The following is a 126,585-nucleotide window of genomic DNA, read 5'->3' on the forward strand; positions in this document are numbered from 1 at the left end:
AGTTGATGTAAAAAGACATAAATCCATGCGACACATTCATTCCTGCACTAAGAGTGTCAAAGGTCGTCATCAGTTTATATTCCCATATTCTTCTGTCTCTTTGAGATTTGAAATTACCTTTTAATACAACTAAGGAACTTGCCCCTCAGACTATGAGGGGTCATCACAACAGAGACCCCAATCAGAGGACAATAAAACATTCCTTATCTAAGAACTGGCCCAACATTTATGGACATAACTGTTTATCACTCATGGTAATTCTGCTTCATGCCACCTGTCTTATCCATGGTGTTTTTTTTTTTTCTTCTGTGCTATGTTGTGCATAAATATGTGATTCTTCAGAATTTGTATTAGTCTATGCCTGATGAAGAGACCTGTGTAGTCTCAAAAGCTTGCAATTTGTTACCATCTTTTCAGTTAGCCATTAAAGGGTATCAACCACTGAGGACTCTCAATTCTAAACATCTTTTAATACAAGTAATTTCATGCCCATAATGTTATGATTGGGGAGACAAAATTGTATTGCCACAGGTAGATACATTCTTTTTTCTCTTATTGTGTGGTGATGAGAGTTCATTCTTGTTACCCTTAGCACCTCCAGATTTGGATTGTAGGTGACCACTAGAAGCACCCGGTTGTTTTCTTCTTTAGCTTTGTAATACAGCAGGTGATTCCTTGATATTCTGGTGGCTCTTGTAATCTGGTTTTCAATTGTTCTTGGATGGTAGCCCTGATTCAAAAAGGTCTTTCTGAAGCGACCAAGGTGTTTATCTCTATCCATGAGGTTGGAACATATATGATTGTATCTGATGGCTTGGCTGTAGACATAGAGGTTTTTATGTGTTTTGGATGGAAACTGTCCCATTTAAGGTATGTTGGACGGTCGATGTATCTTTTCTGGAGAAAAGCAAAGCAGGGTTACATTATAAAAAATCTAGCCCAAGCTCTGAACCTCACACTGAGGAATGATCAATACATCATCCAAAAATAGAAGGCGTATGGCACAACTGCAAACCTACGAAGATGTGGCTGTCCACCTAAACTGACATCCCAAGCAAGAAGAGCACTAATTAGAGAAGCAGCCAAGAGACACATGGTCACTGGAGGAGCTGCAGAGAGCCACAGCTTAGGTGGTAGAGTTTGTCCACAGAACAACTATTAGTTGTATACTCCACAAATCTGGCCTTTATGGAAGAGTTGCAAGAAGAAAAACATTTTTGAAAGCAAACCATAAGAAGTCCTATTTGCAGTTTACAAAAGCCATATAGAGGACACAGTTAGAATGTGAAAGAAGGGGCTCTGGTCAGATAAGACCAAAGGAGAACTTTTGGGGCTAAATGCAAAAAGCTATGTGAGGTAGAAAACTAATACTACACATCACCTTGAAAACACCATCCCCACCATCACGCATGGGGGTGGAAGCTTCATACCATGGTGATGTTTTTCTTCAGCAGGGACAGAAACAGTGGTCATAGTTGATGGGCAGATGGATGGATCTAAATACAGGCAATCCTGGAGGAAAACTTGCTAGATGCTGCAAAAAACTTGAGACTGTAATGTAAGCTCACATTCCAGGAGGACAACCCTAAACATCCAGCCAGAGCTACAATGGATGGTTTACAGCAAAGAATATTCATGTATTTGAATGGCACAGTCACAGTAAAGACTGAAATCCCAGAGAATCTCTGACAAGACTTGAAAATTGCTGATCACATACATCTGCATCTAATCTCCCTGAGTGAGAGCGACTGTGCAAAGAATAATGGGCAAAAATGTCACCTAGATGTTGAAAGCCGGTAGAGACAGACCCCAAAAGACTGCAGCAATAGCTGCAACATAAGGTGGTTGTCACTGAGATACTGCGACAGAGATGGGCTGGAAGATCGCTGTGTCTGTTGTCATGAACTCCTGCTCTGGTTAGAAGTACTTCACCATTGGCTAGCAGATCAAGGGTTAATTTGTTCAGCTGAAGCTTTTGGAGCTTTCCTACCTGGATTGTCTTAGCTGTTCATTGTTGGCCACTGCCCTCTATATATACATACAGTGGGGCAAAAAAGTATTTAGTCAGTCAGCAATAGTGCAAGTTCCACCACTTAAAAAGATGAGAGGCGTCTGTAATTTACATCATAGGTAGACCTCAACTATGGGAGACAAACTGAGAAAAAAAAATCCAGAAAATCACATTGTCTGTTTTTTTATCATTTTATTTGCATATTATGGTGGAAAATAAGTATTTGGTCAGAAACAAACAATCAAGATTTCTGGCTCTCACAGACCTGTAACTTCTTCTTTAAGAGTATCCTCTTTCCTCCACTCATTACCTGTAGTAATGGCACCTGTTTAAACTTGTTATCAGTATAAAAAGACACCTGTGCACACCCTCAAACAGTCTGACTCCAAACTGCACTATGGTGAAGACCAAAGAGCTGTCAAAGGACACCAGAAACAAAATTGTAGCCTTGCACCAGGCTGGGAAGACTGAATCTGCAATAGCCAACCAGCTTGGAGTGAAGAAATCAACAGTGGGAGCAATAATTAGAAAATGGAAGACATTCAAGACCACTGATAATCTCCCTCGATCTGGGGCTCCACGCAAAATCCCACCCCGTGGTGTCAGAATGATCACAAGAACGGTGAGCAAAAATCCCAGAACCACGTGGGGGGACCTAGTGAATGAACTGCAGAGAGCTGGGACCAATGTAACAAGGCTTACCATAAGTAACACACTACGCCACCATGGACTCAGATCCTGCAGTGCCAGACGTGTCCCACTGCTTAAGCCAGTACATGTCCGGGCCCGTCTGAAGTTTGCTAGAGAGCATTTGGATGATCCAGAGGAGTTTTGGGAGAATGTCCTATGGTCTGATGAAACCAAACTGGAACTGTTTGGTAGAAACACAACTTGTCGTGTTTGGAGGAAAAAGAATACTGAGTTGCATCCATCAAACACCATACCTACTGTAAAGCATGGTGGTGGAAACATCATGCTTTGGGGCTGTTTCTCTGCAAAGGGGCCAGGACGACTGATCCGGGTACATGAAAGAATGAATAGGGCCATGTATCGTGAGATTTTGAGTGCAAACCTCCTTCCATCAGCAAGGGCATTGAAGATGAAACGTGGCTGGGTCTTTCAACATGACAATGATCCAAAGCACACTGCCAGGGCAACGAAGGAGTGGCTTCGTAAGAAGCATTTCAAGGTCCTGGAGTGGCCTAGCCAGTCTCCAGATCTCAACCCTATAGAAAACCTTTGGAGGGAGTTGAAAGTCCGTGTTGCCAAGCGAAAAGCCAAAAACATCACTGCTCTAGAGGAGATCTGCATGGAGGAATGGGCCAACATACCAACAACAGTGTGTGGCAACCTTGTGAAGACTTACAGAAAACGTTTGACCTCTGTCATTGCCAACAAAGGATATATTACAAAGTATTGAGATGAAATTTTGTTTCTGACCAAATACTTATTTTCCACCATAATATGCAAATAAAATGATAAAAAAACAGACAATGTGATTTTCTGGATTTTTTTTTCTCAGTTTGTCTCCCATAGTTGAGGTCTACCTATGATGTAAATTACAGACGCCTCTCATCTTTTTAAGTGGTGGAACTTGCACTATTGCTGACTGACTAAATACTTTTTTGCCCCACTGTATATATATTCACCTCTGGCATTTGGGAATTGTCAAGGTTAGCTCTTGCTACCTGGTTGGTATTGGAGGTGTAGTTTGTGGTTGGAGTTGGTGTTTGGAGATTTATTCAGGAGTTTTGTGCACATTCTCATCCTGTCCTATTTTGTTTCTCCTTCCTTTTACTTCCTGTGTTCCACTCTGTTGTTTGGTGAGTGTATTTTGCATGATTGTTATTTTCATTTAACCCTGTCCATCTTACCTTGTTTGTTATACACTTTGTTTTCCCATCTCCCTGGGTGGGAACGGGGACAGATCAGGGTAAATAAGGGAGCATAGCAAGGCACGTGAACCTGGTGTCTCTACCTTCAGGAGTAATCTGGGGACAGGAATAGACTAGAGCAACCCTAGTTCAAGGGACCTGTTAGCTCCCACAATTCCTAGGCACTGCATGACAGTGGTCCTATAAAGTTTGGACTCGGGGAGCCGAATATAAATGCATGTCACAATTTTCAGATTTATATTTAAAATATCTAGAAAACCCTGTATCATTTTCTTTACACTTCTCAAATACTTGTTATGTTGTGTTGGTATCACATAAAATGCCAATAACATACATTTAAGTTTGCGGGTGTAATGTGAAAAAATGTGGAAAAGTTCACAGGGTATGAAGACTTTTTCAAGGCACTGTGTTTCCACCCTCCTCTAGCTCCTCTAAAACCAGAGCTGTCAATCAAGGAAGATGAGAGTGGAAATAAATGGAAAACTAGTAGAGGGGAAGGTTCAATGAACTGCTCAACCTCAGTAAGGGGTCACCGGGCGCCTCATCTACAAATAAAGAAGGATTTCTAGTGAACGATAAAACAGGTTGGGACCCTGTAGGTACAATTTTTCGTTAGAACCTGCTGTATGTCCTCTAGATGTGATTATTTTGAACAGTGATTTTTTTTGCGCAGAAAAACATGAGAGATCAAAGGGGTTACATTTTTCAACTTTAAAGTATTTGTGCTGAAGCTCAAAAGGATTTTTCGAACTATGAAACTAGAAAAGGCTAGGCTTTGGGAATATCAGATTCATGCAATACTAGGTGGATTGTTTCCTCATTCCTATGAGATACACTGGGAATTTACCTGTTACAGACAAAGGAGTGACTAATAGATGCAATATAATAAAGACAGAGAGCGACAAATGCAAATGTTCTGAGTGCAGCCGAAGGAGAGGAAAGGATACGACAGTTACAACCGCAAAGACAGGCACTGAAATGGGAAACTGGGTGGCTAATCACTGGTTCTCCGCCGTAGTTCTGGTAAGACGTTCTATTTACTTGATTCTTGAAGTGTAAATCTGTCACTTGTCTTCTTCAAATCACAATATTTTTAGTAATACAAATAATAACACAATATATACCGTATGTAAAAAAATGCATTTCAAATACAATGTTTTTTGTAGTTAGTCTAAACCATTAATTAATTAGCACTTATCGATTCTCTTAAGTTTCTTAAATACTACATATAGTAGATACGGTATACTGCCAATGTATCATACTTCATGGCTTTTGTAGCAGAACAAATCTGCAAATAAAACAGGACAGAAATGCATAAAAAAACTGCCGGTGTGAATGAACGCGTTGTAATCAATTTCATATGTGATTCATTAGTATGCAAATCAAGTGTTTGATTCTAAAGATTGTAACGTAGGTCTCGTATAGGTACAATGTCAGGCTGGAGTCACACATCTTTCTTATGGGTCTTCCTATCTCTTCAGTATTTTTTCTCACTGTCCGTAGACTAAACTTTTTTTATCCATTGACTCTTATCAATGAATCAGTTAAAAATGGATGAAACTTGGATGGAAGTGCAAAGTCTGTCCTCCTAGCTTCATCCTTGTCTCCCAGATCCTCATAGACGTTAATGGCCGAGTCTGATCCACAGAACGGATGAGGATAGGACCTGCTCGGAGTCTCACGGACCGGAGGCATGGACTGATGTATGATGTATGTATGGATCAATTAAACTCTATGGGTCAGAGTGAAAAAAAAGGACAGCACAACGAATGGGTGATTGTAGCCTGAATCTGGACCTGTTAGCAAAAAAAAAAAAATAAAATAAAAAATAGACGGAAAAAAAAATGAACCTTTTGTGAAGATACAATGTGATAGCTCTGGAGAGGCTGAGTATCAATGGTAATGATTTGAGCTTTTCCTCTTTTAATCTAAAGTAACACACGGTACTGATGATAATGAGCCTGATATACTCATGAGATGGTCACAGGATTCACAGTCCCTCTTCCCTCACGCCACCCCATGCGGGTGATTGACCGACGGATGGTCCCTAACCACTACATGTCCTACCTCCCCATGTGCCAAACCAGCCTTATGTGAATGGGGAATGAAGAGGAAACCAGGCGTAGCTCGAAATGATAAAGATGGGTGGAGGAGGGCGCTGAGCCCTAGTTTCCTTTCGACTCCCCATTGCTGGGGTTTGAAGAGCCAGAACTTTGGCGATCACCGGATCAGCTGTCATATTGAAAGTTCTTTGTTTGAAACAGAACTTTTAAATTAAGATGTCCTGAAATAATTACTAGATATAACCATCATTTACCTATGACCAAGCTCTAAAATTAAAGCTGACCGCGCACACCAGACTGCCGCTGGCCAATTGCTCATTCATCCAACAACTTGTCATTACGATGCTCCTCTGAAACCATGACGGTTCCCGGGCTGCGAAAGGAGAGCGTGATTTTTTACTATAGGCTGCAATGCTTTGATATTGCTGTGTATAGCACAAGTGATCAGTGGATAGTGGAAAGTAAAAAAAAAATGTTTAAAAAAATATGAAGAAAAAAAATACAAAAATTCAATTCACCCATTTTCCCCCCATTAAAAATATATTAAAAAATAAAAAATACACATATGTGGTACTAAGTTCATAAAAGTTCGATCTATAAAAATCTAAAAATAATTAGCCCGATCTTTAAACATCATAAATGAAAAATAAATAAGAACGACAAAATTACTCTTTTTGGTCGCCGCAATTCCACAAAAAATGCTGTAACAAGCAATCAAAAAGTCACATCTATCCCAAAACGGTATCAATAAAAATGTTCTCTCGCTCCGCAAAAATTAAGCCATCACACAGTTCCATTGACTGAAAAATAAAAACTCGGGTCTCGTAAAATGTACACAACCCCCAAACTTGTTTTTTGCAAAGTTATGATTTTTGTTTCCGTAATTGTACTGATGAGCATAATCCTATTTCAAGGTCTTTTTTTTTACCACTAAATATACACCTTAAAAAAGCATTGCCAAAAAAAACGCCCCACTTGGAATTTTTTTTACTGCTTTTCAGTGCAATATTTGGTAGAAATAAATCGTGTCATTCAATAGTACAACTCATCTTGGAAAAAACAAGCCTAATATGTCTATGTGGACAGGAAAATAAAAGAGTTTTGGCTCCGGGAATAAGGGGGAGGAAAAAATGAAGAAACGGAGAAAAACAGAAATTGTTCGCTTCATGAAGGGGTTAAGGTCCTCATTCACATTACATTCTAAAGATTTCCCTACTAAATACATTGATCTCCTTTACACAAGACAGGTGATAAATGTATGATCGCTGGAATATCTACCAATCTTGAAAACTGGGATACCAAATTCCTTATGTAGATAGATCAGTTGTGCACATTACTGCAAGTTCCCCTTTTTCATGCATGATCAGTCAAGCCGAGCATGCACGTGTATGGGGGAGTCAGCAAAGATTGCTGTCGGCCAACCACTAGCTACAGTTATTGGCACCTCTAGTCTTGCCTCCTTATTACAGTCTGAGGCAGGTCATGAACAGAAGGGACTTGCAAATTAACTTGCCTCCAAATCTGTACACACCCAATACGTACATGAAAACCACTACATAAGTTACCAAACAAGTTTCACTCTAAAGTACAGAATAATTCGTCGTTACACACAGCTGCAAATATTTGTTCTTTGATTTATAGTATAACTGGTTTCCAATAGTCAAAGTGTATAATTCTAAGAAAATGCTGAAATTCTTTAGTTTAAATGTTGAATTGATATTGAACACACATTTTATTGAAACTACCAGACACATAAGTAACTACACGTTCTACATGGGTGGTGGGTACGGGGGTGAGGTGGGCTTGGGAGAACACATAAGTAGGACCCCAATCGAGCAGATGACAATCGAACAATGGGCACCTCAGCAGATGACAGTCGAGCAGTGGGCACCTCAGCAGATGACAAGCGAGCAGTGGGCACCTCAGCAGAAGACAATCAATCCGTGGGCACCTCAGCAGATGACAAGCTAGCAGTGGGCACCTCGGCAGATGACAAGCGAGCAGTGGGCACCTCCGCAGATGACAAGCGAGCAGTGGGTACCTCAGCAGATGACAATTGAGCAGTGGGCACCTCAGCAGATGACAATTGAGCAGTGGGCACCTCAGCAGGTGACAAAGCAGATGACAATCGAGCAGTGGGCATCTCAACAGATGACAATAGAGCAGTGGGCACCTCGGCAGATGAAAATCGAGCAGTGGACACCTCAGCAGATGACAATCGAGTAGTGGACACCTCAGTTGATGACATTCGAGCAGTGGGCACCTCAGCAGATGACAATTGAGCAGTGGGCACCTCAGCAGATGACAATTGAGCAGTGGGCACCTCAGCAGATGACAATCGAGCAGTGGACACCTCAGTTGATGACAATCGAGCAGTGGGTACCTCAGCAGATGACAAAGCCGTTACTGAATAAAATACACAAGACAATGATCAAGACCAATATTAGCACCATACAGGGGTAGATACCAGTTTTGCAGGTCATATAAGAGATTACAGTGCAATTATAGCTAGCGACTTATAAGTGATGCCTTTTTCACTTGAGTTGTTCATTTTTCCAGTCTTTACAATCTGGGCCAGACCGCCATGATATCTTCTCTCAGCCATGACTTTTCTTCCTTTTCGGAGTCGTTCACTTTTCCAGTCTTTACAATCTGGCCCAGGATGCCATGATGACTTCCCTCAGCCATAACGTTTCTTTGTTATAAGTGTCGTTCACTTTTCCAAGCTTTACAATCTGACCCAGACCACCATGATGACTTCACTCAGCCATGACTTTTCTTCCTTTTGGAGTCGTTCACTTTTCCAAGCTTTACAATCTGGCCCAGGCCGCCATGATGACTTCGCTCAGCAACGACTTGCCTGAATTTGTAACACAGACAAATTTGACTTCATATATTCCCAGCACCATCCTCATCTATTCCCGACCTACACAAACTCCTCGTCCGGCTGCTATCAACAAGCCTGTTGTTGGCCTGCCCTATTTCCTCTATTACTGCACTTGCTGTGTGGCACAATTCCCCTGAGTACCGAAATTATGGAAAAAATTATTGTCATTACTTAAATTACCCCAAAAAAATTATACAAAACAGACATAAACCCTGAAAAGGATAGCGTCCACTGAGTGAACCTTAGAAAGTAAGAAAGCAATGGTGCCTCCTTTTTGCCTTATACACTAGTAATTGCCTTCTAAGTTCTCTTCATTGAAAGTAATAATGTAAAAAGTATTTATGGCCTTTTAGAAAGTATTAGTGCTGACATATTTCTCTCCTAAAAAGTTAAAATGCCACATTAGGACCCATTAGTGATGAGCGACCGTGCTCGGATAACGTGCTATTTGAACATACTCAGGTGCTAACCGGCGGGCTCGAATAATATGTTTGAGTCCCTGCGGCTGCATGTTTTGTGGCTGTTAGACCAATCAGAGGCCAGCAGCTGACGCTGGCATGCACATGACTGGGGACGTTTGGCAATGACGTGACGCGCTCCCGTTGGTTGCACACTGAAGTCAGCTGCCGGCTTCAGAAGATGACGCCATGCAGCAGGGGAGCGGAAGGAGTTTTCCCAATTTTTTGGACTTACTGACCTTCATTTCTTAAAGTAATGATGGTCACTCATTTTTCTTTACTTAGCTGCTTTTTTCTTGCCATAATACAAATTCTAACAGTCTATTCAGTAGGACTATCAGCTGTGTGTCCACCAGACTTCTGCACAACACAATTGATGGTCCTAACCCCATTTATAAGGCAAGAAATCCCACATATTAAACCTGACAGGGCACACCTGTGAAGTGAAAATCATTTCGAGTGACTACCTCTTGAAGCTCATCAAGAGAATGCCAAGAGTGTGCAAAGCAGTCATCAAAGCAAAAGGAGGCTACTTTGAAGAACCTAGAATATAAGACATATTTTCAGTTGTTTCACACTTTTTTGTTAAGTATATAATTCCACATGTGTTAATTCATAGTTTTGATGCCTTCAGTGTGAATGTACATTTTTCATAGTCATGAAAATACAGAAAAATCTTTAAATGAGAAGGTGTGTCCAAACTTTTGGTCTGTACTGTACATATATTAAAAAACTGAGGCAGAACGGAGGACATATACCAAAGGGCATATATACCACGATAGGGCTAGGATGAGGGACATATATACCAGGATGAGAAACACAAATATCAGGATGATGCGCATATCCAGTGGTATGTAAACATTTGGGCACCTCTGATCAAAATTACTGTTATTGTGAACAGTTAAGCAAGTTGAAGATTAAATGATCTCTAAAAGGCCTAAAGTTACAGATGACACATTTCCTTTGTATTTTAGGCAAAAAACATATATTTTAATTGTTTGCATTTTAAAAATTACAAAAAGTCAAATGTGCTGATGCCAAAGTTTGGGCACCCTGTATAGTTAGTACCTAGTACTCCCTCTTGAAAGTATCACAACTTGTAAATGCTTTTTGTAGTCAGTCTTTCAATTCTTGTTTGAGGGATTTTCATCCATTCTTCCTTGGCAAAATTCTTCCGGTTTTGTGAGAGACATGGGGCGTCTTGTATGGAGAGGTTTAGTTTTGATGACTCTTCCATGAAAGCCATATTTGTTCAGGTGTCTCTGAACAGTAGAACAATGTACCACAACTCCAGAGTCTGCTAAACCTTTCTGAAGGTATTTTACAGTCAAGCGGGGGTTCTGATTTGCCTATCTAGCAATCCTATGAGGAACTCTCACTGAAATTTTGCTTGGTCTTCCAGACTTTATCTTGACCTCTACTGTTCCTGATAAATACCATTTCTTATAATTACACTTCAAACTGAAGCAAGGGCAACTTCAAAAAGCTTTTCTATCTGTTTATAGCCATCTCCTGCTTTGTGGGCCTCCACCATTTCTATTTTCAGAGAGCTAGGCAGCTGCTTAGAAGAACTCATGGCTGCAGTTTTTTGGCACAAGGTTAGAGGAGGCTGGGTTTTTATAAAGCTGGGAAATTTGCATCACCTGGCCTTTCCAAAATATGATAGTGAACAAGCTATAACCCTAACAGGCTAATTAAGGCCTGCAAACTTGGTCAAAGTTTTCTGAGCAAACAAATATCCCAGGGTGCCCAAACTTTTGAATCAGCCCATTTTCCTTTTTGCAATTTTTAACACGTTCAAAATGACAATTGTCATAGAAAACATTAAGGTCCATAACACATTTCCAGTCTGGGAGCATTCACCCCCTCCTCTCTCCCCCAAAATTTAAAGGAGAAAGAGCTGATAATCTAAGAGTCTCTTTGAAATAGAAATGCACTGTTGACATATGGGATGTGAGGGAATTGTTATTTTTTATAAACACTGCCTATCGTTCTCGATTAAATATAACATTTAAAGGGAGTCTGTCACCCCCAAAATTGAGGGCAACAGGGCAGACAAAGTACGCCTGCACGGGAGCCACGGCAGGAAGACAAGAAGAGGATGTCATCATATGAAAATAGGAGGCACTGGATTGGACCGCGACGCCCATCGGACCCAGACCGCAGCGGGACCGCCCCTGGGTGAGTATAATATAACCTTTATTTCTCATCTTAAAGGTTACATCGCTGGCTTATCTACAGCATTACAGAATGCTGTAGATAAGCCCTTGATGCCGGTGGCCGCAGCTCATATACGATTTTGGGGGTGACAGATTTCCTTTAATAATGTGTTCCTTTTGTTCTATAAACCACACTCCTGAAAGCCATATGCTACCAGAAAACAGGCGTCCGATCGGCCTTTAAAAAACGTTCAATATGGAGAGAAAGTGTCTTGGCACCGCTGTTCCCAAATGGCCACTGTACCATACAGCTATGTGCAGCTGCTCATGCCAGCTTTGCCCAAACAAAAGACCCTCGGGTGCACCAAATCCAGCAATATGAGCAATAGTCTGCAATAGAGAAAATTGGAGTGCACTCACCGGTCCTAAAAACAGTGATCCTTTATTGAGACATGCAGTGTACAGCAGGGAGAACGTGGACAGAGACGGTCCATCTATTACGGCCTTTAAAAAACAACTGGTGGTGACAGCAAGTAGATCTTGGGTTATTGTGGAGTTAGCAGTGACCGTACTGAGGTATATCCTGTATATATTCCATGCATTAGAAGTGGAGGGTATATACTATACACTCACTCTTAGCTCTCCAATGACTGGCCTTTTAGTGGAAACAGCTGCAGCCTCATCCGCCAGTCGTGTAATTGTCCTGACAATAAGGGGCAGCAGAGGGTTGTTTGTGACAAAAACAGCGGGGTGGTTCAGTGGGTCTCCCCTGCATGTGATGTTTGACAATTAGTGGTAGCACTGAGATCTGCGTGGTCTCTCCGGTGTCGTCCTTGACAATTTTTTGTTGTTATCTAAAATACAAAGGAAATGTGTCATCTTTAAGTTTAGCCCTTTTAGAGATCATTTCACCTTTAACTTGCTTAACTGTTCACAATAACAGTAATTTTGACCAGGGGTGCCCAAACTTTTTCATGACACTGTACATATACCAGGATGAGGGACATATATATCAAGCCGGGGGGACATGGTCCAAATTTTGCATTGGGGTCGACGAAACTCTAGTTATGCCACTGATAGCCTGTTAGAAAGGTAAGAGTAGGGAAAGCAGCAGCCATTTTAGGATTTTACAGCCTTAGGCTACTTTCACACTAGCGTTGTACGACGCATGACGAATTGCGTCGCTGCGACGTACCGACGCAAGCAGTGAAAGCGCCACACAACGGGGGCAGCGGATGCTGTTTTTCAACGCATCCGCTTCCCCATTGTGAGGTGCAGGGAGGAGGGGGCGGAGTTCCGGCCGCGCATGCGCGGACGGAAATGGCGGACACGATGCACCAAAAAGCGTTACATGCAACGTTTTTTGGTGGCGACGGTCCGACGCAACGCAACGCAACCGTCGCATGACGGTTGCGATGTGTGGCACTGCGTCGATAATGCTAGTCTATGGAGAAAAAACGCATCCTGCAAGCACTTTTGCAGGATGCGTTTTTTCTGCAAAACGACGCATAGCGACGTGCAGTGCACGACGCTAGTGTGAAAGTAGCCTTAGAGACAGAATGTGAAGGTGCACAGCACATTACACATAGGTAGATGTAGAAAAAGACCTAAATCTGATTGTGAGGTCCAACTACAGTGCTGAACCACATGGAAAATGGCAGTGATAGTCTCAATCTTTGAACAGTATACAGTCTATGAACCTGACATAGAGGAAAGTATAGAACTTTGTCTTTTATATATCACCACCTTTGAACTTTAGTTCTATAACATATACCGGTACCTGTGATCACAACAGTAATATTTAGTATCACTCCCTGAAAGTGTTTAGTTTTGGGTTTTCCGCTCTTTTCTTGTATTTGGGTCATGATCTATTTTACAGTTATCTCCACAGTTGGTTTTAAACTGCAGTTTCCTTCTAAATATATCTGTAACTGGAAATTTTTGTGTTCTATATTTTTATTTATTTATTTTTTGTTATGTTTTGTTTCATTTTTACACCATATGAGATTTTTATATCTTCACCTTTATCTAAAAATCTTTTCTTGATTTCTTTCAGATTGCCTGGCTTGGACTAAACATTTTTATATTTGTTTATTACTTCATGTTTTTTCAAAACCAGAAACAATTTGCCTATACGAGAGTTCTATTGGGAGTAAGTAATAATAATAATTTTATTTATATAGCGCCAACATATTCCGCAGTGCTTTAACATTATAGTATTCATCAATACTATGTGTATTAAAGAAATGTAGCACATCGATTACTGTATACTGGTGACCCAAAGCTTGTTATATGTGATCCTATATGAAACTTCTGACATGGTTATCTGTCACATGTAAATCCCATGGACTCTGTATGCCACCATGCTCCACTGTGTGTCCAATGTGGAAGACATTGTCACCTAGAAGCCTCTGTAATATGACAAATGTGATGGAGCATGGCTCAATTTTCTATTATTTAATATTTTTAGATTTCAAAACTAACAAAAAAAACATAAAATATAATAATCAATTTCACAATCCAAACTGCATACATTATTACATAGATCTCTTAGATTGAGCCTTGTGTACCTACTTTGGAAAGCTTTGTTAGAATCATTGTATAATCCCTATGAATTTTATGAGTCCAGCTCAGTGAGGACTCATAAAATGCTCATTTTATTTTAGGTAGAGATATTTTCACAAATGATCAGACAGCCATTTTTAGGGGTTTTTCCACGTGGAACCCACCTGAAGAACAGTCGCAAAAAGGAAACATAATGCACAGCAATGTAAAAGTGATATTGTTGTGTGCGCATGCTCAGTCTTTTATTGCTTCAGGGTTCGGAAACCGAATGTTCATTTTTCAGGAGGCTTCGGTTATGAAAGTTTAAAATGTAGAAAAAAAGACGCCGGCAAATCTAAAGTAGAAAAGACGGCAAAATTGCCGGCGAAAACTCTTCAGAAAAAACGGCCACCAACTTTGTTTCACCTAGGAAATCCTCATAAAAAAAGATTCTGTGTGCATATACCGTAAAGCTACTGGATAGGCAAAGTTGTCATGACATTAAAAAAAAAAGACTTAAAAGGGGAAGACAACTTAAAAAGGGATGCAAAACAGATGCAAATACAAAAGCCACTAATCCTGAGTAAACTACAGAAAAACTATGATGAATTGGGGCCATAGTCTTTGCGATTCACAATTTACCTGAACTGTAGGTATCTGTTTAAACTGATCTTCTATCTTTTTCTGTTTCCTTTCAGCCGGCTCTCGCCTGGGCCCGAGGATCTGCTGCTTGCCTTAATTTTAACTGCTTGTTAATTTTGTTACCCGTCTGTCGAAACCTTCTGTCCTTTTTACGTGGAACCTGTTCAGTAAGTGAACCTGTTGTTTTTACTAAGTCAGAAACTAATGAAAATACCGTAAGTCTGCATTTCATGTGGATTCTGGAACGTTGTTGAAAACTTTTTTTTTTATATAAATGATGAACAAAGAAAGGAAAAATAGTCATGGTGGAGATTACTTGGCAAAGAATACCAGTTTTTTGTACAAGAAGTGAACCACTTTGTACAGCGAGGGAAGAAACTCAGAAACAGCGGATCATTCAATTAGGGATATCATTTTAACCAGATTGACATTTGCTTGGTAATAAAAAATAGAGAACCAATAATGAAAAGGAAAACTTCACAAATGCTAGGTATCATAACATATTCTGGGTAGAGGAGGGGTAAATGGAGAAAAAAGTATACCCTATAATTTCCTTAAACAGATGTAAGTAATAGAAAATTGAGTATTCCTTATAATTTCCTTAAAGAACAAACTGTCGCTTGTAAAAAAAAATTGAGATAAATATCAAGTAAAGATCCCTGAGCTTCCCTGATTCTGCCGCTCTTTACCATTTTGTGCTGCGTCGCTCCATTGCAGAGATATTCACATTTGTTTCTTCTGAAGCTCAATGTGCAAAATCTCTGCTGGCAGTCCAACTGGGCGTTTCTTCAGAGTCTTCTATGGGGCGTGCACTATCAGCTATCCCTCCCAGATGTTACCAATCACAGCTCATCAGCTGATCTTGCAGTATAGCAGTCTCAGACAATGCCGAGCTGTGATTGGTAGCATAGAAGTTAAAGCACACGCTCCAGAGAAGACTCTGAAAAAACACCCAGTTTCATTGAAAGAAGAGTTTTCACATACCGCTCTTCAAAAGCAACAAATGTGAATATCTTTGCAATGGAGTGACGCAGCACAAAACGGAAAAAAGAGGTAGAATCAGCGGAACTTGGGGATTTTTATAAAACTTAATTTTTTGTGCAGGAGACCAATCTTCTTTAGACAAATAGATATCAAATTACAAGTAGGATTTACAGTTGTGATATTTCTTTCTTTCAACAACTATTGTACATTCGATTTGTTAGCAAAATTTACAAACTTCCTCTTGTTTCCAATAATCCAATTAAACAATAATAATTTAAACTAAGTGACACAACTAAAATGGAAATTGGTTTTGCGAAATCCATCACGAAGTGCCACTTTTACTGACTATAGAATTACTCAACCCCTTTACGGCAAGCATCTTTATTACTTAGTAGGGGACTGCTAGCTGTTATGACCTGCTGTAAAGGTGATGCGTAGCCAGACACCAGCTTCCTGGCACCCTTTCCTCGTGGGCAGTGTTCTTCAGTTCACTATACTTAGGTTTATGTACAAGTACCGTCTTTTCCACCAATTTGTACCGGGAAAATTCAGGCAGCTGTGAACAAATCCGCCACTCCAGAATCTATACCCCATTTCCAGAACAAATCTTCAACCTATACAAACTCCCCATCATACAACTACTCCCAGTTTGTGCCTGTTTCTGCCCCATTTTCTCAATCATAGCAGATTTTGTTTGCCACCGTGACCATAATAATTACATCATTATTATAATTACCCCCTTATAATTACTACTTTATCAGCAAAGTTTTCATCTTGACCAAACATACATGCTATTTCTGTGGTATGATAGTGCACACCTGATCTTGGGAAAAAAGGGCGTATTTGCATTTGCAAATTTATTGAGATTTTCTAATGTTGATTTTGTAATAATTTATTGCTAAGAAACAAGACACTATAGAACCACAACATGTAGGACATGAATGCTGGATCACTGCACAGACTGAAACAGGAGACAGTCAACAAGTCACTATTAAAACAATGTGGTCAGATTAAGGCTACGTTCACATTAGCGTTGCGTCAGGCGCAGCCGCGGCGACGCATGCGTCATGCGCCCCTATATTTAACATGGGGGGCGCATGGACATGCGTTGCACTTGCGCTTTGTGACGCATGCGTCACTGTGGTGCATGCATCAGGGCGCAGAGGACGCAGCATGATGCAGTTTTTTCTGCGCCCAAAAACTATGCAAAAGTGGACGCATGCGTCACAAAACGCTGCATTGTGCATGCGTTTACATTTGCGTTGTGCGTTGTGTCGCCGACGCTGCACCGCAAAACGCAAATGTGAACGTAGCCTAAGAATAATTAATTTTAGGTCGATAATTCTGTGCTGATTAACCACATAATTGATCTACATATAAAATGTTTCTCATTTATGTAAATAATTGAGATATGTTTTCTTACAGTGTTGTCGGCGCTCAGTTAGGAAACAGCTTGATCACAATCTGGCTTTTCACAAGATTCTGGGTTACACAATCGCCTTAATGACAGGTAACATTTTATTCTTTTTATATTTTTCTTCTTTTCATTGTATGTTTCCTTAAAAAATGAACCTATTGTCACAAAGCATTCGTATGAGGCAGGATTCCTCCTGTAACTGGGGCTGATATACCAGCCTCAGTTACAGAAGCAAATAGTTAAAATATATATTTATTTAAATGTTGGATTGTCCCACGGGGTGCAGAAAATGTGAGAAAAATGAAAATTAAATAAATAAAGAAAGTAAAAGAATGAAAAGCAGGAAAAATAAAAATAAATTAAAAGAAGCTGCTGCCATTCTAAATGGTTGTTACTATCATTGCCATCTTTGAAAAAAAACATGTCCATCAAGGCCAAGCGACACTACTCTGTCCTCCTCCTCCTGGACCTGTCGGCTGCCTTTGACACAGTGGACCATTCCCTATTATTACAGACCCTCTCATCCCTTGGCATCACAAACTTGGCCCTATCCTGGATCTCATCATACCTAACAGACCGGACATTCAGCGTCTCCCACTCACACCACCTCCTCACCTCGCCCCCTATCTGTTGGAGTCCCGCAAGGTTCAGTTCTAGGGCCCCTGCTCTTCTCCATTTACACCTTTGGCCTGGGACAGCTCATAGAATCTCATGGTTTTCAGTATCACCTCTATGCTGATGACACACAGATCTACATCTCTGGACCAGATACAGTGCCTACAAGTAGTATTCAACCCCCTGCAGATTTAGCAGGTTTACACATTTGGAATTAACTTGGCATTGTGACATTTGGACTGTAGAGCAGCCTGGAAGTGTGAAATGCACTGCAGCAAAATAGAATGTTATTTCTTTGTTTATTTTTTTTTTAAATTGGGAAAAGTTTTTTCAGAGGGTCATTTATTATTCAACCCCTCAACCCACCAGAATTCTGTTTGGTTCCCCTAAAGTATTAAGAAGTAGTTCAGGCACAAAGAACAATGAGCTTCACATGTTTGGATTAATTATCTCTTTTTCCAGCCTTTTCTGACTATTTAAGACCCTCCCCAAACTTGTGAACAGCACTCATACATGGTCAACATGGGGAAGACAAAGGAGCATTCCAAGGCCATCAGAGACAAGATCGTGGAGGGTCACAAGGCTGGCAAGGGGTACAAAACCCTTTCCAAGGAGTTGGGCCTACCTGTCTCCACTGTTGGGAGCATCATCCGGAAGTGGAAGGCTTATGGAACTACTGTTAGCCTTCCACGGCCTGGACAGCCTTTGAAAGTTTCCTCCCGTGCCGAGGCCAGGCTTGTCCGAAGAGTCAAGGCTAACCCAAGGACAACAAGGAAGGAGCTCCGGGAAGATCTCATGGCAGCGGGGACATTGGTTTCAGTCAATACCATAAGTAACGTACTCCACCGCAATGGTCTCCGTTCCAGACGAGCCCGTAAGGTACCTTTACTTTCAAAGCGTCATGTCAAGGCTCGTCTACAGTTTGCTCATGATCACTTGGAGGACTCTGAGACTGACTGGTTCAAGGTTCTCTGGTCTGATGAGACCAAGATCGAGATCTTTGGTGCCAACCACACACGTGACGTTTGGAGACTGGATGGCACTGCATAAGACCCCAAGAATACCATCCCTACAGTCAAGCATGGTGGTGGCAGCATCATGCTGTGGGGCTGTTTCTCAGCCAAGGGGCCTGGCCATCTGGTCCGCATCCATGGGAAGATGGATAGCACGGCCTACCTGGAGATTTGGGCCAAGAACCTCCGCTCCTCCATCAAGGATCTTAAGATGGGTCGTCATTTCATCTTCCAACAAGACAACGACCCAAAGCACACAGCCAAGAAAACCAAGGCCTGGTTCAAGAGGCAAAAAATCAAGGTGTTGCAGTGGCCTAGTCAGTCTCCTGACCTTAACCCAATTGAAAACTTGTGGAAGGAGCTCAAGATTAAAGTCCACATAGACACCCAAAGAACCTAGATAACTTGGAGAAGATCTGCATGGAGGAGTGGGCCAAGATCACTCCAGAGACCTGTGCCGGCCTGATCAGGTCTTATAAAAGACGATTATTAGCTGTAATTGCAAACAAAGGTTATTCCACAAAATATTAAACCTAGGGGTTGAATAATAATTGACCCACACTTTTATGTTTAAAATTTATAAAAATTTAACTGAGCAACAAAACTTTTTGGTTTGTAAGATTTATGCATCTGTTAATAAATCCTGCTCTTGTTTGAAGTTTGAAGGCTCTAACTTATTTGCATCTTATTAAACCTGCTAAATCTGCAGGGGGTTGAATACTACTTGTAGGCACTGTATCACCACCCTACTAACCAGAATACCTCAATGTCTGCCCACTATTTCATCCTTCTTCTCCGCTAGATTTCTGAAACTTAACATGGACAAAACAGAATTCATCATCTTTCCCCATCTCACGCGACCCCCCAACGGACCTATCCATTAAAGTAAATGGCTGCCCACTCTCCCCAGTCCCACAAGCTTGCTGTTTTGGGGTAATCCTTGACGCTGATCTCTCCTTCAAACCTCATTTCCAAGCCCTTTTCACTTCCTGCCGCCTTCAACTCAAAAATATTTCCGGGATTCGTACATTCCTCAACTAAGAATCTGCAAAAGCCCTAGTCCATGCCCTCATCATCTCCCGCCTCAACTACTGCAACCTCCTGCTCTGTGGCCTCCCCTCTAACACTCTCGCACCCCTCCAATCTATTCTAAACTCTGCTGCCCGACGAATCCACCTGTCCCCCCGCTATTCCCCGGCCTCTCCCCCTGTCAGTCCCTTCACTGGCTCCCCATTACCCAGAGACTCCAGTACAAAAGCCTAACCATGACATACAAAGCCATCCACAACCTGTCTCCTCCATACATCTGTGACCTTGTCTCCCGGTACTTTCCTGCATGCAACCTCCGATACTCACAAGATCTCCTTCTCTACTCCCCTCTTATCTCCTCTTCCCACAATCGCATACAAGATTTCTCTCGCACATCACCCCTACTCTGGAACATATCAGACTCTCGCCCACCATGGAAGCCTTCAAAAAGAACCTGAAGACCTACCTCTTCCGACAAGCTTACAACCTGCAGTAACCACCAAACCGCTACACGACCAGCTCTGCCCTCACCTACGGTATCCTCACCCAGCCCTTGTAGATTGTGAGCCCTCGCGGGCAGGGTCCTCTCTCCTCCTGTACCAGTTGTGACTTGTATTGTTCAAGATTATTTTTATTATGTTTTTATTATGTATACCCCTCCTCACATGTAAAGCGCCATGGAATAAATGGCGCTATAATAATAATAATATATAAAATAATAGTTATGGAAACTTGAACAAATTTTAAAATGCATTTCAGTGGTGAAAGAAAATGATAAAAACATAAACATTTATTTTTCCACTGATATTGTGCAGTTCTTGAAAAAAAAAAAAATTAGCCGAAGACACCCGGTTAGCACACACGCGTGCTTGGATAACAACTTATCTGTATGGAGCGACCCCCAAACGCAGAGCAGCGGGGTACTCGGTACCGGGTCCCTCGGTCTCGGTTCTGGGGATGTCTTGGTGGCCCGACCCGGTCCGTGGCCCTGCTAAGGGGCGCCCAAATAAAGGTGTAGGTGAGAGTTTGTCAAGTGTTCGTGACGCCACCTGTGGTATTCGGTCAGGGTGACCGACGCTGCTAGGTGTCCGCTGGGGTGATGGAATGGCAGCTAGATGTTGTAACTTCCCACAGGTGAAGTATGTCCTGTTGTGATCCGGTGACCTTGGAGCCGCATGAAACTTTCTCTGGAATAGGTGGAAACTATACTGACCGCAGATCCTGAACTAACACCGCAACTAGAAGTAGCCGTGGGGTGTGCCTAACAAACCCTAGACACCTCGACACAGCCGGAGGACTAAATACCCCTATAGATGGAAATAGGAATACTACCTTGCCTCAGAGCAGAACCCCAAAGGATAGGCAGCCCCAACGAATATTGACTGTGAGTAGGAGAAGAAATGACACACGCAGGCAGAAAACAAGATTTAGCAAAAGAGACCACTCTAGCTAAATAGGAAAGGATAGGACAGAATACTAGGCGGTCAGTATTAAAGCCCTTCAAAAAATATCCACAGCAGATAATACAAAAAATTCCACAATCTAACTAAAGACGTGGAATGAATATCTGCAACCCCAGAGAATCCAACAAGACTGAGAAAATACTGACACAATCTAAGCTGGACAAGAAAACACAAAAGAATAGCACTGAATCATGAAGCACACAGCATGTGTGCCACAGAAACAAAACCAGACACTTATCTTTGCTGATTTGGCAGAAAGGCAGGAGGAACCAGGCAGAGGTCCAACACCTCCCAACAACAATTGACAACTGGCAAGGACTAATGAATCCTGCACACCTAAATACCCCAGTCAGAACTGCAATCAGCAGAAACACCTGACCAGGACTGCAACTCAGGGACAACTGCATTACCACCTACCACAACCGGAGGGAACCCAAAAGCAGAATTCACAACAGTACCCCCCCTTGAGGAGGGGTCACCGAACCCTCACCAGCGCCCCCAGGCCGATCAGGACGAGCCAGATGAAAGGCACAGACCAAATCAGCAGCATGTACATCAGAAGCAAAAACCCAAGAATTATCCTCCTGGCCATAACCCTTCCATTTGACAAGGTACTGAAGCCTCCGCCTCGAAAAACGAGAATCCAAAATCTTCTCAACCACATACTCCAACTCCCCATCAACCAACACAGGGGCCGGAGGATCAACAGAGGGAACAACGGGCACCACATATTTCCGCAATAAAGATCTATGGAAGACATTATGGATAGCAAAAGAGGCCGGAAGCGCCAATCGAAAAGACACCGGATTAATAATCCCAGAAATCCTATAAGGACCAATAAACCCAGGCTTAAACTTAGGGGAAGAAACATTCATAGGAACATGACGGGAAGACAACCAAACCAGATCCCCAAACCGAAGCCGGGAACCAACACACCGACGACGGTTAGCAAAACGTTGAGCCTCCTCCTGAGACAACACCAAATTGTCCACCACATGAGCCCAAATCTGCTGCAACCTGTCAACCACAGAATCCACACCAGGACAGTCAGAAGGCTCAACCTGCCCAGAAGAAAAACGAGGATGAAAACCAAAATTACAAAAGAAAGGCGAAACCAAAGTAGCTGAACTTGCCCGATTATTAAGGGCAAACTCGGCCAATGGCAAAAAGGCCACCCAATCATCCTGATCAGCAGACACAAAGCATCTCAAATAGGTCTCCAAGGTCTGATTAGTTAACTCGGTCTGGCCATTTGTCTGAGGATGAAATGCAGAAGAAAAAGACAAATCAATGCCCAGCCTAGCACAAAAGGCCCGCCAAAACCTAGAAACAAACTGGGAACCTCTGTCGGACACAATATGCTCCGGAATATCATGCAAACGAACCACATGCTGAAAAAACAACGGAACCAAATCTGAAGAGGAAGGCAATTTAGGCAAAGGCACCAAATGAATCATCTTAGAAAACCGGTCACAAACAACCCAGATAACCGACATCCTCTGGGAAACCGGAAGATCAGAAATAAAATCCATAGAAATATGCGTCCAGGGCCTCTCAGGGACCGGCAATGGCAAAAGTAACCCACTAGCACGGGAACAACAAGGCTTGGCCCACGCACAAGTCCCACAGGACTGCACAAAAGAACGCACATCACGTGACAAGGAAGGCCACCAAAAGGACCTACCAACCAAATCTCTGGTACGAAAAATACCAGGATGACCAGCCAACACGGAACAGTGAACCTCAGAAATCACTCTACTAGTCCATCTGTCAGGAACAAACAATTTCCCCACAGGACAGCAGTCAGGCCTGTCAGCCTGAAATTCCTGAAGAACCCGCCGTAAATCAGGGGAAATGGCAGAAAGGACCACCCCTTATTTCAGAATGCCGACCGGTTCAAGGACCTCAGGAGAATCAGGCAAAAAACTCCTAGAAAGGGCATCAGCCTTAATATTCTTAGAACCCGGAAGATACGAAACCACGAAATTAAAACGGGAAAAAAACAAGGACCATCAAGCCTGTCTAGGACTCAGCCGTTTGGCAGACTCGAGGTAAATCAGATTCTTATGATCAGTCAGGACCACAATACGGTGCTTAGCTCCCTCAAGCCAATGTTGCCACTCCTCAAACGCCCACTTCATAGCCAACAACTCCCGATTGCCGACATCATAATTGCGTTCAGCAGGCGAAAACTTGCGGGAGAAGAAGGCACACGGTTTCATCAAGGAACCCACAGAATCCCTCTGAGACAAGACGGCCCCTGCCCCAATCTCAGAGGCGTCAATCTCAACCTGAAATGGAAGGGAAACATCCGGTTGGCACAACACCGGAGCAGAAGTAAATCGGCGTTTAAGCTCCTGAAAGGCAGAGACAGCCGCAGAGGACCAATTCGCCACATCAGCGCCTTTCTTCGTCAAATCGGTCAAGGGTTTAACCACGCTGGAGAAATTAGCAATGAAACGGCGATAAAAATTAGCAAAACCTCAAAATTTCTGAAGGCTCTTCACGGATGTGGGTTGAATCCAATCATAAATGGCTTGAACCTTAACCAGATCAATCTCCATAGATGAGGGAGAAAAAATGAAGCCCAAAAAAGAAACCTTCTGTACCCCAAAGAGGCACTTAGACCCCTTCACAAACAAAGCATTGTCACGAAGTAGCTGAAATACCATCCTGACCTGTTCCACATGAGACTCCCAATCATTGGAAAAAATCTAAATATCGTCCAAATATACAATCAAGAATTTATCAATATAAGTCCGGAAGATATCATGCATGAAGGATTGAAAAACCGATGGAGCATTAGTGAGCCCGAATGGCATCACAAGGTATTCAAAATGGCCTTCGGGCGTATTAAACGCAGTTTTCCATTCATCACCCTGTTTAATACGAACAAGATTATATGCCCCCCGAAGGTCAATCTTAGTAAACCAACTAGCCCCCTTAATCCTAGCAAACAAATCAGAAAGCAAAGGTAAAGGGTATTGAAACTTGACCGTGATCTTATTCAAGAGGCGATAATCAATACAAGGTCTCAAGGAGCCATCCTTCTTAGCAACAAAAAAAATCCCGCTCCCAACGTTGAAGAAGATGGCCGAATATGCCCTTTCTCCAAAGACTCCTTAACATAACTCCGCATGGCGGTATGTTCAGGCACAGACAGGTTGAAAAGTCGGCCCTTAGGAAACTTACTGCCTGGAATCAAGTCAATCGCACAATCACAGTCCCTGTGCGGTGGAAGGGAACTGGACTTGGTCTCATCGAATACATCCTGAAAATCAGACAAAAACTCTGGAATTTCAGAAGACGAAGAAGAGGAGATTGACATCAAAGGAACATCATTATGAACCCCCTGACAACCCCAACTAGTCACAGACATAGACTTCCAATCCAACACAGGATTATGTACCTGCAACCACGGAAAACCCAGCACGATAACATCATGCAAATTATGCAACACCAGAAATCGACAATCTTCCTGATGGGCTGGCGCCATGTGCATGGTCACCTGTGTCCAAAACTGAGGCTTATTTTTAGCCAAAGGTGTAGCATCAATCCCCCTTAAAGGAATAGGGTTCTGCAAAGGCTGCAAGGGAAAACCACAACGACTGGCAAACTCAAAATCCATTAAGTTCAAGGCGGCGCCTGAATCCACAAACGCCATGACAGAAAATGATGACAATGAGCAGATCAAGGACACCGATAACAGAAATTTAGGTTGTACAGTACTGATGGTAAATGAACTAGCGATCCTTTTTGTCCGCTTAGGGCAGACTGAAATGACATGAGAAGCTTCGCCACAATAATAACACAACCTATTCTGACGTCTGAATCCTTGTCATTCCGTTCTAGACAAAATCCTATCACACTGCATTGGCTCAGGAATTGGCTCTGAGGACGACGCCACAGCGCGCACAGTTCTACGCTCCCGCAAGCGCCGATCAATCTGAATGGCCGAGACATAGAATCACTCAGACCGGAAGGCGTGGGAAACCCCACCATAACATCTTTAACGGATTCAGAAAGACCCTTTCTGAAAATTGCCGCCAAAGCATCATGATTCCATTTAGTCAACACAGACCATTTTCTAAATTTCTGACAATACAATTCTGCCGCCTCTTGACCCTGAGACAGGGCCAACAAGGTCTTCTCCGCTTGATCCACAGAATTCGGTTCATCATATAATAATCCTAAAGCCTGAAAAAAGGAGTCTACATTAAGCAAAGCAGGATTCCCAGATTCCAAGGAAAATGCCCAATCCTGTGGATCACCACGCAGCAGGGAGATGACGATTTTAACCTGCTGAATGGAATCAGCGGAGGATCGAGGTCTCAAAGCAAAAAACAGTTTACAATTGTTTTTAAAACTCAAAAATTTGGACCTGTCACCAAAAAACAAATCAGGAGTAGGAATCTTCGGTTCTAAAACAGGAGTCTGAACAATATAATCAGAAATACCCTGTACCCTAGCAGCAAGCTGGTCTACACGAGAAGCTAATTCCTGAACATCCATGCTAGCACAAGACTCCTCAGCCACCCATAGATAAAGAGGGAAGAAAAGACAAAACAGACTACAGAAAAAAAAATGGCTCAACACCTTTCTTCCCTTCTTCTGAGATGCATTTAGCTCATTATGGGCCAGTTGTACTGTTGTGATCCGGTGACCTTGGAGCCGCATGAAATTTTCTCTGGAGTGGGTGGAAACTATACTGACCGCAGATCCTGAACTAACACCGCAACTAGAAGTAGCCATGGGGTGTGCCTAACAAACCCTAGACACCTCGACACAGCCGGAGGACTAAATACCCCTATAGATGGAAATAGGAATACTACCTTGCCTCAGAGCAGAACCCCAAAGGATAGGCAGCCCCAACGAATATTGACTGTGAGTAGGAGAAGAAAAGACACACGCAGGCAGAAAACAAGATTTAGCAAGAGACCACTCTAGCTAAATAGGAAAGGATAGGACAGAATACTAGGTGGTCAGTATTAAAACCCTTCAAAAAATATCCACAGCAGATAATACAAAAAATTCCACAATCTAACTAAAGACGTGGAATGAATATCTGCAACCCCAGAGAATCCAACAAGACTGAGAAAATACTGACACAATCTAAGCTGGACAAGAAAACACAAAAGAATAGCACTGAATCATGAAGCACACAGCATGTGTGCCACAGAAACAAAACCAGACACTTATCTTTGCTGATTTGGCAGAAAGGCAGGAGGAACCAGGCAGAGGTCCAACACCTCCCAACAACAATTGACAACTGGCAAGGACTAATGAATCCTGCACACCTAAATACCCCAGTCAGAACTGCAATCAGCAGAAACACCTGACCAGGACTGCAACTCAGGGACAACTGCATTACCACCTACCACCACCGGAGGGAACCCAAAAGCAGATCTCGGGGCACAACTCCTTCTGGTTCTATTGCCTTTGTGCTGTGATCTCGTTTCTCACTTCTCCACAATATACTTCGCTTCGTGTCCTTTCTTAAGATGCCGCCGCAATGAGGTGCAGGCACGGCTCCGTAACGATCTGTCCTGTGCTAGGCCTCTGTCAGGATCCCACCCCTGACAGGGACCTCCCTGTGTCTTTCCAAGCAACCTCTCCTCTCACTAGATGTTACCTGGGCAAAACCCAGTCAGCTTCTCTCTAACTTCCTATCCAACCCCCAGTTTTACCAGAGTGTGAGGAGTGGCCTAATACATAGAACCTTTTGCTCCCCCTGGTGGCCGGAGTGTGAAGTGTAATGTGTGACTGTGATACCTGGTCAGGTGAACTCCTTTAGTGCCATCAGACGTAACATCACTCCCCTTAGTTGCGGAGCGACAATACTGCAACGACCAGGACTCTGGGGCGCTGCATGTATATTTACTTATTACTACTCGTTAACCAGTGCAAGATCGGGCCATTTACGCTCAGCAATATTAACCAGGTATTCTACTTCCGCTATGGTGATTGTCGCATATCCACCAGGATTTCGATAACCCCGTCCCATTACTTCCTTTCCACGTTTCTTTTATTCTTGTGCCACCACCTTTAACCTCTTTCATTTTTGGCGTTCTCTTGTCACTGGCATGTTCACCCCCACACATTGTCATTGTGCCTCCTTTTCATGTCATTCCTGTGCACATTTGGGTGAATATTTTGCATTCTTCCACGCTCTCACATCCACATTCCACACACCTCTCACCTCACAACCTTCTCTCAGCGCCTTCCCTTGTGCTGGATACAATAACACTACTTGTACCACCATTACACATAATACTTCTCAGTCCTTTATTCTTAGGAAGTTTACACGATAGTGACTTTTTTATGGTGACAGTATGAACGATTGTTGCATTATAAAGAAAGGTGATATATCCAAAAATGATAGCGATTTGGTGATTTTTGTTGTAATTTGATCCTGTATTATGAATCGATGATTTTTATGAATTACTGTCGTATTATCATTCATGTCTTTACATTAACTGCATATTTTATTTTCATTTTTCTATTTATATTTTCCTACATTATTTATTTTCGGGTCATTCTCACTGCGCCCTATTCTTTATTCTGTCTTTCCCGTGATCCTTGTATCTTTTTTTCAGGCCCGACTCTTCGAAGAGTCACATTTTACATACTGTTGATATTTTCTATAGCAGTAGGTACCATACAATCCACCTCTTTTTAGGGTGTAGGTTCATTTATTTGTTATTTTTATGTTTTTGAAGGGATTTGTTATACACTTTCAATAAGTATTATATTTTATAGTGTATCTTTAAGTGTTGCTTGTGTTCATGCTTTGTAGATAGGTGCGGTATATTCAGGAATAGACACTATAGAAGAGGCCCCCATGGAAGATCAATATAAGGGCCCTTAGCTTCTCGTAATACACAATTCCACCTGCTTTGGAGGTGATAGTGGCCCTTATCTCTTAGGCCCCGCACAGCCACACAGGTTGCATCAATGTTATGTCCACCCCTAGGTATATTGGTTATAGATGAGACCAATGTGTAGCTATCTGGATGTGGTTGGCATTATTGATAGAACACAAATATGGAGAAGCTATTTGCACTTGCCGAAATAGAAGAAGGAATCACAATTGGTGGATGAATCATCAACAATCTTAAATACACAGACGATACAACATTGATAGCAACAAGAGTAGGTGGAATGAAGGACTTATTATGGATAGGGATGGGCAAACCCGAACTGTGAAGTTCGGGAATGTACCACACGGTCCCGAACACGGGTCCAGTTCGGGCTGAAAAAAAAAGCAGAACATTAATAATAAACATTAGAAGTATACTTACCTGTCCAGCGACGCATCCTCCGGGACTGGAGGACTCGTCGCTGGACAGGTAAGTATAATTCTAATGTTTATTATTAATTTTTTTGCTTTTTTTTAACATCCTTCCCCACCCCATCCCATCCCATATATGTAAAGTCCGAGTTCGGGGTTCGAACGCAAGTTCGTGTCATGTTCGGCCCCGAACTCAAGCTTTACAAAAAACTTGGGCGAAACCGCCGATCCCGAACATCGGGGGGTTCGCCCATCACTAATTATGGAGTGTCAAGATGGAAATCTTGAACATGGGACTGCTACTAAACACAAAGATATTGACTCTTGCCAGGTATGACTGGGAGACATTTTAGATGAACGGTGATGAACTGGCAGCTGAAATGGACTTCAAACTACTCAGATGAATGATCACTCAAGATGCAGGGACAACACCAGAAGTCAATAGAACAGCTATGGGCAAATCAACAATGAAGGAACAGGACAAGGTTTTCAAGTTGAGGAACATTTCACTAGCGAGTACATGGCTCCAACATAGTCTGGTCTTTTCTGTATTAACATACGGATGTGAAGCCTGGAAAATAGAGAAACAAGACAGAAGAAGAATTGATGCCTTTGAAATGTGCTGGAGAAGGATGTTATCAATACCATGGATAGCAAGAAGAACATACTAATCAATTTTGCAACAAATCAAGCCAGACATGTCACTTGAAGCAAGGATCACCAAGCTACCACTTGTCTGCTTTGGACACATCATACGAAGAGAGCAATCACTGGAGAAGGACATCATAGTCGGAAGAATAGAAGGAACAAGGCGAAGAGGAAGACCGGCAGCCTGAAGGCTTGATTCTATCAAGATAACGGTGGAGAAGACCCTGGTGGACCTATCTAGGCTTGCCCAAGGCTTTCTAAGATCGATCATCCATCAAGTCGCCATGGCTCCAGATCGAGCTGAATACCGTTAAAAAAAAAAAGAAGACAAATAAGAGTTGTGTTGGACTTCGCCCATGACACCAGTGAAAGGTTCTGAATGTCTTGTGTCTCTCTCTCCACTGCACAGATCTAACTTGGTCCATATTTACTATATACGTCAAAATAGGTTGGAGGTGATACGTAATCATGTAAGTGCAGCGCCCCAGAGTCCTGGTCGTTGCAGTACTGTGGCTCTGCCGCTAAGGGGGGGCTATGGTACGTCTGATGGCACTGAAGGAGTTCATCTGACCAGGTATCACATACACCAATACATTTCACAGTCGGGCCTCCAGGGGGAGCTAAGGGTACTATTCATTAGGCCACTCCTCACATACTGGTAAAACTGGGGGTCAGGCAGGAAGTTAGAGAGAACGCTGACTGGGTTGGAACCAGGCAACACCTTGTGGCAGAGGGTGTTGCAGGGGAAGATTCGGTAGGGTCCCTGTCAGGGGTGGGATCCTGACAGAGGCCTGGCAAACAGAGAGAAAGCTACGGGACCGCGCCTGCACTTCATAGCGGCGGTGCCCTAAGAAAGGACAAGAAGCAAGATTTATTGTGCTGAGTGAGAAACGAGATCAAAGCAAGAAGGAGAATACCAGTAGGAGTCGTGCTGTAAGATCGAGGCAACATCCTACTGAGGCGTAAACAACCGGCGGCCGGAACGCCGAGGAGGTACAGAGCTCTAAGCCATACTTCAAACCAACGTCAGGACAGTCAGTCACAGGCGGGCTGTCTCACTTAAATCACCTACGCAGACATAGGGTGCAACCTGTGGAGAGGGGCGACTCTAGGGTCCCGGAAGAGCTCCGAGCCTACCCGTCATACGGGTGCGTCCCAACCATAACACCTGGGAGGGACGGAAGATTAGCAGAAGATCATCTAATCGAGTTGTGAGGGAACACGAGAAACAGACACAACAGTTGTGGGGACTATCCCGTAAGCACAGCAGGGGAGGACCACAACACATAGCGCTAGCAGGAAGGCACAGATTTCCACCTGCAAAGGGAACTCTGGAGGTGCCATCGGACCGGCCGGACTTGCGCAGCCCGGTTAACCGTATTCCGGATTGAGGACTTTGAGACCTTCAGTAAAGAGGTAAAGAGACTGCAACCTGGTGTCCTCGTTATTTACTGCACCGCACCACCACCATCATCCACATCTATTACTGTACGCCCCTCAGCAGGGTCACGGACCGGGTCTAGCCACCGTGACAACCCCAGAGCAGAGACTCAGAGGCCCGGTACCGGGTACCCCTCGGCCCTGCGGCAGTGGGGGCGCTACATAAACTTTAAGGTTCAGTAAAGGGATTGTCCATGCTAAAGGTTCTTATTACCTGGAGGTTGGATTCTGCCCAGATAATAAAATAAATCATACTTACCTGTTGTCACCCTCTGTGGACTGCGCTGCCACCAGAACCGAAGACTGAACCATTCAACCAACCACAGGGCTACTGCGACTTGTGATAGACTGCAGCGGTCAGGAAACTTGAACTGCACGTCATCAAATAACATCTACTGAAATGCTGCACAAATCACCTTACCTTATTGCCTATGAGAAGCCGCACCAGTGTTTGGCTGGTTTATCGGTGCCTTGATTGCTTCTGCTGTCGAAGTAGAGAAAGGAGCAGACTGTGCCGGATCAAGGAGGCTGACAGCAAGTGACTATAGTTTATTTTGTAATTTTTACACAAACAACTTTTGCCCATATAACCCTTTTAAAAAATTACTGCGCTGTGTTTGGTCCTTGATTAGTTTTGGAAGTACTTAAAAGGAATCGGTCAGCGAGTTTTTGTTACATAATCTGAGGGCAGCATGCGATAGGGGCTGAGACACTGATTTCAGCAATGTGTCGCTTATTAGGCTGTGTGCTGTTGTTTCAAAATAATGAGTGTTTTATCAGCAGGAGATTATCACTGCACTGACTAGTTCCCCTGTGAAATCTTGCCCAACTCCGCCCCCTCCTCTGATTAGCAGCTCACTGGTTGTAGATTTCTCAGATTCTGGCTCCTCCATCCAGTCTTGAGATATAGATGGTAATTTGTTTTGATCTACATGTGCAAACGTTATTGTCCCCTTTGGCTGAGAAGGATAAGTCTCTCTCTATATATATATCCCTGTGATGGCATAAACAGACAAATAGATGACGCTGAGCTCTCCAAGGACATCTCTGGCATTATGTAGTTTGTCTAAGGTGAAAGAGATGTTTTATGAATTGACTTGTTTCTCGTTGGGGCTAACAATTTCTGTAAAGTTTATTGTAATCTGGATCTGTCACCAGATTTCACAAAAAAACTTCACACTATATTAAATAAATATTTTAGACCTGACGAGGCTGATGTACTTACTTTGAAAACATGTGTCAAAGCAGCTTTAGAATGTGAGTGGTTTTTTTTTTAAGTTTGCAAATGAAAATGAACAGAGCTGTCCAGTTTAACAGGAAGGTGGAACCATTTTGAGATAATATAAAATTAACACGGAATAATACAATATTAATAAAATTAATATAATGTAGAAAACAAAATAACATAAACATAATGTAAAAATAATATAAAATTAATACAGTATATAATAATATACTATAAATAAAATTAGTATAATCTAAAAATATTTAAAAATAATATAAATCTAATATACAAGTAATGCAGTATAATGTAACATAACATTAATAAAAATAATACAATATAAAAATATATAAACTAATCTAAATATAACATAAAATTAATACAGTATAATATAATATTAATACAAATAATAAAATTTAAAAAATGAAATAAATATAATATAAAACTAAAATTAAATGAATACAGTATAACATAATATATTGTTAAAAAATAATAAATGTAAAAAAATATAAAAAATAATATAAATATAATATAAAATAAATACAGTATAATATAATATTAATAAAAATAATATAATGTAAAAAATAAAATACATATAATATAAAAATAATAAAAATTAATACAGTATAATATTAATATAAATAATTTAATGTAAAAAAATAACATAAAAACATATAAAATTAATGCAGAATAATACAATATAATATTAAGAAAAAATAATATGAATATAATATAAAAATAATACATTTAATATGCAGTTTGTACTGCAAAATCTTGTGAGAGATTGCAAATTTGAGTAGAAAACTTTCCCTGCAGCCAGGTAACGGGTTTTATAATAAGAATTAGAAACTATTGTTACCAAACCTATGGTATAGATAATCCGATAGGAGCAGTAAAAATATTACTGCTGCTCACAAAGTGCTGTAGAACCGTCAGGAGTGCAGCAATGGGGGCCAGACCGGTCCCTGAGCTTCTCCAGGCTTCCTGCAGTAATTCACCTGGTGGAGTTTGATGTGATACATTGCATCTCGTCTCTTTCAGCCGTCCACACCATTGCACACTTATTTAATGTTGAAAGATTTTATGATGGCACCCAGTCCGCCAATAACACTCTGAAAGGAATCTTATCAAGCACGGGTGACGATGGAGATTGGGTCAACCCAATAAGATCCAAGAGTGAGGTAAGCCATCGTGACATTATTATATTCAAAGTGAAAGCCGTTTTCTTTATTATTTTGAGTCTTCTGTTGGTTTCGTGGACACCTGAGATATATGGGGCACACTACATACTCCAGTTGCCGCCATGTTCTTTCAAAAGAGCAAAACAATTGTCCATTGAATTGTGTCCGGCATTATAACTCCGCTCCAATGAAATGAATGGCGTTAACCTAAAGTACCGCACACTAGCTGAACAGTAGTTGGACGCTGTTTTATTTAAAAACTAGCAGCCATGTTTTTTGAATCATGGACAGCTCTATTAAAGGGAATCTGTCACCAGGTTTTTTGCTCCTCTATCTGAGAGCAGTATAATGTAGGAGCAGAGACCCTGATTCCAAAGATGTGTCACTTACTGGGCTGCTTGCTGTCATTTTGATAAAATCCCTGTTTTATCTGCTGCAGATCTAGCAGTTCTCCAAATGCTGAGCTCTGTATAACTCCACCCACATCACTGATTGGCTGCTTTCTGTGTACACTAGATATAGGCTGAAAGCAGCCAATCAGTAGTGGGGGCGTGGTTGGACTACATGGCAGAATGTTCACTAGTCCTCTAGTGATAATCTCCTGCTGATAAAACAGTGGTTTTATCAAAACTACAGCAAGCAGCCCAGTAAGAGACACATCACTGGAATAAGGGTCTCTGCTGCACATAATGCTGCTCTCAGATTAGGTGGCAAAAATCTGGTGACAGATTCGCCTTAAGGTTGTTATTATTATTATTTGACAGCGAAGCCAAGACTGTGTCCCAAGGACTATTCATCAGTTACACAATTAGGTATTTTACACGGTGTGGGTGTATTAATCACAAAAAGGAAATAAGAGGAGTTCTGTAATTGACAGGACAAATGTGGCAATAAAAGCTGCAAAAACAGATTTTCATACCAACTATTACAATACTGTTTTACATGAAACTAGGAGAAGAAAAACACAAGTATAACCGGTAGTACAACCACAAACTAGACCTTGTTCTCTTGGCCTAGAGTTGGGACTCCCCGTCCTGAGCCAGTCTCATTCTTTCTGTATGTGGTCATCCATTGATTGATGGCCGCTGTGTAACACCTGATCCCCTTGTACGAACCAGATCAAATCCCGACAATGACAAGTGATAGAACCACAACTGGACCCCCAACAATCAGAAGACTGCTAGAAGCCTTAGAAGCCACCCAGGACACCCTCCACTAACTAAAAGCACCAAAAATGTGCCACCAAAAATGTAACTGTGGTACCTGTGTGGAGTAGCATCTCTGGCACCACTGAGAAGATGCACCAAGGGTCTCTTAATGGATTCACAGCACCTTCCTCCAGCACGCCCGCTCATGAAGACGGGCGTGTAGATGTCACATGTAATGAGTGCTGTAGGACACATCCAGTCTGCAGCTGAATATTTACAGAGGTGAGGACTCTCGTCCAAGGTGTCCTGCTAGTCGCTATCTGGAAGGGACACATCACCCCACTGTCCCTGACATGACTCTTTGGGTCAGAGGCTCCACTATGCAAAGGACAATCATCATATAACGCCAGCAGTTTTAACATTCTCATTAGATAATGCAGGAGCCTAAAAGTGGTATAGTGACAATTTAGGAATCATAATTCCCGGCAATATATGAAAAAAGTGAACTCGGGTTCTTCATAGAGCTACATTCACATATGGGTTAGGAAATCTGTTTTTCTTTTCCAGAAATATAGAATTCATGAATTGGACGTATCCATCAAAGGAAGGACACAAAAACACATTCTTAGCCACCCAATTGACCATGATGCAATTGGGTTTGACCATGGCATTATTGGGTTTGACCATGACACAATTGGGTTTGACCATGATGCAATTGGGTTTGACCATGAGGCAATTGGGTTTGACATGACCCAATTGGGTTTGACCATGGCGTTATTGGGTTTGACCATGACACAATTGGGTTTGACCATGACACAATTGGGTTTGACCATGATGCAATTGGGTTTGACCATGATGCAATTGGGTTTGACCATGACTAGGTTCACACTTGTGAGTGCTCACACGAGTCTCTCGCCTCAATACCCGGCACTGCCGCCAGAGGTTCGGACCGGAGCATTCAGCTGCATAGAATTACATGCACCTGAAAGCTACGGTCCTGAGTGCAACTGGATTTGACCATGGCACAATTGGGTTTTACTATGATGCAATTGGGTTTGACCATGATGCTACTGGTTTAACCATGACGTGATTGGGTTTGACCATGATGCAATTGGGTTTGACCATGATGCAATTGGGTTTGACCATGACGTGATTGGGTTTGACCATGATGCAATTGGGTTTGACCATGATGCAATTGGGTTTGACCATGACATGATTGGGTTTAACCATGATGCAATTGGGTTTGACCATGATGAGATTGGGATTCACCATGGCACGATTACACTTTACCATGATGCAATTGGGTTTGACCGTGACGTGATTGGGTTTGACCTTGAAGCAATTGTCTTTGACAGTGACGCAAATGGGTTTAACCATGATGCAAATGGGTTTCCGGAAAAGGTTTTTGACATTTTCCAGAAAAAAATAGTACATCATGCCTTGATAGAAGTTAAACCGTGCAAGATCTGCCTTACAAACGCTACACACCCAGGGGCAATAATGGTTTTGAATCCTATTTCACTGTGGCAGTGCCAGTCATAGCAAAGTCTTGGGATTCTTCCAAGTATTTTACATGTTGAAGCTGCAATAAATATTTCTTATCTCTTTCCTTCGCAGACACAATCTTATTTTTGCTTCACCACCATTGCTGGTGTAACAGGTGTGGTGATCACACTGGCACTGATACTAATGATCACGTCATCTACAGAGTTTATCCGCCGGTGCTATTTTGAGGTTTTCTGGTACACCCACCACCTATTTATTATCTTCTTCGCTGGCCTCCTGATTCATGGCGCTGGGTGAGTTAGCTTTTAGTAGTCAGCATATTTCTCAAATAAGCTTTTCTTTGGGATGACATTTGCATTATGACAACATGCAATAATATTTTTCTCTCCATCTTCATGAATAAGCCAAACGCATTATCCCCCTCTGAAGCCATCTTTATTATTGCATATATTTTACCCATCGCTCAGATTTATCACATAGTTGCTTAAAAGAAAATCTTTCCTACTATCCCAATTCCCAAAAAGTTGGAATTCTGTGTAAAATGTAAAAAAAAAAAAAAAACAAGAATCAATGATCTGGAAATCTCTTATAGCCATATTTTATTCCCAACAGAACACAGATCAGAAGGTGAAAGCTAGACATTTTCCCATTTAATTGGAAACTGATGGCAGCAACACATTTCAAAATAGTGGAGACAGGGTTAACAAAGGCTGGAAAAGTAAGTGTTAATAATGAAAAACAACTGGAGGGTCATCTGTCAACTAAGTTACATGACTGTGTAAAAAAGAGCATGCTAGAGAGGCAGATTCTCTCAGAAGCAAAGAAGGTCAGTGATCTCCAATCTGTGAACAACTGCGTCTAATAATTGTGAAACAATTTCAGAAAAATGTTCCTTAACATACAGTTGCAAAGACTTTGAATATCCAATTCTTTACAGTATAATATCATCAAAAGATTAGGAGATTCTGGAGAAATTCAAATGCACTCTAGATAAGGTCGACAGTCAATATTGGATGCTCGTGATCTATGGGCCCTCAGGAGGCACTCTATTAAGAACAGGCATGATTCGGTCTTGGAAATCACTGCATGGGCTCAGAAATACTTCCAGAAATCATTGACTATGATCACTGTTTGCCATGTAATACACAAATGCAAGTTAACGCTCCATCATGAAAATAAAAAGCCAATTATCAACACAATTCGGAATCGCTGCCGTCTTCTCTGGGCCAAATTCACTTAAAATGCAAAACTGTTCTCTGGTCAGATGAATCAGCCTCAAGAGGAAAGGGACCATCCAGCTTGTTATCGGTGCACAGGCCCGGCATCTCTGATGGTACGGAGCAGAATTAGTGTATATGGCATGGGCAGCGCACACATCATGAAAGGCGCTATCAATGCTGAGAATTATATAAAGGTTTTAGAACGTCGGACAAAGGGGTTGGCTAGGAGGTCACCACATCCATAGAATAAATGCACTTATGATTCTTCGGGGAGTGCCTGGATCCAGCTGATAGAGCACAGCCGAGAAGGAACGAAGAGCAGGAGGAGTATACAGCACATCCATCTAGTAAAACATCAGGTAATCGATAGTCCATTAAAAACGGGATCCAAAGTGGAGATTTTAAAACTGTCAAGTTTCTGGTGCATAGGAGCTCCCTTAGTAATATGATCTTAAGATTAAGGATGCTCCTATGCTCCAGAAACTTGTCAGGTTTTAAAATGATTGAAGGTGCTCCTATGCACAATGTCAGGTTTTAAAATTACCCACTTTGGATCCTGTTTTTAATGGACACTCAATAAAGATCGCTTTTTACCAGATTAATATGCCATTTACTCCTCCTGCTCTTAGTTGTTTTAGAACATCACCTTTTCCCATACAGACATTGTCATTTTCAGGGAAGGCCTTGCAAATTTCAGCAACAAAATGGTAAATGTGACAGAAGCTGCACTGTTGATTTAGGATCATCCAGCAACTATATGGGTTAAAATGGTTATAGCAGACAGGGAGTGGTTAGCTCAGCCCCAGGGGATATTGGGAAAGTTGTTATTGCGCCCTGGACATCCAAAAGTAAGGTGTTTGCTAGAGATTCTCCTGTCAGACTGATATCAGACAAGCTGTATAGACCAGTTCTTCCTAAGAAGTGATTGCTGTAATCATAGAAGCAGTCAGGACAGCCAGAAGCATTTTTATTACCTCAAGATAGAAGTGAGAAAGCTACAGCACCGGACTCATCCCCCTCCCCACACCTCACTGCATTAGCAAAGTACAGTTCTGCGCTGGTTAAGACATTGTGTGTGAACAGAAGTTATCTGTGAAGACACTTTCATATATGTTGATGAAGCATTACATGAAGAGAAGTGAATCTGTATAGCGAAAGGAAGCTTGAACAAAACCCGTGATCAACTTCAGCTCAGAACTGTGTCATAGCTGTGTGCCTGTAAACCGTTACCTCTTCTCTACTATGAAGAATTAAAATTAGGATTCAAAAAAAAAAAAGAACTCATGTTTCCTTTGTATCGCCCTCATATACTGAGTGGTGTGCATGCAACATAAACCACATACTGCCTCCATCACAACAGCATGGCTGTGCAGAACAAGAGTTCGGGTGATGATCCAGCCGCCTGTAGCCCAGTCCCTTCACCTATAGAACAAAATCCAGCAAAGATGACCCCAGACTGTGGATCAGTGAAAATCCTAGATAAGACAAGAATGGGACAACATTACTCTCCCAAAACTCCAGCAATTGTCTCCTCACTTTCCAAACGTTTCTAGACTGTTGCTAAAAGTAGAGGAGATGCTACACATTGGTGGTCACGGCCTGAGCACAACTTTTCTGAGATGTGTCGCTGCCATCAATTTCATCACGTTCTTGTTTTCTTTACATTTTACAGGGTGCCAACTTTTTTTGGGACTTGTGATCTTATATTGTGTCCAGGTATACTTGCTCACCTTTGGCAGTATTATTTAATCTTGGAGACCTTGGTTGTTCTAGATTCCCGACTCCTTGTTGTATCCCATAGCCCGTTACGTCTCTTAATGATTGTCCATTATCCTCCAACTTAATTCCACATGTCATATTTGTTGTTACTGTGACCTCCTTTTTGCATATTTGATATTTTGGAGTAAGTACATCCTTTTTAGCAGTATCTTGGTGTTCGTAGAATGGACATACACTTTAGTAATATTGATTACTTTGTCCTCTGTCCCTAACATTTGCAGTCGCTTAGTCAGAGGCCAGACCTCTGGCAGCCTAGAAAGCAACAGTTATGAAAGTTGTTATGACAAATACTCGATTTGGAAGAAAAAAAAAAGTGGAGACGATGATGATGATCATGATCATAATGACTGTTACATGCCCAGTTTCCAAGGAAATGATCCCGCGGTAAGCTAACTTGTTACATTTCTCAATTTGTCTTTTTTTTTTGCAATGTTAATAATAAATGTTTTATAATATCTGCATAATAAGGAATATTATATAAATACATTTTTTATGGATATGAATTAAAACTTTGGATAATTTAGTTATCTGCTGCAGATAAAATAGTACTTTATCAAAACTACAACAAAGAGCCTGGTAAGTACCCCGGCACTGCTAGTATATTGAGTGAGGCCAGACACCTCTAGTCGGTCTGTGACTAAGAGTATGGAAATAACATGCAGTCACATGACCACCGAGGGCCGACACTGTAGAATCCTAACAGTAAACACTTCACACTGTGAGGATTGAGTGGCTGCAGACTTCTACCCCAAGCCTGGACAACCCCTTTATGGAGTTAAGGAGTGATGTCTCCAGCAAGCTCTGCATAGTCAGAAATGACTAGAGCTAACAGAGTACAATCTCTTGTCGGGTCTTCCAGAATCATGACCCCATTCAATATCTAGGCCATTAAAATCTCCCATGATCTCTCCAGTAGCAGCGTGTGCCGCCGGTGTCATCTTATTATGCATCTGACCTCCCATCTCCTCTGTGATGTTGGGAGGGTCTATAGATTGAAATTATTTGTTACAGGCTATTGATAAGAGTATGTCATGAATATGTCAGAGGCTGCAGACCATTGCACGGTATGTCTGCAGAAGGTCTCAGCAGTTTGCTTTGCAGACTTTTGCCTGGTCCTTCTGATGCTAGGACCCAGTGGCCACCTCCCCTTGCTCTAATGGTCTCACCTGGATCTGGGTGTTTATAACTCCCAACTTCCTGTTGAGAGTTGTAGGTGATATTTTCTATTTGCACTACCCTGTTGAGGATGGGAGCTGTGGCAGTAGGCTAGCATCCTCTTTGGAGTTTGGAGGGTGTCGGTGTTTCTCTCTGAGTCTAGCCAAGTTAAGTGTCTCCCTTATTTTGTTTATCCTAGCTGTCTTTAGTGTTAGTGGTGTTCGACCAGCGTTCACCCCTTCCTTCCCTAAGCAGGGCTTACTGCTAGGGTCTGGCACGGATTATGTATCCTGCTCGGCGATAGGTGCGGAGGCTAATTAGGGTCTCTTAGGAAAGACAAAGTAACATTAGATCAGTCTAGGGGTCTCCACTCCCTGCTTTCCTAGTGTTGCCCCCTTCCTCTTATCCCTTCGTGTTGCACTTAGTCTTTCCTACATGTTGCACAACAGTGTATGGCAGTACTATATGACACCATTATTCCTTTTGCCCCAAGCCCTTGGCCACCAGGTGGGTACATCCATACCCTTATGTAGTTTATTTTAAGTAGTAGGTCATGAATTTCAGATTGGTGGGGGTGCAACTCCCGCCATCACCACCGATCAACAGTTATAAGCTCTTGCAGCCAGATGAATAGATCTCTAGATCACAGCTGAGTTCATTGTATAGCGGCTGCTTAAGAGAACACCAGATAAGCTTCTATTCTCTTGTATAGGAGTGTCAGACCACCACTGATCTGCAGGTAGGTCATTAATATCATATGCCCCAACAATCCCTTGAAATAGAGGCTATCATCCAAAAATGACCTATGTTTAAATCAGGTTTTTGCATGTCATACATTTTATATATATATATATATATATATATATATATATATATATATATATATATATATATACAGTGGGGCAAAAAAGTATTTAGTCATTCAGCAATAGTGCAAGTTCCACCACTTAAAAAGATGAGAGGCGTCTGTAATTTACATCATAGGTAGACCTCAACTATGGGAGACAAACTGAGAAAAAAAAATCCAGAAAATCACATTGCCTGTTTTGTTATCATTTTATTTGCATATTATGGTGGAAAATAAGTATTTGGTCAGAAACAAACAATCAAGATTTCTGGCTCTCACAGACCTGTAACTTCTTCTTTAAGAGTCTCCTCTTTCCTCCACTCATTACCTGTAGTAATGGCACCTGTTTAAACTTGTTATCAGTATAAAAAGACACTTGTGCACACCCTCAAACAGTCTGACTCCAAACTCCACTATGGTGAAGACCAAAGAGCTGTCAAAGGACACCAGAAACAAAATTGTAGCCCTGCACCAGGCTGGGAAGACTGAATCTGCAATAGCCAACCAGCTTGGAGTGAAGAAATCAACAGTGGGAGCAATAATTAGAAAATGGAAGACATTCAAGACCACTGATAATCTCCCTCGATCTGGGGCTCCATGCAAAATCCCACCCCGTGGGGTCAGAATGATCACAAGAATGGTGAGCAAAAATCCCAGAACCACGCGGGGGGACCTAGTGAATGAACTGCAGAGAGCTGGGACCAATGTAACAAGGCCTACCATAAGTAACACACTACGCCACCATGGACTCAGATCCTGCAGTGCCAGACGTGTCCCACTGCTTAAGCCAGTACATGTCCGGGCCCGTCTGAAGTTTGCTAGAGAGCATTTGGATGATCCAGAGGAGTTTTGGGAGAATGTCCTATGGTCTGATGAAACCAAACTGGAACTGTTTGGTAGAAACACAACTTGTCGTGTTTGGAGGAAAAAGAATACTGAGTTGCATCCATCAAACACCATACCTACTGTAAAGCATGGTGGTGGAAACATCATGCTTTGGGGCTGTTTCTCTGCAAAGGGGTCAGGACGACTGATCCGGGTACATGAAAGAATGAATGGGGCCATGTATCGTGAGATTTTGAGTGCAAACCTCCTTCCATCAGCAAGGGCATTGAAGATGAAACGTGGCTGGGTCTTTCAACATGACAATGATCCAAAGCACACCGCCAGGGCAACGAAGGAGTGGCTTCGTAAGAAGCATTTCAAGGTCCTGGAGTGGCCTAGCCAGTCTCCAGATCTCAACCCTATAGAAAACCTTTGGAGGGAGTTGAAAGTCCGTGTTGCCAAGCGAAAAGCCAAAAACATCACTGCTCTAGAGGAGATCTGCATGGAGGAATGGGCCAACATACCAACAACAGTGTGTGGCAACCTTGTGAAGACTTACAGAAAACGTTTGACCTCTGTCATTGCCAACAAAGGATATATTACAAAGTATTGAGATGAAATTTTGTTTCTGACCAAATACTTATTTTCCACCATAATATGCAAAGAAAATGATAAAAAAACAGACAATGTGATTTTCTGGAATTTTTTTTCTCAGTTTGTCTCCCATAGTTGAGGTCTACCTATGATGGAAATTACAGACGCCTCTCATCTTTTTAAGTGGTGGAACTTGCACTATTGCTGAATGACTAAATACTTTTTTGCCCCACTGTATATATATATATTTTTTTTTTGCCACATTATTATTTTTATTAAAAAAAAACAAATTAGTAATCTATCAGTTTTTCACAGTGGCCACTGGGGCTTTTTTAGACTTATACTTCCTGTACTTTTAGGAAGAGTTTACAGGAATTGTATTATCAGTAGAGGCAGGATCACAATGACAGCAGGTAGCCCCCCTATAGTCACAATAGGTGATGTCACAGGTGATGCTGCTCTCTTCACAATTACCTTTCCACATGTTCACTAGACTTTTCAGTTCTAAAGACTGGGTGGAGATCTTAGCAATATGACTATGTGCATGTGTTGTTTCCTTAAACAATAAGAAGCTATATTCTAAAAAAGACCCAGTGGCCTGGCCTGTGTGAAAATTACAAGATTTCTACTTTTTATTTGTAAAACAAATTGTACAAATATGTATTATATAAAAAAATGCCAAAAATGTAAAAAAAATGCCAAAAATGTAAAAAAAAATGCATACACTGTAACATAAACACCTTATTTAAACAATATTACATTTTTCTGATAATAGCTTACCCTTAAATGGAATCTGTCAGTAAGATCAACCCTCTTAAACCATCTCAATGGGCACACCAGCCATAGGAAGTAGAATAAAATGATACCTTGATATCTGGGATCCGATGCCTTATTCCAGAGAAATCCACTTTTTTCTTACTATGTAAATGAGCTGTTAAGATCTCTGGGCTGGACATAGATCTCCCTGAGGATCCACTCCCAGAGATTATTATAAATGAAAGAGCTGTTACCAGGGTGAGACATGTAATGACTGACAGTCTGCTCTCCTGATATACATGTACTACACTATATGAACTGAACTGGCTATAATAAGAGACTAATTGTGTTTATAAAATATTATCAAACTCCATTGTGACGGCTAGTACTATTTTACATGCCTGGGACCTATTTGTTCGTTACTAGGTTCTTTTGTGCTCTTTGTTTATGCTTCAATTTGTGACATTTTGTATAGTATTAATTGTAATAAAATTGATAAAAAATTTTAATTTATGTGTATGGAACTCCATTTTCTCCTATTGTCCATATTGTATTTATAAAATGTATCACTGTACACTCAGATGTCACAAAACGTGTAAAATAACAAAAATGCCAATTTGAAAACACTTTTTTTTTCATCTAGACCTGGAAATGGATTATAGCCCCAATTATAATATATATACTTGAAAGGTTGATGAGGTTTTTTCGCTCACAGCAGAGAGTTGTTGTTATAAAGGTGGGTATAACTGCATTTGCACACATTGCTATTAACCTTTCTATATCTATAAGCTCCTATACACTAGAAAAGTTTTCTGGTAGTGGTTTCAGTACACAATGGCACATGGTTTTGGTGTTAAAACGGTCTTTGGTTTATTTGTCCATCATAAACCGTTAACACAGTTTACACAAAAGAAAAATTGCCTTTCCTCGGCTTAGACTAATAACACAGGAAGAAAACAGTCCTTTCTCTGGGTAGGCAAACCATTCGCAACAGTCTCACCTTTGCAGTAATCCAGGCAGTAACTCTTCATCATTTTGGTCAGCAGTAATAAACATACTGCAGCTTCCCACTGGTCACACACACCCGAGACACTTAAGCTGCCTTTTGTGGGACCTGAAAAGCTTGGACTGGAGGTATGGAAGCAACCTTTACCATCCAGACTCTTTTGATCACTCCTAAATCCCGGACCCGAAATCCAGTCCCAATAAAAACCTTCTCAGAAACCTACCGTTGCTGGAGCCTTCAGTTCCAGGACTTACATCACAGAGGCTAGCCACCTCAGTGACACATACCTTTCATCCTGGACTTTTCCTCCTGCTCCTTTACAACGCCTAAAGCTTAAGTTCATATCTGAAATTATTTGTCCAACTTTCAATATTATATTGTCTTTAGATAAACATTTCCTAATATATCTTTATATGAGTCTGAGCTCTATGTTTGTCATCCAGAGCACCAATTCTGCATAAAGATAGTCTCCAACTGATGGAGACCGGCGTTTTTCTTGCCAGTTTTGATGAAGTGTGTGCTGGAGTAAGATGATTTGTATTCATTGAGATTTGTATGCTTCCTAATGAATCTAGTGCATCTTCGAACTGCTGTGTGCTACCGCAAAAAAATGTACTAACCAATCAGGGACTGGCATACAATTCTGTCGTAATTTACACCACTTTTCTGGAGTGAATTATGATGAACTGGCAAGCGTGGTCAACCATATCCTTTCTCCTCTGAGTTTCACCCTCTTTTCCAAAAGGGAGCTGGTTTAGAGACACCAAAATTCGCTAATCTGATTTTACTCCTATAGAGTTTAAAGGGGTCTAGTAAATATTTTTATTCTAAAGGCGGGGAATACATTAAAATAAAAAACTAATACATACTCACCCATTTAATTCTCACAAATCCAGCACCATCACTCTGCTCCTACTTCTAAGTATGTGACAACTGTGGTGATCGGAAAAAAAATTCTAAGTGCAACTGTTGTTTCAGGAGAACTTGCAGCAGGATGTCTGTGTCTGCCTCTAGTTCCTCCTCTTCTCTATAGAACTTTATTAGCATCAACTGCCAAGAACCTGTCTCAGCAATTGGAAAATCTGCCTTCAATAAATACAGATTTTACCTTGGAATTAAGAGTGAAAGATCACTGGGTCAGGAGAAGGAATCACTGTCAGCACTTCCCAATATGTATGCACAAGTGCTGGTGTATACAGAGATCGGGAAGGTAAACCATGCCTATGTCCTCTCTGGATAGTCTGGCTGTGTCTGACAGCTGGCTTCCCTCCTACACACCTGCATAATTTTGGGGAATATATGATATCCGAATAATTACCACCAAGAAAGGAATATTATAATAATGTACTTTGAGATAATCTCACGTAAATTTATACTTTATTGTTATGGACAAAAAATCTACATATATTTAGAGTGTTACCTAAATGAGTCTATATATCCTTATTCTTGTAATAAATAATTTGGGGGAAGCTGCTTACTCTGCATTGACATTTTAGAATGTCAGTGCAGAGTAAGGTGTGGACTGCTCATACATTTACTGTCTATGGGCACTACAGTAATCTTGGTAAAATACATATCAGAGCTTACCTGTTTCTCCAGAATGATGACAGCTTTCCGCTATATTACTGCCATTTTATATCATTGCCAGCCTATGTATATGATTGTTTATTCTTCTAGACTGTAAGTCATCCATCAAAAACCCTTGAAATTCAAATGCAAAAAAGAGGATTCAAGATGGAAGTTGGTCAATACATCTTCATTAATTGTCCTTTGGTCTCCCGGCTGGAGTGGCACCCTTTTACTCTCACATCTGCTCCAGAAGAAGACATGTTTTCTGTGCACATTCGATCTGCAGGGGACTGGACAGATAGTCTCATTAAGGTCTTCCAGGAGAAAGCGGACAACTCACCATGGTAAAATTGTTTTATATAATATTTTATTTGATAGTTTTGTTTTTCTTCATAGTTAAGTCAACAATTTTCATTCTTTTTTAAACAGCCTTCAGGTAGATGGCCCATTTGGAACAGCGAGTGAGGATGTTTTTAAGTATGAAGTTAGCATGCTAGTAGGCGCTGGTATTGGTGTCACACCATTTGCCTCAATCCTAAAATCCATTTGGTACAAATTTCAAAATGATGATCACCGTTTAATAACGAAAAAGGTAAGAATAATCTGAATCTTAGCATTTCACTGATAATACACCCATATTACTGAGGTGCATGCTCTGATTAGAGATCTAGTGCGCCTCTACCATCTAGTACAGTGCAGTCGTCGCCAAAGGTTTTCCCACGGACACAAAGCTTGGTTTTGACAAATCTGTTGCTTCAGTTTTTTTACATATTTAAGTCAGATGGTTCTATGGTTACTGAAGTACAGTTATCAGCATTTCATACGTCTTTACACTTTTATTGAGAAATACATCAAGTTTGTGGCGACCCTTAGTTTTCAAGATTTCTGCCCTTCTCCCCGACAGCTGGTTATCAGCTCTGGGCCAAATCCTGACTGATGGGAGCATGTTCTTACCTAATTAGTGCTTGGAGTTTCTCAAATTTCTGTGTTTTTATGTATCCACCTACTTTTTGAGGATTGACATTTTCTCTTTGAGATTGGGATGTGGAGTTTCCATGTCATTAACCTAAAATTTCAATGTTTTGTTCACCAAGCAACTTAAGTTATCACTTCTGTCTCATGACACGGTCCATCGCCCTAAAAAAAGTTTATCACTAAATTGCTCCTGGATCGCTAAGAAAAGTTGCTCTTGGAGGAGGTTTACATCCCATTCTTCATTTATGGCAGTTTTCTAAGGCAAAATTGTGTGTTAGCCCCTCCATGGAGGAAATGGCCTGACACATGAATTTGCAAGGGGGTCGTGGCAGCTGTCCTTAACCCCTAGGTGTTTACTGGTGTACAGTGTACAAAATGTATGTATGTATATATATACATATATATATATATATATATATATATATATATATATATATATATATAAATATATTTACGTACTGTTGTCAATATGTGTTATGTAGGGAAACATTAGTGTTGGTAATAGACCACTAGATGGAAGCATTTTGGTGTATCTAGTTTAGCACGGTAGTGCATCAGTGTGAATAGTTAACTGTAAGAGGGGTCACTGTGATAAGGGGAAGGGAGCTTCCTGGTTAGAGGCAGTAGGGCCTGGGTGCCCATAGAGCTTGGGTGTGCTTATAGCCCGAGCAGCTTAGATACCCTGCAACGTTCTGTTTAAGAGAGGAGCCCAGCCAGCTTAGATAACCAGCAACGTTCTGTTTAAGAGAGGAGCCCAGCCATCCAGGACCAGGGCATTCGCATAGCCCCAGCAACAGTAGCGTCAGCAGCTTCAGGAGCTAGAGCCGCAGTGAGAGGACACGGCAGGAAAGATGGGCAGGTCGCTCGCCATGTGGCAGGTGATCGCATGGGCTGATGCCCTCAGATCGAGTGCAAAACAACTGAGGGAAGCCCGAATGTAGAGAATCTGGACAGGGAGGATGCTGAGAAACCGTGTGATACGGTAGGACCCGGTCTCGAGCCGTGTAACAGGAGAGGAGTGAAGGGAAAGCTGGTGTGACGTGCAATGTGAAACGCTGTGACGGATCTGGATGTGCTGCTAAAAAGTGAGAGTAAAGTTTTGCATTTTGAGTTGAACTTGGACTGTGTCTCTGTTTATTCAAAAGCAACCAGAGGAGACCTTGAGGAACAGAGGAGAGGCCCTGTCGGCGCAGAAAATGGAGAGGCAAGTAAGCTGCCAGGGAAGCGTGATTTTTATGTGAGGCCAGGGCACACAAAGCCCAATAAGCACAGCCACAACTAGAGCTCTGGCCGACTTTTACACTTGGCTTAGTCGGCAGGATGCCGCAACCGTCCCATGTGAGAAACCCATGGAAAATGTGATTGCTGTGACCAGAAAAGAAAGAGATGAAGTTATTGTGGATGCTATTGATTTGCCGTATGTGACTGAAATACTGAACTTATCTGAAACCTTTAATGGGACTGACATTGTGATGGCAGAGATGGTGGCCCCAAAAATGGCAGAAATTGGTGCGCATATGAAGGGCAACAATCCTGATCCCACCCTGATGGAGAATTGGCGCGAGAAGCTGTCTGGCAAAGTCTGTGGCTTTGTCATGGTACCCGCCCCTGGTGGGTGAATAGAAGAAGAACTCGCTGCCTGGAAGCGACCCCACCCTGGGATGGGTGGGGCCCAGGAGAAAAGCCTGTGTACAGCTGCACGGCGTCATTACAAGACACGGCGTCGGCAGTGAAGCACCACTCCTGCACCAGTCATTGTGGAGGAATCGGCCACATAGAATGGAAGTGGCGGCAGAAGGAGGAAAGAACTCGACCCAGACGAGAGGAGGACGACGTTGGGGAATGGTACCTGCCACCTGCCAAAGGAAGTCACCGGCAGCTGCCGGAGCCCGAGCCATCACGTCATGTTGAGCCGGAATGTCAATGCCGGGAGCCGGAGAAAGCGACCGCCCTGAACAAGACTCTGATGGAAGAAGATGCCATACTGGAGCAGGAGCATCGTCGAGAGGCAGAACCTTTTTGGCTGGAGTCAGCTTCATCACCACATCAGGGACCGGAACCAGTAACACCCTCTGTGGAGCCTGTGCTGGAAGTGAGGACAAAGGCGGCACTTCACCCTCGGGAGCCAGAGAGCGCAGTCGCGGAGGCATCCATCACTTGCGGGGCGGGTGCGGCCGGATCTTCAGGACCATCTGTGGTGACACACGACCCTTACCACCGGAAAGCTGGTCCTTGCCACAGCCTGCTACCTCACCAGGCCGTACTGTCCCTCAGCCCACTGTCCTGGGAAGTGAGCCCTTTGATTTGTCCAACCATAGGGAACGGGAGGTCAGGCCCATATCGGGTGCAGGTGCGGAGTTGGGCACTCCCCGGGTCTGCCAAGCAGTGCAGGGCCTGTCCTCAACCCCTGGACAGTCTGTGTGGATAGCGTACATAATCGCTGGAAAGAAACAACAGAAAAAGAAGTTTGGGCTCAGCTGCACCAACATAGGGCTTCATTCAGAAGGCAGGGACTAACAATAAAATCTATGTCTATACTGACTCTGGGAAACACAGGAGACCCCTACTGGAAGTAGACTGGGTCTGTTTATTTTAAAGAGGACTGCCCTAGGGGCTACTATACGTTAGCGGTAACAGTGTGCCCAGAAGATAATGGCTCGAGACTTTATGCAAGCCCAAGACAGAATAAACTTTGCGGCTGCAGAGTCCTCTTCAGCCCACCCACGAGTGAGGAACCCTGCAGCACGGGATGCGTGCCGTTGAATTATGTGTGTTGTAACTGTGAAATGTTGTGCTTTTTGCACCATGGCTGAATAAGCTTTAGCTGGGACTGTTCTGCATTCCCACAGGCAAATGAGCCCTAAGATGCTCTCAAAGTCGGGAGCAATGCGTCCGGTAAGGCCAGAAAGAAGACGTTATATTGTTTTATGCTTTTTTGCACCTATTGCTCTCTTCTGCTCGATAGCAGGACTATGCCTTCATGGAGCAACGGGACTGTGTGCAGGCTGCAGCAAAAGACTGTCCATGATACAGGCAGCCTGCAAACTGGCAGAGAACAGTGCTCCGCACAAAGGAAGGGGGGCACACCCCCAGGAACTGTGGACCTCCCTGTTGGGTCACTTTGTATATACGTTTAACTTTGGAGGATGGGACCGGAGTTGGTGAGCTGTGGATATCACCTGGAGAACTGTGAGCAAGGCTTATGTTTTTAACTGAAGCACAGTATGATGTGCGTCATTGCGTGGACTCGGCTCATATTAAGTTAATATTATTATATAGTCTACCTCATTTTACCTCCCTGTGTGGAGTATTATTTGTACAGAATAAAAGTTAACCAGTACTTGGTCAGGGATGACCAAGCTTAATGGAAGGGGGAATGTAAGGGGGTCGCGTTAGCTGTCCTTAACCCCTAGGTGTTTCCCGGTGTACAGTGTACAAAATGTATATATTTAATTATATTTGCATACTGTTGTCAATGTGTGTTATGTAGGGAAAGAGTCGTTTTGGTAATAGACCACTAGATGGAAGCATTTTGGTGTATCTAGTTTAGCACGGTAGTGCATCAGTGTGAATAGTTAACTGTAGGAGGGGTCACTGTGATAAGGGGAAGGGATCTTCCTGGTTGGAGGCAGTAGGGGGCCTGGGCGCCCATAGAGCTTGGGTGTGCTTATAGCCCGAGCAGCTTAGATATCCTGCAATGTTCTGTTTAAGAGAGGAGCCCACCCATCCAGGACGAGGGGATTAGCACATCCCCAGCAACAGTAGTGTCAGCAGCTTCAAGAGCTAGAGCTGCAGTGAGATGACACGGCAGGAAAGATGGGCATGTCACTCGCCATGTGGCAGGTGGTCACATGGGCTGATGCCCTCAGATCCAGGGCAAAACGGCTGAGGGAATGCTCGAATGCAGAGAATCTGGACAGGGAAACCTGATGTTAATGATGTAATGGATCTGGATGTGCTGCGAAAAAGTGAGAGCAAAGTTCTGCGTTTTGAGTTGAACTTGGACTGTGTCTCTGTTTAATCACAAGCAACTGGAGGAGATCTTGAAGAACCGAGGGGAGGCCCTGTCACCGCAGAAAATGGAGAAGCAAGTTAGCTGCCAGGGAAAGGTGATTTTTATGTGAAGGGAGGCCAGGGCACGCAAAGCCCGATAAGCTTAGCCACGACAATGGCCCTGGCCGACCTTTACAAATGCTCTCAGGATGCTTTGCTTTTGGCAGACACAGGACTCATGTTAGCACTCACCTTTTCTTCTCTGGACAATCATTCTTCCAGATGTCCCAAAGAGTCTAAAGGGCTTCATCAGAGAAAATAACTTTACCCCAGTCTTCTGTGGTCCAATCCCTGTACTTCCTGCAGAATGTCAGTCTGCCCTTAATATTTTTCTTGGAGAAAACTGGTTTCCTTGCTGCCCCTTCATGACACTAGCACAGCCTCCAAAAAGTCTTCACCTTAGTGAGTGCAGATATACTGGCACCTGCCTACTGCTAATCCTGAGCAAGCTCTGCACTGGTGTTGAACTGATCCCGTTGCTGAATCTTCCTTACAAGATGGTCCTGGCACTTGCTGGACTTTCTTAGGGTCCTGGAAACATTCTTCACAGCAATCAAACCTCTCTCTTTGAAGTTCTTGATGATCGACAAATGGTTGATTTAGGGTCAATTTTGCAAGACGCAATGCCCTTGCCTGTAAAGCCATTTTGATGCAAAACAATGATGACTGCATGTGTTTCCTTGGAGGCAACCATGGTTAACAGAAGAAGACAATGATTTCAATCACCAGACCCCTTTAAAAGCAACCAGTTTGGTTTTATTATTCAATCAGCATGACAGTTATATCAATTACCTTGACCTTGTTAACACTCAGGAGCTAAGGAGAAGATGATTGAAATGATGTAAGCAGGTCAGTTTGTAGTAAGGTTAAAAATCAGTGTAAATAGGGTTTCGGAACTAAGCTAATTTTCAGGATAAGGATTGACTTTGCAATTTTTGCAATTCATCTGATCATTCTTCATAACAATTTTAGAGTTAATGTGTATTGCCACTATAAAAATAAGGTAAGAAGCTAATTTTGTAAAAATCAAACACAATTTCAAAATGTTTTATACTGCTCTTTATGTGCTGCAGAATGAGCTGTTTGAAACCCAAGGTGAGGGCGGCTCCATTTTAATTCTTTTATTGCACTGTGTGTGGAGCAGACGGACTGCTTTTATGTGTGATGAACTGTTGTTTTTATTAGTATAATTTTGGGGTGTATATATTTAAATCTTTTTAATAACATAATATGGGGGAGACTTGGTGAACCTAAAAATTGACATTTCTGACGTTATGACCTTTTTCTTCAGCATTTGCCTTATGGGCTAATTAATTTATATTTCCATTCATCTGACTTTTATGGATGCGGTGGTGGTTAATTTTTTATTTACTTTTTAAAAAAGGGAAGGCGGTGATTTGATTTTTTTTACTCTTTATTTTTCTTAAAAATCCGTCAACAGCGAACAGACATTTCATCACTTCTACAAGGATACTTCATGGTTGAGTAATAAATATCATGGTCTCTTATAAAGCCCAGTCTGTGGCAAGGCAACCCTTCAACGACCCGCAAATATGTCACAGGGAATTTGGGTAGGGTGCAAAAGCTGCCTAAACAGTCACCCCAGCTGAACTGCAGCATATTAAATGCCCCTTTTAAAACTTGACAATTGCCTTTAAGTGGTGAAGCAACAGCGACCAGCACTAACTCTGATCCCTGCTGATATGGTCGTTTGGTGGCTTTATGGCCTTTGTGGAGCGTGCTCTGCACCTGAGCCTGCACCATATACCTATACCCACTCCATGACGAGTATGTATATAATGAGTGGGAAGGGATAAATTACCTTTTTTTTCTGTTTTGGGTCTTCAATTACAAGATTTTCAACTACAATGGTTGTCCTATGGTAGATAATTATTGCACTTTGAGGGACCACTTTTTCCTTGGAGGTCAGGACCCATCAGTACAGTACCTGGAATGTTCATTGCTTTCGGTAAATGCAATGTCGGGCTTTAGTGGAAGTCCACAGTTTGAACCTGATCACTAGTCGTCCCAGCTGCTGGAAAACTACGGCATTTGTTGACGAGGTTCTTCTAACAAACAGGGTTGGGAAAGGTGAACAACATCAAAATAATAAATTACAAGATATAAAGTCTAAGCTTTTGTTGTATTAATACAATGTTCACATGGCCATTAGTCAACCACTGTGTCATTCCTGATGTAATATCTAATTGCAGCCTCCAAAACCATAAATAACAGGGAAGTAATATGTCAATGTACAGTTGTGGGCAAACTTGTTGAGACCGACACAAATATTGGATTTCATAATGTTTGCTTCTTCGGTTTTTTCAGATCTTTTCCTCAAATGTTTCTCTGGTTACTGAACTGCAATTATCTATATTCAATAAGTTATTATACGTTTATTAACAAATACCTCAAAGACTCCTAATTGCCTAATCAGCACTCGGAGTTTATTACAATTTCTTTGCTCTTTGTTCTTTTGTTTATTGAGCCACTCAGTTATCACTTTTGTTTTGTCCAATAGTCCTTCTCATGCACCACAGGTGGCTCCATGCTGAATCGGTTAGACTCCCTTTTGGGCCGAAATGTTGCTTCACTCGTCTAACTCAATTGTACTTCACCATGTGACTTTTAAGGATGAATTAATGGAATAAAGGTTATGTTTTATCCCCATTTTCTCTGGTGCCTTGGAATCTGGGATTTTCTATCACTTTTACCTTGTGACATGGTCTCCATCGTGCTGGAAAGAGCATTGATCATCCCCAAGTTGTTCCTGGATCGTTGGGAGAAGTTGCTCATGGGGGATGATTAAATCCCATTCTTTATTCATGGTCATGTTCTCAGGCAAAAATTGATTATGCCCCCTCCATGGATGAAAAGCCCCCATATATGAATTGTCTCAGGATACTTTATTGTTGACAGACACAGGACTCATGGCAGCACTCACCTTTTCTTGACAATCATTCTTCCAGATGTCCAAAAGATATCAAGGACGGACAACGTTCTGCAAGAAATACAGTGTGTACCAAACAGTTCTGGGTTAAAGTAATTTTTGTCTGATGAAGCCCCATTCAATCTGTTTGGATCATCTGGAAGAATGATTGTTCGGAGAAGAAAAGGTGTACAATTCCTTTATGTCTTACCAACATAAAACATCCTCGGACCATTCATGTGTGAGGCTGTCATTCATTCAAAGGAGTGGACTCACCCATAACTTTGCCTTGAGAAGTAAGGGTCAACGCTGTAAAAATAAAAATTGATGTATTTGTCACTAATAGTTTAAAAACTTATGAAATCCTTATAATTGTACTCCAGTAAATATAAAAACATCTCACGATTAGAGCTAAAAAAAACCCTGATTCTCCAAACTTTATGAAAACCAAAATTTGTGTCAGTCTTGAATCTTTTGGTCACAGCTTTATAATATTGCTAAATGTCTTTTAAAGGGTATCTGTACTCGCAAGTAACTTTTCAGTGTGAACATTAAATTAAACACTATTTCTGGCCATAATATGACTTATAAACTGCATTTTCACCAGTTTTCTCCCTTTACATCATCTATCTCTTATTTGCAATCCAGTCTGAGCTGGTGGGAGGAGACGAGCTAATGTGAACTCTCCCATACCCAGCATGGGACAAAGGGATGGATTTCTGCTCTTTATTCCTTAATTATCTCACAAAGAGAAGCAGCAGCTGCGAGGAGGATACACTGCAATAGTGATCAGTGTAGATAGGAATCCAACTCAGAAATAAGGAAAAAGTTCAGCATGATCTTTCTTTGTCTTCCTCTGCTTGTTTCCTCCCTCTGCTCCTTACTCGTTCTCTTCCCTCCCTTGCCTTAGAGTATAATGGGCTGTGTCAGAGGACATCATAGTGAACTGGTAGTCCATCTTGTGCGATATAAACAGCTTCACTTGCTCAGAGTGGATGACAAGTTTAGCATGCAGGAAGGAAGAAGTGACTGATAAGTGGTTAAGGAAGCAGATTTCCCTGATAAGATATATTACAAACTTTCTTATATTCGCCTGTATTATTAATATATGCAAAGTTAGTTTCATGTGACAAAAACAATAAAATTATTTGACTCAAAAAGTGTCAATTTAAATTTTATCTCTGCAGATTTATTTCTACTGGATTTGTCGGGAGACTGGCGCTTTTGCCTGGTTTGCTGATCTGCTGCGCTCTCTGGAACAGGAGATGATCAGCTCTGGAAAAGATGGATTTCTTAATTATCGACTCTTTTTGACGAGCTGGGACAGCAGCATAGTATGTGTCATGTGAAATCTCATAGTTTTTACCAAACTGTGACCAATTCTTTAAACCTAAACAATACATACAACCAACGATAACATTTCGTTGAACTCTGCCCAGTTGTAAATTTACAGCGCAGGGTTAAAGCTCCTGCTCATGCAGTCTAGGACAAGCAGGGTGGGTCTCAGGCTGTCAGAAACAGCCAGGAACCCTGTGGAGAAAACAGAAGTGGTTTATTACCGCTTCTGTCTACTATTTCATCAGCTGCATGTAGTGTACAGAAGCAATGGTGCGGCCAAAGCTTCCATAGGACCTGGCAATCACATGGGTCTTGTGGCTTCTGTCACTATTGGGAGCTGTTTGCCTCTGTAACTCGGACTACTCTGAATGTCCCAGTTACAGTGAAAGAAATATTCCATGGAAGACTTTGATGACCTTTTTGGGGACTAATTATGTAAAAAAAAAAAATACACATATAAAACATCTTCAAAAAAATGTTTAAAAAAAAGTCCCATTACAAAACATTTTAAAATACAAAAAAAAAACTGATGTTTTTTCATACAAAAGAAGTTTTAATAGATACAAGAAACAAAATAATGACTCATTAGGTATCGACGTGACCATAACCTAGAGAATTGATTTAAGAGGTTATTTGGTGTTAAACATGAACATTAAATTAATTAATTCAGCAATTGATGAGCCACATAAAGGGGCTTATTAGATTTTGGGGTTTGTGTGAAATTATGTCCAATTTTCCTTATTTTCTGTTTTTTTTTGTGTTGTTCAAATACATACAAATTAAATAAACATGTGTAATTTCAATAATTTTCTGGGAGAGATACTTCATTTTCTGGTACAACTTCAAGGGTGCCAGCATTTTCGGCCATGACTCTACATGGTGGCCTTTTAAGGGGGCTGTGAAGTTTCTTTTATTCAGACCATGGACTGGTGACCCCTTTTCTTGTGATGGCTGGAGGTCCGACCCCTAGGATGGAGGATAAGTTGAAATCTTAATACAACCTTTTCGCTCTCCTCACTTGCTATCACTCTTTTCTCCGCAGGCCGGCCATGCCATTATTAACTTTGATGTGGCAGTTGACACAGTTACAGGATTAAAGCAAAAAACCAGTTATGGACGACCCAACTGGGAGAATGAGTTTACACACGTGGCGGAGTCACATCCCTGGTATGTAGAGCGGTGATCGAGATGATGACTGTATGTCTGTAAAGTGAAGCTCTTATTTTTTTATCAGTTTCAAAAAGTTCCCCCGCAGCAGCAACTCTTCTATGTTTGATTAAAAGGTGTTTTCAGCCCATCTGCAAAATCAACGAGCCACATATCATTGCCCACATCGCCCATGAAAAAAAAATCTGTGTTTAGTTTTACAAGAAATGTTGAAATAGGAGTGGGAAAGAGCATTATGTGAGGGGACGTGCACTCGACGTTCTGCTGAAAGGATGAGTAACTGGGTGCCTAGGTTTGGGGGCCGCAATTCAAGGCATTCTAGAAAAGCGATGGAGCATAGATCATCGGGGTAATAGGAATACACAGAGGACCCCACTATACGTTAGTTGACAGTGATCATACCCGCTGATTTTGGCCATCTGACGTATATAGGGGGCCACACAGATCCTACATGTAGTATTGATGGTTATACAATATAACACTTTACTGGCGCTGTTATATCAGACCTTTCATGTAACTGCTTTTGTACTTCACCTCCTGATTTACCACTAGAGATAAAACTCTGGTCGAATATCCAAGGAACGCTCACGTCTCAATAATCAGCCAGTGTAAACAGGTGTCATGGGTGTGTCAGGGGTGACAGACAGTCATCATGGATCTGGCAGATGAAGGTCATTGCGATAAGCTCAAGCACCCTCTTAAATTTTGTATATATTTTGTGGCGCGATATCTCTCTCCCTTTAGGACCAATAGGTTACCTTCACCTTCTGCTGCCGATTAAACAGCCTGGTGAGGGTTTAAATTCATTCAGCATCTGCAGCATGTTGTTGGTGTTGGCTCTACTTACCTCAGCCTTGTTGGAAGCTCTAACAGTCGGTTAGCGGCTTCCCTGAGGACCCTCTGAGGATTGCTGATATAGCGGTGGTTTTCTCAAGCTAAGTGTTCCCTTGTTTGTGTACCCCTTTTTGTCTCAGTTGTAGTGAGCAGTGGCTAGTGCTCACCTCATCCTCTCCCTAACCAGGGCCTATTGCTAGGGTGAGGCAGGGATTAGGATCAGCGATAGGTGCAGAACCCATATAGGGACGTTAAGGCAGACATAGTTTAGACATTTTAGATCTGTCTAGGGGTCTCCACTCCCCGTTCCCTAGTGCTTGAGCTCTCCCTTCCCTTTTCCCATGGTTGTGCTCTTAGTAGTCTCACACTGTGCGTGACATTAGACTGCCGATCACCCAACGAACAAGCAAAAGGCTTAAGTAAAAGTCATTGTTCTCGTCAGCACATTTTCTTTTGTAAACAGAACATGTGCTGCTGAAAACAATCACCATCTATCCACCCAGAACCATCTGTGCTCATTGGTGTGCCTAAGCCAGCTAATAAATGACTGATGACATGCCTCTAAATGGGCAATCGTTTAACTACCACGATTGTGTAATGTAAACGCAGCTTTAGTCTTTTGAGCTTCCGCAAATTGACTTTTCAATAAACAAAGAATGTATTAGTATGTGCAGCTTAGTCGGGCAGTGAGGTAGCAGGTAGGGTTGTGGTAGTTAACACCTTCATGACCGGAGCTTTTTTCAGTTTTGCATTTTTGTTTTTAGCTCCCCTCCTTCCCAGAGCCATAACTTTTTTATTTTTTGGTCAATATGGCCATGTGAGGGCTTATTTTTTGCGGGACGAGTTGTACTTTTGAACTACATAATTGGTTTTAGCATTTCGTGTACTCGAAAACGGGAAAAAAATTCCAAGTGCTGTGAAATTGCAAAAAAAGTGCAATCCCATGCGAGGTTTTTGTTTGTCTTTTTTGCTAGTTTCACTAAATGCTAAAACTGACCTCTCATTGTGATTCTCCATGTCATTGTGAGTTCATAGACACCTAACATGTCTAGGTTCTTTTTTTATCTAAGTGGTGAAAAAAAATTCCAAAGTTTGCTATAAAAAAGAGAAAAAAATTGCATCATTTTCCGATACCCGTAGCGTCTCCACTTTTCATGATCTGGGGTTAGGTGAGGGCTTATTTTTTGCGCGCCAACCTGCCGTTTTTAGTAATACCACATTTGTGCAGATACGTTCTTTTGATCCCCTGTTATTGCATTTTAATGCAATGTCACGGCGATCAAAAAAAAGTAATTCTGGCATTTCGATTTTTTTCTCACTACGCCATTTAGCAATCAGGTTAATTCTTTTTTTTATTGATAGATCAGGTGATTCTGAATACGGCGATACCAAATATGTGTACGTTTCATTTTATTTTTATTGCTTTATTTTCAATGGGGCAAAAGGGGGGTGATTTAAACTTTTATGTTTTTAATTTTTTTAAACACAGTTTTTTTTACTTTTGCCATGCTTCAATAGCCGCCATGGGAGGCTAGAAGCTGGCACAACGTGACCGCCTCTGCTACCTTGAGGCGATGATCAGTTCGCCTCTATGTAGTAGAATTACAGCATTGCTATGAGTGCCGACCACAGGGTGGCGTTCATAGCAATCTGGCATCAACAACCATAGAGGTCTCAAGGACACCTCTGGTTGTCATGCCGACTCACTGCTGATGGTGGCATTTAATTGGTTAATAGGCACGGGCGGATCGCGATTCCGCCCGCGCCTATTGCGGGAACATGTCAGCTGTTGAAAACAGATGACATGTCACGGCTTTGAGGTGGGCTCACCGCCAGAGCCCACCTCAAAGCAGGGCTTCTGACATTGGACGTACTATCCTGTCCGACGCCAGAAAGGGGTTAAAGAAGAAAAAATTATACAGGTGCTTCTCACAAAATTAGAACATCAACAAAAAGTTAATTTATTTCAGTTCTTCAATACAAAAAGTGAAACTCATATATTATATAGAGTCATTACAGAGTGATCTATTTCACGTGCTTATTTCTGTTAATGGTGATGATTATGGCTTACAGCCAATGAAAACACAAAAGTCATTATTTCAGTAAATTATAATAATTAACAAAAAACACCTGCAAAGGCTCCTAAGTGTTTATAGATGTCCCTTAGTCTGTTTCAGTAGCTCCACAATCAAGGGGAAGGCTGCTGACTTGACAGATGTCCAGAAGGCAGTCAATTACACACTCCACAAGGAGGGTAAGCCACAAAAGGTCATTGCTAAAGAAGCCGGCTGTTCACAGAGTGCTGTAACCAATCATATTAATGGAAAGTTGAGTGGAAGGAAAAAGTGTGGTAGAAAAAGGAGCACAAGAAGCTGGGATAACCGCAGCCTTGAAAGTATTGTTAAGAAAAGGCCATTCAAAAATTTGGGGGAGAGTCACACGGCATGGACTGCTGCTGGAGTCATTGCTTCAAGAGCCGCCACACACAGATGTATCCAGGACATTGGCTGCAAGTGTCACATTCCTTGTGTCAAGCCAATCATGACCAATAGACAACGCCAGAAGTGTCTTACCTGGGCCAAAGAGAAAAAGAACTGGACTGTTGCTCAGTGGTCCAAGGTGTTTTCAGATGAAAGTAAATTTTGCATTTTATTTGGAAACCAAGGTCCCTAAATCTGGAGGAAGAGTGGAGAGGCCACAATCCAAGCTGCTGGAGGTCTAGGGTGAAGTGTCCACAATCAGTGATGGTTTGGGGAGCCATGTCATCTGCTGGTGTAGGTCCACTATGTTTTATCAAGACCAAAGTCAGCGCAGCCGTCTGCCAAGAGATTTTAGAGCACTTCATGCTTCCCTCTGCCGAAAGGCTTTATGGCGATGGAAATTTCATTCTCCAGCAGGACTTGGCACCTGTCCACACTACCAAAAGTACCAATAGCTGGTGTTAGTGGTCGAGTTCCCGCCTCTGCACAGGGGGAATCTCAGGCCATCTCCACTGCGGTCTCCCATTCTTCTCCAGCCGCAGTGGAGCTTGCTCAGCAGAGACATCAGTCCAAGTGTCTGACTCAGCCTGATACTGTGCAAATGGTTACTGCTGCTTTTCCAGGCTCAGCCATTGTAGCCACTACTGGTCAGCGGCGAGCAGAAGTCTCTGGGACTAAGTCCTGCTTTTCCCCTTCTGAGCATGCCCAAGGTAAGACCTCTCATTGGAGGTCAGGGGTCACATGCTCAGGTACTGCAGCAGCTACCATTGGTCCTCTAGGAAGGTCCTGAAGTTGCTCAGGTACTGAAGCAACTCCCATTGGTCCTCTAGGAAGGTCCTGAAGTTGCTGCAGCTATAAAAGGTTGATACGCTTGTATCAACTAAAGTTATGTGCTCTGCGCCAGTGTGGTCCTATGCATGTGGATTTAGGGTTCGGCTGTAATAAGCCCTTAGAATACCGGCACCTCCGGTAAGGAGTTTTGTGTGAGTGGATTCAGGGCCCGGCTGAAATAAGTGAAATAAGCCCCTAGAATACCGGCACCTCTGGTGAGGAGTTGTGTGTAAGCTTTGCTGACTGCATGACCACTGTTGACTCTATTTGCTAGCTGTTCCCCTGTGAGGTTAACAGGGCACAGCGTTCTCTTTTCTCAAGCGTCTCTGTGTTCGCTTATACCGCCGTATAGTACCGCCATCTACTAGCAGGTTTCTCTCCTGCACGGTGGGCCCTGGGTTGCGAACGCACCTACTATTCAATATATATTTACTCGGTGCGTTCCGCCAACCCTAACACCTGGTTTACAAACAACAGCATCACTGTGCTTGATTGGCAGTAAACTCGCCTGACCTTAACCCCATAGAGAATCTATGGAGTATTGTAAAGAGGAAGATAAGAGACACCAGACCCAACAATGCAGACGAGCTGAAAGCTGCTATCAAAGCAACCTGGGCTTCCATAACCCCTCAGCAGTGCCACAGGCTGATCACCTCCATGCTACGCTGCATTAATGCAGTAATTGATGCAAAAGGAGCCCCGACCAAGTATTGAGTGCATTTACTGAACATACATTTCAGGAGGCCAACATTTCGGATTTTAAAATCATTTTTCAAGCTGGTGTTATAAAGTATTCTAATTTACTGAGATAATGATTTTTGGGTTTTCACTGGCTGTAAGCCATAATCATCAACATTAACAGAAATAAACACGTGAAATTGATCACTCTGTTTGTAATGACTCTATAGAATATATGAGTTTCTCTTTTTGTATTGAAGAACTGAAATAAATTAACTTTTTTATGATATTCTAATTTTGTGAGAAGCACCTGTATATTAATATACAGTATGTTTATGGGTACATTGATGTAATTGAACAATGGGAAAATGGACGATTCGCGAACAAGGGAACAGACGTTTTCTAATGATCAGTCTAAAATAAGCTGGAAACGGACTACTTGCTTAACCCCTTAATCCAATTTGACGTACTATCCCGTCAAGGTGACCTGGGACTTAATTCCCAGAGACGGGATAGTACGTCATAGCGATCGGCCGCGCTCACGGGGGAAGCGCAGCCGATCGCGGCCGGGTGTCAGCTGACTATCGCAGCTGACATCCGGCACTATGTGCCAGGAGCGGTCACGGACCGCCCCCTGCACATTAACCCACGGCACACTGCAATCAAACATGATCAGTAACGACCCGGCCTATAAAACTGTCCCACTAGTTAACCCCTTCAGTGAACACCGTAATAAAAAAAAAAGGACAAAAAACAATGCTTTATTATCTTACCGCCGAACAAAAAGAGGAATAGCACGTGATCAAAAAGACGGATATAAATAACCATGGTACCGCTGAAAACGTCATCTTATTCCACAAAAAAACGAGCCACAATACAGCGTCATCAGTGAAAAAATAAAAAAGTTATAGTCCTCAGAATAAAGCGATGCAAAAATAATTATTTTTTCTATAAAATAGTTTTTATCGTGTAAAAGCGCCAAAACATAAAAAAATTATATAAATGAGGTATCGCTGTAATCGTACTGACCCGAAAAATAAAACTGCTTCATCCATTTTACCAAACGCAGAACGGTATAAAGGCCCCCCCAAAAGAAATTCATGAATAGCTGGTTTTTGGTCATATTGCCTCACAAAAATCAGAATAAAAAGCGATCAAAAAACATAACGTGCCCGAAAATGGTACCAATAAAAACGTCAACTCGTCCCGCAAAAAAGAAGACCTCACATGGCTCTGTGGACCAAATATGGAAAAATTATAGCTCTCAAAATGAGATGCAAAAACTATTTTTTGCAATAAAAAGCGTCTGTTAGTGTGTGACAGCTGCCAATCATAAAAATCCGCTAAAATACCCGCTATAAAAGTAAATCAAACCCCTTCATCACCCCCTTAGTTAGGGAAAAATAATAAAATTAAATTTTTTTAAATTATTTCAATTTCCCATTAGGGTTAGGGCTAGCGTTAGGGCTAGGGTTAGGGCTAGGGTTGGGGCTAGGGTTAGGGTTGGGGCTAGAGTTAGGGTTGGGGCTAGAGTTAGGGTTGGGGCTAGGGTTGGGGCTAGGGCTACAGTTAGGGCTAAAGTTAGGGTTAGGGATAAAGTTAGGGTTAGGGTTGGGGCTAAAGTTAGGGTTGGGGCTAAAGTTAGGGTTAGGGCTGCAGTTAGGGTTGGAGCTAAAGTTAGGGTTAGGGGTGGGGCTAAAGTTAGGGTTAGGGTTGGGGGTAAAGTTAGGGTTAGGGTTGGGGCTAAAGTTAGGGTTTGGATTAGAGTACGGTTGGGATTAGGGTTGGGATTAGGGTTAGGGGTGTGTCAGGGTTAGGGGCATGGTTAGGGTTACCATTGGGATTAGGGTGAGGGGTGTGTTTAGATTAGGGTTTCAGTTATAATTGGGGGGTTTCCACTGTTTAGGCACATCAGGGGATCTCCAAACGTGACATAGCATCCGATCTCAATTCCAGACAATTCTGCGTTGAAAAAGTTAAACAGTGCCCTTCCCTTCCAAGCTCTCCCATGTGCCCAAACAGGGGTTTACCCCAACATATGGGATATCAGCGTACTCAGGACAAATTGCACAACAACTTTTGGGGTCCAATTTCTCCTGTTACCCTTGGGAAAATACAAAACTGAGGGCTAAAAAATAATTTTTGTGGAAAAATAATGATTTTTTATTTTCACGGCTCTGCGTTATAAACTGTAGTGAAACACTTGGGGGTTCAAAGTTCTAAGTTCCTTGGGGGGTCTAGTTTCCAATATGGGGTCACTTGTCGGGGGTTTCTACTGTTTGGGGACATCAGGGGCTCTGCAAATGCAACGTGACGCCTGCAGACCATTCCATCTAAGTCTGCATTGCAAACAGCACTCCTTCCCTTCCGAGCTCTGCCATGCACCCAAACAGTGGTTCCTCTCCACATATGGGGTATCAGCGTACTCAGGACAAATTGGACAACAACTTTTGGGGTCCAATTTCTCCTGTTACCCTTGGGAAAATACAAAACTGGGGGCTAAAAAAATCATTTTTGTGAAAAAATATGATTTTTTATTTTTACAGCTCTGCATTATAAACTTCTGTGAGGCACTTGGTGGGTCAAAGTGCTCACCACACATCTAGATAAGTTCCTTAGGGGGTCTTCTTTCTAAAATGGTGTCACTTGTGGGGGTATCAATGTTTAGGCACATCAGGGGCTCTTCAAACGCAACATTGCGTCCCATCTCAATTCCAGTCAATTTTGTATTGAAAAGTCAAACGGCGCTCCTTCCCTTCCGAGCTCTGCCATGCACCCAAACAGTGGTTTACCCCCACATATGGGGTATCAGCGTACTCAGGACAAATTGTACAACAACGTTTAGGGTCCATTTTCTCCTGTTACCCTTGGTAAAATAAAACAAATTGGAGCTGAAGTAAATTTTTTGTGAAAAAAAGTTAAATGTTAATTTTTATTTAAACATTCCAAAAATTCCTGTGAAACACCCGAAGGGTTAATAAACTTCTTGAATGTGGTTTTGAGCACCTTGAGGGGTGCAGTTTTTAGAATGGTGTCACACTTGGTTATTTTCTATCATATAGACCCCTCAAAATGACATCAAGTGTGATGTGATCCCTAAAAAATATTGGTGTTGTAAAAATGAGAAATTGCTGGTCAACTTTTAACCCTTATAACTCCCTAACAAAAAAAAAAATTTGGTTCCAAAATTCTGCTGATGTAAAGTAGACATGTGGGAAATGTTATTTATTAAGTATTTTGTGTGACATATCTCTGTGATTTAAGGGCATAAAAATTCAAAGTTGGAAAATTGCGAAATTTTCAAAATTTTTGCCAAATTTGCGTTTTTTCACAAATAAGCACAATTTTACCACTATCATGAAGTACAATATGTCACGAGAAAAGAATGTCAGAATCGTCAAGATCCGTTGAAGCGTTCCAGAGTTGTAACCTCATAAAGGGACAGTGGTCAGAATTGTAAAAATTGGCCCTGTCATTAACGTGCAAACCACCCTTGGGGGTGAAGGGGCTAAAGGTTCGGACTGGTGCCTGTGTAGCGTCACTTGATTCAAGGTGTTTTAAGCCCTTCACAACACAGCATCTCCCTGAATTTGATGCGGGCTCGCATGCCGAGCCTGCATGTTTGATGATGGCTGATGCACTGCTATGTGTAGCACAGGTGATCAGACAATTGCAGCTTTAAGTCTACAAAGGGGACTATTAAATAAAGTAAAAAGTAAAAAAATCAGTTTTTAAAAATATTAAAAAATAAAAAAACACAAACGTTCAAATCACCCCATTATGCCCCATTAAAAATAAAACAATTAAAAAAAGTTACAAAATACACATATATGTTATCACTGCATTCAGAATCGCCCGATGTATGAAAATACAAAATAAATTAATCCGATCGGTAAACGCTGTAATGCAATAAAATGAAATAACAGGTGATCAAAACATCATATCTATCCCAAAATAGTCTCAATAAAAACATCAGCTCTGGGTGCAAAAATAAAGCCCTCACACAGCACATTATCTGGAAAAAGGAAAACATTATGGGTCACGGAAAATGGCAACACAAGTAAAAAAAAAAATTTTTCTTATAAATTTTCACCTTTTTATTACCACATAAATAGAAAAAAACTTGTATCTGTGTGATCGTAATGACCTGGAGAATCATATTGCCGGGTGGTCAGTTTAAGTTTTCAGTGAACATGGTAAAAAAAAAAAAAAAATTGTGGAATTGCAATTTTTATGCAATTTCAACACAGTTTCCAGTGCACTATATGGTAAAACTAATGATGTCATTCAAAAGTACAACTCGTCCCGTACAAAAAAAAACCAAGCCCTCATATGGGCATGGGGATGGAAAAATAAAAACAAAAAGTTATGGCTCTTGGGAAAAGGGGGGGGGGGGGGAAACAGCAAAAACGAAAAAAATGGGAAATCGCCCAGAGGTGAAGGGGTTAACATATATTTCTTAGTAATACCTTAGTAGAAGAGCGCACACGTTGGCTGCTCCTCTCCCCAGAATCTGGGATCTGCGCTTTTGTCCTCATATTGTGTTACAAGAAATAATATCATGAGCGGTCTGAATGATTTGCCGTCTATGACCGTTGACGGGAATTTTACCTATAAACCTATATTGTTTTTCTTGTATTTGACAGTTCTACTGTGGGTGTTTTTCTTTGTGGTCCTCAAGCTCTTGGTAAGACCCTTCAACAATGCTGCCATCAGAACTCCAACATGGACCCCCGGAAAGTGCAGTTCTACTTTAATAAGGAGAATTTTTGAGGTGCAGCATCGCGGAGCGATACTGATCAGGACAATGAAAGTCTGCGCCCGTCACAAGGAAAACATTGCATTTTATGACTGGTGAATCTACAGGCTGTAAAGAAGCTGGGGGACTGAGATTATGCTCACGGAATAGCATTCATTAGCGCCATCGTTGTATGACGGAAGGGTTTCCTGTTACGCCAGCTAATGAGCGGAATCTGGACTGATAAACATTGTTTCTTATAGAAGCGTAAACTAAAACAAATGCGGCAAACTTTTCCTACAAAATATGCATTTTTAGGCATGAAGAGTTTATTCAAGGTATCAAATATTGAAAATCTAGATGCATCTAGCCGATTAATGGATTAATGTAGCACTCTTATATAAATGTTCACTTTTAGTTCAGGGAAGGTCCTGCGGTCTCAGTGCACTTTCCCATCACCATATATTTAAGACTAGAAGTCACTTTTGTGATGCAATCCTATAAGAGCTGTGATTAGAGTCTCATAGGCTTACATTGATAAAGGGACTGGTCCACACAGAACCAATGGTAACATTAAGCTGTTCAGGACTGTGATATTTTCCCTTGTTCCTGTTCAGGCACATTTTAGGGGTTTTATCATACAACTCTAAAAATGTTTCACTTTTCATAGAAATTATTTTTATATATTGGACATATTTTTTTTCCGACGCTAAAAAGAGTTATTCAGACTGGCAGTGTCTCTTATTTTTAGCTTACATTCTTTTTTTTGCTTACTTCACCTGTAACTAGGGATGCTATATTACCCCCAGTTACAAGGTAAATTCAGTCTCCTGCCAGCATAGTAGTTCCTGCTCCCTCTTTAGGCCCAGATCAAATGTTCACTGGGTTCGGAGGAGGAAGCACAGTCAGTGTTTCCTAATCTGTAGACACAAGCGCTCTTCAGCATTGTGTATATAGCAAGAAACTAAACATGTCAAAAAAGCATGTTTATCTTCTTTGTATGAAGTCTGGCAGTGTTTGACAGCTGGCTTCCCACCCCCACAGCTTCACAATCTCCTCCAAGCTGTTTACTCTGCACTGACGTTTTAAAATGTCAGTGCAGAGTAAAGTGTGAACCACCCAGGTGTTTATAGTCTGTGGGCAATCCAAAACTAGTTACTGATCACCATCTTTAAGATCTACAATGTTTACATTATATATACACCTAATGAGAACCTGTCAGCAATTTTTTTTCATATGAAGTTATGGTTTGGCTGCATAGATACTTACAAAAATTATGTATTTTTTTGTAGAGTTTAGATGTACTAGACACGAGAAGTGTAGTGCAGAGGTCATATGCAAATCAGCCTGGAAGTGCATTGGGGGAGTGTTGCATTCGGGCTTCTTTTTCCAGGTGCACTGACACGCCCCCAGTGCACTACGGGCACTTTTTACTGGCACAGCAGGTTACGCCATTCAGTAGATATAAAAATATTTGCCAAACGGATATTCACGTCACATACATTTGGCACAAGGGAACCTATGGAAATGTAATAGTATACTTGTGTGTAATTATTATATACTTTATGTAAAGATATACGTCACTTATAGTATAAGGCCAGTAGTTGATGTCAATGAAAGGAGTCTTCCAGATTCAGCAAAGTTGTTTTTTCTTTCTATAATGAAAAGTTTTAATGGATTCAAAATCTCTTCTTGCTGTAATTAAATAGGACTGGTGGATAAAGTGGTACAAAAATATTTTTATAGCGGGTAATGATGGGCACAACGATGCCAGGACTGATATCCCCGTATGACTGTATATGTGATAAAGTATCTGGGGTGTGAAGGCGATGAACAATGTAAATTATTTTCTACTTTTTCCACTTATTTCTAAGCTTTCCCCCGACGTTGCTCTGTTCATGCCGATCACCAGCATTTGTGTCCATTATTATATTGTATTATTTATTCATCCTCAGGTGTAAGAACATAAAAAATTCGCAATTATTGTAGATTTTTGTCGGCTTCAAATAAATTGTAAATAAATATGACTGATCATAATTGTTTTAAAGAGTTTAATCCTTTTCTTCCTATTCTTTATTCATTTATCAGACACCACTAATACAGCAAAATTATATTTTTTTTCAATGGAAAAAGGGGTCCCCGAGTCCCTGGGTGCGGGGCCCATGCTCAACCACCACTGCATTCACTTCTTGATGAAATGGCTTACATTCAGCACTGGACTGGCCCACCAGAAGACCGGAGGATCCTCCGGTGGGCCCTAGCAGGCACTGCATTACAGCACTTCACTTCCTGTTTACAAAAAAATATATGCTGTCAGCTTAAAAATCATTGCTCCGGATAAATGAGCATTTTGGTGATTTGTCAGGTGATTACTGGATTTTTTGGAAGGGTCGATAGCTGGGAACAATCATTCTTGATGGGAGCTAAAGATGAGCGCAGACTTTGCTTTTAGTACCACTTATGCATGGTGGGCCCCAAGAGTGATTTTCTCTGGATGGCCCAAACTATTCCAGTCCAACACTGCATACATTATCAGTTTCATAGAAGTTAATGGATCTGTGATCACAGAGCTGACTTGGAGACCCCAATGGTCCGTGCAAAATCAAGGAACCATGCCCGATTCTGATCCGAGTGTTGGATCAAAATCGGCAATGCAAGTCTATGGGTCCGTAAATAAAGTCTGACAGTACTCAGCTGGCACCCGAGTGCAGTTTGATTTTTATGGACTGATACATAGTAATGGAATGGAGAAAAAAATATGAGAAAAACTGATGACACTCGGATCAAACTTGGATGAGTCTCTGATCTAAAAATACCGGTTGAGACTTGGTCAGGTTTTCTCATACGTGAAAAAAACTGACATGTGAATGAAGCCGAAGGCAGAGAATCTTCAAAATGAGACATAACTATGATCAAGGCTGGATTCAGACGGCCGTACAAGAGATCAGGCCAGTCATATCCATAAAATGCTCCTTGTACAGCCCCTTGTACGACATTGGACGAGTGCCGGAGCTGTGTGCCATTTACATACACTAGTCTAGGCCATAAACTGGAATTTTTTTTACCAGGGATCAGGGAAAAGCAGATGAAAGTCACATGGAACTCTTAAGTCCAAAAATCTGCCTTCCATTTTTGATCCCCATAGATCTTAATGGCCGAGTCTGAGCCACAGATCAGACAAGAATAGGACATGATCTGATCTCCGGAGACATGGATCTGTTTTTAAAACTGATGTGTATGAGGATCAATGAAACTTGATGGGTCTTTGTGCTTTCCGAGAAAAAGACGGACAGCGCGTGTCACATAGATGTGTGAATGTGGCCGTAGACTGGAGCATGTAGCGCTCACCAGAGGAACTGACTCTGAGATCTTTATCTAGGACATTTTGTTTTGCTTTAGTCATAATGCCAGCAGGTCACACACGTTTCTGACTAACAGATATTTCATAAATCAGTAATACCCATAAAATTGCGAAATACGAACAGAATGTAATGAGCTGAGTGTATACGGAGGTTATGGACCCGGTGCAGAAGCTGATAATTGGCTGTGAAATGAAGGAAAAAAGATGACAATTGGACTTTCTGAAATTAAGTCATTGGTGTCCACACCTAGAAATAGTCACTCTTTAAACTAAAAGAGAGAATATTGAACAAATAGTATAAATGCATGTGCTCAAGTATCATTCATATCATGGTAACGCAATCATCCTAGAGGAAGAGGCTCTGCAGAATCCAATTTATTCTCCATGGGACTGCCAAAGATGGCGGAGAACACTGCTTGGCTGTGAGGCCACATTCACATGTTCAGTATTTGGTCAGTACTTTACATCAGTATTTGTAAGCCAAAACCAGGAGAGGAACAATCAGAGGAAAAGTATAACAGAAACATATGCTCCACTTCTGCATTTATCACCCACTCCTGGTTTTGGCTTACAAATACTGATGTAAAATACTGACCAAATACTGAGAGTGTGACGGCAGCCTTAGGCTACTTTCACACACAGCATATTTGCTGCGTATTTTTACGCGCGCGTATTTTGCTGCTGCTTTACCTGCGTTTTTTTACGCAGGCAAAAAACGCAGCTGCTTTCACACACTGCGTTTTTTGCTGCGTTTTTTGCAGCTGCGTTTTTTTCAGCATTCTGTACTGAAATTAAAGTTTGTTTGAAAAAAAAAAAAAGGTGAAAAAAAAAAAGAGTCATTGAGGTCATTTCCTGTCTTTATGACTCAGAATACAATACACACTGGAGTTAACACTGGAGTCTTCCGGTACTCCACATTGTTTGCTGTACGTTATTCCTGACACTCCTGTGAGTTCTTCTACCATAGATATAGAGTGCCTTCTATTCAGCAGTTCCCCTCGTAGTATATCTGATTTCTAGGGGGTGTCCTCTATTCATGGCAAGTGGGTGTTATGTAATGTGTATTTTTGGCCATGGTCGATAAATCAAAGAAGCAGACTACATCATAGTTAAAAGTTCAAATATTTATTTGTAGTAACTGTCAAAATTGAAAAACTTTTCTAATAAAATTGAGAATAGAATGATTTGTTGTTTTTTTTTGTTATTAACAAAATTCCACACGTAAACACTGTAAACATCCCCAAAATGGGATTATAAACCTGTGGATGTCCAAGTCCACTCATTAATTGCCGCCAGGAGGGCATGCTTCCAGCTTTCATTAGTATTGCGCAAGGCCCTTTCCCCGTCACCACTGACGGTGAGTCATTCGGCACTTGCGCAACACTAATCAGAGCTGGAAACATGCCCTCTTGGCGGAAACTGAGGAGTGGACTTGGACATCATGGCGTTTTAAACATGAAAAGCAACATTATGCCTACTGGTCCTCATATAGGCTTTGTGAATATGAGTAGTAGCTCCAGTCTGGATGGTGTTCTTCAGACTGGGCTACTACTCTGGATGTTGGTGCACCTGCAGCAGCACTTGGAGCAGATGGCAGAGGTTTATTGAATGCTGCTGCAGGTGCAAGAGGAGTCGGCGTCGGTGGATGCCAGATGTGGTTTAGTGAACAAACCATTTCTTCAAAGGTTGGATTTATATGCGGATACTTCTTAAAACATGTCACCGCCATTGAAAGATACGTCATGCAGGAGTCCTGGACCTCGGGGGACATAGTACGCATTCTGGAAGCTAGAGTGGTTCCATATGCTGAGAATTGATCCTCTTCAGGTTGGCGATCAATTAGAGAAATTGCCCTTGCCAAGGCAGCCGTCTCCTCATCCTCCTTTGAAGAGCCTCTTTTCCTCTTCCTCTGTGTTGAGGCTGGAGGTGGAGGTGGTGTTGGTGGCGGTGGTGGCGATGCCAATGAACTAGTCTCGGAGAGGGGCAGATCATCATTTTGGGTAGAAGGGTCAGGCCTTGGCTCATTTGGAAGAGAGCTGGTAGCAGGCTGTGAAGCATGTTCATACACTGGAGTTGTTGCTGTGGCCGGGATTTCGGTCATCGGCTGGACATTGCCTATGGTTCTGTAAAGAGAAACATCAAAACAATAGTTTTAATACATTTTATTTTCTATTCAAAATTAAAGACGTTACTGATACTTACGGTCGGTAATGTAGACTGCCGTTTAAAAATTGGAGTTCCTGTTCAAAACGCCCTTGAGAAGCAGGTGCCGCAGAGCCACTTGGTGCTTCTGACCGTGACCGTGTAAATCTGTCCCTCACCGACCTCCAGCGGGTTTTCAAGGCTGAAACTAAAAAGTGAAAAATTGAACCTATTAATATACTATTCAACTACATACAGACAAGAAATTCAAAAATACTCCTCCAAAATGGAAAATATTTACAAGTTTCTTTTTGCCGCTCCTTTGTGTATGACTCGTACAGGGGATAGAGGGTGACACAGACCTTGTGCCAGGAAGCAGTTTTTGTATATTTGTTGGAAAACTCCCGGCACCCCTTATCCCAAAGACATGGGAAGTTTTGAACCTAAAAAAGGTAAAACATTAACTACTATTAGTTATACACACAAAATTTGACAAACTTGATAGAGGCAGAAAAAGTAACACAGGCTGCTGAGGAATGACAACCCCAACTGCTTGTTATTACCTTCACACGCATACGGGACACACACGCACAGGGGACACACACGGGACAGAAAATCCAGTGAAGAGCGTTTTTTTTAATAAATATTTTGCTAGGTTTAAAAACCAAATTGGAAATAAATAGGGATTCTACGCTTACGCCTTTTTATTACAAAAAAAACACCAAAAAAAACAAACAAATGGGCCTTCCCTGCAAGACTGTGGATTCCCCGCTTTCACTGTGTAATGAATACGAAAAAAAAAAATATTCAGAAAAGGGGGTATCCATGCAGGAGGTGGATTCCCTTCTTTCACAATTCACTGAATTTTTTTTTTTTTTTTTAAAGAACGGGGGTTTCCATGCAGGATGGGGTATTCCCCGCTTTCACAATTTTATAAAATTATTTTAATATATTTTACGTATTTAAGTGCCACGTATTTCAGTGCCACGTGCCACGTATTTAAGTGCCACGTATTTAAGTGCCACGTATTTAAGTGCCACGTGCCACGTATGTAAGTGCCACGTATTTAAGTGCCACGTGCCACGTATTTAAGTGCCACGTATTTAAGTGCCACGTGCCACGTATGTAAGTGCCACGTATGTAAGTGCCACGTGCCACGTATGTAAGTGCCACGTATGTAAGTGCCACGTATGTAAGTGCCACGTATGTAAGTGCCACGTGCCACGTATTTAAGTGCCACGTGCCACGTATTTAAGTGCCACGTGCCACGTATGTAAGTGCCACGTATGTAAGTGCCACGTATGTAAGTGCCACGTATGTAAGTGCCACGTGCCACGTATTTAAGTGCCACGTGCCACGTATTTAAGTGCCACGTGCCACGTATGTAAGTGCCACGTATGTAAGTGCCACGTATGTAAGTGCCACGTATGTAAGTGCCACGTATGTAAGTGCCACGTGCCACGTATGTAAGTGCCACGTATTTAAGTGCCACGTGCCACGTATGTAAGTGCCACGTATGTAAGTGCCACGTATGTAAGTGCCACGTATGTAAGTGCCACGTGCCATGTATATAAGTGCCACGTATGTAAGTGCCACGTATGTAAGTGCCACGTGCCACGTATTTAAGGACAATGGCTCCTGCAGTGCATCACTGAGGTTACTATAGTTCACTGGTCTCACTTTATGGCAAAAAGCTGCGTGGGAACTTTCTCATACAGCATGCCATAAAGTGAAACTAGGGACTATTTTCTCACAGGGGCGTAGGAATACATTGTGGGGAATACATTGTGGAAGGATACCTTCCTCCCCTCATTGTCTTCCTGGAGCCCCTGGAGAGTGGTCGCATCAGCAGATGCTCCTGTTCTCCACGGGAGATCGTCGTGGGACACTCGTTTTAATTGGATTTCTGCGGATCAGGGAGTATATTGGTTGTTTATTATTTTAATATTTTTTATGACACTGGCTTCGGGGATCAAAGTGACAAGTGATGGTGAGTATGTAATCTATGTTATATATACTGTATGTCTGTATGTATGTACTGTATGTCTGTATGTATGTATGCGCATGTCGTCGCATGTCGTCGCATGGCGCCGCATGGCGTATGTCGTCGTACGCCGTCGCATGGCGCATGCAGTCGCATAGCGCATGCCGTCGCGTGGCGCATGTCGTCGTACGCCGTCGCGTGGCGCATGCCGTCGCGTGGCGCATGTCGTCGCATGGCGCATGCCGTCGCGTGGCGCATGTCGTCGCATGGCGCATGCCGTCGCGTGGCGCATGCCGTCGTACGCCGTCGCATGGCGCATGCAGTCGAATGGCGCATGCCGTCGCGTGGCGCATGTCGTCGCATGCCGTCCCATGGCGCATGCCGTTGCGTGGCGCATGTCGTCGCATGGCGCATGCCGTTGCGTGGCGCATGTCGGCGCATGTCGTCGCATGGCGCATGTCGTCGCATGGCGTCGTACGCCGTCGCATGGCGCATGCAGTCGCATGGCGCATGCCGTCGCGTGGCGCATGTCGTCGCATGGCGCATGCCGTTGCGTGGCGCATGTCGGCGCATGTTCTGTATGTGTGTATGTACTGTATATGTGTGTTTTGTTTTTTTTTTACATTCAACACATTAGCCGGATGATGGGACTACTACTGTCCCATCATTGGCTACTGTGTCACTGACTGTCACTGTAGCAGGCAGAGCCCGATGGGACTTGTAGTCCCATCGGACAATGCCTGCACACAGAGACACACACACACACCAAAGACCACCCCACCCCCCGCAGCAGACCCAGCACATACCCATACATACACACGGGGGGTGCGGGGGGGACACGGCACACACACAGGGCGCACACGGCACACACACAGTGGGGGCACACACGGGGGATACTTACCGTCTCGATCAGCAGCCCCACGTTTATGCTCATTCATTTATCCATGCTGCTTCACTGGGGGGCGGGGGCTTCCCTCTTCCTGTCCGACGTCACGTCCGGTCCTGGGTGTCAACCCCTCCGTACAAAGACGCCGACACCCAGGACAAAGGCGCTGTGTGTGCACGTTAATATGGGGCCCTATGGGGATACGTAGACACGCCGCTGCGTAAAGAATTGACATGTCAATTCTTTTTACGCCGGCGTGTTTGCAGACAAAAGCGCCGTGTTTTTTTGCGGTGTGTCTGAACGGCAAAGTGAATTTCTCATTCACTTTGCCGGCAGACGAAAATGACATTGCGCATTTTTGAAAAGCGCCCGCAAAATAGCGCTCAAAAATGCGCTATGTCTGAAAGTAGCCTTAGACTCGCCATGTGCGATGGATCCTTCAGGACCAAGATCCGAGTGGGCACACGGGCCACGGATGTGTGTATAGAGTGGGATACAGACAGCCGAGGGGCAGGAAACCGCATGCAGATAGCTCAGGTGCAGGGTGGCGGGAGACATCCAGAACATCACAGGCAGGTAGGCAGAGTGCAGGAAACCGCACTATATCTTCACATTTATTGAGATACTTAAAAGAGCAAAATAAAATTAAAGTAAGTTACAAAGGCTAAGTCTATGAGTTTCAAACCTGCTAGGGGTTCTTCATCCAGCAGGATGCCAACAGCAGGGCTTTCCTGAAGATACAACCCACAGCCTTCTTCTCCATAAATGTACACTGCTCAAAAAAAACAAAGGGAACACTTAAACAGCAGAACATAACTCCAAGTAAATCAAACTTCTGTGAAATCAAACTGTCCACTTAGGAAGCAACACTGATTAACAATCAATTTCACATGCTGTTGTGTAAATGGAATAGACAACAGATGGAAATTATTGGCAATTATCAAGACGCACACAATAAAGGAGTGGTTCTGCAGGTGGGGACCACAGACCACATCTCAGTACCAATGCTTTCTGGCTGATGTTTTGGTCACTTTTGAATGTTGGTTGTGCTTTCACATTTGTGGTAGCATGAAACGGACTCTACAACCAGCACAAGTGGCTCAGGTAGTGCAGCTCATCCAGGATGGCACATCAATGTGAGCTGTGGCAAGAAGGCTTCCTGTGTCTGTCAGTGTAGTGTCCAGAGGCTGGAGGTGCTACCAGGAGAAAGGCCAGTACACCAGGAGACGTGCAGGGGGCCGTAGGAGGGCAACAACCCAGCAGCAGGACCGTTACTTCCACCTTTGTACAAGGAGGAACAGGAGCACTGCCAGAGCCCTGTAAAATGACCTCCAGCAGGCCACAAATGTGCATGTGTCTGCACAGATGGTTAGAAACTGACTCCGTGAGGATGGTCTGAGTGCCCATCGTCCACAGATGGGGGTTGTACTCACAGCCCAACACCACGCAGGGCGCTTAGCATTTGCCACAGAACACCAGGATTGGGAAATTCGCCACTGGCGCCCTGTGCTCTTCACAGATGAAAGCAGGGTCACACTGAGCACATGTGACAAACGTGACAGAGTCTGGAGAAGCCGTGGAGAGCAATCTGCTGCCTGCAACATCCTTCAGCATGACCGGTTTGGCAGTGGGTCATTAATGGTGTGGGGTGGCATTTCTTTGGAGAGCCACACAGCCCTCTATGTGCTCGCCAGAGGTAGCCTGACTGCCATTAGGTACCAAGATGAGATCCTCAGACCCCTTGTGAGACCATATACTGGTGTGGTTGGCCCTGGGTTCCTCCTAATGCAGGACAATGCTAGACCTCATGTGGATGGAGTGTGTCAGCAGTTCCTGCAAGATGAAGGCATTGAAGCTATGGACTGGCCCGCCAGTTCCCCAGACCTGAATCTGATTGAGCACATCTGGGACATGTCTCACTCCATCCACCAACGTCACATTGCACCACAGACTGTCCAGGAGTTGGCAGATGCTTTAGTCCAGGTCTGGGAGGAGATCCCTCAGGAGACCATCCGCCGCCTCATCAGGAGCATGCCCAGGCGTTGTACAGTAGGGAGGTCATACAGGCACGTGGAGGCCACACACAATACTGAGCATCTTTTCCTTGTCATGACGCATTTCCACTGAAGTTGGATCTGCCTGTAATTTGATTTTCCACTTTGATTTTGAGTATCATTCCAAATCCAGACCTCCATGGGATATTCATTTTAATTTACATTGATAATTGTTATTTTATTGTTCTGAACACATTCCACTATGCAATGAATAAAAATTTGCAACTGGAATATTTCATTCAGCGATATCTAGGATGTGGAATTTTAGTGTTCCCTATATTTTTTGACCAGTGTATATGTTCCCCATCCTGGCATATATGTCACATACCATGTTCCCTATCATGGCATATATGTCCCTTGTCCTGGGCCCCATCCTGATATATATATATATCCCCCATTCTGGAATATGTCCCTTATACTGGGCCCCATCCTGATATATATAGCCCATCCTGGTACACATGTCCCTTATCCTGGGCCCATCCTGGTATATATCCCCCATCCTGGTATATGTCCATTATACAGGGCCCAATCCTGATATATATATCCCTCATCCTGGTATATATGTCCCTTATCCTGGGCTCCATCCTGATATATACAGTATATCCCCATCCTGGTATGTGTGTCCCTTATCCTGGGCCCAAACCTGGTATCTATATTCCCCATCCTGGTATATGTCTCTTATACTGGACCCCATCCTGATATATATGTCCCCCATCCTGGTATGTATGTCCTTTATCATGTTAGATATCTCCCATCCTCGTATATGTCCCTTATCCTGGGTTCCATCCTGGTAGATATTCCCCATTCTGATGCTGCTCTTTAATGCATAGAAAAAAAATATTCTACTCACCTTCCCTCTGCTCCCTCACCACGCTGCATCTTCTGAAGAAGAAGGTAGCTGACTTCAGCTAGCAACCGGTGGATACGCGTGAAGTCACTGCAAAGAGCCCCTCTTCTGCCTTCCTCCACGTATGAAACTGTGCGAATTTCAGCATACGGCTTAACCCTCATCAACTTCCCTAGTAAACAGACTGTATGGATTCTTAAGTCTATATTTATTGAGGTGATGATCTTTGTGAACGATAACAGGTAAAAACTACTAAGAATAAACAGTGTATCAGTACAGGCACGTCACAGAAACGACAGCATGATATAGAGTGCAATTAGCATCAGTAACTGGGACATTACAGCAAAGTTCTTGTTGCTACCGCTGTTCTACTCTATACAGAAATGCATCTATCTGTATGGAGTACCAACCAAATGCCCCATGTATACCACAGAGAAAAAGAGGCAAGACCAAAATATAGTACTATTAAAATTCAATAATTTATTCCACATATAGGTTAAAAGAATAAGGGAATCTCACAATAACAACTGAGGGAAAAACAGAGAACAAGGACATATAAGCAATAGAACATATATGATTCCTGCCATATAGCACCTAATCACTTTAATTCCCCGCTAACAATACTTTGTATTAAAAGCCCAATGGCTATATTAGCTGTATTGTAGCATAGTATAAGGTATAAAGTGCATAGTATAAATTAGTGCCCAAATATGCAAATAACCATATATCAATTAAATAGTATTTACTTACATAAGTATTAGTCCCGTTGCCTGCACCCTCAGATACCCCGACAGTGCCGTTTCGCCGTACTGGCTTCCGCAATAGGGGGCATGTGTCACATGCAGAACAATAAAATAGAGACATCCCTGTATCAGAAGCCAATCGACCGCCCAACATACCTTAAATGGGACAATTTCCATCCAAAACACATAAAAAACTCCATTGTCTACAGCCAAGCCATCAGATACAATCGTATATGTTCCAACCCAATGGATAGAGATGAACACCTTGGTCGCCTCAGAAAGACCTTTTTGAATCAGGGCTACCATCCAAGAACAATTGAAAACCAGATCACAAGAGCCACCAGAATATCAAGGAATCACCTGCTACATTACAAAGCTAAAGAAGAAAATAACCGGGTACCTCTAGTAGTTACCTACAATCTAAATCTGGAGGCGCTAAGGGGAGATGCACGGAAATTACAACCTTTACTACAAAAAGATGCCCGCTTACAATCCATTTTCCAGACCCCCCACTACTGTGTTTTAGGCAGCCCGCAAATCTAAGAAGTATCATTGTCAAGAGCTCCCTGTCCTCTCCAACAGCTGCAGGAACCTTTCCTTGCAACCAGAGAAAATGTAAAACCTGTCCATTTATAATGACCACGGACAAGATAAAGATCCCCAATTCACATCAGGACTACAAGATCCCAGGTACTTTCAGCTGCATTACATCTAATGTGGTGTACCTAATTATTTGTACTAAATGTCCAACTGGGGGTCTGTATGTGGGGGAGACAGGACAGAAACTGAGAACAAGGATGAATTCTCATCACCACACAATAAGAGAAAAAAGAATGGATCTACCTGGGGGAAAACATTTTTGTCTTCCCGATCATAGATTATGGACATGAGATTACTTGTATTAATGGGTAATTTCAAATCTCAGAGAGACAGAAGGGTCTGGGAATATAAACTGATGACAACCTTTGACACTCTCAGTGCAGGAATGAATGTGTCACACGGATTTATGTCTTTTTACATCAATTAAGGAATTTGCTCCTCAGACCGTGTGGGGGCATCACAACTCAGAACCAGACCCCAATCAGAGGACAATAAAACATTCACTCTCCTTATCTATGAACAGTTCCAATATTTATGGACAGAACTGCTTACACATATTGGTAGTTCTGCTTCACGCCACCTGTCTTATCTATGCCATTATTTCTGTGCTGTGCATAAATATATGATTCTTCAGAATTTGTATTAGTCTATGCCTGATGAAGAGACCTGAGTAGTCTCGAAAGCTGCAATTTGTTACCATCTTTTCAGTTAGCCATTAAAAAGTATCAACCACTGAGGTCTCTCAATTCTAAATAGTTCCTGCTGTCATTCTGTAAGGACATTGTTACCGCTGCCGTGGGTACTCCTTATCCTCTGCTGACATCTTCTGGTAATGTTGTGTCATTGCACTATACATTTAACCCCTTAGTGACCATGCCAAACGTTTCTAATCTAATAAGTGTCACCTTACGTCAGGGGTAGGGGACCTTTTTTCTGCCAATGTCCATTTGGATATTTATTCCACCACTCGGGGGCCGCACATCTACTTGAAAATAATCCTGCAATGAATTAACTCCCCCTAATAAGATGGCGGGAGCTGCTCGTCTTTGGTGCGGCGGTGGTGTTAGATGGTATTGATGATGTTACTTCTCATAACCGCTTTTTCGGGTTTGTGTTGGTCTGGAGTGCAGGAGACTCTTTGTGATAAGTTTTGACTGGTAACAACTCCAAGCATCTCCTTACCATTGCTTAAGACTGGGGTCTCAAACACAAGGCCTGTTGGCCACATGCGGCCCCTGAGGATGCTTCATGCAGCCCGAAGGCACTATAGACCCCGTAACAATCATGGCCCAGTCCAGGGGTCCGCCAACAGCAGCGCTTTACTTCAGATGAAAGACCATCCTTGGATGTATATTCAACTGAAATGTATTCCCGCGCAGAGACGAGCGAGAGCCCAGCAATACCAATACCGGCCAATCAGAGGCCAGCAGCTGACAGCAGGGTACCGCACGGCGGCGTATGATGTCACTGCCATGCACCAGCACACCGATGTCAGCTGCTGCCCTCTGATTGGCCGGTGGCTGGCATCGGTATTGCTGGGCTCTCGCTCGTCTCCGCGTGGGAATATATTTCAATCAAATATTATATCAACCACAAGGTCCAACAAATACGTGATAACTGTATCATAAAATCGTCAAGATGTCTACAGCGCCTGCGGGCTGCATGTGCAGAAAAGAGGACGCCGAGGGGACGTAGGACTGGTGAGAAGAATGTTTTTTCTTTTATGCGTATATGAAGAACGGCACAAGAGGGGACTATACTACAAGATGAAGACGAGGAAGGGGATATTACTACAAGACCGGAACCAGGGTGGGGCATTACTACATGATGAGGACCAGGGTGGAGAACATTACCACAAGATGGGCACCAGGATGGGGACATTACTACAAGACAGGCACCAGGTTGGGGCATTACTACATGATGAGGACCAGAGTGGGGACATTGCTACAAGGTGGGGACATCACATTACTACAAGATGGGGACCAGGATGAGGGACATTACTACAAGATGGGGACCAGGATGAGGGACATTACTACAAGATGGGGACTAGGGTGGAGCACATTACCACAAGATGGACACCAGGATGGGGACTTTACTACAAGATGGGGGACCAGGATGAGGGACATTACTACATGATGGGGACCAGGATGAGGGACATTACTACATGATGGGGACCAGGATGAGGGACATTACTACATGATGGGGACCAGGATGAGGGACATTACTACATGATGGGGACCAGGATGAGGATATTACTACAAGATGGAGACCAAGATGGTGCACATTAGTACAAGATGGACACTAGGATGGGGTTATGACTACACTATGGGGGCCAGGATGGGGATATTAGTACAATATGGGGACAATATTACAAGATGAAGATGAGGATAAATATATTACTATAAGAAAGGAACCAGGATGCGGCATTACTGGATGGGGACCAGGATGTACTGCATTAGTCAGCTTTGAAAGAATACAGAGATTCAATTGATAGGGGGAGCAAGAGATAGGAATGTTGCCATCAGCAGTGCCAGACTCATCATAATTGATTTGCGATATGGTGTGGCTGGCATCTGTCCTGATGCCTTTGAATTAAACTTTTTTCATTATTCTTTATGCACTAGAATGCAGCAAGCCACTCAACTCTCTATTTTGGAAAGAAAAAAAAAATCAGAAATTAATGTCAGAGAAATTGTGCTGCTTCTCCACAAGAGACTGTACTGAGTTTTTATTTTATTGTGCAACCATTTTTTAGACAGAGAGGGAGGGGAATAACTGCTTTCTTTATTGTTGTTTGTTTTGTGGTTTTTAAAAGAAAATTTCCAAAAATCCAGACATTTAGCTGCAACTGCTGATTACTAGTGATTAGCGAATATACTCCTTGCTTGGGTTTTCCAGAGCACGCTCGGGTGATCTCCGAGTATTTGTTAGTGTTCGGAGATTTAGTTTTCATCGCGGCAGCTGAATGATTTACAGCTACTAGCCAGGCTGAGTACATGTGGGGGTTTCCCGATTGCTAGGGAATCCGCACATGTAATCAAGCTGGCTAATAGCTGTAAATCATTCAGATGAGGTGAGGAAAACTAAATCTCCGAACACTAACAAATACTCGGAGATCACCCGAGCGTGCTCTGGAAAACCCAAGCAACAAGTATATTCGCTCATCACTACTGATTGCCTCACAAAGTTTGACATTTTTTCCTCACACCAATACAATGCCGTGTAGCAGGTGCTGTGTTTTGGTATGTGTATTGTATTGTATGGTATATGTAATTGCTACTAGGCCCAAAAGGATTTCCTGGGACAGATGCCGTTACAAAATAGCAGTTAGGTAAACAGGCGGTGTAGCTTGCTTCATGGGTGGGGTACGCTGCTGAGTAGCAGAAATTGCTACAAGGCCCAAAAGGATTTCCTGGGCCAGATGCCGTTAAAAAATAGCAGTTAGGTAAACAGGCGGTGTAGCTTGCTTCATGGGTGGGGTACGCTGCTGAGTACCACCAAATTCTACTAGGCCCAAAAGGATTTCCTGGGCCAGATGTCGTTAAAAAATAGTACTTAGGTAAACAGGCAGTGTAGCCTGCTTCATGGGTGGGGTACGCTGCTGAGTAGCACAAAATGCTACTAGGTACAAAACGATTTCCTGGGCTAGATGCAGTAAAAATTTAGATACACAAGCGGTGTAGTTAGCTTCACAGGCGGGCTACTCAGATGACTACTAGACAATGCTACTAGCCCAAAAGGATTGGCTGAGCTAGATTACACCAAATGCTGTGACAAACACTTGCACAGCACTGGCTCAGACCTGCCTAGGGCAAAAAGTGCTATGAACTGCTGTAATCTACCCTGAAAAGGGCTGATATTACAACTAGTCCCGACTCCCTAAACCTCTCAGAAAATTCGCTCCCAAAATAGACTCTTAGACTGTATAGCGCCCACAGCAGCAGCGGTGCCGTCTAACACTAAGCTGCAGCAGTGAGGAAATGGTGGCGACAGGGAAAATGGCTGGTTGTTATAGGGCAAAGACATGTGACATACACAGCCAATGACACATGCCCTTGCCTGTGTGCATCACATGCACATTGCTGTGTGTGTGCGCACTGCTGATAGGCTGAGAGACTGCACTGCCCCACTGTAAATGCGGGAAAGAAAAAAAATGGAGATCGGCATTATTTCAGCACAGATCTATCCCCCGCCCACTATACACTGAAACAGTCTATTAACAATGATAAACAGTTTTAATGTGCAAATCAAGTTAGGCGAACAGTTATCGAACAGAAACTCGAACAGCCGAAGTTTAAGCAAATAGTTCAAGTTCGACGAACGACTCAAACACCGCCCAAAACAGCTCGAATTTGAAATTGGCGAACAGTTCGACTCGAACACCGCTCATCTCTAGTTATGATGTTGTCCGGCGCCTGCACGCAGCCGAATGCAGCGGGAAGAAAATTATTTGTATTCTCCCCACCAGCATTTGGTATTCAGTCGTAGGGTCGGGGGCAGCGCCGTTTCAGTCACCGCTCTGAGTCTACAAAGCGACGCTGTAGCCATTCTCCCAGCCCTGACTGACATTCCCTCTACATTGCGGCCGCCTGTCAGTAAGGGCACGGTTACAGCACCCTGCTCCTATGACTGAATACCGAATGTTGGCGGGGAGAATAAAGATCATTTCCTCCCTGCTGCATATGACTGTATGCAGTCGCCGGACAGCATCATAACGCTGTTAACCTGCAGATTAACCCCATATTTGCAGGTTAACAGCATTTATTCCAGGTGACAGGTTCCCTTTAATCTTTTACATAGCGGAATTTCAATTCTGTCACTGAAGCCATCCATTAATCCCTTTAGTCACCTTACCCCGAGCACTTTGGGGCTTAATAAGAAATTTCACAACAACTTCTTCCAGCTGATTTATTGCATGAGACGAAAAGTCAGCCTTTGTACTCTGATGACATGGGCCTAAATAAGATGAAGAACGCAATTCAAACAGCTAGCTGTGTCTGTCAGCCATGATGGTAGGGGCATTGGCAGTGGCACTGGTGTCAGATCAAGGCAGATTGGTATCAGGCAGGACGGGGTAAGGAGCTCAAGACATATCCAACATTGAGGCAACTGTAAGAAAAGTCCAAGTTGATGACGACAATGATGATGATGTTTGTGTGGTGGACAGCGGAGGCGGCATCCAGTCAAAAGATCTAGAGGCAGATTGCTCCTTCTGCAGTTAACTCAGGAGCAGGTGGATCTACACTATTAGTGGAAGAGGCGCAAAAGAACCTGAAAGCTCTGGCACCGGAGGTGGCAAATTGTATGTGCAGGCATCTAAGATGTAAGAGAGCTTTACGTGTTTCCAACAGACAAATCTTTGGTAGTCTGCCGGCTCAGCAGCAAGAAAATAAGTCATGAACTTATTTATCCATGTACTCTCACTATTTTCCTGCCAGCTATGTAGGCCTTATTTAAATATACTTACCTTAATTTTTGCACTATGTTTGGATGTCCTACATATAATTATTCAATAGTATATATGTGTTATGGATTCCTTGAGTACTAACCTAGGCATTTGCTTCTTATACCCCTATGTCAGCTGTTAATTCAGTTTAATTTTATTGTCTACACTACTATTGGCACTAGCTCTGTAATAATAATAATCTTTATTTTTATAGAGCGCTAACATATTCCGCAGCGCTTTATGGTTTGCACACATTATCATCGCTGTCCCCGATGGGGCTAACAATCTACATTCTCTATCAGTATGTCTTTTGAATGTGGGAGGAAACTGGAGAACCCGGAGGAAACCCACGCAAACACGGGGAGAACATACAAACTCCTCGCAGATGTTGTCCAAGGTGGGATTAGAACCCAGGACTCCAGCTCTGCAAGGCTGCAGTGCTTATCCACTGAGCCACCGTGCTGCCCTCTTATGTACTGTATATACAGTGGGAAAAAAAGTATTTAGTCAGCCACCAATTGTGCAAGTTCTCCCACTTAAAAAGATGAGAGAGGCCTGTAATTGAGATCGTTGGTAGACCACAACTATGAGAGTCAAAATGAGAAAACAAATCCAGAAACTCACCTTGTCTGATTAGGGAAGATTTATTTTGCAAATTCTGGAGGAAAATAAGTATTTGGTCACCTAAAAACATGCAAGATTTCTGGCTCTCACAGACCTGTAAGTTAGTCTTTAAGAGGCTCCTCTGTCCTCCACTCATTACCTGTAGTAATGGCTCCTGTTTGAACTTATCAGTATAAAAGACACCTGTGCACAACTTCAAACAGTCACACTCCAAACTCCACTATGGTGAAGACAAAAGAGCTGTGAAGGACACCAGAAACAAAATGGTAGCCCTGCACCAGGCTGGGAAGACTGAATCTGCAATAGGCAAGCAGCTTGGTGTGATAAAATCAACTGTGGGAGCAATAATAAGAAAATGGAAGACATACAAGACCACTGATCATCTCCCTCGATCTGGGGCTTCACGCAAGATCTCACTCAGTGGGGTCAAAATGATCACAAGAACGGTGAACGGTTATAGATAGGACTCTGCGCCCACAAATGGAATAACTTTCAATATAACAAACCTGTTCCTACTCAACAAAAGGGATACTTTTTGGACATCTTGGTAGAATGTTAACATTTCTTCATTTTTCAACAGGTTAGTTAGCAAACAGCGAACCTGCTGCTGTTCCTAAAATGAGGATAATTTTGTACAGCTTATGTTAAAGTTATAGCTTCTTCATATTACCATTAACACTTCCCAAACAGTGATAATTGCACATCAAAAGAAGAAAGACTAGACTAATAATGGTATGCACATCCACAAAATAGAAAAAAGCTTTACTGCGCCTCAAGATTAAAAACATTTAAAACATACGTAGGTAGTAACTAAGAACCAAACACCCCAAATCCTCTAAATCATGGAAATCCACCATGCAGCAAAATATGTGAGCTGGCTAATAAGTAGTGTTGAGCATTCCGATACTGCAATATCGGGTATCAGCCGATATTCGCTGTATCGGACTTCCAATACTGAGTTCCGATACTTTTACAATATCGAATACCGGAATTGGAAGTTCCCATAATGCTATGAGCCAGTTTGATTTTATTCAGCCAATGAGGATTCTAAGAAGTGTGGGCACATCCTGTTAGGCATGTTAGCCAATGCTAACTAATAGTGTGGCTGTGATTTGCTGCTCAAATGATGTCATGATGCACTATAATGGAGTGTGGGCGGTGCGTGGGCAGAGACTGCGTGTCTGTGTGTGCGGACAGGGTCTGTGCGTGACCGTCGGGGGTCTGTGCGGGCCTGCCGGGGGTCTGTGCGGGCCTCTCGGGGGTCTGTGTGTGTGCAGGCATTGTCCGATGGGACTACAAGTCCCATCGAGCTATGCCAGCTACAATGACAGTGATTGACACATTAGCCAATGATGGGACAGTAGTAGTCCCATCATCCTGCTAATGTGTTGAATGTAAAAAAAAAAAAAAAACACAAACATACATACATACCACATACATACCACATACATACCACATACATACCACATACATACCACATACATACCACATACATACATACATACATACATACTACATAAATACATACTAAATACATACAACATAAATACAACATACATACAACATACATACTACATACAACATACTACATACATACAACATACTACATTCATACATACATACTACATACAATACATTCATACATTACATTGTTCTGCCTTCCTCCACGTAGGATGCTGTGTGGATTCCAACATACGGCTAAACCTTCATCCACATCCCATTAAACAGACTGTATTGAAGCTCAAGTCTTATTTATTAGGGTGATGATAAGATAAACTATAACGCTGAACAACAATGGTGGATAGTATTCATAGTAGATGATCGAATAGTGAATGATGTTGATGTACAAAGTGGATGTTCAGTGAATAATCATAGTGGATGACTGGTGAAAAACTGTAAAGAATAACAGCATATCTGTCATGCTCGCGCCCAGACTGGTTGGCGCGGGCGTGCGGGGGAGTGGCCCCACTGGACCACAGACCAAACCTCCCTGGAAGGGGCGTAACTAAGTAGCTTCCTAGGTGTTCGCTGGAGCCTCTGATGGTGAGGTCAGACTTGTGCAATAGGAAGCTACCAGGTACCACTCCAGGGTGGAGTCTGGTTGTGGCTGCTGATCCCACCGGGGAACGGAACATAGACAAGCAAGCGGGCACGGCTGGCACATAGGCAGGCAGACGGGTACAACAGGAACACTGTCAGGCAGGCGGGCACGGCTGGCTCTCTGGTAGGCAGGCGGGCAAGGCTGGCTCTCTGGCAGGACTGGTGGACAAGACTGGTACACTGGAAGAACCGGTAGGGACCGGTCTGCAGGCAGGTATGTAGAATGGGTAAGAACCTGTTCAGACACGAGGACCTAGGAATAAGTAGATAAAGACCGCAAGAGCGGATGCAGAGCGAAAGCACAGGAGCTAGAGCCAAGAACAGAAATGCAGGAGGCGGAGCCAAGAGCAAAACCGCAGGAGGCGGAGCCAATAGCTGGAGGCGGAGCCAAGTGCACAACCGCAGGAGGCGGAGCCAAGAGCTGGAGGCGGAGCCAAGTGCAGACAGGCAGGAGGCGGAGCCAAGAGCTGGAGGCAGAGCCAAGTGCAGACAGGCAGGAGGCGGAGCCAAGAGCTGGCGGCGGAGCCAAGTGCAGGAGAAGTAGAACCGCAAAGAGCGGAGCCAGGTAGAACCGCAAGGAGCGGAGCCAGGTAGAACCGCAAGGAGCGGAGCCAGGTAGAACCGCAAGGAGCGGAGCCAGGTAGAACCGCAAGGAGCGGAGCCAGGTAGAACCGCAAGGAGCGGAGAGGTGCTGCGGGAGGGGTCTCTGCAGCAAAGCTGAGCAGAGCCACAAAGAATGTGGAGAGAAGCTGCAGCAAGGGATAACTGCAACAGCAGAAGATAAGCTGAGTAGAAAGGAGCAGGAACGCAGAAGTGAGGAGCAGAGGTAAAGAAACAAAGGTTCAGAGCAGGCAGAGCTGCAAGAGTGCGGAGTGAAAGCAGACTGAGAATACAAGGAAAGACAACAGGGAAGGTGGCCAAAGACTAGGAGACAGAGATAAGACTAAGTACAGACAAGGCAATGGAACAAGACACAAGGACAAAGACACTGGGACCAGGATATACTGCCTCCTGGTGGGCAGACAACAAGACCAAGGAAATAACAGAGAATCCTCCAGAGAGGGAGTAACTCAGAGAAAGGCCAGGCAAACTCAGAAGCAAGACACTAACTGAGCTAACACATTGCACAGGCCCAGACCACTGGGTGGAGCTGAACTAAATACAGGAGGTCTCCTGGCAATTGGTCAGGAACAGATTAGACAGATGCACCTGATTCCTATAAGAACCAGAGAGTTCAGGCGCCGCCCCTCTATACACAGAACTATGAAGCATGCAGAGAGCAGAGACACAGAACATGGAGCTGGCAAGAAACAGAAACCACATCATGGCCTGGAGCAGTGGGTAAGATAGTGTGAGAAATGCGAGGCCATGCCGTGATGCCAGCAGAGTTGTTACAGTACCCCCCCCTTTACGGCCCCTCTTCTTCAAGCCAGCCAGAATAACTTGTAGAAGAAGGATGGGAGCACACATAGTCCAGGCCAACATGACATCTTCAGGGTAGAAGGCGGCAGGAGGGTCACCAGGTATCTCAGAAAACAAAGTCTTTTGGTACTCAACAGGGTTAGCTTCCACAATGAGCAGGACCACCTCCTCCAGGTACATAGGTAACAGGGACTTGAATGCTGCCGTCTTAATATCTTCACCAGCCAGACACTTGGAAACTGGAAACCGTCTCATAGGATTCAAATTTTGCCCAACATGGAGCAGAGAAGCTCCCGGATACTGAACACAGGAAAAGTCACTAGAGATGAGTGTGGAGAGCATCAGCTCCACCGGGTCAGAGAAAAATTGAGGTGAACAAACTTCAGTTTTGAAATCTTCACCAGCCGGCCATAAGGACGCAGAAGGTATAAACATAGGAACAATCTTCTGCCCGTTATCCAGAAGAAATCGTCCAAGCGGCGGGGATGTTCTTAGGAACGGAATACAGGAAAAGTCGTTGGAGACGTGTGGAGAGATAGTCACCGCTTCCCCATCTTCGGTGACATTAGCACATCTTGACTCGACGACTAAGTGTTTACTGGTATAGTCGCTGGAGATGTGTGGAGACATAGTCACCGTTTCCCCATCTTCGGTGACGTCAGCACAGCTTGACTCGACGACTAGCAGACCAGCAGAAGAAGATGTCACTGCTGAGTGTCTTTGACGCATGGGAACCAGACACTTCTCGAGACTGGGTAAGTTCAAGCGAAGCACTTTACTGGAACCCTTGACCAGAGCAGGTGGTAGAGTCCTTGGCTCAGAATGACCCATGGGCATAACAGACAGCATGTGGAAGACAAACTTCTTCGTGTATAAGGCTCCTACTTGGAGCTGAAGTTGTCCTTGTAGGACTAGACTGCTCTTTAGCAGGGTTCGGCCATTATCAGGCAACGCCCACACCGGGTTCTGGAGCTGTAGAACGGAGACCATACACCGACTCCGTATGACAGGCGGCTTAGACACACCAAAGCTCCCAGAAGGCAGAGAAACAGTCATAGACTTTAGCGGCAGGGAGTTATTCTCACCAAGGGCAGTCTCTCCTACTGACCCGAGGTTTTTGAGCTTGAGATCCCCTGGACAGAGGCCATCCAGGTGTTCCTCACAACAGCAGCGACATTGTATTCCCTTCTTATGGCTGATTTCAGGCTGCTGCTTTGCCAGCCCACTCTCATCAACCTTCTTAGGCTTCACACAGGTTGCTGCTTTAACGGGTAGAGGAACAGGAGGGTCACAGACGGTCATGGCTTGACGTGGGGGTTTCTTCACAGGTTTCGCCCGTCTGGAGCGCCTCTCGGATCTAGATGGGGAAGACTTAACAGGAGCAGCAGGACAAGGCTTGTCAAAGACTTTACGGAAGGCCACCAGGAAGGCCCCTAGGTTCATGACGATAGGATCCCCTGCTTCCCAGAGGGGAGTTATCCATATTAGAGCATCTTCGGCCAGGTAGGACATGATGTAACCCACCTTGACCCAGTCAGAGGGGAAACAAGCTGCATTCTGCAGGATGTAGCGTAAGCACTGCTTCAGGAACCCCTGGCATTCTTCAGGATTCCCATAGAACCTAGGTGGGTCAGCTGGGTAGTGCTCCTCCTCATAGGCCTGAAGTTGCTTGAAGAGAGCATTAGAGACAATAATTGGGTCAGAGGTCTCTTCAATCTGAACCACCCTTGGTGGAACAAATTTTTCAGGTTGCTCATACGGGCAGGAAAAAAGTTCATCATGCTCTGCGAGCGGTAGGACATGGGATACAGCGGAGGCCATGGCCTGTGCAAACTGTCATGCTCGCGCCCAGACTGGTTGGCGCGGGCGTGCGGGGGAGTGGCCCCACTGGACCACAGACCAAACCTCCCTGGAAGGGGCGTAACTAAGTAGCTTCCTAGGTGTTCGCTGGAGCCTCTGATGGTGAGGTCAGACTTGTGCAATAGGAAGCTACCAGGTACCACTCCAGGGTGGAGTCTGGTTGTGGCTGCTGATCCCACCGGGGAACGGAACATAGACAAGCAAGCGGGCACGGCTGGCACATAGGCAGGCAGACGGGTACAACAGGAACACTGTCAGGCAGGCGGGCACGGCTGGCTCTCTGGTAGGCAGGCGGGCAAGGCTGGCTCTCTGGCAGGACTGGTGGACAAGACTGGTACACTGGAAGAACCGGTAGGGACCGGTCTGCAGGCAGGTATGTAGAATGGGTAAGAACCTGTTCAGACACGAGGACCTAGGAATAAGTAGATAAAGACCGCAAGAGCGGATGCAGAGCGAAAGCACAGGAGCTAGAGCCAAGAACAGAAATGCAGGAGGCGGAGCCAAGAGCAAAACCGCAGGAGGCGGAGCCAATAGCTGGAGGCGGAGCCAAGTGCACAACCGCAGGAGGCGGAGCCAAGAGCTGGAGGCGGAGCCAAGTGCAGACAGGCAGGAGGCGGAGCCAAGAGCTGGAGGCAGAGCCAAGTGCAGACAGGCAGGAGGCGGAGCCAAGAGCTGGCGGCGGAGCCAAGTGCAGGAGAAGTAGAACCGCAAAGAGCGGAGCCAGGTAGAACCGCAAGGAGCGGAGCCAGGTAGAACCGCAAGGAGCGGAGCCAGGTAGAACCGCAAGGAGCGGAGCCAGGTAGAACCGCAAGGAGCGGAGAGGTGCTGCGGGAGGGGTCTCTGCAGCAAAGCTGAGCAGAGCCACAAAGAATGTGGAGAGAAGCTGCAGCAAGGGATAACTGCAACAGCAGAAGATAAGCTGAGTAGAAAGGAGCAGGAACGCAGAAGTGAGGAGCAGAGGTAAAGAAACAAAGGTTCAGAGCAGGCAGAGCTGCAAGAGTGCGGAGTGAAAGCAGACTGAGAATACAAGGAAAGACAACAGGGAAGGTGGCCAAAGACTAGGAGACAGAGATAAGACTAAGTACAGACAAGGCAATGGAACAAGACACAAGGACAAAGACACTGGGACCAGGATATACTGCCTCCTGGTGGGCAGACAACAAGACCAAGGAAATAACACAGAGAATCCTCCAGAGAGGGAGTAACTCAGAGAAAGGCCAGGCAAACTCAGAAGCAAGACACTAACTGAGCTAACACATTGCACAGGCCCAGACCACTGGGTGGAGCTGAACTAAATACAGGAGGTCTCCTGGCAATTGGTCAGGAACAGATTAGACAGATGCACCTGATTCCTATAAGAACCAGAGAGTTCAGGCGCCGCCCCTCTATACACAGAACTATGAAGCATGCAGAGAGCAGAGACACAGAACATGGAGCTGGCAAGAAACAGAAACCACATCATGGCCTGGAGCAGTGGGTAAGATAGTGTGAGAAATGCGAGGCCATGCCGTGATGCCAGCAGAGTTGTTACAATATCAGTATATGCACATACAAGGTGCAATCACATAAATAACTGGGACATTACAGCAAGAATTATACAGAGTGCATTACACAGTAATTCTAGCAGCACTGCCCTATTCTATACAAAGATGCATCTATCTACATGCAAGCTGCAGAGCACAAATCTGCCTAACTACATCAGACTATAGGAGCTGCATAAGGCTCAGATACTAACACAAACATAAGATGCATTTAACCCTTTATAAACGTACCGAGATCCGTTAGGACAGGGGTAGGAAAGTAAGTGAGACAGGAGCACGTGTGCCTTCCTTCAGTCCTGAGGAGAAATGGCTACTGAAGCTTGTCTTCCACAAGAAGAATGAAGGCGGAACTTACCCAGAAGACACTGCTCTTCTGGGGAAAGAGTTGGTAAACAACATGAAAAGTAGGCAACTGATGACCTCCAGTGGCCACAACTTGAATAACATGACAATTAACTTATTGCACATTAAGATGGGCAGAACACTCCCCGCTTGGCGTCAACAGATGCCACAATTAGGTTCCTTTGGGGAAAATAATAATACAAGCTCGGTAACGGGCCTGAGGAACAGTTTGTTCTCCCCAAGCTTGCACACTCTGACCTCTACTTTCCGCACTTTCCCATCTTTGCTGGGAAGGGTCTTGACGACTAGGCCGAGTGGCCACTCGTTCCGATGTGACTGACTGTCTTTGACGAGTACAACATCGCCAGATTGAATATTTGGGCGGTCTTTTTGCCACTTTGTCCTGGTTTGCAGAGTGGATACTGTTTCCTCCATCTATCCCAGAAGACGTTGGACACGCTTTGTACTTGCCTCCATTGTCGTCTGTAGAGGTCTTTGTCATTGAATTCTCTGAGTGGAGCTTTCGGGACACAGGTTTTCTGTGTGAGTAACATCGCCGGAGTAAGGATGGATGGATCTCTGGAATCACAAGAAAGTGCTGTCAGTGGCCTGGCATTCATGATGGCTGAGACCTCTGCCAAGAACGTGGTTAAACTCTCTTGTGTAAGTCTGGTGTTAGCTTGCAAGAAGATAGAGTCTAGTATTTTGCGTGCTATCCCCATCATCCTTTCCCACGCACCTCCCATGTGCGAAGAGTGTGGTAGATTGAAAGTCCAGGTACATCCTTGCTCGCCTAGATACCTTTCCACATTAGCGATGTCCAGATTGGAAGGGATTTGGAGTTCTCTTGCCGCTCCGACGAAATTCGTACCTCGGTCAGAAAGAATATGCTTCACAGGGCCTCTGATTGCGATGAAGCGTCGAAGTGCATTTATAAAACTTGATGTGTCCATCGATTCGATTACCTCGATATGAACGGCTCTGATGGACAGACACGTGAATAGAACTGCCCAACACTTTGCTTCTGTAAGTATTTTCCTAGTCCGTCGTGTAGCCACAGACCAAGGACCGAATACATCTAGTCCAACGTTGGTGAAGGGGGGGTTCAGTACTGAGTCTGTCGGGTGGAAGATTGGCCATCTTCGGATTTTGGAATGTGCCCCGGAGTTTGCGACACGTAACACAGTCGTAGATGAGTTTGCTCACTCTTCTCTTTGCTCCAACTATCCATAGTCCAGCCGCCCGTAGGTTTCCTTCAGTAAACAAACGGCCTTGGTGTCTCACTAAGACATGATGATGTTGAATTAGCAGGGTTGTTACGTGATGACGTCCAGGAATTATTACCGGGTGCTTCTCTGAAACTTCTACCTCAGCTTCTTGAAGACGGCCACCGACTCTCAGCAGCCCATCCTGATCGACAATCGGATCGAGCTTCCTCAGCCCACTGACTTCAGGAATGGGTTGTCCCTTGTTGAGGTTGTCTATTTCTCTGCCATAAGTTTCTCTTTGTACGACACGAAGTATTATAACCTTGGCTCTTTCCAGGTCGGGAGCAGTAAACGCAAGCCTGCAGTGATGCCAACCTTTACAAGGTCTCTGGCTATCAGGTAGTGCTGACTTGTAGGACTGGGTTACATGAAATAGACAAGCTATAGCTCGAACAAGTGACTTCCAGGTGGAGAACCTGCTGAACCGGTGAGATTCGAGGTGACAGCTTGAAGTCTCTGTATGTAGAGCAGACACTTGAGGTCGGATCTCTTCATGTGTCTGGACCCACTAGTTCGAAAGTATCAGGCCTGCTGATGTGGGGCATCGAACGGTACAAAGAGGGAGGACCTGTGAACCATGTAGTGTCCTTCAGATAACTGGGTGCAACGGATCTAGTCGCGTGGTCCGCAGGATTGTGGTGAGTAGGTACGTAGTGCCACTGATTAGGGCCGGTGGATCTTCTTATCCGAAGTACCCGGTTGCTGACGTAGACGTAGAAGCGTCGTGTCTCGTTACAGAGTTACAGATGTACCCCAGTACCACCTTGCTATCAGTGTAGAACTCTGCATCCTTGATCTTCAGACTCATCGCATCCGAGATCAGTTCGGCCAACTCAACTGCAAGGACAGCAGCACAGAGTTCCAGTCTGGGTATCGTGTGTTCACGAAGTGGCGCCAATTTTGTCCGGCTCATAACGAACCCGATATGGCATTGTCTGCTTACGTCTATGGTTTTGAGGTACGCTACTGCTGCAATCGCTTTGACTGATGCATCACAGAAAATACAAAGTCTTTGCGTTTTGACCTCTGTGGATGGCACAGGAGCATACGGTCGTTTCACACGAAGGTTGGTCAGGGCTTCAAGAGACTTCCTCCACTCTGCCCACATGTTAGCTTTTTCTGCTGGAAGTGGATCATCCCAATCAGTAGTGTCTTGGGTGAAGTCCCTGAGCATCACCTTTCCTTGGATGGTTACTGGAGCTACAAATCCCAAGGGGTCGTATAAACTATTCACGAAGGAAAGAACTCCTCTGCGCGTGAAGGGTTTCTCATCCTTGCTGATCTGAAAGGTGAAAGCATCTGTCTTCAGGTCCCACAGTAATCCGAGGCTCCGCTGCATGGGAAGGGAGTCAATGCTGAGGTCTAAATCCTTTAGATCGCTGGAATAGTCTTCAGAGGGAAAGGCTTCCATCAACTCTCGGCTGTTGGAGGAAATCTTGTGTAACCTTAGGTTAGACTGAGCGAGCATGTCACGAGTCCTCTTTAGTAGACTGATTGCGGCTTCACTTGTCGGTGTGGACTGCAAACAGTCATCCACGTAGAAATCCTTTTCCACGAAGGACCTAATGTCTGAGCCATACTCTTCTTCACCCTTTTTGGCAGAATGTCGGAGGCCGTAGATTGCGACTGCTGGGGAAGGGCTGTTCCCAAAGATGTGTACCCGCATCCGGTACTCTGCGATGTCTTTGTCTGGGTCGTTGTCACGGTACCAGAAGAACCTCAAGTAGTTTCTGTGTTCCTCTTTGACGAGAAAACAGTGGAACATCTGCTGTATGTCAGCCATAAATGCCACTGAATCTCTACGAAAACAGAGTAATACTTCCAGAAGTCTGTTGTTGAGGTCTGGGCCCGACAGTAAGACGTCATTCAATGACACATCTTCGCATTTGGCGCTTGAGTCGAATACCACTCTAATTTGACCTGGCTTCTTAGGATGGTACACTCCGAAGATGGGCAGGTACCAACACTCCTCTGAGTGTCGAAGTGCAGGTGCAATCTCTGCGTGGTTGTTCTGGAATATCTTTCCCATGAAAGTAAAGAAATGTTCCCTCGTCTCAGGTGACTTCTGAAGCTTGTGTCTTAGGGAGATGAATCTGCTGTAGACCAATTCCCTGTTGTTGGGTAGGCGTCTCCTCTGAGGTCAAAATGGTAGAGGTGCGACCCAACTGTTCGACGTATCCTTGACTATTTGTTCATCCATGATGTCCAAGAACCTCCTGTCTTCTATAGACATCGCTACCTTGTTGTCTTCCTTTGTCCTGTGGAAGACTGTACATCCTATGTGGTCTTGTTCACCTTCACAGGCGTGGTCTTCGTTGATAGGAACTGAGAAAGGGCAAGGTACGGGAATGCTGCTCGGTAGTTCCTTTACCAGCAGACTATTGTGACACGGCTGGAAGAGAGATGGACGTCCATTTTCTAGTGTGCTGGTAAGCATACTGTTGACTGAGACCGGCTTGTGTGCTCCTCCTAGGCAGACATCTCCTACAATGACCCATCCAAGGTCTTGCCTCTGAGCGTATGGGGCATTCCGGGAGCCGTTGATATATTCTCTAGTCTTGTGGACTCGTAGTATATCTCTTCCCAGAAGTAAAGCTATTGGAGCTTCTAGTTCCAACTCAGGTATCAAGTGGGCTATATGCTTCAGGTGGGGGTGATATGTTGCCACCTCTGGTGAAGGTATCTCAGACCTATTGTCGGGAATCTGGTTGCACTCCAGGATGGTCGGTAGTGACAGGCAGGTCTGGCCATCTATGGACTCCACTTTGTATCCGGTTGCTTTCCTCCCCGCCGTCTCGACGGTACCTGAACATGTCCTAAGGGAGTAGGGAGAACCAGGGCCTACAATGTTGAAGTTGTCAAAGAAGATGGACCTGGCTAAAGACCTATTACTTTGGTCATCCAGGATTGCATATATCTTGAGCGCTTTGTCTCTGTGGCCTGCTGGATAGACTCGGACAAGGCAGATTTTTGAACAGGATCTTCCTCCTGTGAGTCCCTTACAGATCTCCGTACATTTAGAGATGACCGCATGGGTGTCTTCGTCGGTGTTCTTCTGCTTCTCATCGTGCTTCTCTGCCTGTGACAACACTCGTGGAGGTGGTCCGGGGTGCAAGGCTGTATTGTGATCTGTGCTGCTGCATTCTGCACATTTCACGCTAGCTTCACAGTTCCTGGCGAAGTGAGAGGTTGTAGCACAGCATTTGAAGCAGATGTTTTCCTTGAGGAAACCTTTGCGATCCTCTAAAGTCTTCTCCCTGAAGGCTCTGCACTTTAGTAGAGGATGTGGTTTCCTGTGTAGAGGACACTGCTTACTGACATCCTGAGGTTTGCTCTCTTCCGTAGGGGGCTTAGTTGTCTTGTGAGGAGGACCTGTGGAATCAATATTAGTTTTATGGACTGCCACGGGTGTCTTACTGGGTTTGACACCAGGGGTAGTGGAACATGACAAAGTGAAATCAAAACTAGGGTCATTTCTGATCTTGGCTTGCTGGGTGACAAACTCAACAAATACAGTAAAAGGAGGGAATGGTACATTATGAATTTGTTTATACCGTGAACCATGTATAATCCACCTTTCTTGAAGATTGTAAGGAAGTTTTTGTATTATTGGATTGACACCCCTAGCAGTGTCTAAGAATGCCAATCCAGGCAAGTGACCTTCCTTCTGGGCAACCTGTAACTCTATCAATAAATCACTCAATTCTCTAAGCCTTTGATAACCTTTGGGCCCTATCTTAGGGAAATCATCAATTCTTTTGAATAAAGCATTCTCTATTACTGTTATGGACCCATAGCATTCGTCAAGTCTTTCCCACACTTTACGTAGACCTATGTGTGGGTATTCTATGTTAATGTCTCTCAGTCTTTTAGCATGCTCGACCGATTCAGTTCCAAGCCACTTTACCAGGAGATCTAACTCCTCACTACTAGAAAGGTCCAGTCCCTGAATGGCGTTCTGGAACGAAGCTCGCCATGACCTATAGTTTTCGGCTTTGTCAGTGAACTTTACAAGTCCTTTTGTTACCAGTTCTCGGCGGGCAAAGAACTTTGCCAAGTCTATGGTGGCTTGATCAGTGTTGGTACGAGCCGGTATGTTATAGTCATGTCTAGTGTGTGGTGCATCACCATACCTGTGAGACGCTCTTGGCTTCGGACAGTCTGCATAGTACCTTTCTGGTGAAGAAGATGTCTCTTTAAGGTGAGGTGGGAGCTGTACCTTCTTCTCAGTGGAACGGTAGCTGTGGTCGACATCTCTGTGCTGAACGTCTTCTTGTTTGTAGTAGCGAAGTTCGGGGTTGGATCGATGATAATCGGCGTAGGCTGATCGATGTAGTCTGTCGAGGGTGTTGTCCATGCTGGAGTGTCGATGGACGTACTCTGCAACGCGCTGAGCTGGATCTTGCTGCTCTAGATCTGTTCCAAGAACGTTGCTGCGTCTCCCATAATCAGAATCCTTCATGGCTTCCAAGTACTCTGCCTTAGCTATTGCAGCTTCTGTCTCTTTGTCTGCCATAATTCTTTCTAGAGACACTTGCAGGCGCGCACTTTCTGTCTCTTGTTCTGCCCGCAGACGTGCGGTTTCGGCTTGCAGGCGTGCACTTTCTGCCTCTTGCTCTGCCCGCAAACGTGCATTTTCTGCTTCATGCTCTGCTTGTCTCAGCTTTAGATGCATTTCTTTCTCGGCGAAGGAGGACCTCGCTTTGGCTGCTTCAGCTTCAGCACGGGTGACAGCAGCCAGCTCTGCTAATGATGACCTGCTAGAGCTTGCTCGTGATCTCGTCTTGAGTGAGGATGTGCTGTTTTGAGACATTGTGCGCTTAGCTGCGTACTGCTGAGTGTTTTGGCGGGAAACTGAGTCTATGTGCGGTGAGCTTCCTCGTGGCGGGAATGATGTAGCTCTTCTTGGCGGGCTGCAGTATAGTTCTGCGGCTGTATGGCGGCTGCTGTGGTACCCGAATGCGGAGCAGTGTGGGTGTTAGCGGTTCCGTACAGTCTGATCAACTACAGCCTGCGACCGACTATCAGTTTCACTGAAGGCAGCTAATCTGTTCTTGCTTTACAATCACCGCATGTGACTGGCGGTCTCGTATTTCACTGTTCTGCCTTCCTCCACGTAGGATGCTGTGTGGATTCCAACATACGGCTAAACCTTCATCCACATCCCATTAAACAGACTGTATTGAAGCTCAAGTCTTATTTATTAGGGTGATGATAACATAAACTATAAGGTTGAACAACAATGGTGGATAGTATTCATAGTAGATGATCGAATAGTGAATGATGTTGATGTACAAAGTGAATGTTCAGTGAATAATCATAGTGGATGACTGGTGAAAAACTGTAAAGAATAACAGCATATCAGTATATGCACATACAGGGTGCAATCACATAAATAACTGAGACATTACAGCAAGAAGTATACAGAGTGCATTACACAGTAATTCTAGCAGCACTGCCCTATTCTATACAAAGATGCATCTATCTACATGCAAGCTGCCGAGCACAAATCTGCCTAACTACATCAGACTATAGGAGCTGCATAAGGCTCAGATACTAACACAAACATAAGATGCATTTAACCCTTTATAAACGTACCGAGATCCGTTAGGACAGGGGTAGGAAAGTAAGTGAGACAGGAGCAAGTGTGCCTCCCTTCAGTCCTGAGGAGAAATGGCTACTGAAGCTTGTCTTCCACAAGAAGAATGAGGGCGGAACTTACCCAGAAGACACTGCTCTTCTGGGGAAAGAGTTGGTAAACAACATGAAAAGTAGGCAACTGATGACCTCCAGTGGCCACAACTTGAATAACATGACAATTAACTTATTGCACATTAAGATGGGCAGAACAACATACATAGACATACAGTACATATAACAGAGTACATACTCACCATCACTTGTCACTTTGATCCCCGAAGCCAGTGTCACCTGTAAAAAATATTAAAAACAACAATATACTCCCAGATCCACAGAAATCCACGAGTGTCCCACAACGATCTCCCGTGGAGAATGACAGCATCAGCTGATGTGACCGCTCTCTAGGGGCTCCAGGAATACAATGATGGAGGGAGGTATCCTTCTGCACTGTATTCCTCCGCCACTATAAAAAATAGTCCCTAGTCTCACTTTTGGCATTGCTGTGTGAGAAAGTTCCCATGCAGCAAATGCCATAAAGTGAGACCAGTGAACTAAGGTAACCTCTCAGTGATGCACTGCAAGACCATTGTCTCCTGTCAGTGTGTCACTGAGGGTCCTATAGAGCAGTGACATCACCGGATGTCACTGTTCTATAGGGGAGATCGTCGTGGGACACTCGTTATTAATTGGACTACGGTGGACAGGGAGTATACGGTTTATTATTTTACGTTTTTTGCAGGCACTGAAGTATGGTAAGTATGGTTAAATTATGATGCAGATTTTGATGCAGTTTTTGGTGCAGTTTTTGATGCAGTTTTGATGCAGTTTTTGATGCAGTTTTGGTGCAGTTATGATGTAGTTTTTGGTGTAGTTTTGGTGCAGTTTTTGGAAATAAATGGAAAATGTGCATGATTTGAATGGAAACATGCATGAAAAAATGGATTCGGAGGCTGGATTCATCATTTCACATCTCAGTATCATACGTTTTTCGCCGGATCCGTCGCTGTGCGTTTTTTCGCCGGACAGAAAAAACGTTCCTCTGTATGTGTTTTCCGTCCGGCGGAAACAACTTTTTTTGACGGATCTGGCAAAAAACGGATGAAACGTGGCCATCAGGCGCAATCCGGTGCTAATACAACTCTATGAGAAAAAACAGATCCAGCAGAAAAAAAACGGACCTTTTTTTTCAAAACTCGCCGGATTTTGCCTGACGGCAAAAACCTGATGTGTGAAATTAGCCAGATATATATAAGGATAGAAACATCTATGTATCTATAGATATATCTATAGATAGATATATCCATAGATAGGCCGATGTTGATTAATGAACACAAAGAAAAAAACGGGAAAAAAAATGGCGTGGGCTCCCGGGGGAAAGCCGACTGCTGGGGGCCAATATTTGTAGCCTGGGAAGGGGTTAATACCCATGGCCCCTCCCAGGCTATGAATATGAGCCCACAGCGGTCTGCGTAGCCTTTACTGGCAATTAAAATAGGGGGACCCTCAAAAAAATGATGTGGGGTCCCCCTATATTTTATAGCCAGAAAGGCTATGCAGACAGCTGCGGGCTGATATTCATAGCCTAGAGAGGGGCCATGGATATTACCCCTCCCGCCCCCGGCTATAAATACCAGTCCGCAGCCTCCCCAGAAATGGCGCATCTGTGAGATGCGCCAATTCCGGCACTTAGCCCCTCTCTTCCCACTCCCGAGTAGCGGTGGGATATGGGGTAATAAGGGGTCAATGTCACCTTGCTATTGTAAAGTGACATTCAGCCGGGTTAATAATGGAGAGGCGTCATTAAGACGCCTATCCATTATTAATCCTAGTGTAGTGAAATAGTTAAAAACAAAATAAAGACACAGCCAGAAAAAAGTATTTTATTATTCTTAATTTAACCATACTTACCATACTTCAGCGCCTGCAAAAAAGTAAAATAATAAACCATATACTCCCTGTCCGATGCAGTCCAATTAATAACGAGTGTCCCACGACAATCTCCCCTATAGAACAGTGACATCAGGTAATGTCACTGCTCTATAGGACCTTCAGTGACACACTGACAGGAGACAATGGCTCCTGCAGTGCATCACTGAGAGGTTACTGTAGTTCACTGGTCTCACTTTATGGCATTTGCTGCGTGGGAACTTTCTCACACAGCAGTGCCAAAAGTGAGACTAGGGACTATTTTTTACAGTGGCGGAGGAATACAGTGTGGAAGGAAACCTTCCTCCCGTCATTGTATTCCTGGAGCCCCTAGAGAGCGGTCGCATCAGCTGATGCTGCTGCTCTCCACGAGATCATCGTGGGACAGTCGTGGATTTCTGCGGATCAGGGAGTATATTGTTTGTTTGTTATTTTAATATTTTTTACAGGTGACACTGGCTTCGGGGAACAAAGTGACAAGTGATGGTGAGTATGTACTCTATGTTATATGTACTGTATGTTATATGTATGTTATGTATGAATGTATTGTATGTATGTAGTATGTATGAAGTATGTTGTATGTATGTATGTTGTATGTATGTAGTGTGTTGTATGTATGTTGTATGTATGTAGCATGCATGTAGCATGTATTTAGTATGTATGTAGCATGTATGTAGTATGCATGTAGTATGTATGTTGTATGTATGCATGTATGTAGTATGTATGTATGCATGTATGTATGTAGTATGTATGTAGTACAGTATGTATGTAGTATGTATGTAGTATGTATGTAGTATGTATGTAGTATGTATGTAGTATGTATGTTGCATGTATGTAGTATGTATGTAGTATGCATGTACTGTATGTAGTATGTATGTAGTATGTATGTAGTATGTATGAATGTATGTATGTATGCATGTTTCATGTATGTAGAATGTATGTTGTATGTATGTAATATGTATGTATGCTGTATGTATGTATGTAGTATGTATGTACGTATGTAGTAAGTTGTATGTTGCATGTATGTATGTTGTATGTATGTAGTATGTATGTAGTATGTTGTATGTATGTATATTGTATGTATGTTGTATGTTGTATGTATGTAGCATGTATGTATGTATGTATGTAGTATGTATGCTTGTGGTTTTTTTTTACATTCAACACATTAGCCGGATGATGGGAATACTACTGTTCCATCATTGGCTAATGTGTCAATCGCTGTCTCTGTAGCAGGCAGAGCCCGATGGGACTTGTAGTCCCATCGGACGATGCCTGCACACGTACACACCCTCAAGGACCCCCGACAGCCGGGCACAGACCCCCCCCACAGCCCGGCACACACCCCCCACAGCCCGGCAGAGAGCCCCCACAGCCCGCCGCAGACCCCCGACAGCCCAGCACAGACCCCCCCACAGCCCAGTACAGACCCCCCACAGCCCGGCTCAGACAACCCCACAGCCCGGCACAGACCCCTCAACAGCCCAGCACAGACCCCCCGACAGCCCGGCACAGACCCCCCCGACAGCCCCGCACACAGACACGCACATCTTCCCCGCACACACACTGTCTCCGCCCATGCACTCTTCCGCCCCCCTCCCGATCTGCAGCATTTCTCACAGCAAAACCGCAGATCTTTTTTAACCTACAAGGAAAGAAAGGGTTTATTTTCATTCCGATATTTGTGTCCCATTGACTTGCATTGGTTTCCAGTATCGGAATCGGCGATATCCGATATTTTTTGGCTATCGGTCCGATCCGATATTTCCCGATATTGGAAGGTATCGCTCAACACTACTAAGGCATATTTAAGGTAAGAATGTAGCTAACAAATAGAGACCTAGTGATCAAAGAGGTTGTAAGTGGGCTTATTAGACCAGAAGGGTAAGGTCCATTGAGACTCTATTTGGATACTTTTCTTTCCACATTAGCCTCTCCTGAGCTGATATTTTGGGTATGGCTACAACTGCCTGCACTTTAAAGGCTATTAAGCCCTCTTACAACCTCTTTGATCACTGGATCTCTATTTATTAGGTTGTATATTTCCTTTTGCTCTCCTCTCTCCACAGGCAGTGAGATAACTCAGGTCTCTGATTTTTCTATTCTGTGGATCTGCATACCATTATTAGTCTAGTCTTTCTTATTTTGATGTGCTATAATTGTATACAGACTAGATTTTGCACCCCATTCGGATATATTTAGATGCTTTGACGTTATTGGTAGCAGTGCGCCTTCCGCCATTTCTCTACCAAACAGTGATAATTTTATACTACTTCTTGTGAAGAAGCCATGGCTTCTTTTCATGTGCACTGCTTGTGTATCAACAGCAGCAAGGCCGGCATCGACAGACAAAAAAAGAATATATCTCTAGAACAAAGACAAGTGTGAGATATAGGAGAACAACGACAAAAATATATATTTATGTGCATTTCACACCGTTACAATCTGTTTTCCTCTAGCCAGATATGTAGAGGTCACTTCGACATTTCTGAGGCTGTGTTTGTGTTAAGAAGCTCAAAGGGTGTTTAATAAAGTCCTAGGAGACTTCAGACTGTTATACATTATTTCTGGGCAATTAAAGGATTATCAGTACTTTAAATAGCAATATTTTTTATCATTTTAGTTACAGAAAATGTTGTCTTGCCCCTGTAAAAATGATCTTAAGTGCTGGTCACTAGGTGCTTCCTTCCTCTGTAACTTACTGTGCACTGCCAGTTAGGTCAAATCTGTATTTTATTTTTTATTTTTTTTACAAATTGTGCATAAACTCAATATTTGACCACTTTTTGTCCCAGGACTGCCCTTCGCCCTAGCACATGGATAATCTGGGCCAAATCCTGACTGATGACTGCCCATTCTTGCCTAATCAGCGCTCGGGGTTTATCACCATTTCTTTGCTTGTCCACCCGCTTCTTGAAGGTTTGACCACAGGTTCATTATTGGACTGAAGTAAAGGGAAATTCCTGGCCATGGAACCAAAAAGTCAATGTTTTGTTCACCGAGCTACTTAGCTATCACTTTTGTCTTGTGACATGGTCTCCATCATGCTGAAAAAATATTGTTTATCTTCAAATTGCTCCTGGATGGCTGGGAGAAGTTGCTCATGGAGGAGGTTTAGATTTCATTCTTTATTCATGGCAGTGGTCCTAGGGAAAAGTGACCCCATTTTCTTAGGTGAAAAGCCCCCACAAATGAATGGTTTCCGGATGCTTTATTGTTGACATGATACAGGACTCATGGAATAGCCCACCATTTCTTCTCTCGAAAAAGCATTTTTCCAGATTCCTCAGTCAGAAAGAGGCTTCAGAGAAAATAACTTTACCCGAGTCCTGTGCAGTACAATCCACCTACTACCTGCTGTATGATGCCACACATACACAGTAAGTATGGTGCCCCCCATAGCTCTGCCCCATACAAGTGTAATAACTCCCACAGCATGATGCAATGCCCACACAGCTCTCCCCTCCCCCCAAAAAAGTATGAAAGAAGCCGCCGCCGCCCCTGCACACTCGCAACACGGAATAATAACCCAAAAAGTCTACCACGCAGTATTATTCCCCACAGCTCCCTACTAATACTCACTCATGAAATAAAAAAGAAATACCAAGGTTACTTACCCGTAGCCGTTTTTTCCAGAGCCCATGACAACACCCAAGAGAGGGATCCACCCAGCAAGGACAAGGAACCTACTGAAATAAAAGGGCAGCACCTCTCCCTGCATCAGTTGGGTTACAGAGCATGAGAGGACCTTCAACAACATTTTATACATAACTGACACCACATCAAACACTCAATCTATAGTGCACACCTGTATGGTGAGAAAGGGGGGGGGGGATATACAGGAGCTGTTGTGGTTCTAGAAAAAAATAGCTACTGGTAAGTAATCTTGGTGTTTTCCCTTCACCCATGACAACACACCTGAGAGATTTATGGAGAAACAAAGCACCTTAGGCTTAGGGAGGGACCACCGCATGCAGCACCCTTCAACCAAACGTTAAGTCAGCAAGGGAGGATAGATGCAGTCTGTAGTGCCTAAAGAAAGTAGAGGGTGAGGACCAGGTAGCAGCCTTACAAATCTGATCAATCGATACATCCGCTTTCTCTGCCCAGGAGGTCACCTCAGCTCTGATGAAGTGAGTCTTGATGCCCTCAGTAACCAGAGCACCACTAGCAGCGTAGGCTAAACTAATGGCCTCCATGATCTACCTTGAAATGGTACTTTTGGATACTCCTTACCCCTTTCTGTTACCCTGAAAGGCTACAAACAAGAACTTGGCTTTCCTCCACTGACTAGTTATAGATATTTACTTTAACGGTGTTCTTCTAACATCTAAACTGTGAATTTTTTCCTCCTCTGGATTCCTAGGGTTATTACAGGAGGGCAGAACAATCTCTTGACTCCTATAAAATTTTAAGGCTACCCTGGGAAGGTAGGCCGGATCAGGTCTTAATAAAATCCTATCCTCATATACCTGCCGGCGGTACAGGGAAGCATCGCGCAGGGAGGGGGCTCCCTGCGGGCTTCCCTGAGACCCCCGGAGCAACGCAATGTGATCGCGTTGCTGCGAGGGTCTCTTACCTCTCCTCCCTACAGCAGGCCCGGATCCAAAATGGCCGCGGCATCCGGGTCCTGCAGGGAGGGAGGTGGCTTACCAAGTGCCTGCTCAGAGCAAGCGCTTGGTAAGCCTGCAGCGCTGGAACTCAGATCGGTGATCTGACAGAGTGCTGTGCAAACTGTCAGATCAGCGATCTGTGATGTCCCCCCCGGGACAAAGTAAAAAAGTACAAAAAAAAATTTCCACATGTGTAAAAAAAATAGAAAAAAAAAATTCTAAATAAAGAAAAAATATATTATTCCCATAAAAACATTTCTTTATCTAAATAAAAAAAAATCAAACAATAAAAGTACACATATTTAGTATCGCCGCGTCCATAACGACCCCTCCTATAAAACTATATCACTAGTTAACCCCTTCAGTGAACACCGTAAAAAAAAAAAAAAAAAAAAGAGGCAAAAAACAACGCTTTATTCTCATACCGCCAAACAAAAAGTGGAATAACACGCGATCAAAAAGACGGATATAAATAACCATGGTACCGCTGAAAAAATCATCTTGTCCCGCAAAAAGTGAGCCACCATACAGCATCATCAGCGAAAAAATAAAAAAGTTATAGTCCTCAGAATAAAGCGATGCAAAAATAATTATTTTTTCTATAAAATAGTTTTTATCGTATAGAACAACATAACATAAAAAAGTCTTAGTTACTCACCGGTTAACGGTGTTTTTCGGAGTCCATGACAGCACTACGGAGAGAGGGGATCCGCCCTTCAGGAACAGGAAACCTACAGATACATAAGGGCGGCACCTCTCCCACGCATCAGTTGGTTTACAGAGCACAAGAGGACCACCAAGGTTAATAGCATACATAATAAACAATGATACAATAACTAACTATTCACTACCCGTGAATTATATAAATAAAGGAAGAGGTGTTCACCCAGAACTTAAGAAGACAGGAGGGTATGTACAGGTGCTGTCATGGACTCCGAAAAACACCGTTAACCGGTGAGTAACTAAGACTTTATCGGTCGTCCATGACAGCACTACGGAGAGAATTACAGAGAGTAACTAACTAGGGAGGGACTACAGCTTGCAGCACCCTTACACCAAAGGAAAGGTCAGAAGAGGCACCCAAGTTCAATCTATAGTGGTTATAGAATGTGTTTGGGGAAGACCAAGTAGCAGCCTTACAAATTTGGTCGATCAACACCTCCAATCTTTCCGCCCACGAAGCCGCCATAGCTCTAGTGGAATGCGCTTTCAGACCTTCAGGCGCCGGCTTGCCCTTTGAGATGTATGCCAGCGAGATAGCCTCCCTGATCCATCCAGCCCTGTGACCCTTCCTACTACCCTGATAGGACACGAATAGGGCGTTATCTATCTTCCAGGGATCAGTTACTGCCAGATATTCCAGGATACATCTTTTTACATCTAAAGTGTGTAGCTTCCTTTCCTTATCGTTAGTAGGATTGGGGAGGAAAGATGGAAGAACTATTTCCTGTGTTCTGTGGAACCTGGACACTACTTTAGGAAGATATGCTGGATCAGGGGATAGTATCACTCTATCATCTCTAAGCTGCATGTAAGGGGGAACCCTGGATAATGCTTGGATGTCGCCTATCCTACGCGCCGATGTTAGGGCCACCAGGAAGGCTACTTTAAGGGATACATTTTTAATAAAGGCTGATGCAATTGGCTCAAATGGGGCCTCTGTCATGGCTGAGAGGACTAGGTTCAGGTCCCATGGCATGACCCTATTCTTCACCATTGGCCTAGACCGTGTTGTCGCTCTGATGAATCTGCTGACCCAGTGATTCTCAGCAATGTTGCAGCCAAAGAGAGCCCCTAAGGCTGATACCTGCACTATAAGTGTATTTGGGGATAACCCCATATCCAACCCCTTCTGTAAGAATTCTAAAATCTGGTCTATTGGTATTGACTGACCAGCTATTACCCCCGAGTTTTGAAGGAACTTCTTCCAGATCCTAACATAAATCTTTGTGGTGATTATTTTTCTGCTCTTCAGCAGAGTGTTAATGAGGCCCGGAGAGAACCCCCTATCCTTTAACAGCGCCCGCTCAAAATCCACGCCGTCAGATGAAGGCCAACCGCCCGAGGATGGTAGACTGGGCCCTGGGATAGGAGATCCGGGATGTCTGGCAAGACCCATGGGTCGGATATCGACATAGCCCTCAGGCATGGAAACCACGTCCTTCTGGGCCAGAAGGGGGCAATTATTATTACTGTGGCTTTGTCCTTCCTGATTTTCCTCACCACCAGAGGAAGTAGAGACAGGGGAGGAAAGGCATAGGCTAGCCTGAAGTTCCAGTCTATGAGGAGGGCGTCTACTGACAGAGGATTTTCTCTGGGGTTGAGAGAGCAGAATTGTGCCACTTTCCTGTTTTCTTTTGTGGCAAACAGGTCTACCTCTGGTTGACCCCATCTTTCCACGATGAGGTTGAAGATGGAGTCGTTCAGGGACCACTCTCCCTGCCTCAATGTGTTGCGGCTTAAGAAATCCGCCGTAGTGTTTTCTGCCCCTCTTATGTGAAGAGCCGTCAATGAGAGAAGATGTTGCTCTGCTAGATGGAATAGACGATCTGCTACGCACATTAGGGATTTGGAACGAGTCCCGCCTTGGTGATTTATGTATGCCACGGCGACCCGATTGTCCGAGAATACCCGCACGTGGTGGCACTGTAGATAGACAAGGAGTGGTTTTTAACTGCTTGTTCCACAGCCGTTAACTCCTTTAGGTTGGAAGACATTTCTATCTGATCCCGATCCCAAAGCCCCTGGACCAACGTATCCCCCATGTGAGCCCCCCATCCAGAAGGGCTAGCGTCCGAGTTGACTATACGAGTTACATTATATTCCCAAGGGACCCCTGTGGACAGGTTCTCTTGGTCTAGCCACCATCCGAGGGACATAATAGCGTCTTGGGATAGGGTCATCAGGCTCTCCAGACATCCCCCCAACCTTTTTTGTTGTAACAGCACCTCGCCCTGAAGTATCCTCGTATGATACTGGGCCCATCGGACCGCTGGAATACAGGACGAGAGAGAGCCCAACAGAGACATGGCTCTTCTAAGGGACATGGTGGGGTTTTTAGAGGCATTCAGCACCTGAAGGTGCAGGCGATCAATTTTCTCTTGAGGCAAACGGCATTCCTGAACCTGGGAATCCAGGGTCAGGCCTAAAAATCGCTGCACCGTCATGGGCTGTAAGCGTGATTTTTTAACATTTAGCATCCACCCCAGACGCTCCAGAGCAGACATCACTTTATGTAACTGTTCCAGACAGTGATCTGCCGTTTTACCTACGATAAGGAGATCGTCCAGGTAGGGGATTATTAGAATGTTGGACTCATGCAGGTGTGCCATAACTTCCGCCATAACTTTGGTAAACACTCGAGGGGCGACCGATATACCAAAGGGGAGGGCCCTATACTGGAAGTGTCTGATTACCCCATCCAACCTTACCGCCACCCTCAGGTATCGTTGGTGACCTGCATAAATAGGGATATGGTAATAGGCGTCCTTCAAATCCAATACTACCATAAAGCAGTTTTTAAACAGCAGCTTTATTGCGGTGTTAATAGTTTCCATCTTAAATGATTGGACGGTCAGGAGATTATTAAGAGCCCTAAGGTTAATAATTGTTCTGAAGGAGCCATCAGGTTTACTTATTAGGAATAGAGGAGAGTAGAATCCTCTACCCTGTTCTCCTTCTGGAACCTCTGACAGGACATTCTTATTGAGCAGGTCGTGAACTTCTGCTTCCAGGGCCGCCTGTTCTGCTGGAGAGAACCTGAGTGGGGTAACTCTGAAGAAGTTCTGAGGGATGGAAGAGAACTCTAGCCGCAGACCCGTAGCTATAAACCCCAAAATCCAATCACTACTGGAGATTTTGGACCAGGCCGGGTAGAAGGCAGATAGTCTACCTCCCACCGGGGCGACTAGTCATTGGGGTGGTTTTTTGACCTCACGGGATGGCTCCTGACGTCCTCCACCTCCAAACATAAATCCAGTACCTTTCTTCTTTTTCTCATCCCATCTGCTCTGGTCTCTGGCTGGTCTCCTCCGAAAGAATCTCTTCCCTGCGAAGGGACGCCTGTAAGAGGTAGTTGGTAGATTGGGAAACTTTTTCTTCTCGTCTCCAGCTTTCTCCAGCAGTTCGTCTAGGACTGGACCAAACAGGTATTCCCCTTCGCATGGGATAGAGCACAGACGGGATCTGGATTGAAGGTCACCCGGCCAACATTTCAGCCATAGGGCCCTGCGTGCTGCTTTTGATAGTCCGGCCGCCCTAGCCGCCATTCTTGCCGAATCTGCAGATGCGTCCGCGAGAAAGGCAGCGGCATTCTGAATTGTTGGCAGGAATTTCAACATAGAATCTCTGGAAACACCGCCTTCCAACTTAGACCCTAGCTGATCCAGCCAGACCATCATCGATCTGGCTGCACATGTTGCGGCTACAGCAGGTCTCAGGGCACCCGCCGACATCTCCCATGTCCCTTTAAGGAATGAGTCAGCCTTCTTATCGAGAAGATCCTTTGGGGAAGCCATGTCGTCGAAGGGGATAGATGATTTTTTAGATGCCTTAGACACCGCTGCGTCCAATTTCGGCGCCTTATCCCATGTATTCACCATGAGGTCCTCAAAGGGATATCTGCGTTTAAAGGCAGGTGGAAAAGAGCCTTTCTTCTCTGGTTTTTTCCATTCCCTTTTGATGAGGTTCTGGACCTTGTCATTGAGCGGAAAAGACCTACGTTTTTTAGGGTCTAGACCGCCAAACATTAGGTCCTGTGTAGAGAGTTCTGGCCTTTCATCAGCCACACCCATGGTGGATCTAACTGATTTAATTAGTTTGTCCATTTGGTCCAATGGGAAACAGAACCGGTTAGACTCCTCTTCCGAAGAGGACGCTGAGGAGACAGAGGCATCTGACTCATTCTCCCTACTAGGGCCAGCGGACGAATCCGAATCTGAGGCGCTAGGCTCCCTTCTTCTTTTGGAAGGCTCCCGGGACAGGGATTTCAGGGAATCTTTCACCTCCTTCCTGATAATCTCCCTAAGGTTTGATGTGAAATCAGGAGACTCTTCCGCCACCTATGGGAGCGGAGAAAAAGGCTATGTAATTTATCTGGCGCTACCGCTATCAGAGTCCCCATCAATTTATTTCCTACCGTCTGCCGTACACACGACTGACAAAGTCTCTTAGGGTAGGCGTCTGGCAAAGGGCAAGCGCATAGCGCGCACTCCTTGTTTTTTGTTTTACCAGCGCTTTTTTTCCCCTACGGAAATAAACATAGGAAAAGACTGCATCAGGGTACATTCACGAAGATCTCTTACCCAGGCAGTAGCGGTAGGTACCGGATTACTGGGGGGTCGGTCCAGATCCTTCTGTTTATATCTGCGACCGGGCTGGTTACTGCGTCCGCGGGCCTTCGGCTGGGGGTTCGCATGGGACTTCTCCGAGGATCTGTCCTGCTCCTGCTCCAGCAGACCGACGGCAGCTTCCGGCTCATCCATAGCTGCAGATGGGCTCACAAGCAGCCCTGCAGCGTTATGCTCGGCTATATATAGCCCACCCCTGAATCCGGAACATGTGCAGGTGTGTGGCCAGAATCTTTTCCTCCACCTGCAAATCCGTGCCCGAACATGTTACCAATAAAAACGTCAACTCGTCCTGCAAAAAACAAGACCTCACATGACTCTGTGGACTCAAATATGGAAAAATTATAGCTCTCAAAATGTGGTAACGCAAAAAAATATTTTTTGCAATAAAAAGCGTCTTTCAGTGTGTGACGGCTGCCAATCATAAAAATCCACTATAAAAGTAAATCAAACCCCCCTTCATCACCCCCTTAGTTAGGGAAAAATAATAAAATTGAAAAAATGTATTTATTTCCATTTTCCCATTAGGGTTAGGGCTAGGGTTAGGGCTAGGGTTAGGGTTGGTGCTAAAGTTAGGGTTAGGGTTGGGGCTAAAGTTAGGGTTTGGGTTGGGGCTAAAGTTAGGGTTTGGATTGCATTTACGGTTGGGAATACGGTTGGGATTAGGGTTAGGGGTGTGTCTGGGTTAGAGGTGTGGTTAAGGTTACCGTTGGGATTAGGGTTAGGGGTGTGTCTGGGTTAGAGGTGTGGTTAAGGTTACCGTTGGGATTAGGGTTAGGGGTGTGGTTGGATTAGGGTTTCAGTTATAATTGGGGGGTTTCCACTGTTTAGGCACATCAGGGGCTCTCTAAATGCGACATGGCGTCCGATCTCAATTCCAGCCAATTCTGCGTTGAAAAAGTAAAACAGTGCTCCTTCCCTTCCGAATCCAACATATGGGGTATCAGCGTACTCAGGACACATTGCAGAACAACTTTTGGGGTCCAATTTCTCCTGTTACCCTTGGGAAAATACAAAACTAGGGGCTAAAAAATAATTTTTATTTGCACGGCTCTGCGTTATAAACTGTAGTGAAACACTTGGGGGTTCAAAGCTCTCACAACACATTTAGATGAGTTCCTTAGGGGGTCTACTTTCCAAAATGGTGTCATTTGTGGGGGGTTTCTGCTGTTTAGGTACATTAGGGGCTCTGCAAACGTAATGTGACGCCTGCAGACCATTCCATCTAAGTCTGCATTCCAAATGGCGCTCCTTCCCTTCCGAGCCCTCCCATGCACCCAAACGGTGGTTCCTCCCCACATATGGGGTATCAGCGTACTCAAGACAAGTTGGACAACAACTTTTGGGGTCCAATTTCTCCTGTTACCCTTAGGAAAATACAAAACTGCGGGCTAAAAAATAATTTTGGGGGGAAAATTTTTTATTATTTATTTTCACGGCTCTGCATTATAAACTTCTGTGAAGCACTTGGTGGATCAAAGTGCTCACCACACCTCTAGATAAGTTCCTTAGGGGGTCTACTTTCCAAAATGGTGTCACTTGTGGAAGGTTTCAATGTTTAGGCACACCAGGGGCTCTCCAAACGCAACATGGCGTCCCTTCTCAATTCCAGTCAATTTTGCATTGAAAAGTCAAATGGCGCTCCTTCGCTTCCGAGCTCTGTCATGCGCCCAAACAGTGGTTTACCCCCACATACATATGGGGTATCGGCGTACTCAGGACAAATTGTACAACATCTTTTGGGGTCCATTTCCTCTTGTTACCCTTGGTAAAATAAAACAAATTGGAGCTGAAGTAAATTTTTTGTGAAAAAAAGTTAAATGTTCATTTTTATTTAAACATTCCAAAAATTCCTGTGAAACACCTGAAGGGTTAATAAACTTCTTGAATGTGGTTTTGAGCACCTTGAGGGGTGCAGTTTTTAGAATGGTGTCACACTTGGGTATTTTTTATCATATAGACCCCTCAAAATGACTTCAAATGAGATGTGGTCCCTAAACAAAAATGGTGGTGTAAAAATGAGAAATTGCTGGTTAAATTTTAACCCTTATAACTCCCTAACAAAAAACATTTTTGGTTTCAAAATTGTGCTGATGTAAAGTAGACATGTGGGAAATGTTACTTATTAAGTATTTTGTGTGACATATCTCTGTGATTTAATTGCATAAAAATTCAAAGTTGGAAAATTGCGAAATAATAAATAAATATAAATAAATAAACGCAGGTACTATCAAATAAATTTTACCACTATCATGAAGTACAATATATCACGAGAAAACAATGTCAGAATCGCCAGGATCCGTTGAAGCGTTCCAGAGTTATAACCTCATAAAGGGACAGTGGTCAGAATTGTAAAAATTGGCCTAGTCATTAACGTGCAAACCACCCTTGGGGGTGAAGGGGCTAAGGGTAAGATACTTAGCCGACAACTCTGGTAAAGGCTTGAATGGGTCAATGCCTCCAGCACTAGGGTTTAGATCCCATTGGGGAACCCTTGGAATTGGGACTGGCCTGGACCCATCACAGACTTTTATAAACCTTGATACCAACTTATTGGCTGCGAGATCATAATTGTATAATGCACCGAAGGCTGAAACCTGAACTTTGAGGGTACTAGTAGTGAACCCTAGCTCAAATCCCTTCTGGAGGAACTCTGGGATGGAATCAACTGCAGTTTTTTCCCCCAAAGAGTGAAAATTCAAGACATTTTCTCCACGTTCTGCCATAAATCTTTGTTGTTATAGGCTTTTTACTCTTTGACAAGGTGGAGACTAACCCTGGAGAAAAACCTTTTTCTCCTACCAAATTCCATACTGCTATATGGAAGCCCTTCACTTGAGAGTGGCATACTAGACTCTGAGAGAAGGTCTGGGATCTCAAGCAGGATCCATGGATCTGACACTGACATTATCCACAGTAGGGAAAACCATGTTTTTTTGGCAAAAAGGAGCAATTAGAATCACTCTCGCCTGATCCTCCCTGATCTTATTCACGACTGCTGGGATCATCGCTATTGGAGGGATGGCATAAGCAATTCTGAAATTCCAGGGGACCTGAAGGGCATCTACCATCTAAGTGTTTTTTCTCTTGTGTTTAGCTAAAATAAATTTTTCACTTTTTTTTTCTGTTTGATGTCAATCAAGTCTATTCCTGACCCCATGAGAGAATTATCCACTGAACACCTATGAGTTTAGGGTACATTCCCCTTGTTTCAGCCTGTTGTGGCTTTGGAAGTCTGCCTTGGTGTTCTCTGTCCCTTTTCTGTGCAGCACTGTTAGGGGCAAAAGGTGTTGCTCTGCCAGTTGGAAGAGTCTGTTTGCTGCTTCCATTAGGGAGTGGGACCTTGTTCCTCCCTGGTGGTTGATATAGGCCACCTTAGCCCAGTTGTCTGACATGGCACGGACAAAATGACCAAGATGGGAAGGAAAAAAGCCCTTTCTACTCTTTCTGCAGCCTAAAGTTCTTTCAGATTTAGGTTTGACCCCTCTCGAAGAGTGACCAAGAACCCTGAGTTGTACAATCCCTCAGGTGTGCCCCACAACCTGAATTGCTCACATCGGTTGTAACCATGCCACATACCGGTTTTTATCATTGAACCCTGATGTTGGGCAGACTTGGAAACCTACCACAAGGAGTTTCTAGTTTCTAAAGAAAGTTCCACCTTCCCTTCTAAATGTCCCTTTAGCAACCTCTGTGCAGACAGAATTTCCCACTGAAGATGCCTCATGTGGAGCTAGGCCCATCTCACCACTGACACGCAGGATATTAGGGTTCCTAACAGGGACATTGCCTTCCTTAGGGTCATGTTTGGAAGTTCTATCGCTGCTGAGGCACAGTTTGATAAACTGTGCCTCAGCAGCGATAGAACTTCCAAACATGAAATCCATTTTGTCCATTTTGTCCTCAGGTAAGAGACAAGTCTGAAGTTCAGAATTTAGAATGAGGCCCAGGAATGACTGTACTCTTACTGGTTTTAGTATTGACTTGCGAGTGTTCACATCCAGCCAAGATCTACTAAGATGACTGAGTTGTGCTGCTCAGTATAAGGAAGTTGTCTAAGTAAGAAACAATAATGATGTACTGGATGCCAAGGTAGGCAGTCATTTTGGCTATTATCTTGGTGAAGATCCTTAGTGCTACCGATAAAGCATTACCAATTCAGAGCCCTTCCATTCCGTTTATTTCCCCTCGTACGTACAGGGCCGCCATCAGGGCGCTACTGCCCTGACTGGCGTATGGGGCCCGATGGGCAGAGGGGGCCCACATCGGGCCCCGTCTCATCTGCTCACCGGGCCCCCCTACAGGCGCTGCGGCACGCTGGGACGCACTGGGGCAGAAATGCTGGACACACGGGGGCAGAGATGCTGGACACACGGGGGCAGAGATGCTGGACACACGGGGGCAGAGATGCTGGACACACGGGGGCAGAGATGCTGGACACACATCGTATGCTGGATACGATGGAGATCATATGGAGCAGGATGGGGAGATCATATGGGGCAGAATAGATACTCATGAGGGCAGGATGCGAGAACATATGGCTGGAGCAAGGAATGAGACACACTGGGGCTAATTAAGGGATATTATTACTGCAGTGATGTATTTATTTTATTTTTTGAGGATACTGTTTTAAATGGGGGGCTGTCCTGTTACAGTGCAGAGTGACACTGTCGCCTTTTTTTCTTCATGTGGTGTAATGTAGAAGTTGGGAAAAATTAAGTAATGTGTTCTGCAAGCGGAGCTCGAGATAACCGTGTTATTTCCTGCAAAGATGAGCCCTGGCTGGAAGAAGTGACGGCGGTCTGTGCTGGATGAAAGTTGAAGGACTTCACCTAGAGACGTCACTGGTGAGTCAGTGTGTTACGCCACTGATAGTGTCAGTGTATAGGTATCTAGGTGGGGCAGCCGGGGCATGTGCCCTGGGCGCAGCCGGCAGGGGGGTGCAGTCGGGCCGCCTAATGCGGCGGTCCGCAGTGTCTCCCCTGGCAGCTGCATTTTGCCGCCCCCCGGACTGGGAGTCAGCTGTTCTCTGTGCCGACTGTCAAGCTGACAGCCGGCACAGAGAAGCTGCAGTGCGCCGGCTCCCAGTATCTTACAGACACGAGTACAATTGAAGATCTGACTGCAGTGACTAGATCGGAGGTGATTTCGGGAGGTAATGATGTCACCGGAAGGGGTGGGGCCTCCTTCAGTCCAGTTTAGACACGATAGCAGGAAGCTGCTGAGGCTGCTGGAGAAAATAAGCGGGAAATGAGGGGTTTCACCTGCACCATGAAGCAGTGTGAGGAGAGGACTGAGGGTCTGCAGCATGGAGCCGTGTGAAGAGATTACCGAGGTGTGTGGGAAATGGGGGGGGATGATGATGAGGGGCTGTGTAGTGGATGATGAGAGGCTGTGTGGGGAATGGAGGGATAAGGAGGTGCTGTGTGGGGAATGATTAGGGGCTGTGTAGTGGATGATAAAAGGCTGTGTGGGGAATGGGGGATGATGATGAGGGGCTGTGTAGTGGATAAGAGGCTGTGTGGGGAATGGGAGGGATAATGAGGGGTTGTGTGGGGAATGGGGGGGGGATGATGAGGGGCTGTGTGGGGAGAAGGGGTGATGATGAGGGGCTGTGTGGGGAATCCCCCCATAAGAGGCTGTGTGGGTGATGATGAGGGCCTGTGTGGGGAATGGGGGGGATGATGAGGGGCTGTGTGGGGGTGATGAGGGGGAGATGGGGTTGATGATGGTCTGTGGGGGGGATAAGCAGATGAGGGTGATGAGGGGCTGTGTGGGCAATGGGGGGGATTTATTGTGTGGGGAGAATTGGAGTGGGGATGGGGAATTTAATGTGTGTGGGGAGATTTGAGAACACAAGATGAAGAGCAAAGGGGGAGATGGGGGGCATATATGAGGAAACAGTACAGGGGAATGAGGGCATGTATGAGGTAACATGTATGAGGCTGATGGGATGTGTGCAGACACAGTATGGGGAGTCAGGTGAGCAGGCAGTATAGAAAGTGAGGGGGTAAATATATGAGGAGACAGTATGGTGAGCAGGAGGGATGTGAGAGGAGACAGTATGAGGAGGGAGGGGAATAGTATGAGGAAACAGTATGGGGGGAGAAAAGTGAGTGGGAGCAGAATAGAAACTGAGTAGTGGGGGCGTAGCATGGAGGGACAGTGTAAGGGCACAGCCAGGAGGGGACAGTATACCAGGAAAGGGGAGCATGATGACAGGGTACAGTATAAATACTGGGCCCTATAGGGGGGGACACAGTATAAGAGGACAGTGTGAAGAGGGGGCCGGTATGGAAAGGAGAGATCAGTGTGAGGAGAATGACTCCAGAGACGACGTCATCTATAAGGTACCTGGAGGTAAATGTTAATTGTGATACTGACTAACTCATGTTTTTATTTATGTTAGGAGCATTAACCCCTTCCCGACCTTTGACGCCACGTAGGCGTCATGAAAGTCGGTGCCAATCCGACCCATGACGCCTATGTGGCGTCATGGAATGATCGCGTCCCTGCAGATCGGGTGAAAGGGTTAACTCCTATTTCACCCGATCTGCAGGGAGAGGGGGAGTTGTACTTCAACCCAGGGGGGGTGGCTTTGCCCCCACGTGGCTATGATCGCTCTGATTGGCTGCTGAAAGTGCAACAGCCAATCAGAGCAATTTGCAATATTTCACCTATGAAAATGGTGAAATATTGCAATCCAGCCATGGCCGATGCTGCAATAGCATCTGCCATGGCTGGAAATCATGTTCTGCCCCCCCCCCACCGCCCCCGATCTCCTCCCCAGTCCTCCGTTCTGTCCGGTACCCCCCTCCGTCCCCCTGTCCGCTCCCCCGTGCTCCTGTCCGCTCCCCCCGTCCTCCGATCCCCCCCCCCTGTGCTCCGATCCACCCCCCCACCACCCCCTCATACTTACCGAGCCTCCCGAAGTCGGTCCGTCTTCTCCCTGGGCGCCGCCATCTTCCAAAATGGCGGGCGCATGCGCAGTGCGCCCGCCGAATCTGCCGGCCGGCAGATTCATTACAAAGTACATTTTGATCGCTGTGGTAGGTTCTATCACAGCGATCAAAATAAAAAAATAATAAATAAACCCCCCCCTTTATCACCCCCATAGGTAGGGACAATAATAAAATAAAGAAAATATTTTTTTTTTCTTTTTCCACTAGGGTTAGGGTTAGAACTAGGGTTAGAACTACGGTAGGGTTAGGGTTAGGGGTAGGGTTAGGGGTAGGGTTATGGCATGTGCACACAGTGCGGATTTGGCCGCGGATCCGCAGCGGATTGGCCGAGGATCCGCAGCGGATTGGCCGCTGCGAATTCGTAGCAGTTTTCCATCAGGTTTACAGTACCATGTACACCTATGGAAAACCAAATCCGCTGTGCCCATGGTGCGGAAAATTCCGTGCAGAAACGCTGCGTTGTATTTTCTGCAGCATGTCAATTCTTTGTGAGGATTCCGCAGCGTTTTACACCTGTTCCTCAATAGGAATCCGCAGGTGAAATCCGCACAAAAAAACACTGGAAATCTGCTGTAAATCCGCAGGTAAAACGCAGTGCCTTTTACCTGCAGATTTTTCAAAAATCGTGCTGAAAAATCTCACACGAATCCGCAACGTGGGCACATAGCCTTAGGGTTAGGGTTGGAATTAGAGTTAGGGTTGGAATTAGGGCTAGGGTTGGAAATAGGGTTAAGATTAGGCTTGTGGTTAGGGTTACGTATAGGGTTAGGGGTGTGTTGGGGTTACAGTTGTGGTTAGGGTTGGGATTAGGGTTAGGGTTGGGATTAGGGTTAGGATTAGGGTTGGAATTAGGGTTATGGGTGTGTTGGGGTTAGGGTTGTGGTTAGGGGTGTGTTGGGGTTAGGGTTGTGATTAGGGTTATGGCTACAGTTGGGATTAGGATTAGGGGTGTGTTGGGGTTAGTGTTGAAGTTAGAATTGAGGGGTTTCCACTGTTTAGGCACATCAGGGGTCTCCAAACGCAACATGGCGCCACCATTGATTCCAGCCAATCTTGCGTTCAAAAAGTCAAATGGTGCTCCCTCCCTTCCAAGCCCCGACGTGCGCCCAAACAGTGGTGTACCCCCACATTTGGGGTACCAGCATACTCAGGACAAACTGGGCAACAACTGTTGGGGTCCAATTTCTCCTGTTACCCTTGCAAAAATAAAAAATTACTTGCTAAAACATAATTTTTGAGGAAAGACCAATTATTTTTTATTTTCACGGCTCTGCGTTATTAACTTCTGTGAAGCACTTGGAGGTTGAAAGTGCTTACCACACATCTAGATAAGATCCTTCGGGGGTCTAGTTTCCAAAATGGGGTCACTTGTGGGGTGTTTCTACTATTTAGGCACATCAGGGGCTCTGCAAATGCAACGTGATGCCCGCAGACCATTCCATCAGTCTGCATTTCAAATGTCACTACTTCACTTCCGAGCCCTGACATGCGCCCAAACAGTGGTTTACCCCCACATATGGGGTACCAGCACACTCACAACAAACTGGGCAACAAATATTGGGGCCCAATTTCTCCTGTTACCCTTGTGAAAATAAAAAATTGCTTGCTAAAACATCTTTTTTGAGGAAAGAAAAATGATTTTTTATTTTCACGGCCCTGCGTTGTAAACTTCTGTGAAGCTCTTGGGGGTTAAACGTGCTCACCACACATCTAGATAAGTTCCTTGGGGGGTCTAGTTTCCAAAATGGGGTCACTTGTGGGGGGTTTCTACTGTTTAGGCATATCAGGGGCTCTGCAAACGTAACATGATGCCCGCAGACCATTCCATCAAAGTCTGCATTCCAAAACGTCACTACTTCCCTTCCGAGCCCCGGCATGTGCCCAAACAGTGGTTTACCCCCACATATGGGGTATCAGCGTACTCAGGATAAACTGGACAACAACTTTTGGGGTCAAATTTCTCCTGTTACCCTTGCAAAAATAAAAAATTCTGGGCTAAAAAAATATTTTTGAGGAAAGGAAACACATTTATTATTTTCACGGCTCTGCGTTATAAACTTCTGTGAAGCACTTGGGGGTTCAAAGTGCTCACCACACATCTAGATAAGTTCCCTTGGGGGTCTAGTTTCCAAAATGGAGTCACTTGTGGGGAGTTCCTACTGTTTAGGCACATCAGGGGCTCTGTAAACGCAACCTGATGCCCGCAGAGCATTCCATCAAAGTCTGCATTTCAAAACGTCACTACTTCCCTTCCAAACCCCGACGTGTGCCAAAACAGTGGTTTACCCCCACATATGGGGTATCAGCGTACTCAGGAGAAACTGGACAACTTTTGGGGTCCAATTTCTCCTGTTACCCTTGGGAAAATAAAAAATTGTGGGCTAAAAAATCATTTCTGAGGAAAGAAAAATTATTTTTTATTTTCATGGCTCTGCGTTATAAACTTCTGTGAAGCACTTGGGGGTTCAAAGTGCTCACTATGCTTCTAGATAAGTTCCTTGGGGGGTCTAGTTTCCAAAATGGGGTCACTTGTGCGGGAGCTCCAATGTTTAGGCACACAGGGGCTCTCCAAACGCGACATGGTGTCCGCTAATGATTGGAGCTAATTTTCCATTCAAAAAGCCAAATGGCGTGCCTTCCCTTCCGAGCCCTGCGGTGCGCCCAAACAGTGGTTTACCCCCACATATGGGGTATCATCGTACTCAGGACAAACTGGACAACAACATTTGGGGTCCAATTTCTCCTATTACCCTTGGGAAAATAAAAAATTCTGGGCTAAAAATCATTTTTCAGGAAAGAAAATTTTTTTTATTTTGACGGCTCTGCGTTATAAACTTCTGTGAAGCACCTGGGGGTTATAAGTGCTCACTATGCATCTAGATAAGTTCCTTGGGGGGTCTAGTTTCCAAAATGGGGTCACTTGTAGGGGAGCTCCAATGTTTAGGCACACAGGGGCTCTCCAGACGCGACATGGTGTCAGCTAACGATTGGAGCTAATTTTCCATTCAAAAAGTCAAATGGCACGCCTCCCCTTCCGAGCCTTGCCGTGCACCCAAACAGTGGTTTACCCCCACATATGAGGTATCGGCGTACTCAGGAGAAATTGGCCAACAAATTTTAGGATCCATTTTATCCTGTTGCCCATGTGAAAATGAAAAAATTGAGGCTAAAAGAAATTTTGTGTGAAAAAAAAAGTACTTTTTCATTTTTACGGATCAATTTGTGAAGCACCTGGGGGTTTAAAGTGCTCACTATGCTTCTAGATAAGTTTATTGGGGGGTCTAGTTTCCAAAATGGGGTCACTTGTGAGGGAGCTCCAATGTTTAGGCACACAGGGGCTCTCCAAACGTGACATGGTGTCTGCTAGCGATGGAGATAATTTTTCATTCAAAAAGTCAAATGGCGCTCCTTCCCTTCCGAGCCTTACCATGTGCCCAAACAGTGGTTTACCCCCACATGTGAGGTATCGGTGTACTCAGGAGAAATTGTCCAACAAATTTTAGGATCCATTTTATCCTGTTGCCCATGTGAAATTGAAAAAACTGAGGCTAAAATAATTTTTTTGTGAAAAAAAAGTACTGTTTCATTTTTACGGATCAATTTGTGAAGCACCTGGGGGTTTAAAGTGCTCACTATGCTTCTAGATAAGTTCCTTGGGGGGGTGTAGTTTCCAAAATGGGGTCACTTGTGGGGGAGCGCCAATGTTTAGGCACACGGGGGCTCTCCAAACGCGACATGGTGTCCGCTAAAGATTGGAGCCAATTTTTCATTGAAAAAGTCAAATGGCGCTCCTTCCCTTCCGAGCCCTGCCGTGCGCCCAAACAGTGGTTTACCCCCACATATGAGGTATCAGCGTACTCAGGACAAATTGGACAACAACGTTCGTGGTCCAGTTTCTCCTTTTACCCTTGGGAAAATAAAAAAAATTTCGCTAAAAAATCATTTTTGTGACTAAAAAGTTAAATGTTCATTTTTTACTTCCATGTTGCTTCTGCTGCTGTGAAACACCTGAAGGGTTAATAAACTTCTTGAATGTGGTTTTGAGCACCTTGAGGGGTGCAGTTTTTAGAATGGTGTCACTTTTGGGTATTTTCAGCCATATAGAACCCTCAAACTGACTTCAAATGTGATGTGGTCCCTAAAAAAAATGGTTTTGTAAATTTTGTTGTAAAAATGAGAAATCACTGGTCAAATTTTAACCCTTATAACTTCCTAGCAAAAAAAAAATTTGTTTCCAAAATTGTGCTGATGTAAAGTAGACATGTGGGAAATGTTATTTATTAACTATTTTGTGTCACATAACTCTCTGGTTTAACAGAATAAAAATTCAAAATGTGAAAATTGCAAAATTTTCAAAATTTTTGCCAAATTTCCGTTTTTTTCACAAATAAACTCAGAAATTATCGACCTAAATTTACCACTAACATGAAGCCCAATATGTCACGAAAAAACAATCTCAGAATCGCTAGGATCCGTTGAAGCGTTCCTGAGTTATTACCTCATAAAGGGACACTGGTCAGAATTGCAAAAAACGGCAAGGTCATTAAGGCCAAAATAGGCTGGGTCATGAAGGGGTTAAAGGGGATGTCCAGGTTTGTGATGAGTCTGCAGTCATTCTTTGTGACTGCAGACTTCTGAGTTCTCACAGTGCGCCCTGCACGCTGTCAGGATTCTCTCGTGCCGGCGATTTACATTAATGCGGTCACATGCTGACTAGACATGCGTGGCCTCACTCAATGAAAATGAACTGAGCGAGGCCGGGCACATCTAGTCGGAATGTGGTCAGAAGTATACAAATCACATACTTGTGCTGACATGACTGTCCACCAGCAAGGGAGAATCCTAAAAGTGTGCAGTGCATGCGTTGTGAGAATTCAGAAGCTGCGATGTCAGGATTCAGCTCTGCAGGTTCCAGTAGTCATCACATGGACACTTCACTCATATGCGATTTTCATACTTATTGTCCTGTGACACCGAGCTTCTCTTCCTGCTTCTCTCAGTTTTTCACTGAGCATTGAGAGCATTAGGGAGAGCAGCTCGTGGGTACATGACTGAGTGTGCAAATCGCATATGTCCTGGGGGTTATGTAGTATGGAGCACTGTGTGGTGTATATATGTGTATACTGTGCCCCCCTGTGCAGTATATCTGTGATACATACAGTTAGGTCCATATATATTTGGACAGAGACATTTTTCTAATTTTGGTTATAGACATTACCACAATGAATTTTAAACAAAACAATTCAGATGCAGTTGAAGATCAGACTTTCAGCTTTCATTTGAGGGTATCCACATTAAAATTGGATGAAGGGTTTAGGAGTTTCAGATCCTTAACATGTACCACCCTGTTTTTAAAGGGACCAAAAGTAATTGGACAGATTCAATAATTTTAAATAAAATGTTAATTTTTAGTACTTGGTTGAAAACCCTTTGTTGGCAATGACTGCCTGAAGTCTTGAACTCATGGACATCACCAGACGCTGTGTTTCCTCCTTTTTTTTGCTCTGCCAGGCCTTCACTGCGGTGGTTTTCAGTTGCTGTTTGTTTGTGGACCTTTCTGTCTGAAGTTTAGTCTTTAACAAGTGAAATGCATGCTCAATTGGGTTGAGATCAGGTGACTGACTTGGCCATTCAAGAATATTCCACTTCTTTGCTGTAATAAACTCCTGGGTTGCTTTGGCTTTACGTTTTGGGTCATTGTCCATCTGTAGTATGACACGACGACCAATCAGGTTGGCTGCATTTGGCTGGATCTGAGCACACAGTATGGCTCTGAATACCTCAGAATTCATTCGGCTGCTTCTGTCCTGTGTCACATCATCAATAAACACTAGTGACCCAGTGCCACTGGCAGCCATGCATGCCCAAGCCATCATACTGCCTCCGCCATGTTTTACAGATGATGTGGTATGCTTTGGATCATGAGCTGTACCACGCCTTCGCCATACTTTTCTCTTTCCATCATTCAGGTAGAGGTTGATCTTGGATTCATCTGTCCAAAAAATGTTCTTCCAGAACTGTGCTGGCTTTTTTAGATGTTTTTTAGCAAAGTCCAGTCTAGCCTTTTTCTTCTTGATGCTTATGAGTGGCTTGCACCGTGCAGTGAACCCTCTGTATTTACTGTCATGCAGTCTTCTCTTTATGGTAGATTTGGATATTGATACGCCGACCTCCTGGAGAGTGTTGTTCACTTGGTTGGCTGTTGTGAATGGATTTCTCCTCACCATGGAGATTATTCTGCGATCATCCACCACTGTTGTCTTCTGTGGGTGCCCAGGTCTTTTTGCATTGATGAGTTCACCAGTGCTTTCTTTCTTTCTCAGGATGTACCAAACTGTAGATTTTGCCACTCCTAATATTGTAGCAATTTCTCGGATGGGTTTTTTCTGTTTTCGCAGTTTAAGGATGGCTTGTTTCACCTGCATGGAGAGCTCCTTTTGACCGCATGTTTACTTCACAGCAAAACCTTCCAAATGCAAGCACTACACCTCAAATCAACTCCAGGCCTTTTATCTGCTTAATTAAGAATGACATAACGAAGGGATTACCCACACCTGTTCATGAAATAGCCTTGGAGTCAATTGTCCAATTACTTTTGGTCCCTTTAAAAAACAGGGTGGCACATGTTAAGGAGCTGAAACTCCTGAACCCTTCATCCAATTTTATTGTGGATACCCTCAAATGAAAGCTGAAAGTCTGAACTTCTACTTCATTTGAATTGTTTTGTTTAAAATTAATTGTGGTAATGTCTATAAGCAAAATTAGAAAAATGTTGCCTCTGTCCAAATATATATGGACCTAACTGTATACATGTCCCTGCCTTGTAATAACGTCCCCTGTCCTGTATTAACGTTTCCAGTCCAGTAATCCCATCCTGTAATAACACACCTTGTCCTGTAGTAATGGTCTGTCTTGTAAGTAAGATCACTGGAGGCCGAGTCCCTTCCTCTGGAAGTCTGCAGTGGCAGAAGAGGGACAATGCAGCGGGCCCTGAATGGGAGGAGGGGTGTCCCAGCGGTGCAATGCTGCGGGCTTGATGTTGGCGGTGAGCTAAGTGGAGTGCATTCCTTTTCTGGCGGCCATATTTCTGAAGCTGTGTGCCAATGGAGGCGGCGTATGTGGAGATTGTGATCTTAGTCCAGATGCGATCTCAGTCTGCGCATGCGCCACCTATGGCTGCCATCTTCCTGAAGCCCTCCGCAGGGAAAAAAATGCACTTACACCATAGCCCGGAGCCCTCATTATCATAGGAATATATCAGGTAATTGTTTTTGTAAAGCTTTATAGTGTAGTTTTAGGTCAGAGAGGGATGGTTAGGTATGAGCTAGCAAGGTGCAGGGACAGGTAGTGATGGCTGCTTGCGGACATGTGCGGCAATTGTGGTGAGACAAAAAAAAACAAAAAAAACCTCCTAGCAGCTTTTTTTCCGCTGCTGCAAGTACCGCATTTGCCGGATGGCAGCAAAACCACAAGTGCCGCACATGTCCGCAAGTCCCATAGGGAGTGAACGAGGCCAAAGGCAGCGTTGCCATAACTGATGCGTTACACGGCAGATGTGGAAAAACTGCCGGATCTGCTGCAAATGGCAAAAATTGCTGATGTGAAAGTAGCCTAAGTCACTGCCGACAGGGTCTGCATTAGTCATACTCACCAATGGGGGCGGCAGCACGAAAAGTGCCTAGGGCAGCAGAAACTCTAAATACATGGGAGAGGGGAGAAGGGAGGGGTGGATACAGAGAGTGCCCAGAATGTGTTTAAGGGCGGGCGAGTCGTGAGAAAGCAGAAGTAAAAACAAATAAGAAGCAGATTGATATGATCAATGCATAATGTAGTATGACTAGTGTTGAGCATTCCGATACCGCAAGTATCGGCCGATATTTGCGGTATTGGAATTCCGATACCGAGTTCCGATATTTTTGCGATATCGGGATGCATAATTATGTGTAAAATAAAGAATAAAAAATAGGGATATACTCACCCTCTGACGCGCCCTGGTTGTAACCGATGCAACCGGCAGCCTCCGTTCCCAAGAATGAGCGAGTGAAGGACCTGCGATGACGTCGCGGTCTTGTGATTAATCGCGTAACCGCTCACGTGACCGCGACGTCATCGAAGGTCCTTCACTCGCTCATTCTTGGGAACAGAGGCTGCCGGTTGCATCGGTTACAACCAGGGCACGTCAGAGGGCGAGTATATCCCTATATTTTATTTTTATTCTTTATTTTACACATGAATATGGATCCCAGGGCCTTCAGACCCTGGGAACCATCCAGGATACCGTCCGATACTTGTGTCCCATTGACTTGTATTGGTATCGGGTATCGGCTGATACAATCCGATACCTATACTTTCAAATATCGGAAGGTATCGCTCAACACTAAGTATGACTGACCAAGAAGATACGCCATCACCTTTCAGGCCTCATATACAGCTTTCTAATCTATATTGCTACAGGGCGGGCGCTCCGGGGCGTCACTGGTCCTGGTCCAGCACCTCCTCCTTGTGATGCCGTCCTCCTCCTTGCTGCGACCATACATCAGCCACAGTCTCCCCAGCATCGCGCTCCCGCGCAGGCGCCAGCAAAGGTCAGAATAAAACATTAGGAGCTCCACATGGTCACAGCTGATAGAAGACTTCACAGATGACAAGTGGGCGGAGCTCGGCAGGCAGGGGCGTGGCCATGCCCGTCGTCATCATTTTGCCTCATAGAAGAGGCGGCAATGACGACACGTGCTGCAGAGACCCCGGAGCGGCCGGCACAATGCGGCACTCTGGACTGGTGAATAGGACGCTCCGCCACAGCCCCGCCCCGCCGAGCTCCGCCCACTCCTCACAATGGGGCGCCGACAGTGCTTGCATAGAAGAGTCTAAGGCTACTTTCACACTAGCGTTAACTGCATTACGTCTCAAAACGTCTTTTTTTCGAAAAAACGCATCCAGCAAAAGTTTTTGCTGGATGCGTTTTTTCCCCATAGACTTGTATTGGCGACGTATTGCGACGGATTGTCATACGTCGTGTACGTTTTACGACGGATGCGTCGAAATTTGGCAATACGTCGTCGGCAAAAAACGTTGCTTGTAGCGTTTTTTGTCTCCGCCTAAAAAACGTGTCGCGACGCATCCTGCGGCATGCGTCGTTGGCTACAATGGAAGCCTATGAGCGACGGATGCGTCGGGACACGTCGTACGACGCAATGCAGCGCTGCAATACGTTTTTTTACACTGAGCATGCTCAGAAGCTGGATTTTGTTGCAAATTGGCCAGACACCCCCAAATCTATATAAACCTGGCCTGGGCCTTCAACCCCACATATATGGCCACGTATATACGTGGCACTTATATACGTGGCACTTATATAAGTGCCACATATATAAGTGCCACGTATATAAGTGCCACGTATTTAAGTGCCACGTATTTAAGTGCCACGTATATAAGTGCCACGTATATAAGTGCCACGTATATAAGTGCCACGTATATAAGTGCCACGTA

The 126,585-nt window shown here is 44.0% G+C and overlaps 1 protein-coding gene across 1 annotated transcript; it reads left to right on the forward strand.

The window, feature by feature from the left end:
• The first annotated feature begins 4,812 nt into the window (after positions 1-4,812).
• NOX1 (NADPH oxidase 1) lies at positions 4,813-67,426 on the forward strand. Its single transcript, XM_077283415.1, has 13 exons — positions 4,813-4,929; positions 13,530-13,625; positions 14,716-14,826; positions 17,069-17,153; positions 32,823-32,962; positions 35,728-35,909; positions 38,837-38,999; positions 43,436-43,528; positions 45,476-45,711; positions 45,797-45,959; positions 54,512-54,658; positions 55,705-55,829; positions 65,299-67,426. The coding sequence occupies exons 1-13, from the start codon at positions 4,885-4,887 to the stop codon at positions 65,423-65,425; spliced, it is 1,713 nt and encodes a 570-aa protein (XP_077139530.1). The 5' UTR covers positions 4,813-4,884; the 3' UTR covers positions 65,426-67,426.
• The last annotated feature ends 59,159 nt before the right edge of the window (positions 67,427-126,585 follow it).

This window comes from Ranitomeya variabilis, chromosome 2 (assembly GCF_051348905.1).
Source record: "Ranitomeya variabilis isolate aRanVar5 chromosome 2, aRanVar5.hap1, whole genome shotgun sequence".
Classification (NCBI taxonomy): domain Eukaryota; kingdom Metazoa; phylum Chordata; class Amphibia; order Anura; family Dendrobatidae; genus Ranitomeya; species Ranitomeya variabilis.

What these genes read in the sequence shown, in the direction of transcription:
- NOX1 (XM_077283415.1), top strand. Translation starts at nt 4,885, where the DNA reads ATGGGAAACTGGGTGGCTAATCACTGGTTCTCCGCCGTAGTTCTG. An exon ending in CAATAAGATCCAAGAGTGAG is followed by an intron (nt 32,963 to 35,727) that starts GTAAGCCATCGT and finishes TTTCCTTCGCAG; the next exon opens with ACACAATCTTATTTTTGCTT. An exon ending in GTGGCGGAGTCACATCCCTG is followed by an intron (nt 55,830 to 65,298) that starts GTATGTAGAGCG and finishes TGTATTTGACAG; the next exon opens with TTCTACTGTGGGTGTTTTTC.